Source organism: Colius striatus, chromosome 6 (assembly GCF_028858725.1).
Source record: "Colius striatus isolate bColStr4 chromosome 6, bColStr4.1.hap1, whole genome shotgun sequence".
Lineage (NCBI taxonomy): Eukaryota > Metazoa > Chordata > Aves > Coliiformes > Coliidae > Colius > Colius striatus.
Genome location: NC_084764.1, coordinates 14,342,081 through 14,486,259, shown reverse-complemented (window position 1 = coordinate 14,486,259; position 144,179 = coordinate 14,342,081).

Here is a 144,179-nt window from a genome sequence, read left to right as displayed (position 1 = left end):
GATTCAGCCTTTAGTCATTAATTCAAATAAAGTTCTCAGAAAATAATATTCTGGCAATTATATGAATGCATATAATTTTATATAATTTTAAAAGTTTTTTTCACAATTGGACTTTTAACCTTCAAAGAGATGATGTTTAAGAGAACAGCAAACCATTCACTGTGTTGACAACCAAGACTTAAAAAGCAGATTACTTAGTAGAAGTTATATTCTTACAGCAGCACAGCAGATTTTTTTAAATATATTTAAACAAATCTTGATTATAATTTCTAAAGAATGTGGTTAACTATAAAATTTTTTAAAATTCTATTTCATTTCTCTCTTCTTTTAGTATTCTGATTTAAAAAAACAGGCAAACAATTTAAAATTCTATTTCATTTCTCTCTTCTTTCAGTATTCTGATTTAAAAAAACAGGCAACCAATGGTTTAGATAAAGATTTTTTTTTCCCTGCAAGTAGAATTCCTGATAAGCATGACAACGAGTCTCATTGTAGGAAATGTACTTGTTTACAGCTGATGTTTCTATAAAAAATAAACTTGAAGCATTTTTATTTGCAAGTTCAGGTATTTGAGCCCTATTTGGTTTAGAAAAAGTATACATTTTGATGTAATGCTATGCAAAGATTTGTGGAAGAGTGTATCGTGCATTCAGTAAAATGAAAGAATTGACAAGAAAAAAAAGATTCTGAAAATATTAACACAAATCCTGATTTCAAGAAAACCATGATGGGAAAAAGGACTGGTTTAAGGTGCAATGAAACACCAGCTATATTTACCTTGGGAAGATGATTCCTAAATAGCTCACGCTAGATGAAAGTGAAATAAAAGGAGGAATTCAAGTCTTTCAACAGAATAATCACAGACCAACCCACCCCTTTAGACTTCTGAAGGAATAACAGGATACCTGAACCATCTACAGAAAGGATGACCGTTTATAGGATAACATATCCTATATGCTCTCTGATAGCCCATTTTGTGAGGATTTTTCGACTGGTGGATTTCCACTGCAGAATTGAAGCATAATCACTCTTTTATAGCAGATATGTTTTGAACTTCCAGGGAATATCAGTAGGAAGAGAAGTTCTTTGAATTCAGTGAGATACCTTATTTGATCATTTTGCCTAATATTCCTCAGCTCACCTCTCACCATCCCCACAGACAGTGCAATTCATAGACATGTTGCATTCAGAAGTCCAGCAAAGCACAGAAGAAGCTGTCACAGAACCATCTGGCTGTTTCTTAATGTGCAATAGAAAGCTATCACAATGAGAAAACTTGTCTTCTTTCAGTAATCCAATGGGCATCATAAACTAGTAATTATCACTGTTTTAAAACGGAGTACAGTTTCTGTTGCTAGTACTGGTCCTTCTGATTTCACAATACAGCAGCATTTATTTTGAATATGATTCTCTACAGTGGTTTTTATAAGCCAATAAATAAACATATCTTCTTATCTCAGACCAAAACAAAGATGTGCTATTTGTATTTCAACTGATACTATTCTTTCCATTCTTGCTTACATTGTTGCAGGTGATTCTGTAAGAGTTAATGTTTACTAAAATCTTACGGTCTGATGCATGAAATCTAATGATGTCTTGACATTCTGATCCAGTAAAGTCAGCATAAATTTTGCCATAGACTTCAGTGATTCTAGGATGTCACACAAAGGATATGCCCTAATGAGATTCTCAGAGGACTTTATCATTTAGCTTGAGACACGAGGTGAAAAGTCTGATCCTCCTGGACACAAGGCATCATAGTTAGTGAGGCACTTGTGTAAGTCTGTATTTTTAAGAACTCTGTCTTTAGTCATCTAGTACAGTGGAAGTACTATGGAGGTAAATCTGAATATTTCTAAAAAGTATGGTCTTTTTTTTTCTCTTTTAAAGAGAAATGAGTATCCTACTGTCTAAAAAAAGAATATGACAAAGAACCGTTTGATCCAGTCACTGAAGGTAACTGCTTACTGAAGATTACTGAAGTCAGTAGGTCTTTTCTTTGATGTTACTAATCAGTGGATCAGGGTATCAGTAAAACAGACATATGGGTCCTACCTTCACAGCTTCTGTTCTTTCAAGCGTTTCAAGTTGCATAATATTCCTATCAGTATGACAAGAATGATCAGTATAGACATGTCTGTCTATGGGTATTCCTTCCTCTTCTCTTTGACTAGAGCAGAGTTTAGCATGGAAAGATAAATAATGAAAAACAAAAAGAGGTGCTCTTTTCTATCTTTTCAGTGAGTAATTTAGAAAGTCTATAAAACCTTCAAATTGTCCTTAATTTGGTAAAAATAGCTAATAATTTATTATCAGTGACTAGTGAGGTCCTTGTTCCATAAAACTTCTTATGCCAATTGTAGAAAACAAACAAAAAAAATTCTGTATTTTTTAAATAAAAAATGTAGCAGTAATTATGAAAATAGGACTTTAAATATGAATTGGTGCAACTAATACAAATAAAAGTCTTAAAGTGTTGTTTTGACCAAATTAATCTTATCTGGCATTTGGGAATACCTTTCAGTCATAAGGAACATGGGAGCATCCTTCTCTGTAACTAGGGCAAGCACAATGAATTTTAGGTTACTACACGTGTAGCATGAGGAGCAAATCTGGTAGAACATGTTCATGATTGTACATTGTCTTGGTGACTGGATTAGTATTTTGTGGTTTGATGCAGCTTCTGGCAAAGTGAATGAATGCCAAGATTGCCAGAGCATCAAAGGAAACATTTTTAATGCAAGTATGCATGCTGAGATGCAGCTCTGTCAATACATTCATATTTATTGGATCTAGCCAGGAGGCAAATGCACAGCTAATTAAACTGTAGGTCTGGTGAAGGTTTGATTTGAAAGGTCTGGATTGTCATAGTCTTAGGAGTGATGATTTTGGTGGATCTAGAAGCAATTTAAAAATAACATAACCCTAAACACATTAAATTTGGACACTTTGATAAACTGTTAGTTTGCTTTATGTCTTTACATCAGGATAGGCTCTGGCAGTAGGCATAGCATAGCTGAAGACAATCATACTCACACTGGTATTTCCATACATTTCTGCATTTTAGTTCAGATAGCTTCTAGGTGTTGCATCAGGATGCATTCGTATAACCAAGATGAACTTGAGAAATCGTTCAACTGGTAGTTTCACGAGTCACATTAATTGAATTACAAATAGGACCCAGACATCTTTCAAGATGTTAGAGAAGGATCTGCTCACAACAATTCCTTCTTATTAACCAGTGCATAACATGTTCCATAACATAAATATGTCCAGTTTTGGAAAGTCCTCCTCTATGGAAGTAAAAGTACAGCAGGTTTTCGAACCATTCACTTCTCTCTGGGGTTTTTGAAAGAAAATGGGCATTGAGATATGTTTTGTTTACTGAAAGGAATATCCATACTTCAGAAACTGCACTGAGACTCTGCTTACCCAGTAGACCAGTGGTTAACAGCTTATATTTGCTTTCAGGGCCAAATTTTAAACAAGTGTAAGTTGGCACAAAAATAATTCTCATACTTGTAATTTACATGCATTTTGAACAATCTTTAGTACTTCAGGTATGTAGTAAAGGCACTGCATTGAAAATTAGAATTTTTAATACATTTATTCTACTCAGATGCATATGAAAGCCAGGCATTCAGGTGTTTGATTTGAAGGGTCTGTAACATTCCTACATTGTCAGCATTACTTGTGTCAAGCTTTAAAAGAAACTATTCTCATGTTCTTCCTAATCATTTGACTGCCTTAAAGTCATGGAATTTAAAAATAAATGCATAAAAATAAAGTTTTATTTTTATTACTTCATCATTTCAGAGTTAGGGCACACATTTTTTAAGATTTATTCCAAGACCATTGAGTAAACAATACAGTTAATAAAATAAATGAGAACTGATTTTAGACACTGACATAATGATATGACTACAGAAACACAGAAGAAATGCATAAAATCTTTCAAAACAGGTATCCACTTGAGTGGGATATTTCACCCCTTCTTGTGGGATCTTATTCTACCCTTCTTCCATGATTATAGTTAGTAAATCGGTCACTGAATTTTTTTACAGCAGGCTGTAAGCATCCTATCTACCCTACAGAAGATTGTGTTGAGATCAACTTACTGCAATGGAATTTAACAGAGAGAAGGAATGAAAGAGATAGGAAGAAATGATTGAAAATAAAGAAAAAAACCAAAATTTCTGTATCCTACTGTAACCCAAAACAACATTGATCATGATTTGTTCTTTCTGCTTGCCTATGTGAAGTTTTTTAAAATCTTTTTCTGATACTTTATAGTACAATATGTGTAGTCAGACAGTTACTTTATACAGGGTTAATTCTGAATAAAAATGTTTATTAACTACAGAAAATAAAACTCTGAGAACCAGTATAATTCCTTCCTGGCCCTAGACTCCTAGCTTGTTTATTTAGTGTTGCCCATAGTCTGTCATGGCTGACCTAAAACTATCAGAAACAGCCACAATTGCAGCCAAGCATAAACAAAAATCTGAACTGAAGGTGCAAGGGGAATGCCATTCTAGAGATAAGAGCTATTGCTGTAATAGCCCTTGATTATGATGACCAAAGAAAATAAACCAAACCAAGTCAAAACCAACAAAAAACCACACCAAATCAGCAAATATACAGACACATTTCTGTTTATTTGTACATGAAGTAAGGGAAACAAATAATTTACAAAGAGGAACATGTACAGGGAATAGGGTTTCATTACATGTTAGTGTTTCTCAATAGTTTATAAAAAATTATTTTGTGAAAATAGAAGTTTGCTTATGGTCTCTGTTTGCTTAATGACATTTTGTAAAGTGCTAAAAATCACATGGAGATATAAGAGAGAAAAAGAGAATCTGCCAGATGGTTATCTGTTGGTAGAATGTTTTTCACCCTTCCTTCCACCTACAGCACAGAAGCCTTGGTTTTACACTGAAGACAGATTTGCATTAGAAGATATCACATATAAATAAAAGGCTGATATATTATGCTTCAGGTGTGTGAAAAATGTGTAAATTGCTGGTGACACAGGTAATGAAAGTGACTCTTGCGTGCCAAAAACTGACCTATTATTTAAAATATGTGATTTTCACACAAGTCTCAACTTTCACTGGAATAGATTCTCTGAATTCTTAAGGTTTTCTATGAAAATAAGGAAGAGTGAAAACAAACAAACAAACAAACAAACAAACAACTCCAAAAGATAAATTTTAAAGATCTTGGTGTCCAACAACTGCTTTTGTTGTGGGAAAAACTGTGCTACTCTGCATAGGCATCACAAGGTCTTATTCATTTGGCTATATTAAAAGTCTTTAGCTTTAGGATTACAAAATCCTTGTTACTTCTCAGTATGTTACATAGTTTCACTCATATTGTTTAAGTAATTGCAATCTTTACACCTCAAAACGTAAGTGAGGGTAGTAGTATGACCTCACACGTTTCATTTTACTTTAGTAAGCACTACTTTGCACTTATAAAAGTTTGCTGAGCAGGTTAAGGGAGGGAAGAAGATGACTCTACTGGTGACTTTTCTTTTTAAAATATGTAATTTCAATAGCTCAGTAGCAAACAGCTGTCCTGCAAAAATTTGCAAATATGTTTTTTTACAAATGTCTTTGATTTGACCCATATCTCCTAAACACTTCTGAAAATGTACCTCTTTGGCTTTTTACAATTAACAAAACCTTAGAGACATCATGGTTCAAGTCTGTTTCATTTCCTCTCTATCTTCCTTTTATCCTTTTATTATTTCTCTTTATCAAACTGTGCTGGCTATTCAATAGCATAACGTAGCAATGTTATGCTAGAAAACACCTAGAAAGGACCCAAGTAGTAGTTGTGAATTACAACTTCTCATATCTTAATAAGTGAGTTAAATGTTGCTTTTGAGGACATGATTTTTTTTAAAATGCCCGTTTGATAATACCTATAGAACAACCTTAGCTTTTAATGACAATCCCAGCTGCAAATGCTTAGATATTAGCTGAGTCTGTCATCACACTTGCACAGGGATCACCTTCTACCTGACCCTTCTGTTTCACAGGAAGTAACTGCAGTGTTGTTCTGTGTTCTGATTAGCAGAAATGCAGAAACTACTCAGAGTTTAGGCATATTCTTAAAAAAACCAAACCCAAACCAACATGTTATTCTAGTTTAAAAATGAATAAAACTTCTACTTAGAAATAATAAATGTGGAGTATGTCCTGTTTGCTTGTTAGTTCTTTCTCTACTTGCCACTTACACATATGTAGCTCTGCAAAGACATATCTTGACACTGGCCTTTTCAATGAAGTGCTTGAGGGCACCTTGGTATTTACAAAAAACAAGGTAGATATGAGGAAGACGTCAGAGGGTAGCATTTGATGGAACTTTCAAATTCACATTTTATTACTTCCTAGCCAGGAGGAATTTTCTGCAAAAGTCTCTCAAAATAAAAACAGCACACACTCATAGTGAATGCATGTCCAGAGATGTATTTCTAATGAAAAGAATTTGTGTTTTGAAATCCTCAGGTGGAATGTGTTATGGAAGTGTTAAGTACTAATCTGTTCTTACATAATTAATTCTGTGGGAAGATATTTCTGTGGGGAAAAGCTATGTGGAATTTGTTGGTTATATCTCATATAAGCAAAATGAAATATTCTTTATATTTGACAGCATAGACACTGGTTTTTTGTATCTGCTGCTAATTGTCCAGTGTTAGACTGCAGCCAGGTAAAAAAAGTCTTCTGGAAGTTGTCTGGGTTTTAGTGACCCAGAACAAGATCCTGCCTACTTTTGGTGGATTAAATGAGGAAAATGTTTTTCTACCAATGAGAAAGGATCCCTCTGATACACAAATCTATTCAGGTCTGATATCAAGCTATTAAAGTATCTACAAACTGACTGAAGGAACGTACTACATATCCCAGAATGACATTGTGCTATAACTGGCAGCAATTTAGCCCAGACTAGCAGATTTTTTTTCAGCAAATCATCTGTCTTAATAGGTTACTGGCCAGGGCCAGGTTTGGCTGTAGATTTGAGTGTCTGGTTGCATGCAAAAGTTCAGAAGGAATTTAGCTGTGAAGGTACTTAACATTAATACATCCACTTTAATACAGTGAGGATGCCTGGAAGAGTGCATGTGCATTTCAAAGTTCTACCATGAAACTTGACACTTGTTCATCTTTCTACTTTTTTCTTTAAAAAAAAAAAAATATCATCTGCTTTTGGGAGAGCCAAATGAATTCTGAATGTAAATAGCCAGTGCTATAGTTTTCCATAGGAGAAGATGGGAACCTTTAGCATTCTACCTTCTAAGCGCTGTATTTTCAATGCAGATGTTTGTGGAACTGGAAAATACCCTGGAAGAAGAAATTAGAATAAGTGCAAAGCTGTGTCTGTGCAGAGGTGAAATGTAAGCTTTCAATGATGTAGGGCCACAGTTCCATATGTAGTTTCAGCCTTGAAAGCTTTTCATTGATCAGGCCGAAATGTGTATCTTGATAGGTGTCCATAGCATTAAATTTGCTAACACGTTTTACAGATACTTTGGCTTTCTTAACATGCACAAGCATTTTTACTGAGGTTTATTTTACCAAGATATTTGATAGGTTATACTGGGAATACAACATAATTATATGTTGGGAATTAACTGTACACTGTGATTTTATTCCAAAGCTTCAGAGTCAGTCCCCAATTGCAAATAACTTGGGAAAACAAGCAGCTGAGATGAATAACTATGCTCTACCATTTTTCAGTGTAGAGTTCTGCAGTTTTTTGATAAAACTTATTTAGAATTTTATTAATAATTTAATGATCTCATTGGCCTACTTACAAAGTATGATTTATTTCTGCCAATCTAGTGTTCTAAGTGTTGTGTTTATGCTTTGACGACTTTCCAAAATCACTAGTATCTATGAGTTTCAAACTGTGATTTGCAAAGAGCATATTGTCCCAAAAGGCAGTGGCTGCTCAGTTTGTGTTAATACTTCTTGTTTTCAGCAAAAAAGGTAAAAGTACAGCATTCTAATGCTACACTTTTTTAATAAGTAATTGAAATTTCCACAGATTGCAAAGGAAATTTGCAAAGGAATTGCAAAAGGAAAAGGAAGGAGACCATAATATGATCTCTTGATTAAGAGAGATACACTTATTTCAGCAACTTTTCCTTTATAAAACCAAGTTGTCTTGGACACAAGCAAGATGAAACAATTATGTAATAGTATTTAACTTGATAGCAGAGCTTCTTTTTTCTTCCCACCCACTGCAATATATGTTTGGAGTCCAGCTTTAAATTTTGTCCTATAGTCTTTGGATAGGTCTTAAAGTCAGCAAAACACTCTTGATCCTTATTTATATTTGTATATCTGCAGTGGAAAACATGGTAAACATATGTTTATATTTCTCATTGGTTGGTTGTGATTATTCTGATCAAACTAGCAAAAAATAATCGCAGCTTTTTTTTTTTTAAAGTTACTTTTTAAAAATGATAATTCCCTGTTTTCAGCTGACTGGAAAGAAAAGCTTTGGGCTGAAATTATAGACAAGATCTCAGCTGCAAGAAAACATTTCACTCCAAATTTCAAAACACACAGATAGTTGTATCACATTCAAATACTTCTATATATCATAGTTAGAATAGGATGCCTCTTAATACATGCAAGTTTCCTCAGGAATGTAGCAGAGCGTAATAGGCAAGCTTTGTTAGTATGGGAAGCTGCTGATGTCTGGTCAAAAAGAAGATTCTGTGAACTTAAAATCCTAAAATACCTATTGAAGTAAACATTAAAGCCCTCATTGACTAGCTGTTGAAAGCATGATAATGTTTATACATTTACTTAGATTTTTATTTGCTATAGGATTTATTTGGATTTCAGACAATGAACATTCCCTTCACATCTATTAAACATAGAGTTAATGATTATAATAACGTTTTTTTCTCATGAGAATGAACAGATTTTTGAAACTCCTGTCTGGCAGTAATAGTGAAAACTAGTTATTATGATGCATTAATTACATTGTTGAAAGTAGTACTTCATTACAATGAGTAGATTATCTGAATCCCCAACATACATGTTTAATATACACAGTGTCTTAATTTGGCCAAAGAAATCAAACTAGACCTTTATGCCATATTTCACAATATGTATGCTGATGAAAAATTTAACTCTGTTGTCTCTGTCTCAGTTTTTCTGATTACCTCTTGACAGCATATTCATGTTCTATGTTCTTGTTTGAGCAAGAATTTTTGCTCTGAGAGTTATGTTCAAATTCCATCTTTGGACAACTTAATATATACAAAATTTCAGTGCTTTTGTCTGACAATGAAAATTTATTCCATGCTGGCATTAATAACATTTTTTGCTCTTGTAAGTAAATTAGTTTGAGCCTAAAGTATTTTTGAGGATGGTAGCCTGAATAGCATAAAACTGTTCATACTGATATTTTCTTTGTGTTTTAATTGCAGTTGGCAATTGAGTAGATTATGTCAAGTATTATTCTGCTTTCTTCTATTCTACTACTTATAGATAGCAGAGTGTATAATCTCTATTAATGGTCAATATTTTTAAAATCGTGGAATCACAGAATGGTAGAGTTTAGAAGGGACCTCTAAAGATTGTCTAGTCCAAGCCCCTACTAAACCAGGTCCACCTTGATCAGGTCACACATGAATGTGTCGAGGTAGGTTTTGAAAATATCCAGAGGAGGAGACTCCACACCCAGTGGGGCAGCCTGTGCCAGGGCTCCCTCCCCCTTACAGTAAAGTTCCTTATATTTAAGTGGAACTTTTTGTGTTCCAGCTTATGTGCATTACCCCTAGTCTTATCACTGGACACTACAGAAAAAAAGTGTTGCCCTATTGTCTTGACCTGCATCTTTTAAATACTTGTAAGTATTAATGAGGTCCCCTCTCAGTCTCTTCTTTGCATTTAATTTCTGTCTTGGTCTGGTTTTTGTGCTCTTGTTGTTTCAAGTCTCATTACAGCTAAGATTATTCAGTTATTTGAAAGTTAAACTCACAGCTCTTCCGTTCCTCACTAATTTTTTTTACTTTTAATTTCTATAATTGGTGATGAATAATGATGGGTGATGATGGTAGATTTATATTAGTATATATTCAGTTATAATCATGGGATATTTCATCTGCATATGGATATCATCTTTCTCATGTTCATGCTTTTCACTATGCAGTATGTTCAAATGTCAAAAGATATGATGTCTAATGTTAGACTAAATAACTGGATAATTTAACTCTTCTCCTTGTAATGAGTGCTCTGCTTTCTTTTCTTGATATTCCCAATTTTGGCTCCTATGCTAATACTAAAATATTTCAGTCACTGCTGACTGTCAAGCCTGTATTAACTGTTAAAGTCTGCATCCAAAGCCTCACTTTAAAGTAATCTTATAATCTTTGAACTATTAAAAAGACAACAAGCCAAATTCTGCCCTCATCCAGAATGTACCTCAGCAAAACTTTTAACCATACGCATGCCTGAAGCATATGACTTGGTGCCTGGATCATGAGTTAGTTTCAAAGTAGCTTGTTGAATTGAATCTTTAAGGTCTTTAAGCACAAGAATCTTCAAGCACAAGACAGAATCCACTCTTTGTTCAATTTCTACTAGAGTTGTGACTATATGAATGTATACCAGAACTCACCATTTTGTTAAATGCTTTCTACAACTAATGTGGTGCAGCTACTGGTTTATGTCGAAGGAACTGCTACCTAATAGTGATCTCACATTCTTTTGTTCTATTTTGTCAATTTTGTTTGAGTATTCATCCACATGTACATTCAGACATGCATGCTTATTTAAAAATTGAATTTATTTTACTAGAGTTACTTTCATTTCATTAAATAAAGATGTATAAATAAGCAGGTTGAATTTAGCAAAACAAGCCAGATAGTCTTGATAATCTCTCAAAACATGCTCATCCTTCATTGATGTGAATCTTTTTTTGAACCTATTTGTTCCGTCCTTACATACATGCATATGTATGCAATTTCAGAGTTTTGGGAGTTTAATTGAAAATCTCATATATACAGTAGCATGTTGGAAAAGGGGCCACACCAACATCCTTCTTCATTCCAGACAAGAAAATCATTATAATAAAATCAATAATTTATTTATTTCAAGAAAGTTTCCTAAGTATGTTATGATAGTGGGTGGCACAGCCTAATTTACAATTACATGAGTTTACATGAATATTAAAATATGTGTTTTCACTGTGCTGTGTCATTACATATATTGACATTTTACCTCATAATGACACAGAATCATAGAAAACATCCAAGAATTAGATTTTAAAACTTCATGGCAGAATGCAGAACAACGAAACTTCTGATTCCAGTCTCTGATTTAAAGTTTCTTTTGCATTTCAATCCAATGTTATTTAATCCACAGTTATTAATGTCCACAGTTATTAAATTTTGGAATTTTATCAGAAAATCTCTTTCTTGATAAACAGTTATAGTAAAATTGATTTATTTTAGAAAAAAAAGACAGAAAATTTACATCTTTTCCTTCTGCAGGTCACTGTATAAACATACCTGCAATTGTGGTAAATATGTCTCTTCCCTTCTACTCCCTCCCTTCTCCAAATCTTGGGTGTTTTCTATGATTCTGTGTCATTGTGAGGTAAAATGTCAATATGTGTAATGACACAGCACAGTGAAAACACATATTTTAATATTCATGTAAACTCATGTAATTGTAAATTAGGCTGTGCCACCCGCTATCATAACACACTTCATGTGAAAAGATGCTAAATTTGCTTGACCTACTTTCATCTTCATGTTTAGGAAACAGGGTAGAAGTAAACAAAGCCGTTGCGCCTCATGCAGGAGATGATCATTGTTTGAAATTATGATTCACGCCTTGAGCAAAATTTTGTTTGTGACCTCATTTGCAACGATAATTTACAACTTTACTAGCCATATACTGTGTATTTGGGAAGATATATATTAGGCATGCTTTGTACTGGAACAGTTTTCTAGCTCTGGGTTTAGTATTTTTTTAAAAATTGCAATTTAATTGCAATTAAAAATTACAATGTCCCATTGTATTTACATCAATGCACTTGTTACAGCTAAATTAAACTAGTACTTAAAGGAGTTGTTAATCCTACAAACAACAAGTCATAAATGCAAGGATTTACTTTTTCAGTATTTTCTACCACAGTGTTCACTTTTTAATAATGAATGTCTCATTTTAGTGAGTCTGTTTTTAATCTGAGTCAAATATATTTATACATTTCTGGAATGCAATGAAGTAATCTTTTCTGGTAAAGATTATCATTACAGAATTATTACATTATCTGGTAAATTAGACTGAATTACCTCAGATCTATTAGACTAAAATTTATGAGATATGATGTTTTGTAGAAAAACTTAAGACAGGGTAAAGTAATAGATTGCCTAATATGTGCAGAGTATAATACTGCGAAGAAACAGTCACTACAAAATGGACTTTGCTATCTTTAACGTTTATGAATCTATTATTCATTGTGGATTGTTGTTTAATGTGACATTCCTGTGAGTCATCAGACAAAGTCTCAGCTAATAGAATCACAGATGATATGCCTGATCTTTTTTTTCTTTTCATAATGCATGTTTCTTTCCAAATCCAGATTGTTTACAGATCTATTTTTGAGTCACAGAAATAGCAACCCTCAGGTGACAGGAGTGCAATAATTTAGCCTATGTGCTTTGTCTTTCAGAAGGCAGAAGTTTCTAACCATACCCTGAGGAACAGGGTTTTAATTAGCTTTGGGACAACCATAGAAATCTCTGCTCCTGGAAGACTGCATGCAGATCCTTTTATCTTCAGGAAAAAGACACAAGGTCTGGGCTCAAAACACATGCTTCCAAAAGATGGTGTGTAAGAGCTGCCATTGGGCTCCTTTTCTTTGCCTTAGCCATAGTAGTGAAATTTAATGAAAGCAAAATATGTTGCATTCAGAATCTACATGTTCTGTCAAAATTAAGGCAATCTATTCATTCTTCTGTTAAATCTACTGACTCACAGCTTCATAAAATGCTTAAGGAAACCTTAGTACTGTCCTGGTGCCTATGAAGAATGCAATGAAGGTCTCTCCTTATACCCTGCCTGTCTCATCTGTAGTACTCTTTAAGCCCAAGAAGTAGAGCATGTAGTATGTAATAGAAGTGAAAGACAAGAATCCATGTTGTCTTGAACTCATTCCAGCCATCCATTCCACTGCTATGGAACCTAATGTGATAGTGATGGCAAAGGTGGAAATGATGGCCCCATTTATTGTTCTCAAAGGGAAATCTGGTATGAACTAATTTCTCCATCCTCACTAAACTGCTAAACAGAAATGAGAAGTAGCAAGTCTCAGCAAAGTTATGTTACTCAAAGATAATGATACGTGAAAGTAGAGACTGAGTAGATTTAAAGTCTTAAGGAATGTGCCAAATCACTTCTTAAAGACAGCGTCATTTCAACTACTTGTAACAGGTAAAATTGAAGAAATTTAAAAGAGAAAATTAGTGAATGATAGGGAGCTGCCATTGTAATATGTGCTGCTTAGTGCATGAACATTGTAACTGTCAATGAAACTGTCAACTGAAAAAGGGAGTAATTTAACATTATTTAATATTCACAATATGCACATATTGAATAGAAGTGTATATAGAACATAAGGCCCTATTTCAGCATAAATGAAACTTTAATCACAGAAGTGCTCCTATTAATTTTAATAGGATAACTCTTAGTCTCATATTTATTCATGTGCATAATAGTTAAGAAGCTACTAATGAATATATTTAAAAATAACTTCAATATTACTTTCAACACAATATTAAAGATATTATAGACTCATAGGATCATAGAATGGTAGGGTTGGAAGGGACCTTTAGAGATCATCTAAAGAATCCAACTCCCCTGCAGAAGCTATATCAGTATCTTTCCTCTGGTACACAGGTTGCATGAAAACAAATGAGAACAAAATTTTGTTTATTTCATTTTTTTTTCCCCCAAGTACTGAAGATTTAATGCTGTTATAGAAGCTTAGCTCATTAGTGCTTAGAGAGGGAAGATGGAAAATGTGGGAGACTGTAGAACTGACTACTTTGCAGACATGCTTGAGGTATATAGGTAGGTAGAAAACATTGAAATGAGGACATGATATAAACAGGGAGGTCTGAAGGAAATACACAGATAAGCTGACATAAAACAGACACTTTTATGCCATCCATGGTCTACTGAAGTTTTCTTCTCAGACCTCTGAGTCTTGTCTTCATACTGCATCCCTGGGGCTAGCTGCATGCTGGCCATTCTTCCATAGAAGTGCAGACCCAAAGCACAGATGGTGACTGGCGTGATTTGACACAGCTATGTGAGGAGACTCTAACCTCCTTTTATTCATACTGTTTCTCCTGTCCTCTCCATAGGTGCTAATTTTTAAGGTCCTCACGTGGACATGGCAAGTAGTGTCTTGATTTACCTTAGTATTCTGGTACAAATGAGGAACATTAGTTGCTGAGGAAAGGTGCTCCAAAAAGATCCCCTGTAGGTTCTCCAAGGAGCTACAGCCAGCCAGCAATTTAAAGGCTGTCAGAAAGGCTTTTTCTGGAATCTGAGTGCCCGCACTATTACTGTATACGTTGAATCCTGCCAAAGTGCGACAAGCATTTCATTCATGTTGGTATATGTAAAATGCAACTTTTGGACCAGAGAGTGGCACCTAGGATTTTGTCACCCTTCTATGATCTTCAGTCCCTCCATAGATAACATAGATAGGCTACATAGATAACAATCTATTGACTTGCCCTCCACTGTGCCTTGTTCATCTTCTTTTATTTGCTGCATAACAGATTAACATTGGAAGAGTAGGTGGGAAATATTTTATTTTATTTTATTTTATTTTATTTTATTTTATTTTATTTTATTTTATTTTTTATTTTACAGTTGAGAAGTAAATCTATTAAAAGGCTACTTTCCTCCAGCAGAGTGAATTATTTTCTTAGTAAGGGCTGTAAGATTGAAAAGGGAGTGAACTTGACAGAAGTGACAATAAAAGAGCAATATTATTCTATTAAAAAATGCACATTGTATAAATGGAAACACGAATGAAAAGGCCAATTATAGGTGTAACTACAGATGGTTACTTCCAAACAGATTTCAGAAATTAATTTACTAGACTAGTCACAGTATTTTAATAGTAACTGCTAATATTAGGACAATAGCATGAAGATATCTGAAGGCATTAGATCTAATCACCCATGTTTCTCCCATAGCATGGGAAAATTGTGCCAATATCTTAAAAATGACAGGTTTAAATGTCTGCAGTGGCAGCGTAAATTTTTGATTTCAGCAAATATTTTTAACGCTACTGTCTTTACATAATAACTTTAATGTGAGAAGGAAAAAACAAAAAGGATATCATGCTCCGTTGCTCTTCGTGTGCACTTTAAAGGGAAAACAAACAAACAAACAAACCCTTCCAGAAAAAACCTGATGGGCTTTAATTAAGCAAAAAGATTCATATAGGATCTGGACTTGCAGCTCGTGATTTCCGTCGACATGACAAGTGCGATGGTCCGAATTAAATCGTACAACGGCGTTGAACTACTCAAAAAGAAGCTGCTGCTCCGTCCGTTCGGCAGGTGAGTCGGCCACCAGCAGTCCGCCGGCCGCCCCTCGCCCGCACCGCGCCTCCGCGACCGTGGGAGGGCTGCAGCGCGGCACCGCCGCCTGTAGGTGACGCCACTGCCGGGCCCGAGGCGGAGCCGCTCATGGTGTCCTCCGCGCTACCGCATGCGCCTCCGCGCCCCGCCGACTCGGCACTAGCGCGCACTGGAGTGAAGAGAAATGCAGGCAAGTACTCAGGACAAAAAGAGGCGCCTCGCCTCGCCTCGCCTCGCCTCGCCTCGCCTCGCCTCGCCTCGCCTCGCCTCGCCTCGCCTCGCCTCGCCTCGCCTCGCCTCGCCTCGCCTCGCCTCGCCTCGCCTCGCCTCGCCTCGCCTCGCCTCGCCTCGCCTCGCCTCGCCTCGCCTCGCCTCGCCTCGCCTCGCCTCGCCTCGCCTCGCCTCGCCTCGCCTCGCCTCGCCTCGCCTCGCCTCGCCTCGCCTCGCCTCGCCTCGCCTCGCCTCGCCTCGCCTCGCCTCGCCTCGCCTCGCCTCGCCTCGCCTCGCCTCGCCTCGCCTCGCCTCGCCTCGCCTCGCCTCGCCTCGCCTCGCCTCGCCTCGCCTCGCCTCGCCTCGCCTCGCCTCGCCTCGCCTCGCCTCGCCTCGCCTCGCCTCGCCTCGCCTCGCCTCGCCTCGCCTCGCCTCGCCTCGCCTCGCCTCGCCTCGCCATCACAATCTCACCACAATCTTCATCTTACCACAGGAAAAACTTAAGCACATGATTAAGTGACACACTGAGGCTCTACAAACTTGGCTTACACTCATCATACTCTGACTTGTGCTATGGTAAATACAGCTGTGTTGCAAAGTGCTCTTCTCTCATTGGAGAAGTACATGCTGTGGGAAGAATACTCTCTTAGGCGTAAGGTTTTTTTTCATGTGTGTACATGTTTTGCCCAAGACAGAGATTTTTTTTTTTTTGAGAATTGTATCCGTTCCAGTCATCGGATGATTCTCATTTCCACTGATCTTTTGGCAAACTATCAAAAAGCAGAAAACCACCTACATTTCACAGTGCTTTAAGTAGCTTTTAGAAAATACCCTGCCACTGAGGACCAATTTCTTGTATTTTTGTGCTTAAATAAGCTGTATTTATGTTGGTTCTTAAAGTTAGTGGAACACTGTCCATCAAAAAGATTAGGAAGTGATCCCTTTTTTCGATTACATATGCTTTATGATATATTATTTGATTTCCAATTTGCTTTCTGTATCATCTTTTGTGATGTCATACTTTTTGGACTCCTCATTCCCTTTCCCTTTCCTCCTTCATTTCCCCAAGGGAAGGAAATTCTGAAGTAGAGGTTGAAAAAATTGTTTAAGTATCATTGAAAATATAAACCAAAGTTGTTTCCTTAATAAATATAATTAGCTGTGTATATTGCATTTTCAAGAGCTAGTACTGATATTGAGATCAGCTCTTTAAATAAAATAGGACCTCTGTATTCTCTGGAGAGAACATGCATAAAGCAAAGTAAATGATTTTCTGTCAACACTAAGTAGACAGGTGCTTACATTGAACAGCATTCTAATATGTCTCTGAATATTTATGTCTCCTTTCAAATGCATTGCCCATATATGTCACAGCTGTCAAACGTCTGTATATAAGAAGTATAAAAGGCAGATAACATTTTGTTTGTTTAGACCACTTTTTCCTATTGCATTTTACAGAGGTTAGGAATGTTGAGATGCTTGCGTATACTGGTATATTCTAAAGGGCTGAGTGAAATGCAAAGCGATTAGTTCTATTTTGTGTAGGCATAGGTATACTTCATGTTATTTAATCTAGACATAATCAATGAAAATAATGACTGAAAGTGCTACAGGCTCTTCTTTTATCCTCCATTCATTTGCTTCACAGGTGGGGACTCTGGAAAGAAAGCTTTACCAATTCAGTGCTGCCACAATGAAAGGAATTTTTTTGGTAGGCAAATTCTGAACCACACTATGTAATGGTCAAGGGTAGGTGAGCCATCATTGCTGCCTGAAAACAGTTAATGGGGAATAGATTTGGTTTTTAGTTCTAAAAGTCTAAAGGCTATATATATCAATGTAAAACTGTTTGTCGCCATCTGTGAAAAAGATGCACTGATGCACCTTTGAAATCTGAAAGGTCTTAATGAACTTAATGATAGCCTGACTTTCATTTTATACAGAATGCTATAGAGAGAATGAGAGGAAAAACTTCCCCTAATGGACCTAAGTCAGTATGATTCACCTTGTATACAATTAAAGTAGGCTTTAATATGGGTGGTTTCAGTGTAACACTTCTCCATCCATTGACTCACTTTAATTGTTCCACAAATTTAGTGGTGCTTTCAGTGCAGGCTAATTGGCACTCACACTCAAATATAGATGCTAGAAGTTGGATGCAGCCTCCTCTTAGTCTATATTCCTTGGTAAATACTTTGTTGTAAGGTTTCAGGGTAACTTTGGGACTCTCGGGACTTTCTCATTATGTCCCCCCTGTGAGCTCAAAAGACAGATCAGTTGCCTGTTGTAGGCGTCTGGAAGATCTTGGGTTGGAGGTGGAGGGTACAGAAGAGGTGGGCACAGGGTGGAGTGAAAGGAGGTGCTTGTGTTAGCAGATAAAAGCACATGGTGTAAACAATTAGTTGGAATAAAGCATCATCCATACTGAGTATGCAGTGATCTTGTCCCCTCGGCAGGGGTGGGCTGAGTGATCCGTGCGGGTGGCCTGGTGATGTTGCTGGTAGCAGCAACAGTTCCCCATGAAAGTATTTCAACATATCATTTAAACTGAGTGATACAAGATGTTGCAGGACAAAGTACAATGAACAATGTTCCCAAAACATTATTCACAGTTTGTAACATTATTGGGAGGATAGTAACTTGGAATCAGAATTGCAGAATGGTTTTGGTTGGAAGAGGCCTTAAATATCATCTAGTTCCAGCTCTCCTGCCGTGGGCAAGAGTAAAGTTCAATATGTTTTCTCAGTACAGCTCTTAAGACTGTAAGGTTTCCCAAATGTCCAGAGTTTCTATGACACATGGTTATCTTATGGTCTGAAGCCTCTGTACAGCAGAAAGTGCAGACAGTTTCTGTACACAGGCATATGCTTGAAATGCCCAATCTTAAATGATGCATGCAGCCCTAATAAAAAGATGTACTAAGCTTTCATGATAAATTTTATGTCAGATGCTAAACTGCTTTTGGGCAGCTCTTATCCCTCTCAGAGAATTTGTCCTGAACAATCATGGGCAGAGGAGACAGCACTCAGAACTGAATCAGTACAGAGTAACGGGACTGAGAACACCAGGGCTGATGAAATAGCTACAGTTGGCTGTGAGGTTTCAGACCAACAGATGCTTGGCAGAAAATGCCAGTAAGTCAAAACCAGTGACTCATAAAAGCATATCTCTCAACAGATTCCAGCAAAACATGATCATGGTTTTCCTGCTAGCTGTAGTGGAAGATATTGACTCTGGAAATAGCTGGGAATCTTTAGATTTTGGGTGCATTACCTGTAGAGACACAGTGCTTGTTACCCGCTCCAGCTACAGATCCTGACTGGAGGTGATATTTGGAAACCTGTACATCATGAACTGCATGGATTTCCAAATTAGATTTATATTACAACTGGTTTATTTCCAGAAAATGAGTAGAAGGGTCCTTGGATTCTCTTTAAAAATTGCTTTGACGACAACAGACAAAACATTAATGATTCTGGGATATGACTAGCATTTGTTTCAGCTTTTTTTTGGAGATTTTTTTAGGTCCTTGCATTCATCTGTTTAGTAAGAAATAATTTAGAAGAAACTATAGTCTTATGGAGATAAGCATGGAAATACTGTAGTACTTGTTTTTTGTTCTTTGGTTTTTAAGGTTTTTTTTCCTAGGATATAAACTCTTAAAACATGTTTCTTTTGCTGCTGGCAAATAAAGTCAATGCAGAAAGGTGTAAAGCTGAGAACAGAGGATACATTTGTCCAGTAAGAATCTGAGTTTTCTTTTATCTTAACCAATGTTATGTTTTAGAAAATTAAAATGAGCTGATGTGGTCAGTAAGATAACTGAAATACAGGAACAAGAGGAAATAATGCATTATGGGAGCATGTATGGTACCATAAATCTCTCTATTTAGATAGAACAAAGAATATTTTTCAGTAACAGCTTCTGCAAAACTTTTTGAGTTACTCATGCTTTCACTTAGGACTTGTTCGATCAAGATATTGTTTTAATAATATATGTTTCATGTCTGTGTCTATTGTGGTTACATTCTAACATATTTTTGATCTGGTGACATGCTATATCTAATAGCAAGAAAATGAAAATTAGATCACAGATCACACATGGAGTATGTTTGCTGCTAAAACATGAAGGTTCTGAAATTCTTTGCATTAAAACTATGTAGTTGTGTTTACAAGTTTTAGCAAGTACAAAGCTAATTGGTCCCATGTAGTGTAGTATAAATTTCATTGAAAGTTTCTAATAACATGCAAATACCCAAAATTACATAAAAGGAACAAATAAGGAGAAAATATTTCAAATCCTCATTCACGTATATAGTATCTTAACAGGCAAATCATTCCCTGAAATCAGTAGGGACTATATGGATTTTGTAGGATTATACCCCAATTTTCCTCTTTCCTTAGGATACTTAATGAAGTCAGATTGTTATCATTTGGACCACATGTATCACATTAGCAAGACAATAAATAAATTCCTTGCTTCACTGTTGAGAAATGGACTTTTCCTGTAATATCAAGATAACATATATAGTTCCAGAACTGGGCCACTTTTGCAGCACGCCATGTGAAACTACTGTTTGTATCTTTGGGAATAGCTACCATGCTTAGCTGAAAACAACTATAGAGATCTGAAGACTCCTGAAATCAGACTCATGGGCCCAACTAAGGGAGTAACTTCATGATAAAAAGGAGGAGCCTAGCAATTTTAAATGCTTTGAATAAAAGTGCTGATTGCTTTCAGAGAAGACATTCCCAACAACATTTTAAGGTATATGCAATAGTTTGTTTTTTTCTATTTTACCTAGCAAAATGTTCATTGAGATCAGATCAGAGAGAAATATATAAATGTAAATTAGTACTACCTTAGGCTGCAGAGAAAAAGTAAGTTAGTTTCAAATTTCTTTCTATGTCTGGTTTCGTTTGCTGTTGATACACATTGAAAGTGGTAACGTGTTTTTAATGCAAATATTTTTTTTATTTTTAAAATATTGACTTTCTGAGTAGCATTTAAAGAGAAAGAGCTATCTACTGAGTTGCTTTCTATGTATTTTAGATGAAATCTGTACTGCAAAGCTAATACTGTGAAGAGTTTTTCACAGGCCTGCAGACTCCGTTAGTCTGGGACTGAATTTCTCTGGAAGGGCAATTCCTTTTCATTCCTGGACACAATCAGTGATTAACTCCAGACCCCGAGAAAGGGAAGCTGGGTGTTACCTGGTTGCCTTCTCTTAGCATCCTCCCGCTTTTACTGACATCAGGCCATACCACCACAGTAATCACATGTTGAATCTCAACATAACGGGAGAAAACTTGAATTCACTGAAGTTGAGAGACACTGTCATTGACTTTAAATAATTTTGTATGCTTAAAGTTTAGGCCACAGTTGACCACTTAGGCTTTATTTAGGCATCAATAGGGTTGAGGGGTTTCAGCCCTCCTTTATCACCAGCAAGTACAGGGGGAACTGCATCATATTTCAACTGGGCCACACTGCAAGCAGCTCATCTTCCAGATTAGTCCTCGGTTCCTTGCCATATGTTGCTACTGATACCATAAAATTGCTGATAATATGTTTAGAATTATCTAGTAAAATTATATCTAGACTGAAATTCCTTTGAGTCAAACAAATGATTTATTACTAATTCCAAATATGCTGGTCACAAAAGTTTCAATGGATCATAAAATTGAAAAGATCACTTTGACTCAAACACATTTAAAACTTCACAATAAAATAATTGTTTACATCGTTTTTCTTCTTATATCAAAGTTATTTCACAAATAATTGGGCAAAAATGAAGCTAGTTTTGTTTGCATTGAGTCGGGACTTTAAGCAACAATTTTGTATATAAATAAATATTATTACATCTATTTAGAAGATGGGTCCTGGTATGTCATTAGTTTTATGTGGAACATAGGTCCTGTTAATATGGGAATCTTTGGTGATTCTGCACAGGGTGCAGGAAGACTGATGAAACTACAGGGAGAGAGAGAGTAAATAGCAATGTAATTGCATGAATTGGAATTTTTCCAGGTTCTTAGAACTACAAAATGTCCAAAAGCGACTTAGCAAGATATTTCTGTTTTTAAAAAGTTATAAAAGTTTCTACACTTGTGCAGCAACAAATCTTCAGTCTTTAACACTAACTCTGACCTTCTGTTCCCTCCAGGCTATGTAACTTCCTTCTCTTTCAAAGGAATGCTTTAAACTAGTCTATCCCTGAAAGAGAACAATGCCTTTTTTTTCTGGAAATCTTTAACCTTTTTCCCTACCACATTGACTTTCCTGTTTAGAAACAGCTCACTGGTGAACACAAATTCCCCCTCATTAAAAGTCTACTTAATTTGGTTTCCAGTTTACAAGAAAAATACATAAATGCAATATTTTTCTATTTATTATGTTTTTATAGTAAAACTTTATTATACCATATAAAGATATATTGGACCAATTACCATCAACCATTATGCTGTAATGTTACAATAATATTACAACCTGCTATATTATATGAATTACAGAAATAACTCTCTGCTGACATAATCTCCTCCTTAATGGATTTTCTCCTACCAGTGTCTACCAAGTTGTATAAGGTCCAAAACTATTGCAAAGTCTAAAGTAAATTATGTCCACAATTATGTTTACAGTACAGCGTATATTACTACTTCTATGTTAAAATATACCACACATACCGGAACACATAGAATATCATTCCTTTACCCTTTATGGAACTGTGCCTATTTACTTTCAGCAGTAACAATTAGCATTTGAGTCAGCTATTTTAGTAAACACACTTAAATTCAAAGATATTTGTAAGACTAGATGTTTCTGAGATCTGATGCCCATTTTATACCATAAACTTGGATTATAAGTTTATGACACTATTTTCCTTCAGCAATTTTTAAAACAGTTCACAGAAAGATGTGGAGAAATCCCTATGAAAAAAACTCTTGGAACTTTTGTCAATAATAAAAATATTTCAGTATTGCTGATCTGCTTGAGTGGAGCATGGGTTGCTTTAAATTCCATTTGTTTCAAGACATGAGAAGCTACAGTTTTCTTGAAGAATATAAAAGCTGAGCAGTGCTGTTTTAGGCAAAAGCTACTCTATGCTTGTATAAATAATCCTATAGGTATATAAAACATAGAACGAAATCTAAAGTTCTTCTGAGAATTATTTCTTGGGTTGTCATCAACTCCTACAGGCCAATCAAATAAAATACATTTATTTGGACAAAGAAATGCAGAATATTCCAACCACCTGTCAGTTTTAGGGGTAAATTAAATAAAGAACAATGACCATGCACATGACCAGCACAGAAGACTTAAGGGTTTTTCTCTTTACTGATGGCCAGGTTTTGATTTTTCTGACAGATTTTCAATTTGTAAATATGCAACCTAATAACACTATTCCAAAAATACTTAGTCCTACTAGTTATTAAGAAAGTAGGAATGATGGGTCTAAAGGAACATGCAGATTTATTGATGTTGGTAACCACTGACTACTGTTTAGACTTTCTGAGTGTTGACTTTACACTTAAAAGCTGGCTTATACAGTAGAGACACAATAGACAGTACTCAATAGAGACACAGTCCTGTTTTGCAGCATCATAGTAGATGAAGTAAATGTGAAACCCCATTTTTTTTAAAGATTTCCATTGATTTCTAATATTTACTTCATATTTATTGCTAGATTATTTCATATTTACTGCTTCATTTGGTAATCAAATAACTATTTTTGCAACATTAAGATTGGCTGCAATTTTCCAGGTTGTGGAGAAGTTGTTATTGCCAAAAAATTAGTTACATCTTTCTTCCTAAAATTCATCATTCTTCATGGTTATTCTTTTGCTAATGCTTGTTATCAAGTAGATGTGATTCTGATTGTTATTTATATATCACAGACAGATATTGCAAGGTTGTGTGCAAACTGGTTTCTTAATCCTCTCTGTAACTAAGAAAGTGCTCAGCATGACAGTTCTTGAATGCTTTTTTTTTTAAACCTCCTTGGTAAGGTAAAAGAAACAGTCCTATAGTCTTCGCTTTAGGGTTTTGTAGGCCTTTTTTATGGGGCTACTAACCTCAGGTGATTTGAGGAAAAAGGATACTCACAAAAAAACCTCATTTTTTTTTACATGAAGGGAAAAAAAATAACATTGTTCTAGAGAACAAAATATACAGGAACAGTGGAGTGAAGAGTGTTTTGAAATATTTGTTTTCTGTCTCCATGTAATGATTGGGAATAACGGAGTTGGGGGCTATTGTTAAGTGGTTTGTGTCATTTTTAAAACCTGAGTGTTTGCAAAGCAACTGGTAGAGTTTTTCCATCACGAGAGAGTTAGCCAGTGATAAGGGGAACATATTTGTCAAAGAGCAAAAGCAAGTTTCAATAGATATATCCATCTACTACAAACCTACTGTCACTGGGACAGTAGTTGACCTGGCATCTAACCCAAATATGAAAGTAATAAGACGCCAGTATATATCATAATTATCTTTGATTCATTTAGAATAAAAATAATAACTGATGCTACTATTAAACAAATAAAATCCAAGAACCCCATAATCATCAGCTATACAGAAGTTTTTGGTGGAACTTAACTCCTTTAAATATAGTATAGAATATGTGGATAGCCAAGCTTTATAAATCTATACAGGCCTAAAATACCTTAGAAAGTAACTGATAAAAAGAGACCATATAAGATTTGTAGTTACTTTTCTAAAAAATAACAGTTCTCTTTTATATGCTGTCAATTACTTCAAAATGCTCGGCAGATCATAAAAAAATAAAAAAGGCCATCACATTTGATGCTGTTCAAACTAAGTCACTACTGATTAGGAAGGATATTTTCTTTTTTCACAGAAGAGCATAAGGAGAGAACATTTTTGCCTGAGTTTGCTGGCAGAAACTTTTCTCACTAAAATGGTGTAGGACCTTTATTGTCCACAGCAAATCAAAAAATTAAAAATTGCATTTATAATACCTTAATTCAATCAAGCGCAGTGTGTTCACCACGACACTTAGTGTATCCACTTTTGAAAGGTAAGGAACTGAGCAAGCTTGGACAAGATCTAAATGTCTGCTTCCAGAGAATCTAAATAATTATATTTGGGGAGGAGGAGAAAGAAATGAATGAAATTAATAAAAAGCATGTGAAAGTATGAAAGTAAAGTTTATTCTCTCCTCTCACTAAAACTCAGATACTTTGAAGTCAGAAACCGTAATGTAATTTGTTTGTTTACCAAGTTACGGCTAGGGCATTGCCATAGTTCAGCTTTGCATTTCCAAATGCTTCCCTTTCTCCTCCCAAATAATCTTTTATATTTAATAAAGACATATTATGTGTTTTCTGTGTTCTAGTTCTGTAATATATCTGCAAAGCTATTTGGGTTTTATTTGATTTATTGTAAGTTATTTTGGCTTTATATTGTTGGTACTTTAACATAGAAAACTTCACGTTGAGGTGGTTTTATATGTTCTTGGAATTCACATCTCTCATTTGAATTTTCAACTTTATGAACTTTACTTATCCACGTCCTGAGAATTTGCCATATAAATATCTTTTATTGGTTTGGGTTCTGGTACCTAATTAAGGATGCTCTTAATAGGTGGAAAAAAAATCTCATCAATGTCCATGGATAACAGATTCTAAAAAGGTTGCTGCAGCTACAGACACTTTGATCTATTTCATTGATTTTAAGGTGTATTGTAACACAAATTTCTCTAGAAAGTGTTGTTAACTTTAGGGACAGGGTATATACAGAGTATGTTGAATAAGATAAGCTACACTGCTTTTGTTTGTCTTCTCATAATAAAAACTAACAGAATCCAGAGTGACACACATTTAAACAGGCATTGTGCAAGAAGTGGTAGTTTTCTAATGAAGAAAAAGAAAAAAACATATAGGATGTTCTTTAAAATTGATGAATAATTCAGTTAATGAAAATGTTATTCAGGATAGCCCTGCTTCAGATTACAACCCATTTCAACATTTTCCAGAAGACGTAATAGTAATGTAAATGGTATATATTTTCTGATAAAGACAAATAATTTTGACTTAATGACAGATGTTATAGATGATGAAAACATTTTCTTAAGCCTTAAAAATGTGTAAAAAAAAGTTTGCTGCTTGACTTATAGAAAAAAAATCCACATTACCATTTAACTAATTTTCTTTCAAATATTGCATGTAGTAGCTTGTTATTGAAAAGATCATCCGACTGCTTATTCAAGTAACACAGATACTTGTCATAATATATTTGTACTATACTTTCATAAAAAGATTGACATTACAATGATGTATGTTAAATAAACTTTTAGGATTTTTCTTATATGTTACACAGAGAAATAATTAATCTAAAGAGAGACTTCCTGAAAGATTTTTAGTACGTAAGTGTAATGTTAGGGGCAAATAATTAAAGGCGCAAAATACAAGAAAGGAAAAAGAAGTATCATGAGACCTAATCAAAAGCACATCTGAGTCAGCAGACAGATGATTTTTACCTTCAATAAGTTAGAAATCTGTCCCTGTCTGCATGTAATATAGATATCTTCCAGTTTCCAAAATGACTTTATGAAAAGCAGTGTAGCATATGTAGCCTTGAACATTGTACTAGGATGCTCAAGATTTTCTTATGTTAACATCAGAGATTTTCAAATAACATTTGAAATTAAATAATATTTTACAATTTCTTATTAGCCACAATGAAGAAAAATAAACCTTAAATGAAAACCTGTAGGATTTTTGCAGTTGTTCCATGTTTCCTTCTCCAAATACTTCTTCACAAGTACATAGACTTTAATTCAGTAGCAAATTTCAGAATATACTTCTAATATACTTTCCAATTTTACATCTTAAGTTTCTTTATTTATAAATTTCATTTTTTTTCTAGAGTTAAAATTCATATATTATTAGTACTGTCTTCCTATTGAGACCTATTTGTGTACACAAAAATATCCTGTCACTCTGCTTGTATTCACCTAGAAGTTAGGGATATAGATATCATTGAGGCATTTTATCAAGAAGATATGAAAAAAAAAATAAATAGAGAATTTACAAAACAGTCTAAATGGTGTTTCCCATAATATTTTCTTCAAGTTTGCTTCAACCATCATACATTTTCTACAGTAAAATCCTGCTAGTGAATTTTCTCTGGCAATTTTAAATCTTTCTCTTGTGTAAATTATTATTCTTCCCATTATTCAACACAATGCTAAAAACCATTATTTCATAAATAGATATAAAATTTTATTTTCTAAATCAGTTAAATATGTTTTATTCAGTATCTTATGGAATATTTCTTTATTTTCAATTTACCTTTTTAAGTGTCTTTATTAATCTGTATTATATTCTCATTGTTGATTATTTTAAGAAATTAAGATATCTTCTCAGAAAATGTCTGTTGTTTCATAAGGGTAGTATGCTTACCATTAAAAAAAAAACTAGTAACTTTGTAAAAAGAAATCTTGCATCATCTATCATCCTCCTCCTCGGCAAGCCAGGGAGGGGAGAAAACAAGATGGGAGTCTCGTGGGTTGAGATAAAAGCAGTTTAGTAAAGAAATAGCAAGACCACATGGATGAGAAGCAAAGCAAAGAAAATAAAGATGTTAGTCTACTTCCCATCAGCAGCAATATCCAGCCACTTCCTGAGAAGCAGGACTTCAGTACACATAACAGTTGCTTTGGAAAGTAAAAGGGAATCACATCTGCCACTTTCTGCTCCTCACCCCCACTTTATATTGCTGAGCTAACGTCATATGGTATGGAACATCTCTTTGGTCACCCTGGGTCAACTGTCCTGGCTGTGGCCCCTCCCATGATCCTGCCCACACATGGCTACTGGTGAAGATGGGGAAGAAATGCTGGAGGGACAGCCTTGATGCTGTACAGGCAGTAGCCAAAACATTGATGTGCTATCAATACACGTTTTTAGCTACCAACAGAAGACACAGCACTGCAAGGGCTGCTGTGGATAATCACCGCCACCCCAGACTCGATATAGTGTGTTAGTTATCTTTGTTACATATCATGCTGCTATCTCTTGATCTATTTTTGTGCGTGTAAGAGCATCACTGTTGTATTTTCAAATTATTTTTGTATTTGAAACAGGAACCATCTGCCATATATCCCATATGAAATTTAATAATCAAGTCTTCAAAGAACTCCAATAAATTATTAAAGCAATTATTCATGTAAGTCAACAAACTCTCACATAAATATTTGTGGTCCACTTGTATTACAAGTTTGAAGAAGCTGCTTTACAAGTTATTGACATACTCAAATTGGAAGAAACAAAATTAGTCATTATAAATGAGTGCCCATATCGAATCTATGCACCAAACAAGTATTTCCAAAATCCAACTCTAAACTATTAATTCTGTCTTTATTAATAATTATTTGTATAACGTTGTTTTTCTAAGAAAAGTTCAGTTTATCTTACTCAAAACTACAATCTAAAAATTAGAGGTCAATGGAATGGAATAAATGGAAACTTACATAATTTTCACGATGATTACTAAAAGCTAAATGATTAGAATTATCATATTTTTCACATATAAGTGCTGTGAGTACTTATGAATTATATACTTTTTTTCTGGTAGAAAAACTGAAACACAGGAAATCTGTGTAAGTTGCCTAAAAAGAGATACATAAAATAAATGTCAAAGTAACAATTTTAACTCAGAGATTTCTGGTTTGTATTATATTTAGTCCACTACAACATAAAGCTATGTTGAACTGGACTATATTTGTAAGTGACTAAAATAAATTCCGTTTTGTTAGACAGTCTTTGATATTAGAAAGCAGTTGTTACTTTAAAGCTTATATGCTTCTATTTTTAAAAGATTAATATTCAGTTACTATTGGTAATACCAGTTACAATTCATGATTCTCTGAGATCTGTTAGTTCCTTATAATACTATGAAATTTTATTCTAGTCTTGAATATTTTCAGATTTCTAAGTTCTAATGGGAAAATATCAATAAATCCAGTAATTGTCATTAAAAATAATTTCATAGAATCAAAGAAACATATACCAACCCCCCAGCAGAAGCAGGTCCCCTTGGACCAGAAATGCATCCAGGCGGGTTATGAAGACTTCCAGAGAAGGAGACCCCACAGTCTCACCAGGCAGCCTGTTCCAGTGCTCTATACCCTCACAGTAATTTTTTTTTTTTTTAATGTTTAAATGGAACAATTTGTGTTCCATCTTAATCCCATTACCCCTTGTCCTTTCACTAGATACAATAGAAAAAAAAGGATGTCTGAACCTCCTGCCATCCACCATTTTTATATATATATATATATATATATAAAAAATATGTAATATATTACATATTATACATTACATCTTGTATATGATATGTCATATTATATAAGACATATGATACATTACGTATCATATACAAAATACTATATAATAAATATTACATATGATATAATACATCATACACCATATATTATTTGTACTATATTATATATTATATACATAATACATTATACATTATACATATTATACATTATATAATAGATGTTATACGTTACATGTTACACATTACACGTTACATATATGTCATATATGATATATCATATATATCATATATCATATCTAGAATACATTCTATAATACATTCTATAATATATTATATAATATATAGTGCATTATCTATTATATATTATGTATTATATATTATATATAATATATATAATATAATATAATATAATATATATTATATTATATTATATTATATTATATTATATTATATTATATTATATTATATAAATTATATATTTATTATTGTCATGGTTTGACATGACAGCCTTTTCTGGTAAGGGGGAAGGGGCTGCAAAGATGGCTCCTGTAAGAAGTTGCTCACAACTCTCCCCAGCTCTGAGCCAGACCCACTTCTGGGGCTGAGCCAATTAGACGCCTCCACGATCACTTTTTAAGAAGAAGCCGGAAGGGGAGGTGTCTTCCTCCATCTTCTTTCCTTCTTCTGCCCCTTCTTCTCTTCTTCTGGCTGGTGGTGGTGCAAGGAGTAGGAACGGTGAGAGAAACAACCATGCGGACTCCAAGGTCAGTGATGAAAGGGAGGAGGTGTACTGTAGCAGAGACTCCCCTGCATTCTATGGAGAGAACTGGTGAAGCTGAGATTTATTTTCATTTCTTTAAAGACCCCGCATCAGCGGTACAGACTCATTTTGATAATGAGCCCGCATCAGGGGCAGAGACTCATTTTGCTAAAGCTGACCCCGCACCAGGGGCAGCGATTCACTTCATTAAAGGCCCCGAGCCAGGGACAGTGATTTTGGCCGGAGGAGGCCTTGTCCCAAAGGAGGGGCCCTTTATCACTATGGCCGGAGCAGGCCCTGTCCCGAGGAAGGGACCCAATATCCACAGCTGCAACTGTGGGGAGGAACCCACGACAAAGCAGCTCATTAAACTTATGCCCAGAAGAGGCCTTGTCCCGAGAGAGGGATCTTGCAACTGCAGAAACTGCAACCGCGGTGAAGAATCCACGTCAGAGATATTCACCAAGGACTGTGTCCCGTGTGAGGGAACCTGTATCGGCAGAAGCCGCAGCTGCTGGGAACAACCCACACCAGAGAAGTTTGTTAAGGACTGTGTTCCGGGGGAGGAACCCCGTGTTGGAGCAGGGGAAGAATGCCAGGAGTCATCCTCATCTGAGAAGACAGAAGCGGCAGAGCCCATCTGTGAGAAACTGACCACATCCCCCACTCCCTACCCCCCTGAGCTGTTGCGGGGGGAGGAGGTAGAGATATCGGGAGCAGTGAGCTGGGCCCGGGAAGAAAGGAGGGATGGGGGAGGGAGATCTTAAAGTGCTGGTTGTAATTTTCTCATCATCCTACTCCCTTTTTGCTTTTATTCTGTTCTGTTTCTTGTAGAATAAACTTTCCTACTTTCCTCTCTAAGTCGAGTACTGGAGTCTGTTTTGCCCAGAACCATAATTGGCAGCCAGCCCTCCCTGCCCTTGTCTCAATCCACAACAATCTTGCTTATCTTTTTACTCCCATTTCACTGGGTCCTCCGCCATCTTAACGAGGGTGGGGGTGAATGGGGGCATCGAGCGAGAAACTGTCGTGGTGCTGTTGTGCTAGCTGGGCCAAACCACGACAATTATATTTCAGCAGAATCTCAACCAGCTTGATAGTTGGCAGATAGGAACCTCATGAGGTTCAATAAGGACAAGTGCAGAGTCCTTCATCTGGGAAGGAACAACACCATGCACCAGTACAGGCTGGGGATTGACCTACTGGAGAGCAGCTCTGCAGAGAGAGACCTGGGAATCCTGATTGATAATAAAGAAACTATGAGCCAGCAATGTGCCCTCATGGCCAAGAAGGCCAATGGCGTCCTGGGATGTATCAAGAGTGTAGTCAGCATGTCAAGAGAGGTTCTTCTCCTCCTCTACTCCGCCCTGGTGAGGCCTCATCTGGAGTCCTGTGTCTAGTTCTGGGCTCCCCAAATCAAGAGGATCAGGGAACTTCTGGAGAGAGTCTAGCACAGGGCCACCTAATGATCAGGGGATGGAACATCTTTTTTTCTGAGGAAAGGCTGGGGGAACTGGGGCTGTTTAGAGAAGAGGAAACTGTAGGGGTGACCTTATTAATATTTACAAATATCCAAATGGTGGGTGTCAGGAGGTTGGGGCATCCCTCTTTTCTATAGTAGCTAGCAACAGGACAAGCGGTAATGGGATGAAGCTGGAACACAAAAATTTTCATTTAAATATAAGAAAAAACTGTTTTACTGTGAGGGTGACGGAGCAGTGGAACAGGCTGCCCAGAGGGGTTATGGAGTCTCCTTCCTTAAGGGTCTTCAAGACCCGCCTGGAAATGTTCCTGTGTGATCTGATCTAGATTGACCTGTTTCTGCAGGGGGGGTTGGACTAGATGATCTCTAAAGGTCTCTTCTAACCCCTACCATTCTATGATTCTATGATGTATCTGAAAAAACCCTTCTTGTTTTCCCTAACTTTCCTGGCTAGGTTTAATTCTAAAAGGGCTTTAGCCTTCCTGGTTGCACCCTTCATGCCCTGGCAATGTTCCTATACTCTTCCCAAGAAACCAGGCCCTGTTTCCACCTCTCATAGATGGCTGCTTTCTGCCTGAGGTGGTTTTATGATTTTATGCATTTATGATTTATTGATTTTATAATTTATTTTCTCCCTGAGATGATTTTTTTTATTTTATGAGGTTATAGTAGTTGATGAAAATGAGATAGGTGACTTATTACTATTTATTTATTCTTAGGAACCTAAATTTGTCGTTTTATCTAGCCAAATATTAAATTCCTTATGTCCATACTTATTTCAATGGGATTTATGTCTTCTGAAAAACTGACTTCATGTACTTGACTTCCAAGTATACGAATTACAGTCATAGTAAAAAATATCTCAGTATAGGAGGATAGATGAAAAGGTTATAAAGAACTGCATTGTTTACAGTTCCAAACAAGATTAAACAAAAGGAGAAAAAAATCTGATTTTTTAAAAAGCTGCTGCTCTTGGAAATATAGATCCCATTTGACAATGCAATGCTTCTTGCACAAAAGCAATATTATTCACGAGTAAATATAATTTGAAGAGTTTTAATGAGGTGAGCATTAAATTTTTTATATAATCCATATCCTACAAGAGAGGTACTGATGTTGGCATCTACAGATGGCATTGAAACACTGGAAGATGTTTCATCCTGGAGAACATGGAATGAAGAACCATCCAAGTAGAGTAACTAGCTGACTAAACTCTGTATTTTACAGTCTATAAAAAGTGTTAAATGTCATACAGACAAAGTCTTTCAATAAATAAGTTAATGAAATAATTTTTTCTCTGCTTTGTTTAACCCAAAAGGCTATAAAGTTTCAGCTGAGCAGTGCAATATTGCTCAGAGGATAGATGCTTTGAACTTCTGCTTTCCTCAACACAAGAAAGAGCAGGACAGTGTTTCTTTAAGAGCATAGAGTGTCTATTTTTGTGAGTGATATGACTTTCCCTCTGGAAAAAAATGAAGAGACAAGGAGAGAGAACCTACTATAAAGTCAGGGACAAATTTACCCCTCACCAGTAGCAGCTGGTATTTTCAGACTCATCAAGGGACACAAGGATATGCCCATCATGGCAGAGTTATAGCCCTGGAGCCCTTTTCCTGCTCAGAGGAGGACAGTGAGGCTAATGTCTGACTTTCTAGGTTTCTCTCCAAGGCAGGGTCCTTACTTGATTTCAGATTTCAGTTAGGTTCCTCTGGGCAGGCGAAAAATGAACATGAGTAGTCTCTGAAGTGTCATCTCTGAAGATAAGTCATATCTGCAATATAGCAGTTTTGTATATGTATATATTTAAAAAATTATTTTTGCATAGTTAATGTAGGTACAATGCACCCTTCTAGATGCTTCTGCCAGAGTAGTAAGGTTGAAAGACTTGGCTGTGCCCTTGCTGTGCTTTATAAGACTGTTGTCTTACTATAGTAACTTTTGAAAGTCTGGAACTACCGGGGAAACAAATGGCCTCTGCAACCTTTATGCTCTTTGCAGTGGTCAAAAACAGAGAAAGATCAGATGGTCCATATTTTATACTAAAAAGTCCTTTGACCTCTGACCACTACAGCATGTTACAATATCCTGACCATTAACTTTTAATAAGTCCCACAAAGTACATAGAGTCAAATGTAGTATACTCCACAATGATTTCTTCTTTTTTATTTTTTAATAGGAGGCATTCAAACAGACAATTCAAGTCTCCCTACCTCATTCAGTAGTCAGTCTACTCAAAATTTAAACAAATTAACTGGCAAGAAAATTTACACATGCATATGTAACACAGGATTTGGATGGATGTTAGGAGATTATGTTTTCCTACAAGTGCACAGAAATGCCTCCCTGACCTGCTCTCGGTTTCAAATCCCTCCAAGCTGCACACAGGATTATGACCATATAATCACAGCCTCCCAAGTAAGTACTTTCTCTTCTTTCCTGTGGTGGTACTTCAGACCCATTCTAGGCACAATGGTTATGTTCATTTGAACTGACTCACAAAATTTGTAATATGTTCTTTGAAGGGTGTATCTTTGAAAGATGCCTCTGAATTATTTCATATCTAGAGAATTGCTATAGAAACATACCAAATAATGTGTTGTAACCATTGATACTATTGTAACTATTCTATAAGGTAGTTCTAAACAACAAGAAACAAGGCTGAAATTACCAGAAACTATAATGAGGTATCCATGAAGAAAAAAAATGTATATTTCCTGTTAGTATTTTACTGCTTTTCAAAATGGATGTGAAGTGCTTACTGATCTGGCATCTTTCTACGAGGCAATATCTAAGAACTTTGCTAGGTTAGATGCAAATCTTTAATTGGAGATGTATAAATTATGGTAATATGTAGAGATAGTTACTAGCATTAGTGATTTTGTACCACATAGTGTATACCACATTTCATTTGAAGGTCTGTTGCACTTTGTCTGGCTATGGAAGGCCTGCTGAGGTAGGCCAAAATAAAAATATATATTGGCAGAAATCTGCATGGCTTAAAGTCTTCGTCTTTCCTGATTGACAGAGAAAACTAGACAAGTGAGCAGTATTACCAGCTACTTTGGATATTTCTAAATGACCCATATCTACAACCTTTCACCAAAAGACATTCACTCATACTTTATGTATTCCATATAAAAACAAAAAAAAAGAATAAGCAATTATATGTTTCTGCCTTTTAATTGTTATATTGAAGAATTCTTGTTTAGAAAACATTTAAATTCTAATCTAGAAAACATTCCCTTGTTTTCTACAACTTTTGTTGTAGTAAAATATATGCAGAAAGCCTTGATATTTATCTTTTATTTGAAAATACTATATGGATGTTCATGTTCACCACTTACATACTTTTCATTATGAAGCTAGATTGCCAATCAAGTAATATTTTTTTCTCTGGGTTTATATTGATCCACCCTGCTGTGAATACAAATTATAAGATATGACATTAAGATAATAAGCCAAAAAAGAAAAAAATAAGGGGGGAAAATTTCTTTGTTTGCAAATCTGGAGCATTAATTGTGTTCCTGTGAGGCAATCTGGATGAAGCTTCTGCTAAGCAAATTAGATATAAACTGAAGGTGAGGGCAAAAGGGTCACCACAGCAAGGGAGCATCGAGTGACAGGCACTGGGACCTCCGATGCATGGCTTGTAGAGCAGATGTTCACAAGGATGCAGTGATTATTGAACTGGTAATAAAAAAGCATCAGCTTACAGGCAGCCACGATGGATGCTGGTAATTATAAAGCATCCCCTGGGATGAAAATGACACAAGTCAGCCCCATCTCTGCAATCACAGGGGCATAATTAAAGCTCTAGTAACAGTTGTTAATAGGGTGCAAATAAAACAGAGGGAAAATTTGAACACAGTCTTTTTCTTTTTTAAAGAGATGGCAAACGACAATGTAATTACAGAGACTGCATGCTTTTTAATTTTATGATATGGTAAAACAAAGACCTTTAATGTATTTTATACATGCATATACACACCACATCAAATATGACGAAAGTGATTTAGTCTTTGACTGTGTGGAGTGATGGGGAGAATAGATTTTTTTACCAGAAAGTTTATATTTTAATTTTCAAAATGGGCAAAATGCAAACAGATAAAGAAAATGTAGTATGTATAAATATTTGTCTGTTTCATCCTCACAAGACAGGTACAATGACTTTATATATTACTAAATATGCATAGCCTGTACTATCAGTGTTATTGTAAACACAGTAGTATAGATACTAGCAAGGCATATAGTATTATTTTTTTATTAGGCAGGCAAGTTTCCTATTTTCATACTGTTCAGATATTTTTCAGATATTCAAAACATATTTTTCATCCAAAAGTATAAATAATATGACTGGTTAGGCTTAATTATCTATGAATAGTTTATGTGTTCCATATCTAACAATCTTAGACATCAATTTCAGTAGAAATCCTTATGAAGTGTTTGCTACATAAAAATTTTTTACAATAAAGATCAGTCAATCACCCTTTTGCACAGAGTTATAAGAAATGCCTTTGGTCTACATCTTCAAAACTGAAGTATTCTCATATAGCACTGTAGTTAGTAAAAAAACCCACCTAGCTGTATTTCTCAGAAATTTTTGAGTCTGCAACTTTTTTGGAGTCTCTCTATCCCTCTCATTTTGATTGAGTGGTTTCAAAACTTTGTTTTCACATATTTGATATCTTTACTGGTGTACCATTTTTGCAGAATTTATTTAAGGGAACAGATTCACTTCAAGAAGTGTGATATTCTAAGACTTTAGTACTATACTTGATTACCTTCCTTGATCACCTCATTGCCATTTGCATTTATGTTTAACTCTCCTTCAGGATGCTTAGCAGCAGTCTTATCTTGCAGTCTTATCTTTTTCCTTACAGATGAATGTCCAACATACAGCACCATATTTTGGTAGTCTCTGCAAGCTTGATCAATTAGCTAACATTCAAGGGCTTTCCTGTTGTTTCTGTTTCCATCAGAAGGATACGCTGATGAGGACTACTGAGACATTTTTTATAACAGTCTAATGTATTCATTAAAAATGCATGGTAAATTTGCTTTCCATGAACACAGCATAAACATTAAGAAAAAACTTAATTATTCTGAGCTTTCTTTTACATCAAGAACAAGCTTTCCTAAAGGGAGCTCTTCTTTTCTGAGGTTTTTTTATAAGGACCAAATCTGTACTTTGCTCTCTTGCAGTGCCAACATTATTTCTCTTCCTGTTTCCTTAAAAACATATTTACCTATAACTGCAAGTAAAATCTCAACCTATCCCTTTCTTTTTAACCACTGGATCATTTCTTTACTAACAAAATATTTGACATATTTGTTCAGAATTGGAGTTTGGTCTTACAATCATTAAACAAAAGAGAGTTTTACTTTGTCTTTATTGAGACTAAACGAAGAGTTTTCAGCCAGAACTTTGATTGATGGCTGTCATTAATATCTGCAGCATGTCAGGAGTAAGATGACATTAGGAATCATTGATAACTGCTGATGTATTCTACTGAACAAACAACCAATACTAATTGCAGTAGACAACCAATATATTTAATGTAAAATACTTATGCAGTATTTGATAAAGGAATCCTGAAGAGAATTCAGTCAGATATCAAATCATAGAATCATAGAATGGTAGGGTTTGGAAGGTACTTTTAGAGATCATCTAGTCCAATCCCCCTGCAGAAGCAGGTTCACCTAGACCAGGTCACATAGGAACATGTCCAGGCGGGTCTTGAAGATGTACATAAATAAATAAAAATCTATAGAAAAGAAAGAGAAAATCAATGGCATATTTAGCTATGATGATACCCTTTAATGATAAAAATGTTTAAATTTATGAAATTAATCGTATTCCAATGAACTACTGAGAAAGCTTCAGAAGCATAACATAATTGACTACTCAAAAATGTTCACCTCTATTTGATTATGTGCTAAAGAAAAAAAATCTCTTTTTTAATTCTTTGCCTATTCAAAACAATACAGACAAAATTTCTGACAACATCAGTTAGAATAAAATGTTAAAATTACATATTATTCTTAATATGTGCAAACAATATCTTAATATAAAAATATGAAAATGTAAAAATAAACAGAATATTCAAAATCTGAATAGATTTTTAAAACTATAAATCATAGTTGTGGGAGGATTTCAACACAAGATTGCATACCCCTAAGTCCAAAATTGCTAAATAAGGAATAGAAGGAAGAATTGGAAGAAGAAAGGCTAAAGATTTGAATCCTCTGTACATTTACCTTTGATGCAGAATATGGAATTGATTACATTGTGAATTAGGCTAACTTTAATAAAGAAAAGTAAATCCTATATAACTCTTACCATGTCCATCTTCCTTTTGTGTAAGAAATGCCCACACTCCACCACTGCATCCAACATGCTCCATAAACCTCATTGTCTAAAGATTTACTCTCCAGGAAACAGAGCCCTGTTATGAACATGTTCAGTCCTACTGGAATAGTACTTTAGAATAACTGAGAGCATATTTACTGTTGTGTATATAGGTTGTAATCATTCTTTAATTTCAGTAGTTTTTTATTGGTATTAAAATGATCTTGATGACATCAGAATGAAGCCCAATATCTTTAGAACAAAACTGAATGTCATGAACTCCAAGGGGTTCACTGTATGATTATTTTCAGGTATTATACTAACCATTAATAAGATTTCCTCCCTGTAGTATCATTACTTGCAAATGGTAGAATTACTCACTTCCAGAAAACTATGCAGTCACCAACAGTGAAATAATGCACTCTATATACAGGAAATTCAATCACTATAAAAAGTCTGCCATAAAGAGAACTGCCTACAGACTTAGAGCAAATTTGTTTGCCCTATGCTGAAATAAAAGAATACCAATTGAACAAGAATTAAATGTATGCCTTATGCACAAAGAGGTAAAGAAATTTAGACTACTGATTTTACATACACCTCAGTGTGGAGCAGCGTCAATCATACTTACACTCTTGAACTGCAAACTGAGCTATACTTTCATCATATGTTCAAAGTACTTCAACAGTTTATTATTTGATAGCTCTCTTTTTAATATTGCTTTATTTTGTAGAATACATTTTTAACCAATGTCAGAAAATTCAGAGATTTATATATATTTTTATTATGTATAATAATTTCCATCAATTAATAATAATTAACAAAAATAGTTTTCAGGCAAAAGAAACATATTCCCATTAAGAATATGAATTATTCTTGTAGATAAGAAATAAAACACAATATTCCTAGATCCAATTGAAGTCTTCCAGTATTAAAAAAAAATCCTTAGGAGGTAAAATATCTGCATACATTTTATAGAATCTTCATGGCCAAATTTCTGTCTGTTTTCTTTGCTCTAAGAAAAAGGAAATAGGAACATTAGGAAATAGGAACATTACAGAGAAGCTCATATAACTGTTTCCATGTAACCACTGTACATTCTTTTTCAAACAGACTATTCAAGGTAAATACAAGGTGAATGCAGTTCCTTCACACTTAGCAGACAGTACTGGTGCATTTGATTTATTCTGCTAGATTTCCTTCTTTCAAAGGTGGTGATGACAGTGCTGTTGACTTTGCTTCTTTGATTTGCCATTCTGTAAATCCAAGCTCCTGGCAAGTCAAATTTGAATCTAATGGCAAGTCAATTTTAAAATCTGACAGGTAGGGAAAAACAGGCAGTCTTGTTTTCTCTTCCAAGATTTTAAGGCTTTCTCTTCCAAAATTTTTGTTGTATTACCACAGAGGGGAGCACCTATTCTAGAGATTTTTAACTTCTAGTGTCTACTTAAGCAGTAATCTGTCCTGTTAGGAGATGCCTAATGACTCTGCACACAAGGAGTTTGAATTGTGTTGTTAACTGCAATCAAATTTGGGCTCTGTCATAACTAACCATTAATTTAAGTATTTACTGATGTATACTTTTTTACACCATTTGCTGAGATTTGCATCCAAAAACTACAGATCAATGTATTAATGTACTGCCTGTGATGTTCAGCTTTTTACAATATCTTTGTAATATATATTTGAAATAGCTGTCAGTTAATTGATTAATGTTATGGTCTCTATTAGCCCATATGGTAGTTAGCCAAATTCACATTTTCTTACATTGCTTTTATTATTACTACCAATAGCTCACCTGGTATCTGTTGTTTTCATGGAAAAAATGTGTCTGCTCTAAGATATTTTTTTGCAAGAACCTATACATTACTGATTTTTTTTTGTGATAATTTCTTTGCTATACTTTTCATTCTCTCACTGGAATCATGACTAATAGTTAATTAATTAAGTCAGCTTGCACCACAGCTGATTTCCTCATCTCCAATTGCTTTGAGGTAGTACTTGCTATCAGTAAATGATGCAGTTGTCACCTACAGGTTTGGCCTCCTGTAAGATAAAAGTGTTTAGTTGGTTTCATTTTAATGCAGATATTTATGACAAACTTTGATACAATTTTATAAATAATGTCACTACTCTCAGAAATATTGAGAAGAAAATGATGTTTCTGCTGTTAGTTGAGCTACATAAAGGTATAAGAAAAGATTGTCTCTTAATGATTAATATCAGCTGTCAATAATTTGTCTTACAATACTATTTTTCTTAATATGTAGCCACTCTAGAGTTAGTAGGGTTTACTTCATAGTAAGTTCCTAGTAACTTCAAAGAAATGCAGAGTACATGTTCATGAACACTACAATACATTTTTAAAAAATGTTGATTTTATATCTCTGTGGGTTTGTTTGTTTTTTTTTTTTTTTTAGTGTTCTATGACAACTGAATTGAGAAATATTTGAAGCAGCAGTATTCTTCCTGGCACTGTATCCTGTTGTTAAAAGCAGAGACAATCTGTATTGGACAATGATTCTAGGTGTTATCACAGAATGATAGACTCATAGCATTATACAATTATATGAATTTTTTATATTTAAAAATATTTAACTTTCTACTAGCTATGTCAAGGTATTTTTGTAATGAACTGGAAATCTGTGACAGATTTGACTTCTAGTATAAATGCTCATTATTTGCAGGATTGATGTCAAAATGTTTTCTTAGTATCCTCAATCAGTTTAAAGGGTAGGAATAATCATTCTGGTATGGTCTGCAGCAACCTTATGGTTTTGCCAAGTGCTTCATCACAGTGGAAGCCCTTTGCAACTCCTGCTTCATAGAAATTCTTGGTGCAACATTTCTGATTTTAACAATATCAAATTATCCCCAATTCATTTTGTTTGATTTCCCTCTTGTGACCAGCTCTGCTTCAGATAGCTCCATTTCTGCATGTTAACCCACAGCAGGGGGGGCAGATGTCACAGAGTGACTTTACTACCTGTACTTTCTCCTTTCTGATAGAACTAGTTCACATGCCAGTTTTAAATCGCCACCCCAAAATGTGTAATGGCCACCACCCACAGAGATCTAAGTCAGCCCTTGCTTACTTGGAGCTTGGCCAAAGCTGGGCTGCTGTGATGCAGAGGTGCCACACTGCTTCTCCCTCTGATGTGGAAATGGAACTTTAACAGTCAGCAAATCTCCTTAATTTGAGTCTCTCAGTTGAGGAATATCAGTCGGAATCTTCACTTAAAATATCAGCAGCCATCAAAACCATCAGAAAGCTCCTTTCTAGTTCTCTGTCCAACCCTTGTTAAAACTTCCAAAGGTGTGCAAAGACTGCAGAGCAGTGTATAGAAGCAATAATAACAAGAACAGTCAGTTTGCACAGGACAAAAAGGCATTGCTCATTAGCTCATTTTCAATGAAAATCTCCTTAAAATAGTCTCTTAAATAGTCTCTTCTACCGCTCAAGTGTCCAATGTACTAATCTGTATTTCTGAAACACAGCTGTAGCATTGGCATAAACCTTTCTAATATTTATGTTAATATATTGTTCATATCTAATATTTATGATTCTTTAAATTCCTTAGATTTAAGATATAAGTAAAAGCATATTGCACTTATGCAGTCATAAGCATACATATTTATGTTATGTTAAATAAGGGTGAAATTTAATGTTATCTTATACTCTATAAAAGTATATAATGAACTTAAAATTTTTCAGTGAATCTGATTATAAATAAAGCAAGGTGAAATGTGATAAAAAGTGGATGAGGAGACAAAGAGATAGATTAGATGAGAGTCAGCAAGTTGGCATTTGCAGTGTAGCTACTGCTCATTTGCAGATTTGCTGGGACAGAGAATATGTAAGGAATACTTATGGAGGTAAGGAGAAAACTGATTGATCAGCCTTTCTTACCATAATTCATCCCAAAGCTGCTACTTCTCACTTTCCACTTGATGTACGTCTGAAAGGAAGCAGCAACAGAATAAACTTTATATCAAAAGAATAAATAACTTATCCACAGTAGGGGTTGGAAACTGACGGCTTGCCAGGGCAGACAGGGTGACTGCTATGCCTCTTTGGAGACTCCTCATTTCACCAAAACTAGCAAGGTTTTTATGTGCATGGTGCAGAGCACAGCAGTGCACGTGTATGTCAAACTGTGCAAAATATACATATGTGTGTAGCACAGAGTGGAGATATAACTGCAGAGTAAAAACCTCTATTTAGGTTGGTTTGGTTTTGTGGTTTTTTTTTGCTCTAAAGCACAGTCCCAGCAGAAGTAGCTCAGCATAACTTCAGAAGTGAACAGTACTACTGAGACAGTATTCCCATCTGGTCTGGAAAAGATTCTAAACACCAGCTGCAGAGACCTTAAGTGTACATTTTGAAGTTATCTTGCACTACATGCTATTACACTACTTGCTATAAACATTACCTGGCAACTCCTACTGTCATCAGTTCTTTAACCTAGATATTAAATGGGTCTGTGCTACTTCTTTACTGGAGGGATGATTAATAAAGCAGTGATTTACCTGAGATGGTATGTGAACAGCTCCTGCCACTGCTGTAATCAAAAAACATTATTCAGCAGCAACCTAACACCGACAGAAAGTAATTTTGATATTGCTGCATCCTAAAGTAAAAAACAACTAGCTAGATATTCAGGATCCAATACTTGCTACTGTGAAGGATGTAGAGCTTTCTGAGTCAATAGGAAACTAAACAGTAGATTACTAAAAGAAACCTTAATTTCACCCTTCACTTTGCCTCTGACTGGTCATGTCGCAAAATCACTTTTCAATTTTGTTTCAATTCACTTATGCACAAAACAGAGATGATGATTAGAGCACATGGCTGTTATGGGGGTTTATTTTACTTCACTCACTAAAGTGAGCAATTTTTTTTTTTTTATATCATTTTTTTTAATATTTTCTCCGATGCAATAAAAATTCTCCAGATTAATTTTGTTCTAAACCAATGAGAAGTTAATTTAATTTTGTCTATTTTTCTTTAAATTCCAACTTTTTGAAAACAGGACCACAATATACATTTTCTCATACACACATTTTTCAGCACAGAAAATTTTATGAATTGAACTTGAATCCACAGACAGTGTCAGTCTACTTAAATCTATGCTTCTGACAAAATATTTGACAGACAAGCTTTGAAAAACCTCTAATGATCATCTTTACCCTTCTCATACAATTCTAGGGAGCTTAAGATTATGAAAACATCCTGAGAATCATTTTTGCAGTTCCTGGAGAAATGTAAGGATTTTTTTAACAGCTAGATTGTGACAAAATCTCCTATATTCCTGAACCTGGCTTAGAGGATGGGCTTTTCATGCTGTAATGCCAAAATGGGAATATTCTATGAAAAGTTTACATTTTTATCAAAATTCAAAGTTCTGTACAAACACAGTTCAAACAGAGTGAAAGAAGGGTCTTGCTAACAAAGAACAGAATCATATGGATGTTACTGTTTGGTGGCTCAGCAAATACTTCAGGAAAATTAATTTCTTCAAGGAAATGCTAATCCACCAATACTTTCTCATGCACCATTTTTCAAATGATTTCATGTTGTTTTTACTGAGCTTTTACTGTCAAAAACCAGCTTTCATCACCAGACTGGGGCTCTCTGTTCAGCATTTTTAGAGCAGTCAGAGTTGAGGGTATGGTGCTCCCATGTCTGCAGTGCTCTTCTCTACTATCCATTGTTCCCTGTGCAGTAACACATCACATACTGATAGTAAATCAGAACCAGTATGTTTTCCTAATTTTAGTTTTGGGCTAATTTCTATCTAATGACAAAAACATCTGGGCTAGTTTTGCTCTTATTTTGATCTATACAGCAGGAACTTAATCACCAAGGGACCAACAGAGTCACACAAGGTCAAGTTCTGTATCTACATGGAGTTAATGTGGAATATACGTGAATAATAAGGGATTGCTTTGTATTTATGTTATACCATTTTTATAGGCATAACACTACTAATAAAACTTTGATATTAGATCAGATTTAAGCAATAAATTCCATGGACTGTGATACAGTCAATATGTAAGAAAACTGAGAATGTGATATGAAAATAGTTTTGGTGTGAAATGGGCTAGTCCTTGATAAGAGTTTATGTTATAATTAACATAAAAAAAACCAATGCTTGTGAGAATTTTACTTAGTAGATTTATGTTAGGCTATACGGGATTATTATCAGTGTGACTACCATGAAACCTTCAACAAAGAGTTTTCAACATTTATAATGGGAAATTGCTCTATTTTCTGGACTTAATCTGCTGAGATAATGATATGTAGAAAATTACATGAAAAAAAGCAAATAAAGAATTCCTCACAAAATGTTTTAATTTCTGCTCTTGCTTTAACTTTACAGTACTTCAACAGATTTTTAAAGTATATTTCAATCTTTAGAATAATTTTTATCAACTTGTTAGAAACTATATTCCTAAATTCTGTGGCTCTTTCTCTGCTGTCAAAACAGCTAATTCACTATTTTGTTTCCTTTGTTCTATAAATATGAGACAATGTCAGGGTCATCCTGAGGCAACATGAGAGAATATAACATAAAATTGTTATAGCCTGGGGGTAAAAAAACCCTTTCCCAAATGTTAGGGGATTTTTGCTCCCTAAAGTAACGTTACTATTTATGCACTCCTGGCTTAAAGTTCTTTTTCACTTGGCCTTAGGAAGAGTACATAAACAGTAACATTGTTTTCGTCAGAAGGAATTAATAATTGAAATCAATTATTGTTTCCTTCAGACTACTGCAATCAACCCACAATGACTCGATGTAAAAGGTAGTTGTTTTGTTTGCAGACTTTGTGAAGGTGAAATCAAAGAAACAAAAAAGAGCAGATTTCTGGCAAAAGGAGCATTTCTGCTCCCTTCCACCTCAACAGATCACTTTTTTTCCTGCTTTTACTGTACTTTATACTGTGTTGGCAAGGGGAGATAGTCACATCAGCTATAGGTAGAAAAGAAGTTTTTCTTTGGCCAGCTACATTCTAAAATACAGCCTATTTTTATCATACACAACATTATGAAACAAGATTTTCTTCTGCCTAGTATGACTTCATTATTCAAAGGCTTTTAATCTGGAATAAAACATCTCACTCAGAGTTGCATGCAAATGTAGTAAGAATAGGGAAGAAAGCTATATGCTGTGCAAGCTGTCTCACATCCCAGGATCCCTCAGGTCAGACATCCAACATCTGATTTATACTGGAGCAGAATCTGGCCCTTTATTTCTTATTAAGGTCACTATTTTTCTTTCTTTTTTGCAATTAAATTTATTTCCATCTTATTTCTCTTGCATAAAAACCCTTTGAGTGAAAGAAAATTCTTTTGCCAGATGTATTTTCTAACTGAGCAGACTATAAAGCAGCCATGATTTTCAAATTTTCTCTCTAATGGAGGTTATGCTACTATCATTTTAGTTACCATCTTGCATATTTTTTTATTTCCCTACAGTATTGTGCATGCCCATCTAATATTATTCTTTAGTCCTTACACAAAACTTTTTTCTGAATAACTAATTTTTCTGGGAAAGGTGACTTTATGTTTAGAGGCTGTTCCCAGAATGGTTATTTCCTGACACCTGAATGTTAACAGTCACAGTTAACACATGGCTTCTTCAAACATGTGTCATAGAGGGCAACAGCCAGAACTTCCTGAAGTTACCAAAATACCTCTGTGAGCAATATTGGTTCAGGGTCTTTAGATCCCCTTAGAACTTGAACTTGCCACAAAGGACAAGAGGTAACAACACACATGCTGCCTCATTGCAAAATTCAGGAGAAGCTGTGACCTCTCCTAACAGCTGTTCTTACAACCTCAGGATGCTATATTTAAGTGCCTTGCCTTCATTAGACTTGATGGAGGAAACTTATTATACACACATACATGCTGACAAAAATATGTATTTTACAAATCGTTGACAAAAGCAGTTATTCAGTTTAATAGTACAGTCTAATGGGCTTAGAATTCTGAAATCTCAGATTTCACCATCACTCTTGAGCAGTCTAATACATAAAATTGATATTTACTTATGGACTCCTAGCTTCACATATGTATCAATATGTTGATATTTAGGAATTGTGGATCATGTCCTTTGATAGTTCAAATTGGTATAGCTCCACTGGAACTAGTGGTGCTATATTAATTACAACTATAATTACAATGAGAGATACAGTTCCCTCTATCTTAAAGTGTACTTTGACAGCTGTTATCACACATCTGCTGCTTGTTTGATGGATTACTTAAAGCCATTCTGAGTTGATCGTGCCACTATTCCCTATTAGGCATGGTAATGGTGCTAATTTTCACATTCAGCTGCTCTTGACCTATGAGTGATTTACCATGTGCAAACAAAGATTCTGTTCACACCTTTAAGAAATACTCTGACTGGTGCTTGAGAATGCCTACTGTAAAAAAAAACATCTTAGAGTTAGACTATGGGAGCTCCTGAATCTGATAGCAGACCAGCTCTCAGCTACTTTGTTCTGTAGATGCTTCTGTCTGATTGAGAATATTTCCTATATAAACCCAAAGTTGCAATTTGGTCTCTCACTAAATTACACGATCCTCTCCTGGGAAGACTGTCTCCTAACTCTGAAGCCAGAGTTATCTATGTTCTTAAGACATAAAGTTGTATTCCATAAACCTAAATACTGATAAAACTTGAAGATATTTTTGTTTTCATTTACAGAAAATTCAATAGATTATAAAAAAAATAGTTTAGCTGTTTAGTTGTTTAACAAAAGGAGAATGTATCTTCTTCATCTGATAAAAAAGTACATTGGTTTTCTGACCAGAGATTCTGTTAAGGAAAGTTGATTCTCAAATTGATAGTCATTTTTTGATCATGCAGTATATGAAATAGATTCTTCATTTAATGATACAACAGTTAGTTTAAAAATATAGGATTGACTAAGTCCTGCTGAGTGAAAAGCTGTCTCATTCATGTATTCTCAAATAGTCTTACATATGACTTAGCAAAGAGAACTGCACATACTTATTCTGATTCTATAGATGTATAAATTTAATTTTCTGGTGTGGTCTACTCTTACTGGTAAGGGACAGAATTGTGATCAGCCCTATACAAGTATACAAATTAATGAAAACTCAAAATTATTGTACATGGAATGATTGACAAGATGTAGAAACTTTAATTTTCATCTCTTACATGCAGTTTTTTGAAAGTGGAAAAAGTTCATAAAATGAAAGCAGTGACAAAAAAATCACTGGCCTCTCTGAAAGAAAGTTTACAAATGTGAGATCTTCACTATTGTCATGGTTTAAACCCAGTCAACAACTAAGCCCCACACAGCTCCTCACTCACACATCCCAGTGGGGTGTGGGAGAGAATTGGAAGAGTAAAAGCAAGAAAACTCACTTGTTGAGATAGACAGTTTAACAGGTAAAGCAAAAGCCACACATGCAAGCAAAGCAAACCAAGGAATTCATTCATCACTTCCCCTGAGCAGGCAGGTGTTCAGCCACCTATAGGAAACTGGGCTCTATCACATGTAATGATTACTTTGGAATACAAATATCTTAACTCCAAATGTCCCCCACTTCCCCTCTTCTCCCAGCTTTGTATGCTGAGCATGATTTCATATGGTATGGGATATCCTTTGGGTCAGTTGGGGTCAGCTGTCTTGGCTGTGTCCTCCCAACTTCTTGTGCACCTGCAGCCTACTCAATGGTGGGATGGGGTGAGGAGCAAATTCTGTGTGAGCACGGCTCAGCAGTAACTAAAACACCTCTGTATTATCAACACTGTTTCCAGCAGAAATCCAAAATACAATTGATGCTAGATACTCTGAAGAAAATTAATCCTACCCCAGCTAAAACCCACACTACTATACATTGAGCTAACACAGAAGAGATCTAAACTGCATTGGTAACAAAGAAAATGAGTAACATAAAAAGAACACTTCATTCTTTATCCTGGTTTATAACAATCTTAATTTCCTTACCTTTTTTTTCGCTGTTTTTCCTGTCTGTTTTCTTTTTACCATCTTCCTACTTTTTTTCCTTCTCTTTGCTTGACCAAAAGGGAATGGGAAGAATATTTTAGAAATACTTGACTAAATCTAGGGGAAATATTACAATTTTTTTATTAATTATTTTGTTAAACCTTAAATACATTAGCTTATAAAAATTTCTCAATTCTATTTTGCTGTTCCTTATCAAAATTGTAAACTATTATTTTAAAAAAAATTACAAGATCATAACAAAACCTCCCTTCTTTAAATAAAAACAAAAAATGATGTTTGGAAAGTTTCATCCTGGAATACATTCCAATCCAGAGAGTTTTGCATTTTGCCTGGAAGGAAGAGATTTAAATGCAAGGTCACTTTTTATTCTTTGTGTTTGCAGTGCTATGACTTTAGTATATTAATAGTCTTTACCATTTGTGAAGTACCAGGTCTCTGAAATCAATAAACATGCTCAGTTGCTTGCCATTAAAATCTGTAAAAATCCTTCTGACTGACATCACATGCAACTGTAAATATCAAGTAAGCTGTCATCTGATTTTCATTGTGCTTTACTTTTCAGAGGAAAGATTTCTTCTCTCAGTTCTCTCACTGAACTGCAGAAGCCTTCTTAATTATTTCTGATATTTCATAGTGGAATCAGGACATCTTTAGAGGGCAGAAATGACTCTCTGCTGTCCTGAGAGAGAACTAAGGCCAAATATAAGATAAATTATCTTCAATTATGGATGTTTAAAAAAGTAACATCACCAAATAAAATATTATATTATGAAGAAATACTAGAAAAATACATTTGGATATTACTGTATTCTGTTTAGCTATTAACCAGTAGAATTATCTAATATCTCAGTGCTTTAGTTTTGAAAATATGCTGGTCAGTTATGCCTAGATATGACTTATTTATATTGGGATTAAATTTGGAAAAATCTCATAAGTGCACTTTCACGATTGTCTAATTGCTGTGTATATGAGACAAATGAGACAAATTCTGCTTCATTTATTTCATGATGAATGCAGAGAAATTAAAAGTATTTCACAGGAACTGATTTTCAACTCTAATGCCCAGAAGAGCTCTTCATTGCTTATATGAACAAGAGAAGAAAAAACACATTAAAATTAGCATATGTGGGAATTAATCTCTCTCTCACTTTGACACAAGGAGATACAAACTATATGTGAGATAAAATAGACATATGAAAGCATGTGTTTCTTGAGGACCACAGAAAGTGATAGGGCTAAGTGATAGGACTGGCGTAATGGGTTGGATGATTGGGATTCCAGTCTGACAAAACATTGTGGAGAGATTCTTGCTTAGCCTTCCCCAGTTCTTGGATTGTGCTAACCAACTTTAAGATTTCTAACTGAATGAGGGTGATGTGGGATTCCTGCTTTATCCTGGCTTTAGGTAGTCTTTTATTCCCAATGTTCATTAAATCAGTTCCTCTGCTGCACTCAATCAGATGTGGTTCTGCAAACTGAGACCATATTGCTTTGACTACATTCGTACTAAAGATGATTTGCTGAAGATCTGCATTGCAGGTTTGAGTTTTTTCCAAGCATGGTTTTTAAGGACTTTATATTCTGGGAGTAAAATTCTATATGCTTCTTGTCAATTTTAGTTGTGGCTCACTTGATATTTAAATAAAATGCTAGAGATAATTAAAGGTGTAGTCTCTCCAATAACAAAATTATAGATAATCTATTATTTATTATCTCCATGACATGAAAGGATCTCAAATAAATGAGTTTGAATGGGATATCATTGGATTTTGTTTAACACTTAATCGCAGTGTTAGGATTTCCTTTAATGACTCTTTGACTGATATTTCTACATCTTCATCTCCCTAAATGCCAAAATGCTTGACTAACTTTACAGGCTGATTGCACCTTGCTGTTTTGGTTTTGGCCTAGTTGGGAACAAAGAACAGCCACAAAACTTGTTTTAATCCAGCACTAACTCAAAATACAACAAACAGAAAACACATCCAACCAACAGTAACACAGAGTAGGATGAAGATGAAGGGTATGATCAGCTGTTTAAGATCCCCTTTCCCCCACCCCTCCTGTCTTCCTTGGCTCAGGCATGTAATCCTGGTGTTATTACATCCTCCTCCTCTCTGAGTGGTGCAGCGGGGCAGCGAATGAGGAGTGCAGTCAGTACTTTCCCAATGGGTCCTGCCACTTGTCTTGCCTTTGAGGAGGACTTCTCACCATTTCTCTGCTCCAGTGCAGAGTCCTTCACATGTCAGGCAGCCCTGCACGGGCCACTCCAACATACATTTATCCTGCAGCTCCTCTATCTCCTCTGGCACAGGGTCCACAATCACCCTCTCTGGCATGAGGTCTTCCCAGAGCTGCTGGCAGCTATCAGTCCTGCTGTTGCCCTCCATGGGTTGCAGGGGCACAGCCTGCACTCTCACTGTGAGCTGCAGGGTCTGGCACTTCCTTCCTTCCTTCCTTCCTTCCTTCCTTCCTTCCTTCCTTCCTTCCTTCCTTCTCTGACTGCAGGGTCCACGTGATAGCCTCCATCTTGTCCCACCCTTCCACTTCCTCCTACACACTATAGATTTTCCTTCTTAAATAGTGATTGCAGTGGCACTAGATTGGCCTGGCCAGGCCAGAAGCAGGCCCGGCTCAAAGCACTACTTATGGGGACCACCACTGCAGCCCCCTCCCCTGTTACTGAGCAAAAAACCAGCTCCATAGAAACCCATCACACTTGTTCTCTGTGTACATCAGGCTGTCACCTCCATAATGTTGTATAAAGTCACCTCTGAAATGAAGTATCATTCAGAGGGTATCTCCCTTAGTATCTCTAAACTAAATTATATATCTAACTGAAGCACTATTGGAGTCTTATGTCACCTGAATGTAAATGTCCATCTGGAATTTGGCTACAGTGACTCTTGTAGAAATTATCACAAGAATTTTTACTAACCTGTCATTTTTAGTCTCACCAGAGGAACTGAAATTTCTGATGAGAACAGCATTCTATTACACTTTCCTGGAGGACTGATACAGTAGAGGCTCCATGAAGAAAGGGTTATAAAACCAAATCCTGCAAAAAAAGCTGAGTGTTTGTGCTACTTGCATTGTGAACTAACTAAATTTGAATGAGGTGTTAGAACAGTTACTTAGTTAAAACACTTATATTCTTCCTACTTGATCTTTCATTTTGGAACTCTGTATTGGTCTAGCTGAGATGGCAACTCTAATAGTGACAGTGCTAGCTAGACAGGTGGTGGCAGCATACCAGTGCTTTGGCTGCTGAGCAGTGCTTGCACAGCATCAAGGCGGTCTCTCCAACATTCCCTCCTCACCTGTAGGCTGAAGGGTAGACAAGATCTTGGAAGGGAACATAGCAGGAACAGCTGACCCAAACTGACAAAAGGGTTTTTCCATATCACAGTCATGAGAAAGGAGAAGTAGGGAGGGACTTTGTTATTATGATGTTTGTCTTCCCCAGTAACCACTATGTGTATTGAAGCTCTACTTCCCAGAAAATGGCTGGATAACACCTGCTAATGACAAGTGGAGAATAAATCTTTTGTTTTCCTTTGCTTCTGCAGGTGGTCTTTACTTTTGCTTTATTAAACTGCCTTTATCTTGACTGGTAGGACTTTTTTCCACCTTCTTTTTCTCCCTACACCCCACTGTATTGTTGAGGAGTGATTGAGGGAATTAGTGGTAACCTGGCATCCAGCTAAGGTTAACACACTATAAACATAAAAATTCTCTACAGTAACAGAAATATAGTCCAAAGCTTATAGTAGCTTTATGATGCCAAATAGTAGATGATGGCTCTAGCTTTCATAGAAGCTCATAGGAAATAGTTTATTTTACAATGGAATATTTCTTGAGGTCACAAGAACTCTGCAGAGGCTGCAAAACCTTCCATATTTCAAGGACAACAATACTAGTTTTTCATCTGAGCAGTTTTTTTCGATAGTGGAAATATATTCTCAAGATATCCAACAAAATTTCCCATGTTGTTTCATCTGGCTGTTGCACTAAAATCTAATTGTGATCAGCTGTTTTCTTTGCCCTTGCCCTTTACTCTGATTTTCCCATGCAGATTTAATCTTATTTCAGAAAATTAAAATGAAACTAAAACCAAATTGTCTTCCTGAAATAGCACTGTGGTTTACTAAATGTCTTCAACTGGAGCTTCTTAGGTAATTCTGTGTCAAATATTAGTGCTTGCATGCACAGAGATACCTGTCTCTAGGGAAACTTTAGGTAGATAAGACATATTCTCTGGTGTACATGAAGAAATTCATTACTTGGGTTATGTGGTAGGTCATATTGATGACTCCATTTAAGTCAGATCACTTCATAGACTTTATAAGAAATTCCATTTCAAATGTCATTTGAAAAATTATTTGTCATCGAGCCATCTTTAAGTTAGGTTACTACTTGCCCAAAAACTCAATTCAATACACCATAATACTATACACTGTATTAATTCCATCAACAGAGACCATCCTGCATAAAAAAATGGTTGGTTTTTCCCTTAAAGCAACACATCTAGATTCATTCCCAGCCTCTCCAGCCCTGAGTGAGTTTATGTCCAAGCTAAGTAAAGAGGGCACAGAAATACAATATTTTAATCTGAAGTTGTTATTATTAACCACTGAGTAGTAAAGAGTGCATGTATAGGATTTTAGAGTATATTACATATTTTTTACATTTCATGTTTTTAATTTTGTTTGATCTTGTTAGTTTTTCTACATCGGAATTGCTTTGCTTTTTCAATTACAATAGATACTCTTTTATTTCATAGTTTAATTTTCTCTGGTCTTAATGGGTGGTTTGAACTGCTTTAACATTTTAAACATTTGGGATTTTTAAATTAATTTCCTTTCCAAACACAGGCCCCCACACAGGATTCTGTCTATAATATCCTTTTTTTGTCTTGTTATCTCTTTAGGAAAACATTTTTTATTATCTGATTTTTTTTTTTAATCTGAAACCGATTTTTTTTAATCTAATCTTTGGGATCAGAAATAGTGCAAAAAGTCCTCTGTTTTATAGCTAGCCTGAATGATACATTATAGAGCATTTCTTCCCACATATCTAACTGATACGTAAGAAAACAAGGGCTAACCTAAAGATGTTCTTTCTCATTACTGTCAATACCTTTGAAACTACACAAGGAACAATGCATCTGGTGAATCCAAAGACTAACATAGTTTGCTCTTTCAATGAGATATAGTGAAGTAACAAATCAACTTTTTAGGGTTAGAAGTCTCTTAGGCTTCTTTTTTTAATCAACAAGTTGTATGTTCACAAATGTGCAGTTACTAAATAATTGAAGACAAGAGCACATTAAAAAAGAAAAAAGGAAGAGTCTAAGAAACTAACTGCTTCAGAACTGGCCTTTCCTGTTCCTCAGTGACACATTTTGGTGATCCTTTGGTAAAGGAGATCAACAGCACCTTGAAAGAATGCTCATTCTTCCATTCCCTGAAGAAGTACCATCGACCATTCAGTTTCTATTCTTCTTTTTAATTGGATTATAAAGAAAACAGTGCCTATGCTGATACTGATAGTTTTCCTTTGATCTTATATGCATTGATAGTCACTTTTCATTTAAGGAGACAATACCTGGGGAAAAAAGTAGCAAACCCTAGTTTTCAGAAATCCCAAGTAAATATCCAGCCTTTTGAGAATCACAGAATTTTGTAGAAGAAATCTAATAGTATTGAGTAGATCTATGCTATGCATATATACTTTAAACTTCAGTCTCAGATGACTGAAGTTTTAGGTAATATGCACAATATTTAGTCAGCTACATATTTGTCCATTAACCCTTGGGAAACAACTCCACTACTTCTTTTGTACTTTCTAGTGTAAGCAATATAAATTTTTCTCACTCCATCTATTTTGCAGATATGCCTATATACAGTGGTTCCTCAAAGTTTCCTCTCACATATGCTTTCATTTGTGCACTCAAAATATTTTGTGTTTTGCTTGCTCTCAGCTTCCTATACCTGTAATACATTGCTATTTCTGACTTTATCCTTATATTCTCTTTCACACTGCAACTTCAATCAGAGTAATCTCAATACAACTCAGGCTGGCTTGCTAGGTTTGTTTTTTGGTTTGTTTTTTTCTGGATCATTCTTCCCTATACATTTCTTAGTTCCTTTCATACCTCTACTTTTCTTCCCATTACACTTTACTCCTCTGTTTCAAAGCTGTGAGTGTCCGGAATGGCTGGTCATTACCAAGTCCTATCTCCTAACTTACAAGAAAAATAGATCATTAATATCATAGTATTATTAATAATATTTATGTTAATATTAATGTTAATATTAAATTAGAAAGATATTAGGGAGCATTCTATGGACAACTTCGTAACTGTCTAATGTTACTAACCTCTTAAAGCTTTTTTCTCACAAAGAGGGAAGTAGAAGGTTTCCTTACTTCCAATCAAATTCAAATCAATAAATTCACTAAAATTGAAAGTGGAAACATGGAACAGTATCTGCTGACAAATGACAGATAGATTTAACAGGCCTTATTTCATCCCTTATACCTGTAAGTCCAGGCAAATGCAATTATTATTTACCATGTATTTGCAGTGCCTTACTACTGTAGTTGTATAATCAACACTGATTTATGTTGATGAACTTCATATTATATAGTCAAAAATACAATGGAGGGGCAGACATTTAAGCAGTTTATAAAATCTAATGCAAAGTAAAAGGAAATCTAGATTTCAGTCTTGAACCAGTCTTATCCAAGACAATCTATAGATTCTTTTACCATAAGATGAAACAACTCACTTCATTTGTTGATTTTGTAACTTTATCTAGTGAGTATTGAAACTATTGAGAGCTGTTCAACTTCCATTATTCCACAGTTCTCCAAGAGTTAACACAAAAATAACAAGTCCCATCTTCTCTGAACAGCTAGCAAGTATTTCAGTTACAGGTTTCAAATTTCACGAAAGGAATATAATAAGCGTTTAGAAAACTAGATGCAGTTTGTAATGTGGTGTATCATGACCATCAAATCATCAGGTGCCACCAAATACACTGAAAAAAACCCCCAAGACTAATTATCAGCAAATAATAATTGCAGTGAATGAAAGTATAATACATATTGATTTTTGTACAACGTAGCTACATTTTTTCAAAATACAAATAAAAAATACATAGTTACAGACTTTGCTTTAAAAAGTATGAAAACACAAAACCATTTCAGTAAAAAGACCTAAGTATTCATTAAAAGAGAAATTAAAAATACTGAAAATAATTTCAGAGTTCAGCAAATAAGGCACTTTGTGACAACAAAACCAGGCTCAGATTTTCATCTGTCCACATTTAGACACAATTATTTTTCACTTACACCGTTAATTAAGAGGAATTTTTAAATCTATGGATTAGCAGATGGTTCGGTTTCTCATGACTTTACCAAAAGAACACTAGCATATCCCTCTAAACTTGCCTGTTTATGCTTTGCAAGCACAGGATATGTGATAAAAACTGAAGTTACCATTTCCTTTTTGTCCTGCTCCCATTTCAGTTAGTAATATCTGCTCCTACTGAAAGGCAACCTAACTAGTAAAGCACCATAGAAAGAGAGAAGAGACATGTTTCTCGCTCCAGACTGATCACTAACTAGACTCTTGCTCAGTCATTTTGTTTGTCTTAGCGTCTTCAACTATTCAAAATTAAGAACTGCATATTTGTACTGCATTATAGTACAAGCCTCAGAAATCATTAGAAATTCTGTCTATCATATTAGAAGCAATGGTGTTGTCCAGTAGCTTAATTGTCTAACACAAAACATCTTGTGGACTTATTTAGGGTGAAAACCGAGACAGATATCTCTTTACTACAGTTCTTTCATATATAGAAATGCTTCCAAAGTTTCTCTAAACACTGTAAGAGACAGCAATAACATATTTCCTTTCTTAGATCCAATACTTCATTTCCTCATACCTGCCTCTTGGACTTTCTATGGCTTTTTGATTTCTTTCTCAGGTAGATAAAAGTTGCAATTAAACACTTCCTTAATTCCTGCATTTACAATTGCTCAGGAAGGAAATCTCCCAGCTGGTCCATCTTAGCTCCCAATTTTTGAGACATTTCGAAGGAGGCTTCTGTTTTCTCCCCATCTTAGTTCATAAAGTTGAATTACTTTTGCTGTAAATGCCTGATCCCTGGAAACATTCAAGATTGGGTTGGACAAGGCTATGAGCAAAATGATCTAGTTGAAGATATCCCTGCTCACCCTGCTCACTGCAGGGGCCTTGGAATAGAGGACCTTTATAGGTTCCTTCCAACAAAAAACATTCTATGATAAACAAAATTATTTTCTTTTTCATTATTTTATTTAGTTGACAGACAGTTAACACAGTTTTAAGATTCAATGAGGTCTGACTTTCAGATCAAACATATGCTTCATGACCACTATTAAAACTATCTCCTATTATTATAATGATCTCTCTACTCAATACTGCTAAAACACATAAACCATCTTACTATGATATGAACTGCCAACACATTGTTATGATAAGAAAGGCCAGTGTTACCTAGAAAAGTGTACACAATGAAATGACAAACAAAATAGCATACTTCTCTGGATTTGGACATCTTTCCAGTGGCTACTGAAAACTCCATCCGCTACTGAAGCCCAGAATCCAATCTGAGGAAGCACCATGAGATTGTTTAAATGATTTTTGAAAGTGTCTTACAAATAAATATTTAGTGAGGTCAACTTCATTAGCTTATCAAAATAAATGGTTACAGTGTGATCTTGACCGTTCTTTACCTATAAAAAAAATCTATGTGGAAAATAGAAATTCAACACGAGCTCACGTGAACATGTAAACAAGTATAAAAATAGACAACATGTCAACTTTCAACTTAAATTCTACCTTATAATAAATGACATCTAACCAGAGTCATTACCCATGGGAATTGCTTGTCAAGTGCATGAGCCCTCATCACAGTAAATATTTTAGCCATGGTAGAGTGTTTTCCAATATATTTCATTCTAATTTATGCAATAATTAATTCAGAAAGGTCCTAAGTCCCATATTATGCAGGAGGACAAAGAGATGATCTTAATATCTCTCTCTGGCTTTCAGAATACAATATTTAATTAACAGTTATTGTGAAGCTGCAAATAGTCAAAACTCTTGTTTCCCTTAATAGCAGTTATATTAATTTCTCTTTTGAGTTCACATTTGTTTCTTCAAGTAGTTTTCATTAGAAGCATAGATTTCTAAAATGTGCTCTAGGGTTAATCTGTCCTTATGCTAGCAAAGTAGTAGACTAAGATTGTGCAAACATAAGCAAAGCAATTATTTTCTTCTTTTACAACAGATATAATGACAACAGCAATTGGAGTAGCTGCTAGATGTATTTCAGAAAAGACAAAAAAAGTTAGGCACATGAAACAATAATTATGTGTTCCGATTTTAACATATTTTTCTTTAACTCTGCCACTGTTAACAGGTATGTTTCACTTTTCCTAGCTTTTAATCCTAAATAAATATTTTTTGTCTTACTACTTTTATCCTTAAAAAAAAAAAAGGCACATCTAAAACCAGGCACATATATATAAACACAAGTGAGATTTTATCCTTTTCTTATTTGTACTATGATAATTTTAATTAACAAATGTAAGGCTCAATTGAAAGATGTTTTGGATTGTTGGCCAGCCTCCTACACATGCCTTGCTCCTCCTCTACTCTTTCTTTTTTATTCTGTTTTTTATAGGAGCATAGTGCCAGTGGGTCTTCCAAAGGCTGCAGTCCATTCAGAGTAGTACCTGCTCCACCTTCTACTCTCTTTGACATTGTCTTCATCATTCCCTTCTCATTGTCATTCCAGTTATTTTTCCTTTTCTTCTCTTTAGATGTATCTGTTGGTTTTGTGCTCTCCCCCTCTCCGTGTTCCCCCATTCTATTCCCCTTAATGTTTTCCTACTATTTAAAAATTGTGTTTTCACAGAGGTATGACAGACTCCTCTGATGAGCTCAGTTTTGGCCTGTGGTGGGTCTGCTGCTGATCTGGCTGGAATTGGCTGTGTCCAGCACAGGGCAGCCCCTCACCTCCTCCCACAGAAGCCACCTCTGCATCATCCCTCACCCCCACTACCAAAAGCATACCAAAACAGCTCTTAAGTAATGATTTGCCACATGTATTTAATATACAGAAAATACCCATCTGTAACTGTAATCAAGCTCCTGCCTGTCTAATTCCAGTCACAAAGATTTGAATAAGGAATAAAAACATTTTCTTTTTTTTTTTTTTGTGGTTACACACATTAACATTGTTTGTGTTACTTCCATTTCAGAAGTTAATACAATTGAACAAACCCAACTGTTTATCCATAATATTTATTAAAGAACTATTGTTATCATCTCTATTTTATACAACAATTTCAGAGAAGGAAAGAATTACTTTGCATTAGGCAGAAACATCCAGACCTGCATCCTTTTTATTAAGACAGGTATTTATAGAACTACCAATATTTGTAAGCAATCATTGCCTTTTCTAGTGGGTATTTTGAGCACATATTGATTAAAGTAAATTTGTTTCTAATAAGGTCAATAATGATAAATAACTCACATTGTGCATCATGTGGCTCAGTACTTCAAATTAAATGATTGTAATTATTGGGAGTAATTTTGTAAAGACAGCTGTCCTTCATCTGATAATTACCATGTAATACTTTAAAGTTTCTTAAGGTAATTTAGAATACTTGAAAATGGCAAACTATGTAACCCATTAAAAGTTCAGATTCTGCAGCTTCCTGTCTGCCTCCCTTTGAGGCAGTTTTTCTAACTTATATGTTTGCCTGTTTGTATCCTATGAAAATATGCTACTAGTTTTTGTAGGATAACCAAAGGTATAGTAGTAGCATAGGATTTATTATCACTTGTGATTTTTGTCAAAATGTTAGGCCTTGAACAGTGAATGGTGGCATTTCTTTGAATTAAGTCACAGGAACTACAGTAATCAAATGAAACTCAAATGGCCCAAACATGCATATATTTTCTAGATTTTGCAGTAAACTTAGTTCAAGCATTAGACTGCTGTGATGACACAGGATAGTACTGAGACATCTGTTTCAGTTTCTTGTCACTGATTAAGGTATTATAATTAAGAGATAATGAAAGATATTCCATAAAGCAGAGTAAAGCCATTGCTGGACTTATGATTACACACCATTGTAGAGAAAAGGATGGTGATGGAGTGTTAGAGTCTTGTCCTTTCATATTTGTGGGGCAGTTGTGTTTGTAAAAAAAGAAAACAAACTTTTTTTAGTGGCAGCCAAGCATAAGGGTAACACTTTCCATTTATGTTTGGGTAGTGAGTGCTCAAAGAGAATTAGACTCAAGAAGAAATACTTTCATTCCAACACTGTGTTAATTATCTCATTCTGTGAAAAAAAATGAACAATACAAAGCAACATTTCCTCATTTCAGCATTTTCTTTATCCAGACTCCAGTTTGAACAACAAAAATTACTGCAACATAAAGTTAAAGGACAACAGTAAGTTTTTGTAGCCATCTAATACAACTGCAAAAATAATTTTTGAGAAAACATTCCAGCAGAAATTTTTTCTAGTCAAAGTAGTACATAATAATTAACTTACAAAAAATATTTTATCTGAAACAATGGCAAAAAGGTAAGATTTTTTTGTTTACAAGATATTTACTAATTCTTTATGATGTACAAAGAGGGGCCACAGGTATTTATTTCCTCTAAAAAGTCTTTCCTGCTTTTGCCTTCAGGACCAAAGGAATGTTGTTTAGCCTTTCTCATTTTACAGAGACTGAAGAAAGAACTGAAGGCTTTTTTTAGAAATAATCACAAAATCTCCACTGAATTCCATGGGACTAGCTTTTTTCCCACCAGTTTGCATGCAAATCACTTATGGTCCAAATTTTACAACAAAAATGCAGTGGAAAGAAGTAAGATGAAAAAAAAAAAAATCAGAAGTGTTTTTTTTTACTTTGCGTACTTATGAATTATGAAAAAAATACATTTTATACAAAGATACAATTAAAAAAATTACTTGAAAGTCCTAGAAAATGTATTCTTTCTGCATGCAATGTCTTATTCACTTGTTCAATGTTCTTTCCCTCTCTGATATAATGAACATTACAGCCAATGAGATATTTTTCTACAAATTTAAGAAGATGCTCCAGAAGACAACTTCTAGAAAACTGTTATATACAGAAAGTATAGCAAAAGTGTGTGTGAAGGAGATATTTGTCGATATAAATTCTGTATAGACACTATTCTCCCTACACAGTTGTTTTACTACAGAAGGTTGGTTTTAAAGAAGCAATAAATTAAACCAACCCTTGTGAATGCTCAGTACTTTGATAGAACTTTGAGACAAAAATCAGATCATACGGAATTGATCCTGTGGTATATTTGAACTCTCAATGTTAAACAATAGTTTGATCATCAGAATGCAACAATTGTTTGATGTAATTTTTCTTTTTGAAAGCTTACTTTTATGAAGGCTTGCTCTGGGCAGATAATCCTTGAGTTTGATAACAGGATTTTGTTGCTGAAGGACAAGCAGCGAGAAAAGCTTGCAGTGCACAACTAAAATCTGCATGTTATGATTTTTCTAAATTGATATAAATCATACACTGAAGTGTCACCGAATGAGTAACACACATGCTTTTCATATCCAGACAAACTTTAAGAGAGTGAAATATGTTTGCTAGTATCAACTTGCCCCAGTAGACATTAATCCACATCACAAGAAACACTTAATTGAGTCCATTTGGCAGTTGATGCTCACCAGGGGCCTTGTAATGAAATAACATGTAATAACATGCCTCTCAACTCTAGAGAGAGTGACCCTAGTGGTCAAGGCTGGGGTCATTTCAAGGGCAAGGTCAGGTAGCTTGTGTTGTAGCTACTATTTCCACATCAAATTGCATCTTTTTTTTTTTTTTAAATGGAGAAAATTCATTTGTTCACAGATTTTCTAACTTTTAACTATCTAAAACACTTGTTTGTCCTGTCTCTCTGCACAACGCCTGCAACATTAGAGCAGGACACTATCATCGAAAATTAAATACACTATGAAAATGGATTAATGTTTCACACTTGTTATTTCTAAACTGATCATAATGGATGAGTCTGCCTTCTGAAATTTTATGGTCAAGTATCAGCTTGCAGTCTTGCCCAGATGACATCTTATTATTGGGATGTTTTGAGAACTCTGTTAGACTGAGGGATCAGACATGTGCACATAGGATCCATAAATAAGGAAGTTTATTCTGAAATTCTTCATAAAAGGTACTCTTACAGTTTCTTCAATACAATTTGACCAGATGATTCCTCAAGGTCCCTTCCAATCTGGGATGTTCTATAATTCTATAGTAAGAAATCATAAGAGATCTTTCTTATTTGTGGAGTTATAAGAGGAATTTAATCTCATTTTTCTTCAGAGCATATATGGACCTTGGTTTTAAAAATTTGATGAGAGATGGATCTTAGATTTAAAAAGTGACAATTATGAATGTACATAAAAATAAAATTGTATCAATGGACTACTTAGCTTTATATACCCTACATAACTTTAACATGGAGAATTGTTTAAAATTTACAGCTCTGAATAATGCTGAAGTACATTACAAATACAGATGTGTTTAATCTTAATACATTGTGAATACCTGTGGGTGTTTTTTTTGTTTCCAGGTGACTTTATCAGAAAAATTTCCAATATTGATTAATATTTTTACTAAAGCTAGTGAGAACTCACAACTTCTGAAGAGCTTTCCTCTCAGTTTCTGAAGTTTCCTAAAGCCTATGATTTCACACTGATTGATCTCCACGTCTGAAATTTTTTTCCTTGTTTTATCAAATAGTGTTATAAGTAAAACCTGTACATATGTGCAAAGACCTTGACCTAGAAGCCCAGTTCTGTCTTTTCTCAGCTTACTCTTAACCACAATGAAAAGAGTCAGGCTACATTCTGACCCTTGTGTCGTGCTACACTAACTGGAATGAAAAGCAGAGTGTACCCTCAGCAAGTTTGCTGATGACACCAAACTGGGAGGACTGGCTGATTCCCCAGAAGGTTGTGCTGCCATTCAGTGGGATCTCGACTGGCTTGAGAGTTGAGCAGAGAGGAACCTCATGAGGTTCAACAAGGACAAGTGCAGAGTCCTACATCTGGGAAGGAACAACCCCACGCACCAGTACAGTCTAGGGGTCGAACTGCTAAAGAGCAGCTCTGCAGAGAGAGACCTGGGAGTGCTGATTGATAATAAACTAACCATGAGCCAGCAATGAACTCGTCTGGAGTACAGTGTCCAGTTCTGGACTCCTCAGCTCAAGAGGGACAGGGAAGTGCTGGAGAGAGTCCAACACAGGGCCACCAAGATGATCAAGGATACGGAACATCTTTCATATGAGGAAAGGCTGCGGGAACTGGGGCTGTTTAGTCTGGAGAAGAGGAGATTGAGGAGTGATCTTATTAATATTTATAAATATCTAAAGGGTGGGTGTCAGGAGGTTGGGACATCCCTTTTTCTGTAGTAGATAGTAATAGGACAAGGGGTAATGGAACACAAAAAGTTCCACTTAAACATAAGAAAAAACTATTTCATCATGGTCTTCAAGACCCACCTGGACATGTTCCTATGCAACCTGATCTAGGTGAACCTGCTTTTGCAGGGGGGTTGGACTAGATGATCTCTAAAGGTTCCTTCCAACCCCTACTATTCTATGATTCTATGATTCTATGATTTCATTAAAGACCCCACATCAGTAGCAGAGACTCATTCTGCTACAGACCCTGCCTCAGGGGCAGTGACTATGGCCAGAGGCGGCTGTAACCCATGGGAAAGTAACTAAAACAAGACAGTCTTCAGCTTTTCAGGAACTTTTTTCTTTTTCTTGGTATTGGCTTTGTAGAGCTTTGGCAGTTGTGTTGCGTGGTTTGGATTGCCTTCTTCTCTGAATATTGTCATCTAAATTAACAGTGAAAATATGCTTCAAGAGGCATTTCCAGCCATCAGACTAGCTTCTATCTTTACTTTCCAGCCATAATATTCTAGTTCTTACAGATTTCCCAGATTTAAATACTTGCTTTTAACACATAGCAGGGAATTGATTTTTTTAACCTCTAAACTAACTTACTCAGAAGCCTGGAATATTTTGTCATATTGTCTTGTTTGCTTCCAAAACATAATGTGCAAGCAACTGCTCTCTGCTTCTCTGTCAGCAAAGATTCCAAAAAGATATTATTTTATGGTGTATACAAATAAAAAAATATGTGTACAGTAGCTGACTGGATGTGACAAGACTTTGGTAAGGTACAATGATGGTTCATTCAAGGAGATCTGCAACAGCTTAAGGAAACTAGCCAAAGGAGGAGTGACAGGTATTTCCAGGAGGTAACAAATATTGGTAACTTGAACAAATAGATCCAGACACTTTTCTTTGATATGGCAAAATACAATAACTAAGCAAGGACTTCTCCCTTTTTTCAGAATGTAATCATGTTGTAAATGGCTCAGATTATATTGTGTATGATTCGAAAGAGCAGATCTTCTAAAAAAAGACTACTTTAGATAAAAATGAATGTAAGTTATAATTTTGTGCCTTTATTAAACAGAAATGAAAAAGACACAAAACACATGTTTGACTGTCAATAAGACACATGGACTAGATGGTTTTCCAGTTTTACAACCACTCGTGCCAGATGCAAGGGGAAACATTATTCTTTAGAAAAATCAATCTTGCTAAAAAAATTAAACCTCCACATGGATTGATATTTTGCAAATACAGTTTTTTGTTCACCATTTAGTTTGCTGAACTCTATTGATTCAAGAGGCTAGCAAGGTTAGGGTTAACAGAAGAGAATAACAGAATTCTTGTCAGTTCCCTCCAAGTAAAAATGTATAGACATAGTCCAATTTTACCCTAGGATATAACTCTGGTTACATCTCAATTTATAGAAATAATTAGATCGAATTATATCATGGAAAGTTAAATTAACCAGGCATAGTTTTGAATTAAAGTCCATTTTATGTGGAAATTGGGAAAGACCTCAGTAACTCAGTCCTCATTATATCATGATTTAGCATCAAGCATGGCGATCTAAATCAGAATACATGAAAAAAAGCAAAGAGGACATCCACCTTCCAAAATTTTACGCTGTATTTGGATGCCTTGCAGCTATTCTAGAAAAAAATAAACAGGTTTTAAATGCTTGAGGGAGAGTATCAGACCAGATTTAAATAGGGAAAAAGTTCATTTGTCCTATAAATTAGACTTCAAATTTCATGTCATGGTTCTTATCATACCTCCACCATAAAACGCATTTAGCATTATTCTTAGTGGTTTATATTTTTGAAATATGCACATAATCAACTACTAATATGGAAGGGATCATTTTTAAATATTTCACTCAGTGCAACAGTGTCCAATTATAATTAATTCTATTATCATTCATAATGATAAATTCATTCATGTTAATGTGGATGTAATTTCATCATTTGATCAGAATTTTGAAATATTAATTTCCATCTACAATAAAGTTATTTATTATACAAAGAGCCTGCTTTGCTTCTGAAGTTGTGTGTGACCGTAATTTACCACCCTACATACTCTACGATCTGGAAAGTAGCAAAAGAATCATCTGTAACACACTATGTGATCCAGCACAACCTCATGTATGAAAGTTCCAGTACTCTGTAAGCTCTGAGCTACTCCCCATCTGAGTAGACTTTCACAGAGGAGTAATTCTATATGAGTAATAAAGGTAAAAGAAATGATTGTTTATCTTAGAATCATAATATGGTAGGGGTTGGAAGAGACCTTTAGAGATCATCTAGTCCGATCTGCATGCAGAACTAGGTCAACCTGAGTCAGGTCAGATAGGAACATGTCCAGGAGGGTCTTGAAGACCTCCAAGGATGGAGACTCCACAACCCCTCTGGGCAATCTGTTCCACCGCTAAGTAAAATAGTTTTTTCTTATATTTAAATGGAACTTTTTGTGTTCCAGCTTCATCCCATTCCCCCTTGTCCTGTTGCTAGCTACTGTAGAAAAAAGGGATGTCCCAACCTCCTGACACCCACCATTTAGATATTTGTAAATATTAATAAGGTCACCCCTCAGTCTTCACTTTTCTAGACTAAATAGACCCAGTTCCAGTAGCCTTTCCTCGGATGAAAGATGTTCCAGTCCCCTGATCATCTTGGTGGCCCTGTGCTGGACTCTTTCCAGCAGTTCTCTGTCACTCTTGAGCTGAGGAGTCCAGAACTGGACACAGTACTCCAGATGAGGCCTCGCCAGGGCAGAGGAGAGGGGGAGAAGAACCTCCCTTGACCTGCTGGCCACACTTCTTTATACATCCCAGGATGCCATTGGCCTTCTTGGCTACGAGGGCACATTGTTGGCTCATGGTTAGTTTATTATCAATCAGCACTCCCAGGTCTCTCTCTGCAGAGCTGCTCTCCATCAACTCAACCCCCAGCCTGTACTGGTGCATGGGGTTGTTCCTTCCCAGATCCCAACTCTGCACTTGCCCTTGTTGAACCTCATGAGGTTCCTCCCAGCTCAACTGTCAAGCCAGTCAAGATCCCGCTGAATGACAGCACAGCCTTCTAGGGAATCAGCCAGTCCTCCCAGTTTGATATCATCAGCAAACTCACTGAGGGTTCACTCTATCCCCCCATCCAGATCATTGATGAAGATGTTGAACAAGATTGACTCCAGAACCAATCCATGTGGAACTCCACTGACCACAGGCCTCCAACTCGATCTTGTACAAAATTCTTTTTGTCCCACAAAAATCTTTGACTATGCTGTACAAATGTTTTAAATCTCTAGCTATGGTCTTTCCATTAAAGATTTTTTATTGATGAAAATGTGTCTAGCAGCTCTGATTTTCATGGAAACATATATATTAAAGATGATAAGGATCAGATTCTATAATGTATTTATAAAAATATGTTGAGAGAGATACTGTAGGACAGATTTTACCACTCTGGCAATGCTCTAGGAATCACATAGTTTCACTGAAATCAATAGGACCTCTTACAGATCAAGGCACAGCTCAACGAGAGTAAAGGTCTGGCTACTAGGAAAGTAATATTAAGATGGCTTTCATTTTAATGACCGGGAAACACTTTAAAACATCCATCCATACTTTTGGGTGAAGTGAATAATGTCCACTAGGTTAAAAGATTTATGAGGGGTGTCTAATTCAATTTCATTAAGAGAAAATTTTCAAAAAATTGATTATTTGCCTCTAACATGAAAGGAAAAGTGTTTTCCTCAGTTGACAGAGTTACTGAGAAAGTGTTTAAATAAGAAGTGTTATTTATATTTTTCCATCACATCTATAGAATTAATTAGGAGAATTTACCTTTGTAATTCTTGCCAGGAATGGTTGTATGTGAGTTCTATTCAGTATTTCAGAAATGAAACTCAGCTTTTTTGACCCTTTGGACACATAGGTGACCCTAGGTTAATGTGCTAAAAATGCCCTAAATCATGTCCCATATCAGTCTTAGATCTTCTCCGTATCTCAAAAGACATGCCAGCTCCTTTCCCAGGACAAATCTTAGTGCTAAGCTAATACCTCTGAGATAACATGCAGAAAAGCTATATTGCATAATTGATAGATTGACCATGATAAGACATCATTCCTATAGATTCAGCCTCTTGAAGTGTGAAAAGCCCTTCCTAAACTTCTGGTTGTTTTAAAGCTAATTTAAAGCTGTATAATCCAAACAGTACCCTAAAGTGAGCAATCTGATGTGCAGTCAAATGAAGATGCACATGTACATGTGAGTTCAAAAGGTTACTTGTTATTTTCTAGGGTGTTGAAGTTTGAATGTACCATTCAGGTTACACATTCTATATTTAGCAGATGTTTAATGGATCATACATGTGCTAGATCTATATCACAAGTAACAGTAAAAAAAAATAGCTAATAAATAATTCAATAAGGCTGAAATTCATATCTTCCTACTTAAAAAAAAACCTAAACCAAACATAAAACAGGCTGAAGGGTCTGCTTTGTATTAAAATTTTCATAATAAAATCTTCAAACATTTTTTCAGATTACATGTCCCCTAAGAACATGGAAGAGAGGAGTTTTTTCTAAAATAAAAAGTTGGGGTTTTTTGATACAGAAGATTGTATTTACATTGGTTTAATACTGTTTCCCATAGCATCAATGTGTGCCTTTAACCTATATCTCACCTAAACTACTGAACATATGTTAAGAATCATCTTGACTGAAATAGATTTTTAATTACAGTGTCTGAATTTCAGAATAAATCAAAATCGAAATAAAGATTTTTACAGTTCCAACAAATTATCCCCCCAACAAATTGACTGATGGACATAACCCACTATCTCTTTCACTTTTGTCACTCCTTATTTATTTGTCAATATGGTTTGAGAATCACACGAGCCAAAGTCAAAGAGATTTCCCCCAGTGTGATTTGAAGCTATCTCTAAATTGTCAAGATAGGACCTTATCTTTACTTTGAAGTTCATCTTCCTATTTGCCTGACAATATCACCTGAAGGAAATCTTTTATAAGCTTTTGCTGGTAAAAAGATACACTGGAATACATCGCACATTCAAAAAAAACCAGACCAATACAAGCACACAAATATTGTGATGAGTCTGAATAGAAAAAATTGTTAAAGGTTTATGCACCACATTCCTCCAAATAAGCAGATCTTTGGAGAACAAATACAGTCCCAATGCAAGGTTATATTTTAGAAAGGCATTTATCTGATTCTTTGAAATACTTGATAGGTTGTGTATTGTTTTTAATTCCTCAGCCATTCATAGGACTTGCCAGTGTGTCTGCATTTTTTATCTCAACAGATACAACTGTAGTTATGATCACAAATACATATTTTTAACAGAAAGACCTCATCAGATTCTGTAACTGTAAAAAGAAACCTATGTATGGTCTATTGCAAATGAATGAAATTGATACCAAGTAACACAAAATTGACTGACTTGTACTAAACATTTGTATCTGCCTAGTCATATACAGATTATGATACACACAAAGTAGAAAATTATCTAAAAACTTCATTAATTGCATTAAATATTTTTTATTTACATGAAATACGTGTCAACAGATAAATAACAAAGACTTAATTTGATGGATTTTAAATGCATGAGTTGTAACCCATAGGAAAAAAACAAAACATAGTTCTTCCATTCTGGATTTGACTCTAAAATTGAAGCAGTAATATCAGAAACACCTAAGGGAGTTAGGGAGAGAATTCCCATTATATTTCAATGGGATTTGTGTCCATAACCCCTTTAGTCTAATTTGAACATCTCAGTCATAGATTAATTTTAGAATGAAATTTATTGTGTGTGAAGCTGGCCAGCACAAGATCTATCTGCTGGAATGGCATCTGAGCTCTCTTGTACATCAGGCTTGGTCCTGTCTGTATGGAAACAGTCAAAGTATATGAAAGATATTAAACTACAGCATTCATTAGTAAAAAGAAAAAAATCCATGATGTTTTATTGGCTGAAAAAAAGTAGATGTGATTTCACTGTAAGTGTTTTGGGGAAATCTTTACAGGCTGCCATCTACCTTCATAATTAAAATAGAGAACTAATAAATTGAGGGGGTTATTTGATTTTCCTTTTTTTTTTTTTTTTTTTTTACATTTAAAATGGAGATGCTGGACAATCTCAGATATACCTGAGCTGGATTTTGAAATTCAGTAGACTACTTCACACAGCGATTATTCTATAATTTAATGTGACAGTGCTATTGAGAGTAGATTAGACAGAACTGCCAGTGCGAGCTGTTTTAAACAACTGGATAATCATTAATAGTAATCATTTGATAATATACTAAACATGAGCCAGCAATGTGGCCAAGAAGGCCAATGGCATCCTGGGATGCATCAAGAAGAGTGTGTCGCCAGCAGGTCAAGGGAGGTTCTTCTCCCCTTCTACTCTGCCCTGGTGAGGCAGCTCAAGAGTGACAGAGAACTGCTGGAAAGAGTCCAGCACAGGGCCACCAAGATGATCAGGGGACTGGAACATCTTTCATCCGAGGAAAGGCTACTGGAACTGGGTCTATTTAGTCTAGAAAAGTGAAGACTGAGGGGTGACCTTATTAATATTTACAAATATCTAAATGGTGGGTGTCAGGAGGTTGGGACATCCCTTTTTTCTACAGTAGCTAGCAACAGGACAAGGGGGAATGGGATGAAGCTGGAACACAAAAAGTTCCATTTAAATATAAGAAAAAACTATTTTACTTAGCGGTGGAACAGGCTGCCCAGAGGGGTTGTGGAGTCTCCATCCTTGGAGGTCTTCAAGACCCTCCTGGACATGTTCCTATCTGACCTGACTGAGGTTGACCTGGTTCTGCATGCAGATTGGACTAGATGATCTCTAAAGGTCTCTTCCAACCCCTACCATTCTATGATTCTATGATTTGGATCTTTGTGCACAGGGCAGCTACTGCAGGAAAGAGGAAGGACCAGAAGAGAAACAGTAGAGATCTGAACATACACATACTACTAGACTAATGACTGGCATTGTCAGAATTGAACCATAGGAATAGCTGCAGTGGCTTCATAGTATCACCCCTACTAGTGGGTGTTGCTATGAGTACCGCCTCAGAGATGTCACATTAAAAATCAAACAAATAGAAAATAAAGGATATACACCATAACAATATCAAGAGACATTCTCTATAAACAACAGAAGTGTTTTGTGTTATGACAGAAGATTTAAAAAAAGAAGAAACAAACAAGAACTGCCAAATTCTCAAAAAACTCGGAAGGAAGCAATGTAACTTAATTACTATGTTTGGTTTACATTTTTTCTTGATTGTTTAAAGTGCAAGAAATGATAATAGCATTATTTAACAACAGAAAAGTGGTATTTGTAGCATACCATCACTACTCACAAATTTGTTACTATTTGGAGTCATATGCCATCTAGAAAAAAAAAAAAGAAATTTAAGAAACACTGTAATTAGGCCTCAATGCAGCTTGTGGTGTCAAATATCTAACTTTCCTTAGCAGGAATAGGGATTCTTTAAATTAGAGGCACTGCTTAAATTCTTGCTACACTGTGCCTTTTCTGCAGTAGTCTTCAGATGTAACACAGTGGTATGTGCTTTTTTAAATAACCTTACAAGGAGGAGAACGCCAAGCATGAAGCATGGAACATCTCTGACTAAAAGGAATGGTCGCAAGACACAGAAGACAAAAAAAAAAGTAAGGAAAAGAACCCAGCAAAACCTCATACACAAGCAAACAAAAAACCTCTCAGTCTGGAGGCTTGTTATATGACTATTTCCCAAAAGGCAGATAATATTTTTGTCACTTTCTTATTTGCTTGTTTGGCTTGTGTTGCAGAAGGATTTTTGTGAAATCATTCATTCCTTCAGATCTGGTGAAAGTTTGCATGACCTCCATGTTCAGTGGAATAACTGTGGTATCTTATGTATTAGGGAGCTTCAGTCAGTGACAAAACTTTATTTAGGGCCATTGGGGAAAAAAGGAATATCAATAAGAATTTTAAGTACAAAAAATGTCACTGCTGCTATTATTAAGTTGCATCATACAATATACAGAACTCTGTGCAAATTCTTTTCTTACTCATTTTTTTTTTCACAGAAACAGATCACTTCTGTAACATCAAACTTTTATTGATCAATAAAAATGTAAAGACCTGACGTTAAGAAAAAATTGATGTGATGGGAAATGAGCTAGTTTAATCCTGGTTTCTAGTGGGTTTTAATAACTTTTGTAATGTTCAACTGATAAAAGCAAATAGTTTTAAATAATATTTTCATATTTTACTTTGTATATTATATTTTTATACAGTTCTTAAATATGTTTACTTAGTTCTATTTTTAAAATCATTCAGTCTTTCAATTTTATCTTTAATTAAAGAGCTGTATTAGATGTAATTTGCTATGAATAGCTTTTGAAGACCTCTCATATCTGACAATCCTTACTAGATTATGTGTTATGTTACACTTTTCAGAAAATACAATCTTAAATTTGTCTATAAGCTATCTGACCCTGTAAAAAATCTTTCAGTTCAGCCTTGTGAAAAGAAAGGAATGAAAGCCAGAAAAAAATTACGTGAGAAATGAGAAAGACTATAAAAGATATAGCTGTATCATGTCAGCTGCTTCTCTCTTTCTTTGGACATATCCCAGTGAATGACTGATGTTTCAGATAATCAGATGTTTACATTAAAAGTTATACTTTACTACTAAGCGCAAATGCATTTTAGTCTGATTTTGTAGTTATCTGGCTGGAGAGTTCCCCAGTTTGTTGGAGACACATCCACAGAAGCAATACCATTAAAAATGTGGGTCTGATATGATAAGTAACAATGTCATCAAACTAGACAGTTTAAATAGTTATTTGGCATCATGAGTGTCTTAAAGTTCATTTCCAGTATACTGGTTGAAGTTCTGCCCAGAATAACAGTGCTTAAAGCTTACTAGTATTACTCTTGAGTGATGTATCTGAAATAGTTTGCTATCCTTTAGCTTCTAGTAAGTGCATTATGAAATCATTAATTTCTGCATTTCAAGCTTCAACTCTTCGCTACAGTAAAACCAAATGCAATATTCATTAACATTAATTCACTCTTCTGTCTGAAGGAGCATTTCTTACTAGACAAATATACCAAAATGTATAAAAAAAAATTAAGTGAACACAGATAAATTCTGCTATGTAGACATATGGAATTTTTCCTTCTTATGTTTGTGTTATTGTATTTTATGAATCAAATATCGAAAAAGGCTTCTGTCCTTAGTGCTTTCAAGTTTACTTTTCATGAAAATTAAAATTCCATTCTCCAAAAATAGAAGCATGCACATCACACAGAAATAAATAATGAGAAGAATACAAACAAAGAGGGAAAAAAAAGATTTCAGCATTCAGAGACCTACATATATACAGAAGAAACTTAAATTTTTTATTTCTCTTTTCTTTTTAAAAAATATTAATCTATTATATTGTGAATAATGATGACAATATTAGTTCATAAATGACAGTCAAATTTTCAAGTAGTTCACAAACTAATGTGTTATTAGCTGTTTACTAAACTATATTATATGCAAAAATGTGTAAGCATGTAAGGGGATTATGCATTATATACAGGTGACAGCTTTCTGTGACAGAGTATTTAACTCTAGTAGTTGCGAGATTGAAGAAATTGATTAAAAAAATTAAATGTAAATTGTAACTGCTTTGATAATACCTGTTATTCACAAACATGGTCATCTGTATCCTAAATCTTTTATCAGAAAATTAAAATGTTTTCAGTATTGTCTTTTTTAAAAATAATGATGTTTGCCCATGCTTGAACAAAATCACTTTGATATACAGCACAAATTAGCCCTTTCCTGAAAAACAACCTGCACCTTTAGAATCACATGGTATTTTCGACAATCAGAGTATGATGAGGGTGATAACAGACAAATCCCTCCGGCTACTGCATCTTTTCCTTCTCCTCCCTCCTCAACACAGAGACTATATGATGGAACACATAGAACCACAAATTACTGTAGTGCATGGTTTCTACTTAATAATGACATCTCATAAGTTAGCAAAAATCTGCCAACATCTGCAAGCTTCTCTGCACTGCTGTGAGCCAAAGTTAAAAATCATGTATGACAGTGCTGTAGAAAATACAATTGATTCCATTCTGATTGTGTCAGTTCCAAACACAGACAATATTGATGATGCCATACAGTTATCTTATTGGGCTTGGGCCCAACTGAACATTGGTCTTTGTCAACTCATTATTCCTCTATCAGAAGGATCTTACTAGATTAATCTTGCCAGAAGCTCTTGATGTGTCTCACAAATCAGTGTTCTGCTGTTGGCAGGCAGATTCGAGTACTGCACAGTAATTGCTGGGTTTTTTTCCATTTCCCAGAAGGCAGTGACTATATATTGCAAGTCATTGTCATATGAGAGAATATAACTGTCCTAACAAGAGAATGTAGTTAACTGTGCCATACCTAATCATGCCAAAAAGATGTGGTCATATTATATGTGTTACTAAACAAGCAAGATTATTTCAAAAGCTAAACCTTTTTTTCCTTACCAGTCCTTAAAGAAACAACCCAACCTTTTAACTTATCAGTGTGAAAACGTTTGAATAAACGGTATTATTTTAAATTGCAATTAAAACATGGAAAAAATCTTGATTGGCCTCTTCACATTTGTACACAGAGAAACCAAACAATGTGCGAGTTCATGAGATTAAATATTGGAACTTTCTTTAACATTTTTAGCCAAAGAAAAAAACTTGTTGGCTCCTATACTCTTCATTTGTCTCTCAGAAAGATCCAAGCAGATTAATTATAGTCTTTGACCTCATTAATGTTTTCTTTAAGATATTGTCCACATATCCTCAAGCTAGTCTTAGAAGAGCATAATGACAAAACAAAATCAAACACTTGAAGCTCTGAGTCCGATGATCTGGATAATAGCAAAAATTTGTACTTCAGTTTCTCCAGGAAAGCTTAGGTGGATGTTGACTAAAGGAGCTACTGGCAGCCAGCTTCATTCCTACATGGAGAGAATAACAATACTTGAACAGCGAAACTCAAGCAGCCAGCTCTGCTTTCTTGCTCTCTTCATGGATGACAGTTTTTCTGGGCAAGTACACGAGCTGAGTAGTAGACAGAAAAAAATACAAAAAGAGGTATGATTCCTAATTAAGAGGGAATGGCTATAGAACTGCATAAAGAAGATTTGAGGGACTTGTAGCTTACATTGCCTTCCCTAATACAAGGAAATTCAGTAAGGCCACTGAAAATGAGTCTTGGCAAAACCCTTAGAAAAATCAGATAACATTTCATCTTTAAATAATGTGAAGAAGATCTTATCCACTATCAAAATACTCTACTTACATGATCACTGCCATGATCATGTTATCATAACATGATAACAGTTATGTTAAGACCAAGACAGTAGCATAGATGATGCAAGCATTGAGAGTGATACAACTTATGGGAACTACAAAACCACAGTGACTGTTCTCATGTGACAGAGTCAAAGCTACTTGAGCAAGTGACAGTAAAATATTTAAGAAAAGAAAGTATGAGATTATTCCACTTATAGGCAGCATACATAAGTGTAACATTATTCTAAGTTGCTTGAGTCCAAAATAGAAGATTCAAAGACAAAAAAACAAGACGGAGCTTATGTTTTCTCCAGTTCCATGATGGCAAAGAAATTGTAGAGCTATTTAGAATTTTTGTCTTGTAATTTCAGACCAGTACGCCAGTTCACTTACAAAGATACCTGTACTTGTTCAAAGATCTGCATAAAATATTAAATTTGAATATATTCTCCCTATACAGTTAGTGATTTGCCTTGGCAGAACATAGTTTTAGATTTAAAGGAGGGAGCTATCAAAGCACTTTTAAAAATAAAATTTGTATAGAACTAGAAACAACAAAACAAGTCAAACTGAAAGTTTAAAAAACAAATTAAGTCTTTGAATAAAAGCCATGTTCATATGACATCTAGTGACTGAGTAAATTAAGTGATGTCGTGATTTAGGCCCATCAGGGAACAAAAGACCACAATTAGCCTCAAGTACCGAAGACCTGAGGATTGCCAAAGGGTAGGGAGAGCTTAATTGCTGCTTAAGGTTCAGGACAAAACAGACCAGGCTACTGGGCTTGGGGATGCCAACTGAAAAAACCATAAAACCCCAAAACATAACCAAAATGAAACAACACAGAGTGGTACAACAATGAAGAGTCCAACCAGCCCTTTAAGACCACCTTCTCCCCATCCCTCCCCTCTTCTTGGGCTCAGAGTCCTGATACCAGTGTTTTTACCTCCTCGCCCTTGAATGGCCCAGGGGCGCAGGGCGTGAGGGTTTCAATCAGTCTGTTCCCAATAGCTTCTGCCATTTGTCCCTCCTCAGGGCAGCTGGGCTCCGCACCAGTCCTCCCTGCAAGTCTGTGGGGTATCTCACATACACGGCAGCCCTGCACACGCTGCTCCGACGTGCATTTATCCCAAAGGCTGCAGCTCCTTTCTGCCTCTCGTGTGGGGCTGCTCTGTGGCATGCAGGCTCTCCAGCATGGCCTGTGCTGTGGCCGACTCCCCACACAGTCCCTGGCCCGTCCAGGTGCACTCACACTGACCTGCTGGTAGCTCTCAGTCCTGCCATGACCCTGCATGGGTTGCAGCCTGCATTCTCACCATGGCTTGCAGAGGAGTCCTGGTCTAGTGCTCCTCCTTTCTTCCTTCCTCCTTCTCTGGCTGTAGGGTCCACGTGGTCACCTCCATCTTGCATCACTCTTACACCTCCTGCCAGCACTTCAAATTCCCATCCCTAAACAGTGATCGCAGAGGTACCAGATTGGCCCAGCCAGGCTGGAGGTGGATCTGAACATAGGAGGCGAGGAGAGTCCAAAAACTCTTTACTGGGTCTTCACTGCAACCCCCTCCCCCTATTACCAAGCAAAAGCTGCTCCTTGCTAAACCATGACAAATGATTATGACTGGATAACTCCTGATAGAAATTAAAAACATAGTTGTCTACATATCCAAGATGAACATCATGTGCAAATTCAATGTTGGATCTTTTCCCTGACCTCTGTTGTGACTGATGTGTTGAGGCAAGAAATTTTAAATGTAAAAGAGCCAGCAACAGGAAAATTCCAAATATAGCCATGGGTTAATGTCATTTTAATTTTAAAAGTCAAGAAAATATTGCCATTCCTAACTTTAGATAATCATGACATCACTGTGGTCTCTGTTGGATTCCACCTGTCTCAGGAAAAGGCTGACCACAGTCTCTCCCTGTTCATTCAGATCACAGTTATTCACATTCTCTGTGTTGCCACCTCTCATGTTATTTTCATGTCTCATACTCGCTCATACTAACAATCAGCTCTTTGAGTCAGGAGAATATAGGATAAAAACAACTTTTTTTGTTTGTCCTTACTAAGAAAAGATTATTATCAAGGTTACCCAAAATGTTTGAAAATTGGATGGAAAATAAAAATAATTCAAATATATTATTTTTTTTTAAGTTACTATTTTTTTAAAATTAATCTCTTGAAGAGGATTTAAACTTTGTTAATTTGGAGTTCATTACGTTTCAGGCAGGCCTTTCAGTTTATACTTTTGAAAGAAAGAAACACACTGTGAGAGATACATTTTTTTTTTTTTTAAGTTATGGCAAAGTAATATGGAATATATTCATGGATGAAAAATGTCAGTAAAGTTATGTGAAAATCAGATTCACATTATTTAATGAGAAAACCAATTCTTCAATACAATATTCTCTTAACATCAGGAAATAATGGTCTTGTAAACTCTTATATTATTGTATATCCAGCTGTGTCCCTGATTGCAAGCATGTAGTATTAAAGGTGAAGCTGCAAACTGTCAATGTCAAGTTTCACAGTGAAAACTGGTTTATCTTTTACTAACAATCTGAACAATGTGGAGTGACCTACCCTTTGAGTTTGACAACCTTTGCCCAAGCACTCTGAGGCTCTTCTTATATCTTTAATAGTTTACTTGATGGACTATGAAGGACTGCCAGATGACAGTTCTATTTCATTTTTGTCACTGTATGGCTCTCCATCTTTCTCACAGTCTTTTTCTCAAGGGCACAATTCTATAAGTCAATGTGGCAATGTTCAAGACAGGTACTCCACTTTCAGCTGTTGCATCTTGATGCAGTATGTGCAAATCTCAGATATATTCAGATTCCAAGCCTTCAGTAAAATAAAATCATGGGAATTTTTTTATATTCTCATGTGGTTCCCACTGAAGATAAACTGTAATTATTAATTTAAAACATGATATAAAATGCTCTGTGGTTATTAATCTATCATCCAGTAAATGGCATCCCTTTATATATGTCAGGAAAATGAGCTTACTCATTAGGAATGTCTATGTCTTTACTGACAGTGCATACAGGGGAACAAACAAATATAAACAAGAGAAGGTGTGAAAGGAGAAAATTAGATTGACTAGACATTCCTGTTCAGCTTTTCAAAGAGCATCTGACATTTCTTAAATTCTCGTGCATGATATATTACATATACAAAACTCTACCTTTACAGTAACAGCGATGATTTGCATACATAAATTGAACAATTAAAGATCAGTGTGTCTGTTCATAGAAGTGCATTTCTATTTATTTGTCCAAAACAGTGGATTTTGCTTTTCCAGATAGTTTCAGATGTGTATGTCATGGGAATACATTTTGGTATTCTTTGTTGCATGTCTATTTCCTCTTTTGCTTATAGGATATGACTTGTCACATGATGATCTCAAGCCTTGATAGCTAACTTCATGTCAACAGGCATTTTATAACCAATTATATTGCAGTAAAGCATGATTTGCTAAGCACAGAGGCAAACTACTTGTATTTAACAAATTAAATGTGTGATTAGTAGCACATCTCTTGATACCCTATAAAACTGAAAAAGTTCAAGTGTTTTTCTAGGATTAATTACTTGAAATTATGTCTGTGTCAGCCCCATGCTTGGGCTCAACTCTTATTTTAAGTTCAATACTAGTGAACCTCTTCTCTTATGAAGAGATGTTATGGATGGCATAAATCTAGCCCCTAGTCCCTCTTCCATATTGGAGTACTAGAAAAGGAAAACCAAGTCTCTTGTCATGTAAAACAGGAAACACAAAAAGAAGGCACAGAGCTTGGGACTGATATGTTACAGTTTTCTCCGTGTTAATATACAAAGTGCTCTTTGGAAGTGTTTTTTCCATGACTTTTTGGATCTCAGACGTAAAATGTCAGTAAAATGTCTGGGGCAACAGAATTCATTAAGAGCCATTGTCTAAGGCTGTTTGCAAGATCATATCTTTTATTATTAGACCATAAGGGCAATAAACTTATTTTTAATATAGAAGTGTGGAGTTTGATGAAATCCTAGTCCTAATTTGACTCTTAGGAACCAAGACTTCTATCAATAGTTTTATGTCTACTTTTTTAGTAGGGTTTTTTTAATAAATTAAATGCAAAATTAACCAAGATATCTCTGATTACCTATAAATACAGATTTGCATTTTCTAGATGTGCTCATTTTGTTCATCTGAGTATTTTTTTGCTTCTCTGTTGACCAGTATCCAATTTACAGCATTGTCATGGGTTTCCAGCTATCCATGAAATCTTAGAATCACAGAATGGTGGGGGTTGGAAGAGACCTTTAGAGTTCAACTAGTCCAACCCCCCTACAGAAGCAGTTTCACCTAGATGAGGTTGCATAGGAACATGTCCAGGTGGGTCTTGAAGACCTCCAAGGAAGGAGACTCCACAACCCCTCTGGGCAATCTGTTCCACTGCTGTCACCCTCACAGTAAAATAGTTTTTCTTATATTTAAATGGAACTTTTTGTGTTCCAGCTTCATCCTGTTACCCCTTGTCCTGTTACTAGCTACTGTAGAAAAAAAGGGATGTCCCAACCTCCTGATACCCATCATTTAGATATTTGTAAATGTTAATAAGATCTCCCCTCAGTCTCCTCTTTTCTAAACTAAACAGCCGCAATTTCCACAGCCCTTCCTTGTATGAAAGATGTTCTGGTCCCCTGATCATCTTGGTGGCCCTGCACTGAACTCTCTCCAGTAGTTCTCTGTCACTCTTGAGCTGAAGAGCCCATACATAGTACTCCAGATGAGGCCTCACCAGGGCAGAGCAGAGAGGGAGAAGAACATCCCTTGACCTTCTGGCCACACTCTTGATGCAGCCAATAATCTGCCTACTCATACTGAAGAGGTCCTGGAAAGCTCTATAGGTGTGCTACACTAAGAGGACAAATGATAGTCTACGGATCATTATGTCCATTACATATTTTCCAAAACTTTACTACAGTTTATTGTTCCTTGGTGAATATATTTTGATTCTTGATGATTATATATGTATAGTCTTTACATTTTATTGAATCATTTATTTATGATTTTGTTTCAATTATATATTTTATGAAGTCCATATATATAGCTACATATCTATATATCTTATGTCTTTTATACCTGTATAAAACTCAATCATCTGGGTCAGAAAACTATAGACAATCTGAAACCACCTCTAGCCCAGCCTTTGAATTTAGAATTAAAACCATAAATCTTCAAGATTTTTTTTTAACTTTTATACACTCTTGCATCAAATGGGAACTAATAGTAATTTAGAGACAAACTATCACAATTGTCTTCTGTGTCAGAATAAAAAGAGAAAAAAAAATAGTGTTTCGTCTTTCTATTTTAATCAGTTTTGAAGTAAATATGGCTAAAAGTCTTATGAGCTTGCTGTATCAGCTTAGCTCCTAACTTTCCTAAGGCTTCAGAATATCCTGTTTGGTTGCTTGTGGGAACAGTAAGTAAAAGTATTAGAACATATTGTTCAAAAAACCCACTGCAGGCAACAAGACAATATAAAGAGTGATTCTGCTTGTTATATAAATCACTCTGGTATGCAAGCAGGGAGTCGAGCGCTGAGAAGGAGTCATTTTGGCCATGAGGGATTTCACCTGCAATGAGTGTGTCAAGGGCCATGAAAATAAGGAACTGATATAAAATCCTGTGGAAAGAGGAAATTGGCAAGTGAGGGCTGAATGCATGACAACATAACCACATTGCAACGAGACACATTCTCCAAAAAAACATAAATGTTGGGCAAGAGTAGGTCTGCTTCCCCAACAAATGGATCAGCACAACCAGGTCATAGGTAAATCTGCCAATATGACTTGGTTTGTTGACAAGATGCTTGTTCTACAGGCTCAGAGAAGGATTGTTGAAGCAAGAGCAGTGTCCTGTACGACAAGAGGATGTGTTTGATTTTGCTGTCTCTCATTAGAACTTTCCACATTACATAGAAGTTTCAGGATTATAAATTTCTACTACAAAATTTAGATTCTGCCAATATCACTTATACTAAGTTTCCAAAAAATGGATAGGCAATAATAACAGCAGCCTTCCAGTATTGTTTAATTTTGGTCCTTAGACTACAGCAAGAATTGTAAAATTCACTTATGTTTTCTCTTGTTTTAATATGTAAAGTTTTTGTAGGATCTTTTAAGTCTTTTATAACTACTATAATTAATGTAAAACTATATTCACTAAAGTTTGGTGTGCAAATCTTTGAGTTCGTGAAATAGATTTTTTGTTTATGTGTAGTGTGAATTTTAAGATATGCATCTGAGAAAGTCACTGTTGCTTGATGCCACTCGTTAGTTTGGTCCATCATATGATTAATGCTAAGAGAAACTTAATTTGAATGTAAATTTCTCTATTTAGGCTTGGAAATTGAAGCATTAGCTTCCTTCCATTTTCTGTCAATTTTTGTCCTTACTGAACTCTTCTGTTCTACCGACTGAATAGAATGTCACTATTTTTTTTCCTCAGAAAAGTCTGGGATATTACTGGAGAAGAATTACTTAAACTCTGGTATAGGGAACATAGCCAAATCAAGATAGAAAACATTCAATTTGAATTCAGTTTTTTATTTTTCCTGCAAGAATGAGAGAAGCAATAAGAGAAAATGTCAAGAGAAGATTTTAATTTTATAATAGCACAAATGCTTTATATAGTTTGGAGTTCATCTTCTCATCTCAATGAAACAGAAAATACTAAGATATTTTTTCTTCTGTTTCTATAGTGCATAGGGCTCTCTTGCTGCTGATTTGGTGATATCATCAACTGCATCATCAGTGTAATTAACATTGTTATTTTTTTAAAATACTTTAAATTGCCTTGAGTCTTAAAAACAGTGTCAGAAAGAAGTTCAAGTAAGCAAACAGATGTAATCTATCTCACCATTCTGCATATATTAAAACAGTATCAGAGTCAGGTTCTCAAATAATATAACCTGACATGAATGTCATTTGTCTTGTATGATCTATGCTAAATTACATCCACTAAGAAGCTTTCCTTACATTTTTGAAATCCCTAATAGGAAAGGTCTTAAGTGAGTTCTCCGATTAACTGATATGAAAGTTTAACAAGAGTTAAGGATGGAGATGAGGTTGATTTCTCATAGTCATCAGTAAGAAATAGGTGATCAATTGCCATGTTGTCATTTTACCTCAATCAGCAGTGCTGTGGTTCACAGAACATGGCACGTGGCACCTGTCATGTCAATCTGGTAAGGCAGTAACATGAAAAAGAACAAGAAAGTACTACCATAACATTCCCAATACATATTTGACTTTGGAAATTTAAAGCTGAAGTATGTGGGTCATCGCTCTCAGTCACTTAATTTCATAATGTTTTACATATCCCCAAGATGTTTGGAAGTCATATACATTCCTCAAACCAATACGTTTAATATATTTGACAGTCTTAAATCTGCTATAGTTGGGTTAACATTTAACATGTACAAAATCTAAAGTATGATAATTTCAGTTTATTCATGTCTATGTGAAAATGGCAGGTGAAAGATGGATAGAAAAGATGAAGTGATGTTCTTACAGATTTGCCATGATTTGTAAGATAAAAAAGACCCATTAAATTATATATCTTATTTATGGAGAAGGAGAAGTAGCCCCTATGGATTGTCAAATACCATATGAAATATCACCAAACATTGTAATGAGTTCTTGCTAATAGTTCCATTGTTTATCTGGGACCAAGCAGTAAAACTGTAGTGAGTCTGGAGTGGTGGTGATTTTCCACGACAGCTCTTGCAGTGCTGTGCTTACTGTTGGTAGTGATAGCACACCAATGTTATGACTAATGCTCTCACAGCATGGGGACTGTCCCTCCAGCATTCCTTCCCCCACCTTCACCAACAGCTGTGAGCAGGCACAATCTTGGGAGGGACCATGGCTGGGACAGATGACCCAGGCTGACCAAGGAGATGTTCCATACCATATGACGTCAGCTCAGTAATATAAACTGGGGGAGAGGAGCAGAAAGGGAGGGTAATATTCATTTTTGACCTTCCAAAAGCAATCGTTACATGTATTGAAGCCCTGCTTCTCAGGAGGTGGCCAGACATTGCTGCTGATGGGAACCAGAATAACATCTTTATTTGCTTTGCTTCGCTCCTTGTGCATGCGGCTTTGCTATTTCTTTATTAAACTCCTTTTATCTCAATCCACGAGACTTCCATCTTATTTTCTCCCCTCACTGGCTTGCTGAGGAGGTGAGTGATAGAGAGCCGTGGTGGGCACCTGGCATCCAGACAGGGTCAAACCACCACAAAAACAGATATTCAAAAGATATTTATCATGTCTATATATTTTTAAGCCACTTTCTATTGCTTCTTTGGTTTTGGTTTGATTTGTTTTTTGTTTGTTTTTTTTTTTAAATTAAGACGGTACTTCATTATATTAATGTGTGGTTCCAATAATTTTTAAAGTAACGATATATGCAAAATAAATTGTTATCAGCCTGTCAGTTTAGAGCCAAGATATCAAAATAGCTTTTGGATTTTGAATTATATATCCAAAGCTGTTAGACTTTTACATTTTTTATTCCTTTAATGAAATAATTAAACCACAGTTAGTTAAACTCTCTTCTGTTGGAAAGCACTTGACAGCATAAAAGCACAACATAACTGGCAAGAGTAGATGCTCTTTAGTCTGAAGACTACTTGCAGAATTTGCCCCACTTGCCTTTCCTATAAATTAAGTAATATCAGAAAAAACCCTCAAAACAATCAAAAGCATTTGGAAAGTATAAGGTCATCTGCATTGCTTTGGTCATCAGTGTGAAATGTGTTCCCTTGATTCGTGTCAATGTGAATCAATGAATATGGATGATAATTTTTGGTAGCTTTATTTGTTCTTGTGTAATTTGTTCTTGCTTTCCATAACGGCAGCTTGACAGGTGTCTTGGAAGACTAGCTTGAACCAGGTTTCAATAAGGAGGGTGTTTCTGCTTCTTGTAACGGCAGTTTTGCAGATGTTTTGGGGAGATTAGCTTGAACCAGTTTTGTAGAGATATACACATGGAGGTCGTCTGGGGGACACCGTGAGGAAGACTACTGACTTCCTCCAACGACCACCTAAAGAGGGTGAAAAAGACCCCCAAGATGGAACAAAGCATACGTGAGAAGGAGAAGACCCCTTCCCAGAAATGATTAACATTTTTCAGCCCCTTCGAGGAAAAGTCATGAATACGTATAAGGCCTATCCTACTTAATGCGAACTCGGGATGTGACAGGTGTGCTTCCTGATAGAGCAGAGGCTCTCAGCGCACCCAGCGCTGTTTGCTTGCTCTTATTCATCCAATAAATTCCAAAATTCAACCAGAATCCTGTTTGGGGATACTTCATTTATCACAATTGGGGGCTCGTCTGGGATGGTCTTGGTTCCTGAATTCTGACTTGATTTACGAGGGGCGCCCCACCATTTGGTGGTTCCTGATCAGGTCGGGTCAGGACTAACACCAGCCTGAACCTGAATAGGGGCAAGCAAAGAATTTGATTTTTATGAGCTCCCTTGCCGGCTGCAGCAGTTTATTTTGCCCATAATTCTGCGTGCGAAGATCCGAACGAAGACGATGGAGTTTTAAGTATTTAAGGCATATACTGTTCAGTTGGGTGGGATTCGGTTGCCTGTGTGTGTAAGAGTGTGATTGAGACAGAACCTGGTTCCGAAGTGAGTGTGGAGGTCTTCTAACCGCGGTTCCAATCTCCCGCGAGGGACTTGGCTGGTGAAGGACCAAAGCGATTCCTATAGTATTCGTGGGTGGGTGATAGGTCCTAAACCCCCTGCAAGACACTCTTACTGGTAACCAAGGGCTGTAGGAATTGCCACAATAAAATTCGTAGATGGGTCAGAAAAAGTCAAAGACCCAGGACCTAAAGAAAGGGAGCAAATTACCAGACATACCATCAGAAAGTCCATTAGGAATAATGATTAGGGATTGGAATGAAAGGGGCCACAGAAAAGGAAAAAGTAAAATAAAATTAGTCCAATATTGTATGATTGAATGGCCGAAGAAACCTTTAAAGCCACATATCTTTTGGCCTGTTTTTGGATCTTTTGAGGACTGGATTTGCCAGGCCTTAAATATATATGTTAATTCAAAGGAACCTTGTAGTCAGGAGGAAAGTGATTGTACAGGATTATGGATTAGGACTTCACGTCCTTTTCTGGCCTCAATGCTTACATTGAAAGCAGATGAAAAGTTTGAGGAAGAAGAAGGGGATAAAAATGGAAAAGTAAAGGAAAAAGATGATAAATGGGAGCCACTAGATAACTTACCGCCTCCATATTCTAACAATCCACCTCTGGTGGCGGCTCCCCCTCTGGTGGCCGTAGTACCTCCACCAGTGCCACCTTCGCCCCTGCCTCCACCACCAACAGCACCGGAATTAGATCTACCTCCAGCTGCATGTATGAGAAGTAGGACTGCCACATCTGAGGGAGCTTCTCTATATCCCTTATGAGAAGTACCCCTCGGAGGTAATCAGGGAGGCATTGGGTTTGTGGCAGTCCCATTAAATATCACAGATGTAAGAAATTTTAAGAAAGAAACGGGGACCCTATTAGATGATCCCCTTGGGGTAGCTGAAAAATTAGACCAATTCTTAGGCCCCAATACTTATACCTGGGAAGAAATACAATCTATTTTAGGGATCTTATTTACTGCTGAGGAAAGGGGTGTGATTAGACAAGCTGGAATGAGAATTTGGGAAAGACAAAATCAGGCTGGACCTCCTGGGGATCATAAACGGCCAAATATGGACACTCACTGGGATCATCAACAACTCCAAGGGAGGCAGAACATGAGAGACCTGAGAACATTAATTATCCAAGGGATAAGAGAAGCAGTTCCCCGAGGACAAAACATTAATAAAGCATTTAATGAGGAACAAGGGAAAAACTAATCACCAACGGAATGGTTAGAAAGGTTAAGAAAAAGTTTACAAATGTATTCTGGAATAGATCCAAATACAGTGGCTGGGACTGCCCTCCTTAGAACACAATTTGTAGCAAAATCTTGGGGGAATATAAGAAGAAAATTGGAAAAATTAGAAGACTGGCAAAATAGAGGGTTAGAGGAATTACTTAGAGAAGCTCAAAAAGTCTACATAAGGAGGGTCGAAGAAAAGCAAAAAGCAAAAATCTTTGTAGCAGCCATAAGAGAGAGTAAGGAAATTGAAATCTCATCTGGGGAGAAAGGGAAAAAGAAAATAGAGATGACACCCCGGGGACGACCTTCTAGAGAGAGGTCTGGTATTCCTGTCTGTTACTACTGTAACAAGAAGGGGCATATTCAGAATAACTGTAGAAAACGGGAACAAGATGAAAAAATGTTTAAAGAAGAATAGGGGAGTCAGGGGCTATATTTGTTGGGGACTTCAACATCAACAGAGCCCTTGATAAAATTACTAATAGGTCCTCAAATCAAATAGCTTACGGAGTCCTCACTCAGGATTGGGCAGGAACCAAAAAGCCTGTGGGGTATTGCCCTAAACTACTTGACCCAGTAAGCAGAGGATGGCCTGCTTGTCTCCAAGCCCTAGTCGCAACAGCTTTATTAATAGAGGAAGCTAGGAAAATTACCTTTAGTGCATCCTTAAAGATGTACACCCCACATAATGTTAGGACAGTTTTACAACAAAAAGCAGAAAAATGGTTAACAGATAGTCGGACTTTAAAATATGAAGCAATATTAATAGATTCCCCTGATCTAGAATTAAAAGTAACATCTGCACAGAGCCCAGCACAATTTTTATTTGGAGAACCATTAGAGGTACTACAACACAATTGTTTAGAAATAATCGAGACCCAAACAAAAGTTAGACGTGACTTAAGAGATACTGAACTAAAAGAAGGGGAAATACTGTTCATCGACGGGTCTTCTCGAATGGTGGAGGGAAAGAGAAAATTGGGGTATGCAATAATAAATAAAGGGTTAGATATAGTAGAGTCAGGACCCTTGAGCCCAACATGGTCAGCTCAAGCTTGTGAGTTGTATGCCCTTTATAGGGCCTTAGAATTATTGAAAGGAAAGAGCGGGACTATATTCACAGACTCTAAATATGCATATGGGATAGTACATACTTTTGGAAAAATTTGGGAAGAAAGAGGCTTCATACCCAAGGGAAGAATTTAATACATCAAGAATTAATAATAAAAATCCTAAAAACTCTAAGGGAACCAAAGAAAATAGCCATAGTACATGTAAGAGGACACCAAAAAGGATTAGATTACCGAACTAGAGGAAATAACTTAGCAGATAAGGAGGCTCAGGAAGCAGCTCTCAGGGCTCAGATGATTAAAGTCTGTGTAGTACAAACTAAGAGAGGCAACAATGAAAAGGAACAATTGCAAAGAGAAAAGAAATTTACCCCTGAGGAATTAAATAAGTTGGAGAAAATAGGGGCCAAATTAGAACAAGGGAAATGGATGTTACCTGATGGGCGGGAAATGTTGTCAAAAGCCCTTGCTAGACACATTATGGAACGCTTACATGCACAAACGCATTGGGGTACAAAAGCATTAAGTGATCATTTTCTTAAACAATTTGTCTGTATTGGAATCTTTGAAATAACAAAGCAAATTACACGAGGTTGCTTAACGTGTCAAAAGATAAATAAGAAAATATTTTGACAAGTAGCAACCAGAGGAAGAAAAACAGCTTATAGACCTTTTGAAAGAGTACAAGTTGATTTTACAGAATTACCCAAGGTGGGAAGGGTAAAATACTTACTAGTAATCGTGAATCACTTAACACAATGGGTTGAGGCTTACCCTGTGGCATGAGCCACAGCACAGATGGTAGTAAAAATTTTACTAGAACATTTAGTACCTAGATATGGGATAATCCAGTACATAGACTCAGATCAAGGCACGCACTTTACTTCTAAAGTAATAAAATTATTATGCCAATCACTAGGTATCCAGTGGGAATACCATACTCCTTGGCACCCACAGAGTTCGGGAAAATTAGAAAGGATGAATTAAACAATAAAACAACAGTTAGCTAAATTGATGATTGAGACTCAAATGTCCTGGACAAAGTGCTTGCCATTGGCACTTTTGAATATAAGAACTAAACCCCACAGTGAAACTGGATTATCACCATATGGAATGTTATATGGCATGCCCTATTCCCAAAGGATGCCTCTAGAGAACAATGTAATTGAGGATCAAACTATCCAGACATATGTGGTAACCATTGGAAAAAGATTAAAACAATTAAGAGAAATTGGAATGTTAGCCCAGACTCCACCGCTTGGATTTACAATTCACCAATTAGAACCAGGAGATAAAGTTCTAATAAAAGCATGGAAGGAAGAAACCTTATCTCCTCTCTGGGAGGGACCTTTTCTTGTTTTATTAACTACAGAGACGGGACCCACGTTTAGCGAGTAAAAGGTCCAGTGAAAGAATGGAAAGTCACATCTGAGCCTGGAAAGACTAAATTGACCCTCAGACGATCTTGAAAGAACACGCAACAAAGGAGACTTTGTGACAGTGACTGAGAGTGGTGGTAAGATCATTTTGCGAAAAATTCCCTCCCTCAACACCTAAGCACACTTTGAAGATAGAGTGCTATTACAATAAGGATTGTTAGGCCACGTGTTAGAAACTGAACTAAATAAACTAGGAAATCCCTTTAATACTGAAGTTTGGCAAAATCCATACGAGACTCATTTAGCATGATCCATACGAGACCCCTGAAGAATACCCCTGCTGCCATGAAGATGAATAACCCTGCTGCTGGAAGCACCCCAGTAGGCAGTGGAGGCAGAGGAGTAAAAAGGTGGGGTTTGATTTTGTTTGTATGGATCAACTTAATCCTACATGGAGTTTCAGCTGATTCGTGCTCCAAATGCTACCAACAAGTGGCATATGGGAAACAAACGGTGTCAACTCTAGCCTATCATACCCACATAAATGCTGGGTGTTTTATAACATTGGAAAAATGCCAAACAGCGGGATTGACTCTTTGGGTAGGTGAGAATCTTGGAGACAAGACAGGAAGAGTAGTCCATGGCTATGGAATTTGTCCCAAGGGAGAGAAATATATATGCATCACTCAAGGAGGAATGTGAGGGTATTCAGATGGGGGAGGACAACAAGATAGATTTAAAGAAGAATTAGTAAAGAATGTTATAAGAAGATTAAAAACAAATCGCAAACGACCTCCTTCAACTTCAAAATCATTATATGAAAAACTCAAAGAAAGGATGAGCACATGGGATCTACCAACTAGAGGACAGAATTTATTTGTAGATTTGATGCAGAAAATAGCTACAAAATTGAATGTATCCTCTTGTTGGATATGTGGAGGGTCTCAGATGACTGAGCAGTGGCCATGGAGAGGAGAGAGTGTGGAACCCCAACAATTATTAGAATGGAACAACACCCATAAATCCAGCACAAACAGACCTGAAGGTTGGGTGCTAAGTCAATAAGTAATAGGCCAGTTTTGTATATCTTACAGTGATTTTACACAATATGTTGGACATACACCTTGCAAAATGATCTTGACCACTAACTCAACAAGTAGTACCTGGTGGCCAAAGTCACCCGATGGGTACTGGACTACCAACTGCTCTGGCAATCAAACTCAATGTTGGAAAAACAAAATGAATGTAAACCCATTTGAAGAAATTAGGGATTTGAAGTCCTTTTGGGAAAACCCTAGAAAAACAAATAGCAATTGGAAGTCTCCTGATGGGCTATTTTGGATATGTGGGCAAAGAGCATATAATGAATTACCAAAGAGATGGAGAGGTAGCTGTACCATTGGAATGATCCAACCCGCCTTTTTCTTGCTGCCAAAAATGAAAAATAATCATTTGGGAATACCTTTGTATGACATCCTGAACCGAAGAAAGAGAAGTATATTAATAGGGGGAGCACAAAAGTGGAAAGATAATGAATGGCCCCCTGAATTAATTATTAATTATTATGACCCAGCTATATGGGCGCAAGATGGAAATTGAGGTTATAGAACTCCTACATGCTAAACCGCATCATTCGGTTACAAGCAGTAGTTGAAATAATTACTAATCAAACTGCTTGGGCTTTAGAATTGGTAGCAAAACAATTATCTCAAACTCGAGCAGCCGTGTATCAGAATTGGCTAGCCTTGGATTATCTTCTGGCAGCAGAAGGAGGTGTGTGTGGAAAATTTAATACATCTGAATGTTGTATAGAAATTGATAATCATGGGGATACAATTACAAAGATTGCAGATGAAATTAAACGAGTCGCACATGTACCTGTACAACGATGGGACTCAATTTTAAAAAATGACTGGTGGGATAATTTATTTGGCGGTGTTTGGTGGAAGAAATTAGGATTTATGATATTGTGTTCAATATTAAGCTTATTGTTTTTACCTTGTATGATCCCATGTTTGATTAGACTGATCCATTCTATAATCCAAGGTATGCAAATTACTGCTATGCCCATAGATCCTGAAAAAGCAACAGGCAGTAAACCAACCCTTTGATGATATTAAAATTGAAGGAAGATCCAAAATTGATATCGATCAAACAAGTATTAACTCAGTTAGAAGCTAAAACATGAATCAATAGTATCAAAAAGAAAATGGGGGATTGTGAAATGTGTTCCCTTGATTCATGTCAATGTGGATCAATGAATCCTGTTCGGGGATACTTCATTTATCACAATCAGTATATGCAAAAGGATAATTTACTATCCAAAACTATCTATACACTAAATTTAATTAAAGAAAAAACTCAAACTGAAAGGCTAATCAGAAAACATATTGTTCACAAGAAAAAGCATAAATCACAGCTGCTTAACAAAGATTATTCTTTAGTTTATTGACTTTGAGATTTTTCCTAATAAAAAAGAGCATTTTCATATTTGATATGCCCAACCTATTTTTTGGAATCCCTTAAAGGATCAAGAGTCTGATTCTAAATAGACATGCTTTAATAAGAAAATATCATAAAGAATCAGATTTTATGTAAGAGACACCATGCAGTTATTTCATAATCATCTATTTGCAGGAGCAAGCACTATCCCAGTTTTTGCAATTGCCCCACATTAAGATGTGCATTTCACTTAGTAATATTAAAGGGAAGGTCTCCTTTCAACTAATTCCTCACTGTCTCATTGTAATGGAAAAGGTCATGTTCGTTAATCAAATCATGAAAGAATAGTTGTGCAAGGAACCGTTTAATGTAATTGTAAAAGTCTTGTAAAACTTTAACCGTAAAGTTTCTACAATGTGTACAGGTGCAGTTGGCTAAGGTGCTTATAGGAGGTACAATAGGTTGCGCATGAGCTGATAAGAGCCAAGAGAGGAGTTCATGAGTGGGCCACTAGAGGAAGACTACTGACTTCATCCCAGCGACCACCCTACGACCACCAGGAGGCAGAAGAAGACCCCCTAGTAACAAGACGGGCACATGCACAGAGTACACCAGGGAGCGATGCACCTGACCGATAAGGACTGTATAAAAGGACTGTGATACGGTAGGGGGGTGTTGCGCGCCGTTGGTGGAGCAGAGTCTCCCGGCCGCCCAGCGCTGTTTTGCTTATTTGCTGCTTGCTTAATAAATTTGATCTATGAGTTACTTAAATTGGCTTGTGAACTTTTTCACAGCAACTTATAACACTCATGGACTATGGATTTCTCCATGAACAACATCCAATCTCTGTTGGCAGAGACAGAACTCTGGAATTACAGTTTTACTGGTAAAATAATTCTGACTTTGTTATGCATTCTTAGAAGCAGTAATATGTACAAGATGAAGGCTTGTTGTTATTTCCAAATTTCATTTGTAATTCTGCTGAGCAGTGGCATTGGGCAATAATGGCTACGTGTTACATTGTATTGGTCTTGCTGGCATAAAAAATTTAAATTTTATGATCTTATATCTTTACAAGTGCATAACTTTTTAGTCCTCTGCTTTCTACTAAGATGTTGAAGTCCTTTTGCCAAATCAATCTACCAATTCACTTCTTTCTTAGAAGTCTGGTGTGATGGTGAGTTTTGCACTGCCTTTACATTGTTCCACTTTGCTGTTTCTTTTTTATTTTTTCCCCTCTTAGGTTTGTATTTAATTCACTTGTGCTATTTCACTTCTTTATGTGTATGTTATTTGTACAACCTACACACTTTGACTGAGCTTTCTGATGGAGGTGCTTTTAATTTCCCTGTTCTTCGTCATATTTAAGACCTTTATCTTTCACATTCTCCTGTGTCTTTTTTTTTTTTTAACAAGATGTTAGAAAGAAATAATTCCTGTAGGTCTTTAATCCCACTTTCTTGCTGCTCTGGAGAACAGCTTTTTGACGTGATCTTTGAGAGAATGCTTTGCAGAAGAGAGAATATATAGATAGGTAAATAACTCATTCATATTTCTGATCAGACTGTTCTCTAGTGGGGAAAAAAAAAAGAGAAGATAAAAGAAAATTATGCTAATATTTCCAACTGTTTAACATTACTTTCCTGTATTTCTTGTTTTCTATTTAACCTATATTAATCCTTTTTATATGCTCTGGGTCTAGGAAAAACTCAACTAATAATGTACTTGAATTGATTAATTATATAAAATCTTTATCTTTCTGCTTGGAATTTGGTTAAAGTTGTAAAAAGGCCTTCTTGAGCCTCACTGGAAAAAAAAAAAACAGATTTGCTGTGTTTAACTGCACACTTTCTACATTAAAACATATGTAAATCTTTTCTTCTCCACCTGCCATTTTGTATATTCCTATAATGTTTTGACATAGTGAAGAGTAGCTGAGTCACATGAACATTTGTTGAATTACTTCAGCACCATCCTGACACTGCTTTAAATAAGAGCTACACCAAGAATTGTGGCGTCATAATCTTCATAGAAAACTTTTGCTGATTGTTGCAGGCATTGCTTGCACAAACTGCTTGCTTTTCCAAGCAGAAAATTTCAGTAGGAACTTTCAAACATTTTGCTGTTCACATAGTGGGCTATTCCCAATGAGGCACTCATATACTTCAACAAAAATTTAAAAGGAACCACAAGAATGTTTTTCCTCCCTCCCCTATATTTAAAACCTTCCAATAATATTTCTGGTTTGCTACTGCTTTAATTTTTATTGCATACATGGGTTCCACTGGCAAGTTGGAATGAAACTGAGGCACCAGAAAAGAACCAAACCTTCTTTAGTGTCTGAAACCAAGCTCTAAATGCCTGAGCAAACATCCCATTGTACATACTGGTTCCCTGCTGAGAAACTCCAGGAGACAGTACTTCCCACTGCAAGGTTTTGTGGACAAATTTATGAGCCTGTCATTCTATCAGTTGAAAGGGCTTCTGTTTTTGGCCTAATGCTGGGAGTTTAATATCTAAAGTTTTGGAAAGGAAGTGATTCGTTTTATTTTGCTTAGACCTTTATGTAGCTGAATTATATTTCAGCAATCCCCAGTATCCATAGCTACAGTACTTTCCCATTGACACAGCAACACTTCCTGATAGAGTTTCCCCATAACCCAGCCAGCAATCTTGTCTTAACTCCAGATTCTGTTTCTTCAGTTAAAGCTGCTTACACTTATATAACACTAGGCTTTCTACTTTCTCCTTTTCTTGGGGTGCACAATTGCCAAGAAGATCTATATCTGTCAGAAAAAAAAAAAAAAAACAAAACAAAAAAACAATATGAAAGTTGGTACCAATTAACAAAACAAATAAGCAGTAGCTTGATGAGCACCCAGCAGATCAAACCTGATCTTGCTCAACAGAAACGTGGTGTAGGAGTCAATAAAGGGCAGCACTTAGCCACTGGCAGAAAGGAAGGGCATATTGTTTTACCAGGGAATGCATTTCTGCTTTGCTTTACCAAGTAAGACCATGCATTTCCTACCCTTCAGACTCTACCCACAGTGCCTAATTAATTCACATAAATTTTGAAAGAATACATGGTTAGTTGTCCTAAGGCTAAGCAGTAGCATATTGAGTCACATGCTAGAAGGCCTAGTTTGGGCACTGGCTCAGGATGGTAGGATCCACGCCAACACAAGAAACTAAACTGGTTGTAGGGCAGGGGGTGGGGGGCTTGCCAACTAACTGCCTCGCCTCATGGCACCGTCTGCCAGTTTGTAGACTGATGTTGGCAACAGATCTCAAAGAGCCACTTATCCACTTGTACAGCTATAGGCCACAAGAGTGAAAGGAGAAACGTTTGAAAATAAGGAGGAAGTTGACTGAAAAGCGCATCTTGTCTAGCACAATGCCTGTCAGATTATTGTCTATAATACTTTATCATTGGATGTGGGTATTTATTAAGAAATAAAGAAATAAATCCAAGATTGTCATCTCTTTCTGTCTCAGATTGGAAAGAAACTGAGATTACTGCTCTTAAATGTAAAGAGTTACCTGTTTCAAAGATATAATGACATATATAATACTAAAATCCCTCAAATCTTATTTTGTGAGAGGTAGCTTCCAAAACCTAAAATGGATTCTTAGCTGACGTAGTGTACTTTGGGCCTTCAAAAGTATGGAGATAAGTAAAAAGGCATTCTTAAAAGAAAGTAAATTAATTTCAAAGATACTTCAGGGAATAACCTGGATAAGAACCATACTTTTCATGAAGGACATTGTGTTCTTTGAAACCATTCCATCTCTTAAGGTCTACCTCAATTCAATTATGTCAACAGGATCCTAGCAGCTTGTACCTGGTCAGGAAGCCTTCATCCTTTTCCATCTAACAAGAAAATTGAACCTAAGCTTCTTAGATGCCCATCTCTGTGCAATTATTTGTATGTCAAGTTCTATTCAACCCCATAATGGTGAGAGAACTATAAACATTGACTCTAAATGCCAGAGCACAATAATAAATGGTCTTCGTTTTTCTCTTAATAATAAAATGTACTTGCAAAGACATAAAATTAATAATTGTGATGCTGTTTAGATGCCCCATTTATTTCTAGACGTGATTCTGACCTTAACTTCATATATACAGCTTTTAATAAGTTTTGTCCTAGAAATCTAAGATACTCTTTTTCTCCTTTGTAGCCCATATAGAATAATGACAGCAAAAGCTGGGAAGTACAGGAGTGAAAAGAGAGCCTGCAGAAATCTGGAACAGAGAAAAATAATTTGCTTGAAATTTCTTATTGTAGAAGATCAGCATAAATCCTGATTATCTTAGAATATTTTTGAACACTTTGCAAGATCTCTTTAGTAGCTTGAGATCAGAAAGTTCTAAGATCCTAAAACTTTTCCCCCAAATAAAAAGAACTCTGAAAATCAATCTGAAAAAAATGGAACATATCTCACCTCCTTCTCATTTCCTGAAAAATTGCATGGTTTCATACAATTTCATGTCTTAATTTTGATTAATGAAATGTCCTGGTTGCACTCTCACACATGTAGATAAACTTCAGTTGTGTGACCACTTAACAGTGGCAAATGCAGTTGCATGAGGATCCTACCATGAAAAATGAAACTCAGCCACATGTGGAGACACTGCAAGAGTTTTGCATGATGGGAGACTATACGAGTTGTATTTCTAGTTGACACTTTCCTCATAAATTGGCCCCTAGAGGCAGTTGGTAACTGTCTTAAATTAGAGCGGCCTAGAGCAAAGTGCCTGGGGCTGCTTCAGTTTCCACCCTAGCTGATCTGGCAGTAGGAAAGTCCTAAGACTACACACAAAAACAAAACCACATTTGTACATTCCCCACACTGCAGTGAGTGCTGAAATAAGCACTCAAAACACAATGAAATGTTTTGGAAACTATATAGACAAACAGACCTCCAGAGTATTATTATTTCTCATTTTATTTCTTTTAGAAATTTTCATACATGATAATGTAAACACAAAACCAAAAAAAAATGTCTAAATACCTTGAACACTTGAGGTTCTACTGTCTGCTGTCCCATAGTACACTTCTGTTGTATTTTGTGTATGTTCTGTCATGAGCCAAGACAATGCATATTATTTATTAATTAGTAAATTTACCTGCACTTATTTACTATGCTGCTTAGTGCTTGTAGGCATCTGTAGTGTCCTAGGAGGATTACCATTTTCTTTCCAGGGTATTACATTAGACCTATTAAATTATTCTCAAAAGACATTCAAAAAGGATATAGATCAAGGTGGGAAAATGAATGAAACCTCTTTAATATTAAATGGTAAGTATTAATATTTAATGGAGTAAAAGATACATCTTAGTTTATGTTGCTGCTTACAGGAAAATGGGTGTTGTTAATCTGCACTGCGTTACCTAGAGAAAGTGGAGAAAAGTACAATGTACTGAAATATCACAACTTGAATTTGTCATGTACTGAAGACTGTGTTGTTGCTGAATCTTGTAGAAACAATAGATTTTTTTATATCAAATTGTTAAAAATGTTTGGAGGAACCAGTCACCTCTGAATCTGAGTAAAAATTTCTGTCACTGAGGTGACAAGACCAAAACAAGACATTTGCCATTTATCTCAGAGACAGTGGAAAGTTATTTAGATGGAAATTCTTACAATTAAGACATAGGAACTTTTAATAATGAGATTACTTTGACAAATCTTGTTCAGCAGGAAAATCTTACTCTTGAGATTTTTATCTTAATGTTTAAACTAAAATTAGCGGAATAAATGGAAATCCAGGGAGAAATCAGAAATTTGGAAGCAAACAGGTTATGGTGTAATGAAGGTGTAAATGTGATACAAGAAGAAAGTTAGTATAAGGAGTCACAAAGCACCCTTTGCACAGCTCTTCTGTGCCTACCAATTGCAGCACATATGGTCCTTCAGCAGAAGGTCTCAGAACAGCATGTTAGTTTACATACCATATGTATGCAATTGGTAGGCACAACGGGGTTGCGTTAAGGTTACTGCATCTGCCCTAATTCGGAATTCCCTTGTATTTTTAGGTTTATGTTGGACAGTAATGTTATTTTAACAGCTTTTGTGTTATATTTCACATGTTTTTTTAAACAACATTATAGCTTCCTTTATTTTCTTTTTATTAATTTTGACTTTGTAATAGGATCTCTGGGGACTTGAAATTGAAACACATTATACAATGATGGTTGTTAGATATTCCATACTCCCAGGAATGATTATCAGCTAAACCTGGTGCCATCTGACTGCTGTCTTTTTAACTGAGTACTTAGTATTTTGCATTTACAGTATTTTCAGAATATATGTGATTTGTGGATTATTTACAGAATAATTATTGGAAATACTTTTTTTATTCTGGATTTCTATCAGAAATGATATGGGAGTTTGGTAACAAAACAAGTAGTTTTGGTTGGACTGTGGTGGTCACTGATTTATACACAGTGAAATTTACAATCAAGTAGGGTATGATGTAGTCCTTGCAACTAAGTTTGGATATTTTACAATAACATAAAAAATTTCTCTTCTACCAATATTTTCAACAACTACCTAAAATATTAATGGCAAATATGTAGTGATTAGGAAAAAAATAATTAAGAAATATAGACAACAGAAAAAATATTAAAATGTATTTTTACGAAACTTTCATAACATTGTGAAGAAATTTTGTACTATTTTTCCTATCTTATAATCAGAATTCACGTATAGAAAATGGAATGGTCTGGAAGGGAGAGTTTAATGCTCTTCAAAGTTCATACATTTTTTTTGTTAATAATATATCTGTTGCTTCATTTAATTTTATTTTAGTCACAGTATGTCATCTATCACTAGACATAGGAGACAAGTAGTGCTCTAACATGCAGATTACAAACTGAAGTATAGTTCATAGAATAACTTGTAGCAGTTACTAGAACTGTTTAAGCACTAGTTTACCTCTAACTTCCTAGTGCCAGGATTAATAATGTCTGGTAATTGCATCAACGTGGTGAAAGCAACAGGAGATGGCAAGCTCATTCACATAACACATTCAGACATGGCTTAAACTCTTTTGTAGGTCCTTGCACTAAAAACCTGTGGTTGCTTCATCTTCCTTCTGAAAAGATTAAACTGTAAAGTTTAACGCAGGTGAGTAGTGTAGTTTTTAAAAAGGAAAAGTAAGAAGTAATCAGACAGTAAAATTCTATAACTTGTGATGACAGGCTAGAAAGCTACTGGAGTCGTCCAGTGCAGGTGAAAAAAACTGTTGAAGGAATACCACACCATATGTGAAAGTAAAAAACACTAGAGCTTCGCTGCTAATCAGATTACCTGTTCTTTTGAGACTACATCTATGCAAAGAAGTGTTTCCCATGTGAGGTAATTTCTCACATTCAAACCTAGGGAATTAACAAGAAGCTTGATTATTAAAATTATAGCTACACATACAATTCATACAAGCATGAACAATAAATCTAGATTTTTTATTAATAGAGAAATAAAAGAAAGTTTTATCAAATGCAAAAAGAAATTATCTAGGGTCTGAGCTTTAATTTTCTGTGAAATATGACAACAAAAGTCAACTCTTGTGTGGGCTGAGCAAGCATTCCTGAATGTGGGAAGAAAATCTTGGAAAGTCAATAGAGAGTATAAGTTTAGATGGAGATATCTTTATTGGAGAAGCAAAAAAAAAAATCCCCAAATGTGAAAATCTTTGAATTCAAAGATCTATACAGTAGCCCTGTGAAATGTTGGATACTCCAAAATTTTTAATACACATCCAAAAGGCAATAACTTTTCCATCTGACTTCATTCAGCAGAAACAGTTCTTAAAGTTAACCATTATGAAAGGACCAAGACACCTTGAGTTAGTCAGCTAAAGGCACACGGAGTTGAATTGTTTTGGAGCAAATGAAGTTTCGTATAGCAAAACACATAACAAGGACTAAGAGAAAAAAATATTTTTAACTAACATCCTTCCAAGTGGTAAAATGAAAATATTCTAAACTTGTAAAATGTATCTATCTCTTTAAACCTTTACCAAATTCTACAACTTTGCCAAGTACTCTCCTTGCACAAACTGATGACTTGGTGACTTGTGGAAGTCTATGTTGTTTATTACTCCTCTTAAATTATTGCAAAAGAATGGAGATCTTCAACTTATCAAAACAGGTTTCAGCATGAAAGCAGGGGCCTCAGGGCCTATAGTTTTTGTAACATAATAACAGGTAGAAAAACAATAGAAAAATTGGTGATGTGGAATTCTGAATCAAGGCCTAGATCCTCTTGGAACTGTCATAGTATGGATGGGTCCTTGCTATGGCTGTCTTTTAGAATGGTGTTTATGTATTTGAATCACAGAGAGGACTTCACAGGTAATAACCTTGTGATGCCAAGATAAAATCCTTAATCTGTTTCTCCTTATTCAAAGCAATAAGGGATTCCTGTTCCTCACTCAATGACTTTCTATCATTCTATCTAGGTAGATCTTGTAGTCATAAATAACTTTCTGTTCTTCTGATTGCTGCTTCTAGTGCAGGGGTAGGTTGCCAGGGTAGTTGTAATAGTTGCCAGGGTAGGTGTAAACTTTCAAAATTGTAGGAATTCTATATTGTTACTGAAATCATTAACAAAAGAGTGATATTCACTTCAGGTTACCATTCCTATCTTTCCTCTTGGTAGCCATAGAAACCAAAGGGTGGCCCACAAGAACATCTTCATCTGAAATACTTTAATATTGAAGGAACTTCATGCCAGATTATGGATCCAGAAGCTGTCTTTTTATGACTATTCTAGAATTCTTTTTTTTTCTTTTTTTAATTAGCTTAGCCTTCACAGAATGCAAGCAACAGGTTGCTAATCTTTCTTGCAAATGTATTCTGAATAAAAAACTATGGAACAATATAATTCATGATGACGTACTGAAAATCACTAAAATACAGCTTTGCTTTGTGTCAGTTATCTTCATGGATATATTCTAAAATAAGATCTGTGTACAAAGGCATATTTATACTCATTTTCATGTGTATATTGTCATTGCAAACAGGTATCCAAGGATGGCACATGAAAGCTGCTATTTAAATTCATGACTACTCATTTATTCTTACAGATACAGATATTCTTCATGAAATCTGTATCTCCAATGCTATAAAATAAAAATAAACCCAAAAAATCTCCAGAAATGCCAACATTACTATTTCATTACTATTTCATGGTAAGCCAAGTTAGAAGAAGAATTTAATGAAGTCATATATCCAGATGAGATGGAGAGTAATTGATATGTTGATTAGTGGAAATGTTTTTTTACAGTGAAAGCAAAAGGGCTAACCATTAAATATTACTTTTCTTTCCTCTTTGATTCTTACAGGGAAAAGAAAAAAAATAAACAATCTGAACTGCTTGGAAGATTTCTTTTCAGATGTATCTTCAATAAAGCTGGTAATAAGGCCTTTTTGAGCTATTAGAGTTTGTAGCACTGTCTAAAATTATTTCACGAAGCATTTCAAATGAATAATTTTCAATAATTTTATCCATCTCTATGGACATCTGTTTTCTCATTCTTAATTAACAAAGTGTATTTGGACAGAATGTAAACGAAATTATGAGGAATGTTTTCATTTACTCAAGATTAATTTTGCTGACAATGTTTCCCACTGTATTTGTAATTTATACCAAGGTAGAAGGCTTTTCACAAGACCTTTTATATAACTGACATCTCCAATTTGGTGGGCAAAGCCAAAGAATAGATCGCTTCTGTCTGCTACTGCAAATAGACAAAGGTGAGAGTCCCTTGTGGATGAGCTGTGTGAAAGTTCATGGGATTCATTCTTATTCACTTCTGGCATATTTTTCAGTCTGGAAAAAACAAACGGGATAGACTTGCACTGAAACATTTAGGGGTAGCAAGGAGTGAGTTGAATCTGCTCCTCCTCCTTCTGTGTGCTGCCCCGATACAGACACAGAGGAGTAAATTACACACAACTGATCAGGGAAGAAAGTTAAGCATGTGTCTAAATTGACCTGAACATAATGTCAGATTATCTCCTAAAGAAGGATCTCTCTATCCCAAGAAAGGTGATGGAACAACTTATTCTGGGTGCTGTCCCCAGGCATTTAAAGGACAAGAGGGTCATTAGGAGCAGTCAACAAGGCTTTACTGAGGGGAAGTCATGTTTGACCAACCTGAGAGCCTTTTGTGAAAGTGTAACCAGGTGGATAGATGGTGGTAGTGCAGTGGATGTAGTTTATTTTGATTTCAGTAAAGCAATTGACACCATCTCCCACAGCATCCTCATGGCAAAACTGAGAGTGTGTGGCTTGGATGATCAGGTAGTGAGATGGATTGTTAACTGATTGAAGGGAAGAAGGCAGAGAGTTGTGATCAATGGGACAGAGTCTAGCTGAAGGCCTGTATCTAGTGGAGTCCCTCAGGGGTCAGTGCTGACTGGTACTGTTCAATATATTAATTAATGACCTTGATGAGGGAACAGAGGGCACTGTCAGCAAATTTGCTGAGGGTACTAAACTGAGGGCACTGGCTGACACATCAGAAGGCTGTGCTGCCATTCAATGAGACCTGGACAGGCTGAAGGATTGGGCAGGGAGAAATCTAATGAAATTCAACAAGGGCAAATGTAGAGTGTTGCATCTGGGAAAGAACAACCCCATGGATCAGTATAGATTAGGGAATGAACTCTTACAGGGAAAGGTACCTGGGGTCTTGGTGGACAGCAGGATGACCATGGGCCTGTAATATGCCCTCACAGTCAAGAAGGCTAATGACATCCTGGGGTGTATTAAAAGGGCTGTGGGTCGAGAGAAGTTCTCCTCTCCCTCTGCCCTTGTGAGACCACATCTGGAATATTGTGTCCAGTTCTGGGTCCCTCAGTTCTAGAAGGACAGAGTGCTGCTGGAGAGAGTTCAACACAGAACCACCAAGATGATGGAGTGGAGCATCTCTGTTATGATGAAAGGCTGAGGGAGCTGGGGCTCTTTAGCTTGGAGAAAAGGGGACTGAAGGGATATCTCATTAATGTTTACCAGTATGTAAAGGATGGTGTCAGGAGGATGGAGCCAGGCTGTTCTCAGTGATGGCCAATGATAAGACAAGGGGTGATGGGTACAAGCTGAAACATAAGATGTTCCAAAGAAATACATGGAAGAATTTCTTCACTGTTAGGGTGATGGAACACTGGAACAGGCTGCCCAGAGGCATTGTTGAGTCTCCTTCTCTGGGGACATTCAAAACCCACCTGGATGAGTTCCTGTGTGACCTACTCTAGATGGCCTACTCTGGAAAGCGGGTTGGACTAGATGACCTTTCAAGGTCTCTTCCAATCCTTAAGATTCTGTGATTCTGTTATTCTGTGATTATGTGATTGGACTATATCTTTGGAGCTTGTATTTGCTTTGCTAGAATATAGTAAAATCTATTAAAATAATCTAAACCCATTTCACTTAAAAGGAGATCTTATATTCTTAATCAAAGACATCAGTGTCATACTTTGTTATGGAAGCCTGTGTTCAGAAGTGGCCTATGTTCATTACTGTGTTGATATTGTAGTAAAGAGATCTGGACACGACAAGCTGTCCTCATTGCTGAACTTCAAGTTAAGTTGGTCTTCGTTGACCAACGAAGTGTATGTCAAAACTCTTTGGTTTTGAAGAACTCTTAGAAGAAAAAATGAACTTTTGTTTGTGGTTACAATGTCTACTGCTGTGTGATGCTTGCTTATGATCAATATACCCAGTATCTACAACATAGAAATACTAATAATGACATTATTACAAATAAGTTACATAACCAAAGATCAGTCCAAAAAGAGAGACTATACAACTGTTAAGCTTTCATCATATTGCATGGTTCAGGATTATGTGAATAGCTCCTGGATTTGTCCGAAAGAAATCTTGAGCTGGATCCTGATGCAGTATAAGCAAAATGTTCTACAGGTTCTAGATTCCTTGGCCCTAGATACATTCCACATTTAGACTGTTTTGTCCTGAATTCATTTTAACCCAGCAGCTCTAATTTTCAGAAGACTTTCCTGATGCAACAAGCTAATCTATTACATCAAGAAGTGATAAAATAATTTATACTAAGCAATTTATACACTAGTATCTTAAACTTTTTTCCAAGATTATTCAGCTATTTCCCCAAAGTAAGGTTTTATCTAATTTATGTATTCCATATATTTTATCTGCATTTTATAGATAGGATTCATTCAGAATCAGTTTGCTAAATAGCAAGAAGTCTCGGTGTAAAGAACTGCACAAGTAGAATTTTATGGGATGGAATAAACATCCTATAGTTACCTTAAACTACATGCAGCTGTGCCCATGGAAAGGGTAAAACAGCTATTGGGCAGGTGGTGTATATATGTTTCTTACAGTGATTGTAGATCTGACTGGCCATAATGCCTCCACATATGTAGAAATCCCAAGCAACCACAGGGCTATCTGCTGCTTTCTCAGATCTGTGTTATTGAAGAAAGTTAATCATTAATTTCAAAAATTATTTCACGGTCATTTGTTACCTTACAGATGGATTGTTGAAGGTTTTGTTTTGAAAAATGACACATTTTAAATCTCAGATGCTATGAGTTTTCCAGCATTTTAAGTTCCTGCTTTTGGACTTAATTTTTTTCTATTTTGAATTTTTGTCTTACATTCCAGCACATTTAGCCCTTGACAGATCGAAAGATGTTTCTGTCAGGAGACATCATTCAAGGGAACACAAAATACTTCACAGTAGAAAAAAAAGGTGTGGTGGAGGAGGAGAGAAAACACCGGAAACATCACAAAACTACCTTTTTGTTTTGTGTTCTACAGCTTTATAACATTTCAGCAGCTTTGAGTCAGTAAAAGTGTAACTTGGTGACAACTTTTTACATGGACTGTCAGCTTTGTGTGATTTGAAACAGCTAAGATAATGACTCCCAAATAAGAGGATTATTATACTGAAAGGAATATAAGTATGCATTGTACTAGCAGCACCTCTCTATTAATGACTAGTGTAGAGCGATTGGAAGGAATATCCAACCTTTTTATTTGTACTGAAAGCAGTTTTGTCTCTGAAGTACTTTTCCATTCTTTTGCATCCTGGACAACCTTGGAATAAAAACATTTCCTTCTTAAGAGTTCATTTACTCATGCTATTTTTTGCTTAGCTAAATTAAAAATCTTTCTTTGACGCTATCATCAAATTTATTTCGAACCAGATGTTATTGCAAAATGAGAGCTTAGTAAACAAAGTTACTGTTTCCAAACAAATGTCCTTTACTGTAAAGAAAGCAAGACAAATAAATAGAAGTAGTGCTGTGTTTACTGAGAATGGTTTTTAAAGTTTGCCATGAGGTGTCAGCAGCTCTTTAATTATCAGAAGCCTTTTCTGACATTGGAATCTCATAGCAATTTACAGAACAACTTGCTCAAACTCTTTCTATAGTGTTGGAATATTTTTCTAAAATAGAGATTTCTATTATAGAAGTCCTTAAGTGTTTTCATGTGACTAACATAGATGAATTTGTCTATTTGTTAAAAACACAGTTATATCTGCAAATAACTAAATAAATGCAAACTAAACACATGTTTTTCTTCTAACTAGCTTGGTTAATATACCTGCTGTCTGCTACATTCACTACCTCCAGTAAGTTAAAAAATGCACTGTTTCTGTGAAAATGTAAAAGTCACACTATTAATAAAATTAGTAATAATATAAATCAAGCATGACTTGGAAATAGCATGTTTAATAAATTTCAGCAACTACTATGAATATCAGAAAAACTATTATGAATTTTAGAGTTGCATATTAGTTTTCAGTGCAAATACTATGTCTTCAGGTTTCCCCAGGTGGCAATGTGTATTAAGAAATGGATGCTTATGTCTGGAAATGCCATCCTTGACAATTTTAATTTCCCAAGTTAATTTAGCTGATGAATGTGATATTAGTCTTGAGTTTAGGAATACCTTCAGAGGAAAAGTAGAACTGCAGGAAACCATGACAACTATCTTGCTTAATATAGTAGGCTCTGGATAAAGCTAAGATTTTAACCAGGCTTAAGAGATTAAACCAAAGCCTATATTCAGATCAGCTAGCTACCACTACCTATCACATTATCACTGTATCTTGAATATATTGAAATGAAAGTTCACTCAGATAGTTTGATCTTGAAAAACACTATCCTAAAATTACAGTTTGTTACTGAATGGACTGTATTCCTGTACACAGTCTCTGTGAAGTTGTTAGAATTGATCTTAAATGCTGTCATTTTGTTTTCAGATGTTAGGGTTTACATTTCCTGTTTCACCTGAGAGTTTAAATCTCTTCTGTTCAGTAATAAACCTTACTGTAGTGCTATTCTACTGATCTAGCTGAAAATCAAAAATGTTTTACAAGCCTGAACTCTTAACATTTGAAGTAATGTTCAGTGTAGGAGCACTAACTCTTCACTGTACTCACACCTGGAGTTTTCCATATAAAGGCTACAGAGAAACCAGTGGGGTTTAGCTTGATCACCACATTTTTACTCTGAATGATCTCTCACAGGAGTCAAGACATGGAATGTGGTCAGAAAACATCAAAGTATTTTTTATCATTTTTCTTTCTCTTGAACACAAGACAAAGGAAGGTGTGAGGAGGATATGGCCTGAGCTGGCTAGTCTGTATAACCATCTAACATGTAGAAAGTGATTTAATAGCCCCACTTTGAAGTTCAAATACTGCCACATCTTTTTGAAGACATGATCCTGCAAAGTGCTGAGCACCCTGGCTGAAGGCCAGGAAAACACATAAACACATGCTTAACTCTAATCATAGGACTAGACCCCTTGTGTTAAAGTTGACATGTGTGGAAATGCTGGTCTGGATCAGTACCAGGAGGTTCAGCATCCTTCAGAATTGAATACTCAGGCAATAAACTAAAGGCTGCAACTTAACAGTAAGCCTTGGATTCTGTTTACATTTCTGGCTTGCATTTTTAAAAATGAAACAGTGGTTGTTAAACAGAGAAAGTCCTTTCTCCTTTGAGAAAATTGGCATATATGGAGACACAAAAGTTCATTTTAATAGATGCAGGCAACAAATAGGATACTCACTTCATTTCACTGCATGTAAAATTCACTCTTTCCAAAATAACCCCTTAATGACCTGCTAGCACGTAGCATATTTAGGTTCTGTTTATGTGGCAAACAGAAGTCTTGTCTTTAGGAGCTGGCTTTTGCAGTGATCTCAGATGGCAGTACCCTGTTTTGGGCCAGAAGGTCTTACACTGAATTTCCACAGCAGGACTTAAGGACTCATTCACACTGCTAAATAAGCATTTTAAACATTTTAGAGTGGCCAAGTAGTTATCAGTGCTTAACTTAATTGAACTTAACATACTTACAGACTGTGTTGATTTCCTCATGGAATCTACAGAAGCCTGGTTTAAATTTGCTTTGGCTATTGAGATCACTTTGACACTCAGAAATTTTTTTCTAAATATTGGAAATAGACAAGATAAATGTTATTGAATAATTCTTAAGGCTTAACAAACTTAAAATTCTCTGTTTTAATTGTATATCTTTTTCTATCACTAAATATATTGAAGTACTATCAGAAAAGCAATACTAACTGACAGTAGCAATTATAATTTCCATGTAATTCTATTCCACTAGAGGATGACTTAGGTCTTGAGATTATTAGCTACTTGTCAGACAGAACCAAAAGAACTTCCAGATGTTACTGATAAAATTTTGCACTCATATGACAATGAGAAATTGTTGTCTAAGTGGTAATTCTTCTCCTTCTACTGTTATCAAACACTATATTAAAAAAAATTATTTCAGAATGTCTTTTTCTTTCTAAAAATATACAGCAGTACTAGCTCAGCACAGTAATATCATGTTGATTTTTGTTTGTTTGAACTTAGTTATTTGCAAATGATACTACAAACATAAAATATTGTTTTGTGTCTGAGAAACTAAACTTGATCTTAGAAATTCAGAATTAGAGATGTCACTGTGCCTCGTTCTTTGGGGAATTCTCTTTGCCAGCTTAATGTATTTATGAATCAATTTCTGGTTCCATTTTTTGGTAGAAAGTGCTTGGACTAGATGATTTACTAGATGACCATTTAGGTTGCAAATTCCTGAGTGTTCCCTTAACATGAATCTCATTGTATTATTCTCATCACTCCCAAGTGCCATTAAAATAAAATTACTGAATCACAGTAATTTGATCCTACAGTGTTAGAAAATGCCATTACGTTGCAGTTAATTCAGAGGCAGAGTCCTAAGGACAGCCAGCACCCTTGCATTTTCTGCCATCAATTCTGCCTCTTTGTACTGTTACTCCATAGTGGTGTCTGGAAAACACTCATTATGTGACTGTAACTGAAATATCTGCCCTGCCACCAAGCTTCACAAATAGTAACACCACTGGTTTCTGCCCCTTGGTATTGATTTTTAGGGGGAAAGGGAGAAGGTTGAATCAAAGACGGAATTTGTAAACTGATTCTGATTAACTTGATCTGATTGTGTGAGGGAAGTTGTTTTAGAGCATTTCCTTTGTTTTTCTTTAAAGAGTAGCCTAAAAAGATCTTTTATAGAGATCTTTTTCATATTCTGTTTTTGTTTAGCTCCTGTCAAAGGTGTTCACATAGACCCAAACTAAGAGTACTGGCACTGTGGTAAACTGCGTCCACTGGAAGATTTTTTAGAAGCTCTTCTTTGAAGGTTTGGCCTTTAGCCTATTAGGGTCAAAACACATTTAGGAGCTTATATTATTTGTCACCAGGGAGAGCCTAGGGTAAACCTAGAAGCACATTTCATTTCAGAATCCACATGATTGAAATTAAAATGCTATGTCTGGTATACACAAGGAAAAAAAACCAAAACAAAACATTGGATTTTCTTCTGTATCTTCAAATAGATCCAGAAAACAATTAATAAAAAAAATACATATAATGTGTGTAATATGGATGTATATATGTGTGTATATATATATATGTCTGTATATAAAATATATGCAAAATTTCCATATCGGTAGGTAATAACATTAATAAATTAGCCCAAAAAAACCTCTGCAGGCAATGTCTTGATTCCATAAGTTTAAAACTTTGCATTTGTCTGTGAAATTTGTGTAGTCGGGTCCACAGGAAATGATGATTCTCTGATATTTTATCTCCAAGTTACAGCAAGTAGCTTTGTCATAGAGTTACAGAAATGGTGTTGAAATTCAGCACAAGGGTGCCTCAGATGCACCTTTCGTATACATTGTAAGCTTTAACTTTCAAATTTGGTATACAAAACATTGGCAGAAAAAGATGCATTCTTGAATGAATCTATGACATATCATACAGAGAATTATTACACAGTAATTTTTAGCATCATTGTCAATCACTCATCCTCAAAACTGCTAAGACTGGTAGGAGAACATAACTGTCCTGTAAAAAAAAAAAAATCTTCTTATTTTGTTGGGGCCTGGGCCATAATGAATGTTATGGAGTCAGTCAGAAATGGAGAAAGTCAGCAGTTTGTCTTTGAATCGTCTTCTGCAGCAAAAAAGGACAGAAAGGAATGCCTATGTGATAGCAAGCTTGAGCAAGGGGAAAACCAAAACAGCAGATTGTAACAGAAACAAGGTCAAAGCAAGAAGATAGGACAGGACATTAAACTAAGCGTTGTTAGAAGACTGAATAGAGCATTCAATTTAGCATTGTACGATTGATTGTACTTTAATAAATTGTAACATATGTAACTAACAATAATATAAAGTTAACTAAATGTAAGGTAAGCATAAGCATAGTGTGAGAGAAAACTAACTGAAGGCTGAACAGATGGGGTGATATTTTAGACACAATGAGGCTGATGTTTTAAGCACAATAAGGATGGTGTTTTTACACAATGAGGTTGGTGTTTAAGTTGTTACAAAAATGAAACTTCGAGGCCTTATGCATAGCGCGTGATGTTTAGTATTAACTTTTTGCCATGAATTGTAGCACGTACACAGTATTTGAAAAAGGTATATAAGTGATGATTAAATTGGAGCTGATGCACATCATATTGGTGTCTGGTCACTCCCGTTTCGCGCAACGAAGAAGAAGAAGAACCCCTGCACAAAGAAAAAGGAAACCTGCAATATTTTAAAGCAGCTAAAAAATTGTACTGTATATTTTGGACTTGATTTTAACAGCACAAGAGAATCTTGAGGTGATGTGGAGCTGGCTTAATTATTTTGCACTCATTCTCTGTTCTGTCCAGGCAACTACTGAAAGGAAAAGGTAAAATCAGATTTCTTGTAGTCTATATGTATTATATAGCTGCTATGCACTGAAGCAATTCCAGTCTCTGGATCTAATGCTCTATATCTCCACATATTAAAATGTAGAAGAAATTGAGTAAGGAAGAGTAAAATTCTTCCTGAACTAATCTGTAGTATTTGTCATAAACTTTGCTTTGGGGTATTACGTTGCATGCAAGAGCTAATGAGTCACTAACTCAGAAAACAGAAGACTTGTGTTACATTACTTGTCATAAATCTGTTGTGTATTCTAAGCAAGCCACTTGCCTTTGTCTTGATTTTTTTTCCCTTGTCTTTTCTATGGAATATAAACTTTTTAAGATTAGACTTGCATTTTGATCGTATATGTGTTAATGCTAGCCCTAGGTTTCCTAGCGCTAGATCACAGTTGCATAATGCATAACCCTGTAGTAGCAACCTGTATATACATTAGGTAACCTCACTACAACTCTTTACCTTATTCAGTGGTAGTACTTGTTTTCCCATCACAGGAAAAGCTGGTTTATGATACAAAGTAAAGTCCTGTCATGTGTTCTGGTTACTTAAGCTGCAATACAGCTGTATGTCCAAGCCTGACCTGAACCTATACATCTGAATGATTTTCAGCTCAGATCTGATACCATACCAGATTGGAACAATTTTCAAACACAGTATGTTTGGGGTCCAGGTTGCTTCTGGAACTTTTAGATACTAATATAGCAATTGAACCTAGAGCAAACAAGTGAGCCTATGTCTCACTTATTTTTAGTTCTTTGAGCTGTTCTTAATTTATACTGGTGGAATACATAGTTAACTTTCATGCTCTTTTTAGCTAACTTTCACGTTCTACAGGTGAGATATACATATCTTTACGAGCACACTTTCCGATTGTTTGCTTTTAAAAGTGACATTTTTATTTCATGTCTTAAAATATACTTTGAATTTGCATTTATTTGTGCTATGGGTTTTTTTTTTAAAGGAAAATATAGGTCCATTACATAACTCTGGGATTCAGAGAATGACATTTTTTTACAGAGATCATGTAAAATGGAAACATGAAATGTAATATTTACTAATAGCTTGATAAATTTATCACCACCAATAGTTTCCCACACCTCTGGAAAACAGGCCTAGCGTTCACACTTCATCAAAGGAGGATCAAATATTGTTCTTTTTTATTGTAATGCTTTCCAGACTATCATTACTAATTTCCTATCTTTAAGTCAGAAAAGTCATAGTATAGAAAATAAAAGCTATATCCAAAGACTGTAAAAGTCTGACCGAAAAAGTAGACAATTTTTACTGGGACTTTAAAAATTCTATAGGATAGAAAAACTGGCAAGTTATTACCTTTTTCTGCTCAACATCAGTTTTTTATACTTTTGTTGTGCTATTTCTCATATAGGAAGCAATATCCAACATACTGTTTTGTACTTTTGTAACTAAGTTGAACAGCATTGCCCAGTCTGGATTCATAAAGTACTGTACTGAGATGTAAATGCAAGGAATTATGTGATAAACATTTATTGAGAAGTAGAATCTTTCTATGTGTTCCATCCCTCTGTGTTGCCAAGGTGACCATACAGAGATAATCCATCTTAAAATGTAAATAATCATATCCCTGAATTTTTCAAATTCAAAATGTCTACTGAGTAACATTAAAACTGTCAGACTTATAGTAGTAATCATATCTGAAAGATTCTGTAGCTTTTAGTTACATATCTTTTAAGGTTATAGCTTCATTAAGTAGGCAATCCACTGAATGAGTTTTTCTTCCCATAAATTGCAATGCAGCACTATTCTGTTGGAAGAAATAAATTGTTCACAAAAAGTAAACTCAAGGTAAGACTCAGAATTACTGTGATGTCATACTATGATGATAGGCTCTGACAATCAGGTTTAAGCTGATAACCTTAAATGTATAAATTTTATATAAGCTCATTGTCTGTCAGGAGCTAAACTAGTCAAGCATTAGCTTAGATTTTTTCACAATCACTTTTCCAGATTCTAGCTCTATGAAAACAAAATTCTTCCTGAAAAGATATAAATGAGGTGTGTTGCTCCAAGGAGAATTCAGAGCTGAAATTCTTGGGTTATCGTATTGATTCCTCACATGTACTACAAATGCAGCAGGAGATACCCTTTTTCGCTCAGTTGAAAGACCAAGTTTCAGAGGTTAGTAGATGACAGAGAACATGCAGCTTCCAGAAATGGAACAGAACTCTGGCACAAGAGTTCTAAAAACATTTCCTAAAAATAGAGGAAGCTTCCTCAAATTATTCTTAAAAAAAAAACCCACTAAAAAGAATACTGAAGAATCAATTATTTCCTTGCTTTTCAGATGCAGACTCTTCAGACAAAAATTATCCATTTCTTACCTTTTGGAACAAAGCTTCATCCAGAACGTTTCAGGAAGGCTACAACTCAGCTGCTCTCTCCCCATTCTTGTGCCTACCTCTACTATGCTGAAGTGGATTCCAAGCATTTGGCAGATGTTACTGTAACAGTTATGTCATGTAAAGGGAAGTGCAGGGTTAATTAACCTGTAGGGAAGTGAACTCTTCCTCATCCCCCAGGAAAGGGGAACAGAGTATTTACTATGTTGCATTTGGTAGCAGTTTGAGCATTTGTATGGGCATGCTCTCACCTTCATGCTACCATTCTCCTCTGGGAACATTTTATGCCCATCAGGAAGTGATAGAGCTTTCGACATATATGCATAAAAAAGGTTTTCCCCTTAAGCATTACATTAGGGAAGAGATCAAATCCAGGGCAAGATGCAACAAGACTGAAGAAAGACTAAGAGAGACAAGGTAGAAAGAAAATCAGGAAGAAGGAAGTAGCAACACAGCTTCAGGTACCAAACAGAACTAGAAGAGTAGGTAAGTGGTGGGATAACCTCACATAGCAGATGGAGAAGAATCCAGTAATCACACCCACAGTCTGGTTCTCAGGTGGTGACATCTTTAAATGTGCTTAGTCAGGAACAGATTTAATAGATCTGATGTAGTCTAGCAATTAGAAAATACACAAAGAAAAAGAATATACCATATTTTTTTAATTCAAAGTGAAGATTGTAAAATTCTTGTCAATTTTTGTAAAAGTAGTAACCTGTACACTGGAAAAAATGGCAATATGTGCAGCCTAACATTCTTTAGAAGTGATCAAACTTCCCAAATAGCTTTCTAAGGCATGAGATAATCATCCCTTATATTTGATATGACTTTTGTCTGCCCCAGTGACTGAATCAGTTTGTAATATGATGGAGGACTGCTCCAAGGAATGATGGAAGGGAGGGCAAGTAGGGTGGGAAGGAATAGCCAGCTACAACACAACAGTTATCATATAGCAGGATTTCACACTGAGAGGCTATTGAAATAGTGTTCAGTGAATGGCAGTGATTGAAGTACTATTCTTGTTGTACATGCAAGGACCAATTCAGAATAGGGCATAAGCAGGTGCAGCTTCATTGAAGACAATAGTGCAGCACCCACTGGGCCTGAATTTAGCTCACAGTAGGACTTGCAGTAAAGTGTATTACACTAATGATAGCTATGGCAACATACTGTTTTCTGCATGACCTAGATGCATTTGCCCCACATAGAGGTTTTCACATCGAGACAGTGTTTTTAAGCTTCTTACAAGTAGGAAGATGAAATTGAAAGATGCATTTTTTGACTCTATGGCTTTCTGTAGGTTTTAACCCATTTTTTGTAGGATTATACAGGGCTCACTTTTGTGCTTAGTAGGCCCATAAGGATTTTGCAAATAGGCTTTCTAAAGCCAGGTCCATATCAGTAGCTTTCCAAAGTTAACTGTAATTTTCTATTCAATTGTTCAATCATTGTAGTTCACCATACACAAGTTGTAAGGACAGCTTTTATCTCACCAACTCCTACCCGATGGTACATAGTTAATGAGAACCAGATTACTCATTTCTTCCTCAGTAGAAGATATTATGATTCATATTTATAAAGCATTATCAAGCACTATTTTTACTTCAGAGGACATTCAGATCATCAAAACCTTGTGGCTTCTTGCGCAAGCTATGCAGGACTTCACAGTTTGGTTTTGAGCTTCATTTTTTTTTCTTTGTTTTATGCTCCATGATAACATTATATGATGCATGTTGGCTCCTTTCCTGTAAGCCTAGTTCTGTCCAAGTTCTGTTCTTTCCATAAAGCATATTGACCTGTTCTGTTTTCATGTTTTCTTTTTATTCTTCTAACATGAGAGAAAATAAAATGTTTTCAACAGTGCTTATTTGTTTCTTAAAAGTGCAATGTATTTCTTGAGTATATCATGCTTATCAGATATTTTTTTATTGAAGAGAAATATTTTAATATCAAAACCCAGTATTTTTTGAAATAAATTTTATTAATTCTTACAATTCTTACAATTGGAGTAGTAGAAGGAAATCACCACTGATTTTATTAGTTTCATGCAAAATTCACAGAACTTTGTGGTAAGTTTATAATTCTAACCTTTCCAATTTAAGGAGCGGAAAGTGGAAACTGAAGCTTGTCATGAATTTCAGTCTCTTATAAACATGTTTAAAATTGTCCTCGTGCTGTGAGAAGTCAGACCTTTGCTTTTAATGCTGATATCTGAAATATTTTAATAGTTTTTGATTTATCTGAGTTTGTGAAGATTAAAGCAGTGTGCTGTTTTGTCAGTTTTGAATTTAAATCTGAAAGGCAAACTTTCCTCTCTAGATGTAGATATTTCATCTTGTGTTATATTAATTCTTGTTCTTAAAAGCAGGCAAGATTTTCAGATGTGCTTGATTAAAATCCAGAGGAATTCAGTTCAGTAATTCTCTTTTGGTCACTTGAAAAAATGTGGTCTTAAAGTGTCTAAAATCCAATATTCTTTTAAAAAGCCTTTGATTTTATGCAGTAAAACTGTGGTAAATTTTGTATCCCTGTTATATTTATGGAACAATCACATAGTATGTTATATATGCTAATATATGTGATATTTCAATGTCTATTTCTGTATAACTGGAGATATATCAGGATGTGAAACACTGAATACTACACAGAAATTTGCAGTAGAACTGGAGAATCACAAATTGCAAAACTATGGATAGGCAACTGGATGTCCAAAAGATCACTGGATGAGTACGATTTCACATCATATACAATCACAGAAGAATGAATCAAGGACAAAGTGTCTTTCTTTATGGTGTTGTAAATAAAAGTGCCAATTGCTGCACTATGAAAATCTTCCCAGGATAATATGACTGCGCTTCAAAAAAATAAGAGCTCTGTTCCTTACACTGCCAAGGAGTTCTTTGTGTAGGTGAATTGCTTCATATTAATCATAGTAAGAATAAAACCACATATTTCAAACAATGTACTACAAAACAGTGTTTTTCTTCCGGTTTATTGGACTTTCATTGTGTGGGTTTTTCTTTCTCTCCAAGTCAGCAAAAAACTATTAAGAGAGAGACAGATATCTCTAATGAGCCTACAGGTAATATAAAATTCATATGTCTCCACTTGCAGCTAGGCAGAGCATGATATGGTGCACAAATAAGAAAGGAAATTTTTCCCTGGTTTTTTTTTTTTTTGGAGGGAGGAAGATTGGTTACTACTGGGCATCATAATCCACTTGTTCATTTTTAGCAAGAAGTGGATACTTTTCTATGGGAGAAGCTCAAGCATCAGATTTGCTCCTTGGAGCATTAATAAAAGGGCTCAGTTAGCTTCATCTCATTATTTTACTATGAGTATTGACTTTGGCCTAGAGTCATGTATAGATAAAATGGTGCAAGGGCTTGTCCTAAGTGATTACTCAGAATTACAAATCATTTCACATGTAACTGAATACTGCAGCTTAGCTGGCACTCTGCCCCTTGCTTTTCCCACCTTCAGCCCTCCAGCATCCTCCTCTCCCCCCTTCCCTGCCCCAATAAGAGAATGAATCCAGCTTTGGTTAAATGGGCAATTAATCTTACTCACTGAAAGTAGAATTTTAATTCACCAGCATGAGGAGAACACACATGCCTATCAAACAGCACCACTCCAACAAAGGATTCAGAAAAATAGTTTATGGGTAGCCTGGTAGCAAAGAGACAACAAGGAACTGTGTATGTACCCTTTCTCTAACAAAGTAAACCCTAATGGATAGGACTAGGGCTTTTTTTCGGTGTTAGTAAGTGGCTGATCATGTAAAAGTTTATCCACTAAATGTATGTGTTTTAAAAAGGAATGAGTAAGAAACAGAGAAAGATAAATTTTAGTAACACTGGGATTCTAAAAGCCCATTATTTTTAAGAGTGTGGAGAGGATCAATAAAATAAAGAGACACATAAAAGACACATAAAGATACTCTTGGTACATCCAAACAAAAAAAAAAGAAAAAGAAAAGGAAGTACAATGTCCAACTTACAGAGTACAAGGTGGGAGATGAGAAGAGAGTCTTAGGGATATACCAGCTTTCCTGAGTGCATCTTCTGTGGTATATTACAGACCCTAGCATTTTGTTTGTTTCATATCTAGTCTTTGTGTGAAGGAGGAAGAATCTTGATACAGTTACTTTTCACAAGTAACTGTGACCAAGGATGTGATTTAATATCCTGCTTATTCAGATATCCAATTCCCACAAGATCACAAAACAGATTTTTCTCCCAGTTTAGTTCAGCTCTAAACAGAATAAAAATGTTTTCTGTCAGCTACATGTTATATAAAGCAATCAAATGCCTGCAAGCACCTGTTCAAAGAGTAAAGTCAAGAGTTTTATGTTAAAAAAATACCTTCACCAGTTTTTGTTTACATATTATGGTAAGGTGTTTTATGAGAATATGTCTTTGGTAACTTTTGTTCCTATCATGGTTATTTCTACATTAAAATCAAATTAAAATACTGAAAGTGCATAAAATTTGTCCAAAGCAGACCTTAATTATTTTGCAATTATAATACTGGTATCTCTGATATCTGAATATTTTACACTTGGCTTTATAAAGAAGTAAAAAAACATCCTGAATACAGTAAACAACTTAAGAAATGCCAGTGAAGCTTTGACCTTGCCAAATTAGAGCCTAAATTATTAATCATCAACATTAACAATATATAATGGAGTTATATTTGTTATAATTGCTTTGCCGAGATGTATGCATTTTTTTTAATTGAAGACTCTTATTGTTTTTCCTATTTAGTTGCATTTCATACTTGAACATTTGGGTTCTTTTAATGCACTTAGCTCTTTACAGTGGAAACAATTGTAATTTATTTTCTAAATTCCATCTGAAGGGTGCTACAGAAATTAAACATTTCCATCAACTGGAAAATAGCTTCATAGAGATAATTTGAAAATTGGCATTTTGCTTAAAGCATCAAGTTTTATGCAGCTCATAGACCTGCATTTAACTCTTTAGTGGGATCATGTCTGTTGCTTACACTGTGACTGAATATGTAAGTTTCAGGAAACTGTCCCTCCTGGAAAGAATTGGTTAATCTTGCCATTTTCAGAGATAATCTGAAGAGCTTTTGTGACAGAGTATGATATGGAATATATTTGGTTATTACTAGCTGAAGCTCCATTATGCAGTAATATATACTCAATAAATCACTTGCCAATTGTGTTTACTCCACCTGTCAAGTCATATTTCAACTAACTACTAAGTGTGTATGTGCTTTTGGTGGTGGTATTCTAATCTGTTTCCATTTTTTCGGTGATGTTTAAATAATTACTATTTCTAATTTATAATATTAGCACAAAAATAATTTCTTAGAAACAGAGGAAAAGTTTAAGGTAAATTCCAGATATTTTACTGCTGAGCAGAAAGGCTGTACATAGTAACATCATTCAAATGAACTGGTCAAAACCAAATATCTACCTTTTAAGTAAATAATTAATATGTCAAGTCAAGTATGCTAGCTTGTCATCATGTGACATTTATGAAGGATTTAATAAACTAGAGAAGCTTTTCCTACATGTATTTTCTGAGAACTAAAACTGAACTCATTGGAACTTGTATTTCCAAAAGCACAATAGCTGCAATTGATTTTGTTACTGGAATGTATTTTATATATAAAATCACCAAAACTGCACTATTTTGAAAACATAAACACTAAATATTCACTGACTGTACAATGTCAGGGTCTGTTCAGGCCAGTACTAGAGTCATAACTCAACAGATTCATATTATTTACCCACTCATATTATTATTACCCATTCATATTATATTCATTTTATTATTACTCATTGCTCAAACTATTCCATCATAATGAAGATGGTCTCTCTTATGGAGTCATACAATTTATCATCAGTAAGGAACTTAAGTAACTCATATAACTTAAACAACTGAACGCTTACTACTTCCAGTAAATCATAAAGAGGGCTTATAAAATTTGTAAAAAGCAATCAACAAACCCCATGATATGTAGTAATTCTGTTCACTTCATTCAACACTTCTGAAATTTATAATTATGTGACAAAAAAGTCAAGCAATATATACGTTTCTTACAATTTAAAAATTATAGATATTATTTGCATTGTTTTAGGCCCTGATATTTTAGAAGAAGAGAGATTTTTTTTTCACTCATTTCAGTTGTGCTAAGAAAATCAAGGAGTGACAATAAGGCATGAAACAGGGAAAATAAATATTTCACAGAAAAACATGTTATAAATGTACCAAGTTTCCAAAGATAATCTGCATATGAAACATAGACGATGAACAAATGACATTAATTTGTGCACCCTGTGCATATGTGTCATGACACTTGTGTCTGCCATGCTTAGTTCTGCACTTGAACTAGGGCAAAAGATGATGGGATCCTATGAATGAAAAAAAAGTCCATCTCTGGGGAAGATTACAACATCTGAAACAAAGCTATGTTTTAATGTTTTTATTAACCATGGTAGTTGAAGACAGTTTCTGATATGTTGCATTTTAACTTCCCTTAATGTAGGAGATCTTGCACACTGACCATAGGATGGGCTAGTCTGGCAGGAAGCTGTTGTACGGGGAGACAGGAAAAGATGCTCTAAAGCATCCTTTAGAGCTCACCAGCTGTTAATCCCATTGAAAATCAGGTGTTCAGCTGGTAAAACACTTAGTATTGAATCTCATTAATAAAAGAATTTCTTTGTGGACAGTTTGAACTTAATATGCTATATGCTCCGTTCTTTCCCTTTCAGCACAAAGACTGGAGAATTGAAGATGAACTGCACATTCCAGTGACCTCTGCCTTCAGGGTCTACACTTGGGAGGGATCTGGAAGAGGCAAAAGTAATTGCTGTTCATGCAACCCTATTTACATGGAGTTTTCATAAGAGGAAGACTATAAGTTGAAATGTGGCCTATTTTAGATCTGTTTGGTATCACAGGGTCTCAGTATCTCCAGGGCACCGCTCAGGCACTCTCTCTTACCATTTCTCTGCACTTTGCAGGCAACACTGGCTAGTCAGGTTCCCAGAAGACAAAATGCTGTAGCAAATTTTCACCTTTACCACTTTACAAATAGATACTTTACTTCTCAGTCACAGAACTCAGTGCTACCTTGAATCTGCTTACTTCTGTGTGCCTCTTCTGCATCATAGATGGGGAAAACAATTGAGGAGTCCATGGGTGGAATAGAAGCAGTGAAGAACACATTTAAATATTATTCTAGCAGAGATTTTATTGTTACTACAGACTACACAAAAGAAACAAAAACTTTTCTCTAGCAAAAACTTAATACTGACTCATTTAAAATCCACATCATATTTTTATGTACTGATCTTTCTTAGTTTTTAAATGAGTGGCACAAAACAGTAAGACAGTTAGGTGCAGTTAATTCCATGCTGAGAGAGGACTGTGGATTCCACAATTGGGTAACTCATTAGTTACATGTAAAGGAAAAATAAAGAGTAGACAAAATTGCTATGTTACTAGCTTTTAGCTTTGATAACCTCTCACGTCTAATTATAAATAAAAGATTTCTCTTTATCTGTTATCAAATGAAAATAATGGATATTTTCTACTTCCTCTCTGGCCCTTTCAGACATCCTATGAAACTACAATAGAATGCTGAAGTTCTGTCTCCATCTGGGTGACTACTGTGCAAATGAAGATGGATGGAGTTTTTCCATTTAATTAGTAAGACCAGCTGCTCTCTAAAAGGAATAGTGGGTTGGATTTTTCCAGACCGAATGTATCATCAAAGTTTTAGTGATTGATTAAATAACTCACTGGCCTAAGTTTCTACAGATAAGACATTTCAGAAATTTAAACAGACATGATGCAAATGAGAAAAAGTCTTTTATCTATCTGTGTACATGATATGTACAAAGATAGCTGTTTTGGAACCATCCTGACAGTTGCTTTTAATGTTCTAAAAAATTCACAAATAGTTTCATATTTATTTTTCTATTATATTTCTTACATTGTTAACCCCTCCCACCTTCTTTGACTGAAACTAACTTTATTGTGATTACAAAAATGTTTATACCACTCAAAGTGCATTTGCTGTATGCTTCATGCTATTTCTTTTCAGTGCCACTTTTTTTTTACTGATCATCATGGGGTTTTTTTTTCCCCCCCAGCAACTTCCTCAAAGATCTTGCTTTGTTTGGAGAGCTACAGGTCTGTTTAAGAGCCAGAAAAGGTTGGTAAAAGCGCAAAGAAACTGACTCTTCTCTTGGAAGAGCCTGTCTATATCTTGATAGGCTCTTATCTAACTATGGATCTCTAGTAATGACATGATATCTAATTAAATCTGAAATGTGTACAATGCAGTACAGAATGCAGGCCAAGAATGATCTTTTAAAATGTTGTTTTCTCCTGAGCTCCATTAGCCTGTGCAATTTTCTCCTGTTTTCTAAGTATAGAGTAGTTCTGTGCTCTGTTTTAAAACTTAATAAGTTTTCACAGCTTATATCATAACTCCGTAATTGAAAGTGTGCAATGATTCTTAGAAAGAGGTGGTCCACTCATGTTACAGAGACCCAATGTGCTGGTGTCATAAATGGCCATTTTATAGATGGATAATGTAATATTGTAATAACTCTTTAATGCCGATGGTTATTGCACTAGATCATGACCCTTGGATATTGAGAGTCATTTTTTAATATCACAACTATTTACAGAGGTTAATGGACTAGGTTTTTCAGCTTTTGACCTTTTGATGGAGAGGGTTAGGAGGTTGCATTTGTGCACTAAACTGCCAGAAACAATCTGTTTATCTTAGGTATAATAGACATGCTTATTGCTTTTAATCAAGAAGCTGAGAGCAATGTGACTTGCAAGAATTGAAAATACTTAGCTGCATCTTCTGAGGTACATTTAGTATGAGATTTTCAATTCTTATTAATTAGATAGTCAATGTTTATTAACATTCAATCTCTCCTATGTTTCATCTACATAAATATAGTTGAAATATGGTTTGAAACCCATGGTTCTCAATACAGAATTATTTTGAGGATCACAATCAGGTTTATGATTTGGCTAAGTTACTTATGCATGACTTGCTCAGATGATACTTGTACTGATCTGAAACAGTCACAGAATGTTAATTATAAGCATAAGTTTTCAGACTGAAGTGTATTAACTCCTAAGTTTCAAGGGATGAACTAATGCTAACTTTGGGGAACTTTAAAAGACCTTGTCTGTATTTAAAATAAACAAAATAAGTTGTGATTTGATTGTTTAAAATGTACATCCAAGTGGAGATGTTTAAAATACATTTTGGAAAATGGTGATAAAGCTATGACAAAAAGAAGCAGGAACATTGGGCGAAAATAAGAGCACAGTGAATTCTCCAAGTTCAGATCAAGACCTGATGTGCTGACCAAGGTTTCTAAATTTTCTAGTCATCTTTTTATAAGTTAATTCTAATAACTAGAGACTTATAGATTTCTTAATTTGTTTCCAGTCAGAAAATATTTTTTTCAGATTTCTGCTTTTTTAAAATATTTATTCTTACTGTTATTTGTTTTAAAATAAATTTTGACTATGGGATAACTCAAAAAGACTCATAGGAAATGTGCCCAATCCTAATCTGAGAGAATTTGTAAAACTCCTCAAAGTTACTGGCTTTTTTATTCCTATTTATCCTTCTTACAGCTTTTATCCTCTTTTATCCCTCTTCCTTATTGCTTCTTCTTTATTACCATGGCAGTGTGAGTGGGAGTGCTGCATTTTGTTTTCTAAGCCTGTGATGCTTAATGATTCCAATATAATCAAACTACACTTTTATAGTGTCACTTTATACCATGCAGCCCAGGGTGCTAAGAGAATAATAAAATTAGTAGCTCAGATAATGATGAGCAAGGAAGGTAAAACAAACAATCTTTTAGACCTACGATTGAAACTGGAATGGTATCAGAGTTGCAAATAGCTAGAGGCAGTGATGAGAGAGGTGAGACAGTACTTAAGCAAGCTTCAAGCATAGGTATTTGTGGAGTGTTTTGGAGATCTGATCATGGATGCTTCCTGGAGGCCAAGAGGAAGCAAAAGTGAATAGGATAGAGCTACAGAAGTGGTACTGATAAGCACACAGTATTTGAAAGTATTGGACTCTAATGCTATCCTGAATTTTTATTTGTAATTGGTGTGGTTTTGAGGTACCCAAGGGCAAGAGTATTTCTGCTTTACCTCATCTGTAGTTGATTATCTCATTTTACCTTCAGCTTGACTCCATTTACAATGAAAAAAAAAAGTATCAGTTAACCAAACATTACTATGTGATGAAGTACTTATGTGAATTTCTTTAAAAGGCTGTTTTGGGACATAAAAGCCAACAGTGCACTTTCAGTTTGAGATCACGGAAATTTCCTCTTTCAATTATGTAGCTTACAAGTCCCACAGCACAAGAGAAAATGTTTCTTATATTATAAAGATCTAATTCAAATCTATCAAGAGGCTGCTTTCTAAAAGTGTGGGATTCTTTAAGGTTTACACTGGTTAGGTACTAGTGCTTTTTGCTTATCAAATGGGTGACAGTCAGATCGATTAACTACAGTATATAGTACTTAAAGTGATGAAGAAAGACATTGGATGGTCAAAAGACTAATGTCAAGCTATCCATTTTGGTGTTCAAAATCCTAATTACGTTTAGCTCTGACCTCCACCCTCATTGCTACCAATATAATTACAGGATCTCATCTAAATGAGACAGAATTTTAAAAAGAGGAGATTACTGTCTCTAGTTTTTCCTTATAAGATTCTCTTCTATCTACACATAGAAAACAGTTAAATTCATCATTCTTTTGGCTCTCTGAATTATGCTTTTAGGAGATAAGAGGATTTTGTTGCTTAACATTATACATTTGTACTTCTTTTTTTCTCTTGTTCTCTCTTCTCTCTTGTTCAGTGCTTACTCTTTTGTTTTTACAATGTTCTTTTATCCCGAGCAATACAATATTTTAGCTCTTGTAATAAATGCCTTCATGTGAAGCAGTTCAGCTAAGAGAATGTTATTAGAATGTGCTCTCAGGCAGTGCACCTTCACACGATCAATACAAATCTGAGGCTCTGTTCATTCCCTCTTTGCTTATATTCCCTGCAAATGTGCAAGGGAAGCAGCAGAGGGTGTCATCAATCATGGGCTACTCTGACATATGCTGAAACCTGACCAATGATGAGAAGTTTTAATAAGACATCCATTAAAACTCTCAAATAAATTGCAATTTGAAAACAGAACATAATACCAGCCAAGTTTTCCTCATCCATCTTGTGGCATGTCATGTAATGTAATGGCACTGTTAATTTCTGCAAGAACTTTCTCTGTACATGGTTTCATTGACATTGCTTAATTTCTTTGCAGACTATTTGTGTGTATATGCGTGCATGTAGGTGGGTGTACATGCATGTGTTGTGCATACATGTATCTGGTTTTGTTTTAGGAGTAGATTAATGATTCTGTTTAGCATGGCATTAACCAGAGAAACAATCAAGGATTTGAAATGTTTGACATTTTGTCAATGGCTTCTGAGCTTTCCCATGTCTCCTAACCAGTTCTTGCCTGAAGCAGGCCCCCTCATTCCCTCCCTTTCCAGCTTTCCATTGGTTTATGCCCCTCAAGAGTGGGATCACTCAGAGCGCCTCTGGATCCCATCAATAAATATTGACAAAAGGGTTGAGGGACCATTTAAGATCACAAAGCAATGGCAGTCAAAACAAGACAATGCTGATTTCTGTTCCTGTGCTTAGGAGGCATGCATGAAGTTTTGACAAGGGTGAGAAAAGATGGTGCAAATCAATAGGAGAGAATGAAAAAGTGTTTCTGTAAAATAATATTAAAGCAATTCTATTATTTTTTTTTTAACATCATTGCTAGGAGGGAAGACATAGGCAGAAGCTCATATAGATTTCTTTGTCTCCCATGCATAAATCTAAAAGTAATACTATTCCTCATGTGTGGCTGCATCAGCAGTTTCTCCCTAATCCTTTATCTTTTTTTTACTGGGAAAAACACCCCATTCATAGGCATAAAGCAAAATATGGCTGCCATGCACATCCAGTTTAGATATGGTCTTTCATTCTAAATTTAATACCAATTATGATTTTGTTTGGTTTTGTTTGTTTCAGTCAAAGAGTTTTCATTGTGGAGTCGATAACTGCCGTATTGGGAAAAACAAACAAACAAACCTCTTCTATTTTTTTTCAATATAATTAAATTAAAATTAAATATAAAATACAGATAAATTACTTTTCTAACTAAATAAATCAGGACAATTCCATTTGACATACAGTTTGACACTTTCTAGGTCAAGGCACCTTGTTTCTAAAGAACTAGTCCTAAATCTATTTTTTTACTTCTTTGTTTTCAGTTACATTGCAGACATGTATATGGACATATTCTTTATATGCATAGAAGTAAAACCTTGGTTTTCTGAGTCACTGAGCACCTCAGTTTCTGAAGCCACAGAAACTACTGGGATCAGTACTGATGATAATAACATCCTAATCATGCAGTACAAAGTTACTAAGCACGTAACTGATATTCCAGTCATTGTAGCATCAGCATCCTAAATCTTTATGTTGACAATCCCGAAAAACTTATCTACACGGGAATGCAGATAAGCAGGCACTTCTTTATTATGCAGAGCTGGAGGGATAGCTCCTCCATATGTGCTTCGTTGTTAGTTCCCGTTCTCAGGGTTTTTATACACCTCAAACAAAAGAATCACATTTGCCAATAAAAGCATGCATAAAATGTCCATCTTGGAATTTTGCCCTTTACTTTAACTGGTTCCTAACTATCATAAACTTTCCAAAATCACAGTGATTGGTCAGAAAAAGATATCAGTCCCTTTGTTTTAGTAACAACTAAGGTAACAGCCAAGGTAACCTAAAGAATACATATACCAGGGTCTTGTGGTTAAGGTAACAGCTAAGGTAACCTAACAAATACACTTATCAGGGTCTCATGGCTAAGGTAACAGGTCCCTGTCAGGTGTGGTATGTAACTCTTGCAGTTTGATCCATATGTGATTCAAACGAATGCTTACTTAATCAATAGGTGTTTGAGTTATTGCAAATGCTTAGCTAATTGATTCAACTATTACTAGGTGATTAACAAGTGCTTAACAAATGCTTGACTACTTATTGTGATGTTAAGTTGTTAACTAAAATAATTGTGTATCTGCAACATTGGTGGAAGTAATTTTAAGTCATTGTGGGGGGAAAAAAACAAAAAAACACAAACAGAAAAAAACTCCTTTAGTTTTAATTTTTAAAACATTTCATTTTTTACATCAGAGTCCAGGCATCAGAGTGTAATGCACTTAAAAAGGGACACGAAGCAATATCACTGCAGCCAATCACAGAGGCTTCATGTTCATGCTGACAGTCAAACAACTGAACAATACCTGTTATGAAGGCGTAGAGCATCAATTAATATTGGCTTCTGCCACAGTGTCTCCCATAGCCATCATTAAGAAAATTCTGTGTGTACATGAAGAAGAATACATGCACAAATTTTTTTCCATGAAAGTTATTGTATGTTCAAAATAGGCCAACACAGATTTTCAGGAAGATTATATTTTGATAATTTTGCTCACATATAAGGCAGAGTTATGTTTCTTTTTTTCTATTTAATCACCATTAAGATCAACTCTGAAATTATATGAAGGATTTGGTGGGGTACTTGATCAATTATCCAGTAATCATCCTTAAAATGCTCACTTTGTCATCAAAATGATGCCACTGCAATCATCCTGAGTAATCATTCCTTCACTTACCTCTTTCTACATTTAATATTCCTGTGACTGCAAATATTATAGATGAGAAAAATTAACAGAGATCTATTAACAGTGACTTCTTTAGATGTGTAGGTATAAAACATCAGTTTTTATATAGGTATAGGATTAATTAATATTAATACACTGAAAATATTGAATTCAATTCTGTCAGTCTACTTTAAGGAGAAGAAATGAATATGAGTCTTAAAATTATATAAAAAAACATTAAACAGAAATGTGCTTGTTAAATAAAATTAAACAGAGTTTATGTGTCTGTTTCACACACACTGGGCAGGATTCGAACATTCCCTAAGGACACTATACATCACTTTGCTAGTATAAAGGGAACATAAATCATATTTACACTTACTTCATGGCTGCTTTATACTGCCAGAGATATATTAAATAACTCAAGTGTAAATGAAGTTCGAAATAAAAGGAAATGCAGCAAAATTCTGTAAGCACAGGTAAAGCACAAAAGACACACTCATGTATTTCTGGAACTGAACTACAGCCATTATGGAAATCAATGCAGAGACTAGTTTTTTCCTTAGCAAACACAGGAAAATTTAAAGGAAAAGGGCTTGACTGTGTAGTCCACTGTGGCCTGCCCCATTTAACCTTGGGATGTTTTTAAAAGGGATGATTTGTTTTACTTTTTTGATTTCCTTTCTTTGAGCTCTTCCTTGAACTGATTTATAATTCTTGCATCTATTGCTGCCAATGTGTTCCATGATTCAGCTAGCCTTTGTGTAATTAAATTCTGCTTGAATTGCTTATAGGTTTATATTGCTTATAAGCTTCCTCTCTAATTTCAGTCTAGGATCTCTTGTTTCTGAGTTATTAAAATTGTTCTCAGTATGCCAGGAATAACATAGCTTGACTACTATAATATCTGAGTCTGAATTCAGTCTGAATCTCAGATAGGTAGGTAAGAAAAATGTCTGTAAACTTCCTTTTGAATTGAAATTTTAGTCCTTAGAATTTTCTAGTATTGGAGTGACAGGAAATCTACAGAGATAAAATATGTGATGTTATAAACACTCCATTGAAAATAAAATTTTCAACCTCGGTCTGATGACATTTCCCATATTTTCTTAACTATTCTTTAGTCCAGACTTGGATATGTCTGAATGTTTTAAATTCCCATTTGTGCTATTTATAATATGCATTTTTATATGCCTTCCTAGTGCTCTGATAGTTATGTGTCTCTTAAAGAAACAGGCTTTTTTTCTCCTCCTCTTCCCTCCCTCACTTTGAAAACAATCTCAGGAAAATATGCCAGTAGACCAACATGACCACATGTGGTGATATTTTCAAGAAAACCTCAGGAGAAAAACATTTAAATTTCACAGCATAAATCTGAGCTCTTGGCTAACCTTCTGTTTGCAAGTAGCCTGCACAACTCTCATGCTAATTCTCCACCAAATCTCCAGTTTTATGAAAGCTATATTTTATCTGTTTGATTTTTTGCAATCACATGAGAGTTGAAAAAGGAAAAAGTATTACCACCACTCACGTTTTATAGTGGGAGTCACAATACTTGGTTGACCCCTTTTTCAGGTCCTATTGAATTTCCTATACAAAGGAAATGAAAATGTTTTATATTTAATACAGTATCATACAACAAGAGCTTTATTTATTTATTTATTTATTTATTTCACATAGTTATTACGCAACATAGTGTTATTATTTTCTGCCTTTTGTTTCAATTGTCTGAACTGAAATTCCAATGCTCAATGTTTGGGTTTGTTTTTTTTTAATAATAAGTCTTCAGATGGGAAGAAAAAGGCACAGTATCGTACATATGCAATTGAGTCTGATCTGGTAACAGAAATCAGAGTACAAGCACTGAATGCACCTTTTATTAATTGATCCCAAACTTCTATTATCATACAGCTGTTACCTATGTACAAATAGGTAAAAATACCAGTGTTAAATGATCCTGCTCTCTGCATCTGCCCTCTGTCTTTCATGTGGTGTGAGAGGAGTTTTAACATTTGGGTAATTCCATTCATAGACTCATAGAATCATAGAATGGTAGGGTTGGAAGGAACCTTTAGAGATCATGTAGTCCAACCCCCCTGCAGAAGCAGGTCAACCTACATCAAGTCGCATAGGAACATGTCCAGGAGGTTCTTGAAGATCTCCAAGGAAGGAGACTCCACAACCCCTCTGGGCAGCCTGTTCCACTGCTCTGTCACCCTCACAGTAAAATAGTTTTTTCTTGTATTTAAATGGAACTTTAAATGTGTTTCAGCTTCATACCATTACCCCTTGTCCTCTTTTCTTCTAATCTGTTGACCTGTATATCAGTCCTGATTGCTACAAGCTGGAAAAAACAAAACAAAACAGGCAGCTCATAGTACCTAAATTACACAAACTGTATAAAACAGGACTAAAATCTACTGACTGTGGTAAGCAAATAAATATTTTCACAAGGAGTTTAATACTGATGCCACAAAGTCAATCTTATGGCATATTTTAGATTGCTTAAAACCTCTTACTATGAAATAAAATAAAGCAAGTACATGTGAAATTCTAGTTCTAGGAATTAAGCCATTAATTTCAATGGGTCAGAATCTTTCAAAGTCCAAATATTTAGCAAGCCTGCAATAGAAAGAAGATTTGGGTAGCTTTTAAGGGGTAATAAAAAATGAGATCTATGAGTTGCACTATATATTTGTTGTTCAACGCAACACACTTCTGTACATTATATTTATCTATTTTACCTTTAAGCAGAGATAATACAAATTCTTATCCCAGAGCATTGCTTACAAAATATAAAAATCCAAACAGTCTTGTGGGAAATGACCACATTCTTGGCTGGATTATTATACTAGTGATGAATGAAAGTAAGAATTTATAAGAAGGTAAAGTACAGAAAAATACCAAATACATGCTCAAGAGGACATTGCATACTGAATGGAAAAGATAAAACAAAGCATAGCTGAAAGAAATCTCACTGCCTTCTGGCACATGCTATGAGTATTTGTAATAAAAACTCATAAAATTGATGTCGCATATATTCAAGGATAAATATGAGATTGTAACAGAAAGACAGCAAAATCAAGTTCATTACAAGAATATGATGTCACAAAAGAAAACAGAGAAAAGATAGGTTGCTGTTGTTTGGGGTTTTTTTAAAGGAAAGAGCAGTAGTATGATTAACAGTTTACTTACAGACCTTGCCATTCCATAGTATCTGGAATCCTGAAATTAGGATTTTCTTGCAAGACTTAATATCTTTCTGCAGTATCACATTTACTTGTAAGCAATGACATTTTCAAGGTGTTCTGGTTGAAAGAAAAACTAAATTATCTCTGCATTCTTCACTAGCTCCATCTTGGGTTCCATCTCCAGTCAGTGGTCTGTTCTGGAATTCTCCAGTGCTTGGTATCAGCATGGATGGATGCACCCCTAATTTAACATCCCTAGTTTAACTGAGGAATCCCTGTAGCCATGATTATTTCATTGGCTATGGGACCACATACCACCCTGCCTCTCTGGATTGTTCAAATATCTTGTTCATCCCAGTGAATGGAATTCTTATCTACGCCCTTGTCCTTATTTAATCCTTATCTATACACTTGCTCATGTGTTAACTAGCTACAAATAATATGTTCTCATGACTACTTTACTTGCCTCACTCACTCCAAGATCACCTTTGTCCAAGGACAAGAAAAGGGATAAAATCCTTATTAATTGTGCTCATCCTAGAATTAAGTGGAAATTGTTGAGATCTGTGTTGTTCTTTTGACATACAAAATGATGAGTGACAGACAATGATGAAAAGGAGAGATATCCAGCTCACACAAACAGTGCAGACAAGCAAGATGATACTAAACTGAGATTCATATTATTATATGATCAAACATTGATGTCACTTATGGATATCTTTTCTAACAGATATCATAATGAAAGTTTAAAGGTAAATTTGGATTCTAAATCTAAATTTTAGGGGGAATGGATTCTGTGGTTGTTTCTCAGACCCAACTGAGGCAAATATGAAAGCACTTTTTGAAAATGGCTTTCATTTCCTTCTCTGCCTCTCAGAGTAAGGCACTGCCACCAGAAGGAAATCAGCCTTTTTGGTGGTTAACAATATTCCTAGTAAGTTCATAAATTTGAAGTAAATTGAAGCAGGATTTTTTTTCCCCAGAATTCCTGTTCAAAAGTCTTGCTATTTTTTCTCAGTCTATGGTAGGAAAAAGCCACAGATGATGTAGCTACTGAAGAAGACTGAAGTCTCCCAACAAGAATGGAGACTTAGCCTGTCTGCTCTTAATATCCTATGGAAAAAAAAAGCAATCCAATGTTGAAGATTTCCTGGGTTGTGAACAATGAGGTTAGGAAACTGCTCCCCAAATGCACTGTACAAGTTATTGAAGCATAAGAAGTGAGGCACAGGTAATTTGAGATCAAGAAACTAAGAAGGGAGGGAAAAGATTGAAATTTTAGGAAGGAAGAGGGAAGTAAACATTTCCAGGAAAGCTGAAGTGATGTAGCAGAATATCCTTCTTGGCTCTTTCTCTCATTTGAGGTGGCTAAGCAGTATATACAGAGCTGTCATCTATTCATTTTCACTGGCAAGGATGGTAAAAATATGTCCAGCACAGCTGTGACTTTTCAATGGCACAGTCTGATCTGTGGTATTCAAGTTGGATGAAAATGTGTGATAAATTACAAAAGTGAACCTCCGTTAGTATATTTTTCTATACACTTTATCTTCTCCTATAACATTGCATATTATTTTTAGACAAAGCTGATACAGACTAGCAGGAAAGAAAACATGTTATTATGCATCTGTTTCTCTTTGTTAGTGTTTACTTCAGATGAAAATAAAAACTCATAATGTGAGTACATGGACAACACATATGGACTTAAGTCCACTGGAACTGGAACTGGAACAAACCCCATTTTCAGGCCTGATATAGCAAATCTGAATTATGATGTTATATGGTTATAGCTGGCATCTGCCTTTTTCTTAACCTTTCAATAAAGAGGTCATCTGCAGTATTTGCTCAAAATCCTGAAGAAGCTCAGTGCAGCTGTCTTACTAGGGAATATCTAAGCTTTCAACTGCTTTACACTGCCTTCTTGGCCAAAATGTTCAGTATTGTTTCTGATGTGTGGTAAAGTGGAAATTCTTTATTCTCAAAGATTTTCATCAGAAGGCACAATTTGATCTTCTGTTGTAACTTCTCATCTAAAATAGTAACTTGTATGAAACACAGTAATTTCTGCATCAAATCTAACATTTCTTTTGAAATCTTTTAGGAAGCTACTCAACTTTGACATAACAGCTGCATAACATCATGTACATCACTGAGAATCCATGTCAGTAAGATGTTCACTGTTGTTACTGGATTTATTTTACTTTCAACAGCTCTGTGTCTGTTGATACAATTCTGCATAAGCTTAGTTCTTTATGAAATTGTCACTATATTTTTCTCTGTACAACATATCAATGACTTTAAAGTGTTAAATCCATTAAATAGTGGAAAAACATATATATATATATTTGTCTGTCAGTTCACCCAAGTGAGTGGAAAGGAAGGAGGAATCTGTATGCTAAATACTGGTATAATCTTGGAATTCTGTGACTTTCAAACAGAATTTAGACAACACATTCAAATTAAATCAGTGTCTGTAATGATATCAAGTCTACAGGAGAAACAGATTTAAATATCTTGTCCAAGGCAACATGGAAAACTTGGAGACATTAAGGAAAAGAGGAATTGCTTATTCTAAAGTTTTCTGGATTTTTTTCCAAACTTGCTGTGTTGTTAGGAAAAGGAAATACAATTACATTTAACAGATACAACATAATTTGTGAAGGAGCCAGGTTTTAATCCCAGGATTTTTTTTGTTGTTGTTGTTTAAAATGTTTGAGAAAAATCTTTCACCAAAGACAGAAACTTGTTTTCTAATGGAAAACATTGCATTTGATTCAAAACTTAAATAATTTTAAGAAACAAGAAGAAGGCCATAATGAGCCATAATAAAAGTCTGGTAAATATTAGGGACTGGAACGAAAGGTTTCTGAGGTGAAAGAGTAACTTTCCATTGATGTGTATTTGGTGTAGTTGTATGAATATTTTGATGGTTGAATAATATATCTTAAATGTTACAAACTGTCCACAAAAAAAATTTTTGTTTTCACAGTTTATATTATTGATAATAAAGACAGAGATGTATTTGAAGACTTGTGAAAATTTAAAATAAGTTATTAATTTCCTTCCAGTGGGTTATGCAGCCCTACTGAGAAAAGAAAATGGTAGAGATAAGAAAAAGCAGTTAGGTGAAAACTTAATTCCTCTCTGTGAAGAATACAAAGTTCACTTCCCTGGATTTATTAATAGAAATTTGGACAAATAAAGTGCTTCTACCATTTTACTACTTTAGCTGACCTCTTTCCCCAAAAGTGAGGACTTCTGAGAGACTATTATTTAAATATATTATCAGAGATGAGTGACATTTCAAGAGGAAAACCTCAACATAAAAAACTGCAGGATGGCTGCTTGTCTTGCTATACGCAGATGCTATTATTAACTATTGGAACTGTTGATGGCCTTCCTTTAGCAAGAAAGCCACGAGTTGTACATAGTTCCAACCATGACTGAGGCTTCTCAAGGTGTCTAAAAAAGTGATAAAAAAAAGACAGTGTGAAATACCATATTCTGTAGGTGGAGCACCTTTTATACTTATCACAATTTAATTTGTTTCTGGCATTCTGCATTTATCAAACATTTTATGAGTTGTGAGCTATTTGAAAGCCAAGGTGTCATAGGAGAGCCATACATATAACAGAAAGATCTTGAGCAATCTAACATGGCATATGACCGTAACATCCATTCAACAGAATGACATTTTAAAAAAATCATAAAATATTCTGAAATAACAAAGAAGATTAAGCTGTGAGACTGTGTGCAACAGCATTGTAAACCAAGCTCTCCAATCTTAACTCTGCACTCGATCATATAACCAAAACTAGTGATTCTAAAATGAGTTGAGAAACTTAGTAGAAACCCCGTGACTGAGAAAATCAAAAGTTTGTTCTTAAAATGTGATTATGATCATGCAGTGATCTATTACTGAATGCGTTTTCCTACTATGTGTGTTCATTAACATCTCTAGTACTGTAGCCCTGTAGAGTATTAGATTACTCTGTACTAAACACTATGTATACATGAAGGAAAAAGACCTTCCTTGCCCCAGAGGATTTACAGATCATTTGTAAAGTAACAGCAGATTGCATGCATACAGTCCAGCAGAAGAGTTCATGGAAACAATGGCAGATACTCCCAGTTCTCATAAACCTGGTACTAAACAGCAGTCTAATGCACACGAAGTCTGCTTTTAAACTCAGAATTTGTCACAAGACTAATCTTCAGATTAATAGCTATCATGCCTAAAGGTTATTTCAAATGTTTTTTAAATAGTAAATCTATTTTTTAAAAGGAGTCCAAACTCATTAGAAATCACACTCAAAGTAATACCTATCATGCTTCAAAAAGCAGGTGGAAGTTGGAATTGCCACATGAGTTAAGTAGGTAAGTAAGTAAATAAAAAAATAAATAAGCAAGACTGTAAAACATAGTTCATGTAAAATAATTCCAATTTTACAATCTTTTCGGGAATTATTTTCTCATTTAAAAAATTTCCATAGAAACAGTTATATGTAAATGGAAAGTCTAACTAAATCAACCCAGTTGTGCTCTAGAAAAGTCATGCAATTTTGTTCAATTTTTACATTAAAAACTGCAAGAGAAACTCCAATTATGCTGTGAAGATATTCTTAACAGTTCTGAAACTTATTGGATTAATACATCTAGACATTTTCTTCCAGGATTCTGAATTGATGCAGTTCAGGGAAATGCAGTACAGTTAGCATTCAACTTTAATTGCAATGAGGTGACAACATACTGGATAATGAGTTGTTTATGAGTTGTAGATGTGTTTACAATGAGTTGACAATGTGTTGGATAAAGTGTTCTTCTAAAGTTGTAGATCTATTTACAGTGAACAGTGGGGAAATGCTCATTAGTTGTCGATTTGTTTGTTTACATTGTTTTCGATTTGCAATTGCTATAAAACAAATCACAGGCTGATGAAGGATGATTGTTTGTGTGCTTTAATGATTTACTGTAGTAGCTTGTCTGAAAAAGTATTTAACTCTGCTTCATCTGTCAGTTCTCACTGCAAAAGCTCCCAGTCACAATAGTTTTATTAGCATAGCATGGGCCATTTGTAAGAGCATTATGCATCTGAAAAAAATCTCAATGCTTTCCTGTTCTGTCTGTTGTATTTTGGTTGGCTGAGCTGAACAGAGTTCCTTCTGCACTGTACAAGTTTATACTTTTTAATATGCTTCAAGTTGTACATTTGAAGCTGTACATATACCATTCCTGGAAATTCTTTCACCCTTATATCCTCAGTAACGTCTTATGCTTGCTTAAAGACGGCTCTTTTTTACTGCTTTTACCTTCTCAGAAATGGCTTAAAAATATTACCATTAAATTATGCTGAGTTACACGACATGAGGAAAAACAAAGATACACTGGAGGATACAGGTTTTTTGGTTACAGAAATCTTTGATCAGTTTGCAGCAATTTAGCAAAATACACATACTAATGTATTTTGTTAATTCAGTCAAAATACATTTAATATTTTTTTAATCCAAAACAGACAAAAAAGTAATTTTTTATTATTTTGTTCCCACATGAGTTTTTACAAATCACATTTCCTGTGGCCCAGAACAAGTACATTTCACAAGTTTTTTTTCTTGTTATTTCCAAATAACATTATATTACGTATTCTATACTCCCCTTCTAGTAATGATTAGAATGAGATTTCTATGCTAAATAAGCTAAGTTTGGTGTTTTCATCTAAACTAGAAATAGAATTGACTTTTTAAGAGAAATTGAGACAGTTTCTCATTCTAAATTTACAGAGAAAAAAAAGAACTAAGTGAACTAAAAATGTATTAATCATAATTAATGAGCCTTCAGATTGGGACAGTATAGGTATACATTCCTATTTACAAAGAATAAGCTATACTTATTTGCACTGGCAATTTGCACCACAACAAATTAAAACAACATACAATATTGATGGAATCCAATATGATAACATACAGAATTTCCAGACTCCTTTGTGTGTTCCTGTGTGAAAATTCCCAAATATCTGTTTGTGCACTAACTCTGGTTGCCCATTGGAAAGGGGACAATGAGTTTCACACCTTTTCATCACATTGCAGAGATAGACCAGTGTTGTGTGAGAATATTGAGAGGAGTCTTTAAGTCTTGAGTATGGAGCTTGAAAGTGCTAAAATAGGTGGGAGAAAGTATGTAAAGACTAAAGACAGGGACTAATTGAAAACTGAAAACTCTTAACCCTTCCCTTTTTCCAACCTGGACACCTGATTTTCCAGCTACCTAAAATTTGTGCCAGTATATAAAGTGTAGGTACAGACATACTGTAATGAACTAAATGGAAGTTTTGTTATTAATTTTGTTCTATCAGCAGAGGGCCTAGAAGATGCCAGATGGATCTTCTAATTTAAGATTCCAACTCTTTTGTATCAAATGCTACAGAAATTGGTAAACTGAGCTCAAAATTTCAGCATCATAAGATCTCTCTGGGGAAGGTAATATAATTTTGAAGAACACAAAGCTTCCATGCTCATTTTTGGCATAAGTTTTTAAAGCAAGCAGCTGATATTTCTGCATCTTCTAAATAAGTGGTTTTGACTGAGTTTTTCCTATCAGTATTGCATCATGGCTTTCTCCACATGTTCAAACACATTTTGTCCTCAAATATCTATAAAAAGCTCCCTAAAAAGCTGACAAAGTTGTCTAAAAGATGTCTGAGGTCTGTATTGCATTTCTATGCAGAAACCCAGCTCTAATAACTTAAAGTGAATAGTGTCTGGACCGTGTTAAAATGAATAATATAAAAACTAGTCCCAATATCTAATGACTAAAATGTCAGTCATCTGATGAGTCTCTGAGATCTTAGAGACATCAGATTTAGAAACTGTAAACTGATGGCTGTAATGTAAATGAATTACCAGTGTATTAAGTTTTTCGTTTTCTTCCTTATTAGGCCCTTATCATTAGTTTTTAAGAAGTAATTAAATTATTTGGAACTTATACACTGTAATTCTCCGCAGAAAGAATGAAAGCTGTATCTGCAATGAGAAGTGTCAGTTCCATGGCCTTACTGTTTCTTGGAGAGCAAAGTTTGGCTGCATTGGGGGAAGAGAAGGGAGGAGATTGATGAGATAACTAGTTAGACTCTTCTGTAACTCAGTCTCAGAAAATCAAGAGTGGGCAAAGCGTTAATCCATCTACATTTCCATGTCACCTGCGCTTTCTCATTGTATCAATTGTGCTGTTAATGCATTGAAACTGGAAGACTGGCAAACTAAAAAAGCATAGGGGCAACATGTCAGTATAAGACCTTTCTGTTCAGAATTCCATATATGGCTATGGGCCTCAGCTGGCTTTGCAATTTAAATCATAAAGAAAGGGAGGTTAGCAGAAAAAAGAAAAGCTATTTCTCCCCAAGTGGAAACTTTCTTAAGCATCTGAGCAGCTAGAGCTTGCCTTTTTCTATGAATAGCCTCTGCAGTAGGAATATTGTCCAGTGTTAAGTCTGCAATTTTTTAAAATCCCGTTAACAAACAATGTCTCTATGGAACTCTGAAGATTAAAAAAACCCAAACATCACTATTTTTTTAATCATTGACAAATACCAGCTTTAATAAATTACATTTAGTGAAGCTGCAAAATGCCCATTTGTTCAGAATAAATAATAATATTTAATTTAACATACTTTTTTTCAGCCTGTTCGGGGCCTATTACTATTATAAGACATATATGTGCATGATCTTTCACAAGTATAACATTTTAAAATAGTGATCCATAGGTAGATAGTTAAATTTAGGTTATGGAAGTTTGCTTATTAAAACTTACAATATTAGTTAGAAAATCGCACATATAGTTTTATGAAAATCCTAGTCTTGTAAACCCATAAACAGAGCTATTAGAAAGACACAGCTATTTCTTGTAACATAACTATTGCTTTGCGCTGATAGTTTCAAGGCAGGTATGTACCTAAACAAAATTATTATGGTGAAGCTATTACGTTAGTTCTATGCTTGAACATTTAGACATTGTACGCTACTGACAATTACAAGGCCTGCCTAGCCCTAAACAAAACTGTTATCTGGGATGGCAGAGGTTTTAGGCCAGTTTTCATCCTGTCCAAGGACCCAGGAATAAAAATACATAGCAAGGAAAGTTTGGATCTTAATCCACCAGCGATCCCTAATGACCACTGAAGGAAGCAAGAGGACACCAAAAGAAACAAGACAGGTATAACTTGGGTGGACCAAGACAGGACTATGGGTGGGCCCTTCCTGGAAATGTGATGAATATGCATGTTTGTTGTAAATATAAACTAAAAATCCAAAGGCTGAGGTGGATACATTTGGTGGAGAAATCCCCCTTGTTCCCCAGTAAAGAATACCTGTTTAATAGTCACATTGGCTGAGTCCTGACTGGCTTCTTCATGGCATCAATAGAGTATATTCTTTTTATACCTGTATATCATATTATGGCACATTTTCACTATAATGGGATTTTTTTCATGGTATATGTTTTTTAATCCCAGTCCTATATATGTATTGTTTTTTTTTTAAAGTCCTTTTTTACATAATACTTGTATCTGTTAGAGTAAAAGTTCTTATTTTTTCAGCTATTTTGCTATTGATATTAATTCTTATTACAGTAAATGGAAAATATTACTACAAAATCAGCTGCAAAGGCTGAGAAATCTAGTTCAGGGTTATTTTCTCTCAGTAGGGAGTATTTCAATATATAAACTGCTGCTTTTCACATTAGAAAATAAATAATTAAAACCCCAGATTTTTATAATATACAATTGAGGGGTCAATTGTCTAAAGCATGAAGGGAAGCACTCATAGAAATCTTATTAACAAATAATCAAGGCTGTGGGTATGTATCCATTCACACTGCTTTTGACAATGTTTCTCAGAATGAGTAATTTTCATAGGTACAGTAAGTTCACAGCTGATGCTTTATTGTCCACATGACCATCACTGTCCTCAGCTGGGAAATCAGCTATACACATGTTTTTTCATCAAGAAATAAGGTAGTGTCTTTATTTACTAATATGCAATGCCAGAAAACTTTGAAAGGAATTTTAATGATATTTGCAAATTACTCAAGTCCAAAACTCACCTAGGAGCAAAGAATACAGAGAAGGTAATAGAGAAACTGCTGTTCATGTAATTTTCATAGTTTCTTACATATTCATGTTCCAAAAGAATTTCTTTCACAGAAACTCATGCTCATTTAACCAGACATTTTGTAAGTAAAAATGTATGAAATTTAAACCAGCTTTTCATATGGACATTTTTTTATGGCTGAGTGTTTTGGCAATCCAGCCATGTTAGACACCTATAAATATATAATGTGATTGATTAGATTGTAATGCAGTCTGGATGCATATGTAGGTGGTGTTTGCCCTTCAATGCAAATCCATTTTAATGTCAAAAAGAATCCACGGAATTAATAGTTCATTGTCCAGGCAATAAGTAAAACATTACAGTAGTTTTTCCTTTGATATACAACTTAATCTTGCTTCTATGTATAAAATTATGACAAAGAATAAAGGTACTTATAATGAAGAAATAGTATGAAAATTGAAATATTGGTTTCTTGGTTAGTTTGGATTCCTGGTTTAAAATAAATTTTAAAGTAGGAATTTAAAAAAAATTGTTAAAGAAGTTTTTCATTCCTTATGGTTTGTCAAAGCATATTATAAAACAGTAGTAAACTTACACCTTACAGAAACATTCATGAATTTCAAGCACAACAACCTGGGGAACTTTGGAAAGTTAAACTAAAATCGCTGAAAATTGTGAATGTAAAACACATTATGCAAATTGCTATCCAGTTCTATGTGGGTACGCTCATTGAAAATAAAAAATCTTTTGTAGGTTTTCAGCCATAAGACCACTATCTTTGGGACTTAAAGGCAACTCAGTTAAGCTTCTCTGAGAACCTTCTGGTAAGTGTATCCCTAGTTTAAACATTACATTACAAAATATTAATTAATCGGAAAAAAAATCAAACAAACAAACACAATTGGTTTCTCTGCTGTGAAACCTATATATACTCTAAGACCATTTATATGTTTAAAATGAAGAATCACAGAATCGTAGAATCATAGAATGGTAGAGGTTGGAAGGGACCTTTAGAGATCATCTAGTCCCCCCCCCCTGCAGAAGCAGGTTCACCTAGATCAGGTCGCATAGGAACATGTCCAGGCAGGTCTTGAAGACCTCCAAAGAAGGAGATTCCACAACCTCCCTGGGCAGCCTGTTCCACTGCTCCCTCACCCTCACAGTGAAATAGTTTTTTCTTATGTTTAAGTGGAACTTTTTGTGTTCCAGCTTCATCCCATTACCCCTTGTCCTGTTACTATCTACTATAGAAAAGAGGGATGTCCCAATCTCCTGACACCCATCCTTTAGGTATTTATAAATGTTAATAAGATCATCCCTCAATCTCCTCTTCTCCACACTAAACAGCCCCTGTTCCCGCAGTCTTTCCTCATATGAAAGATGTTCTATTCCCTTGATCATCTTGGTGGCCCTGACACTGGTCTCTCTCCAGCAGTTCCCTGTCCCTCTTGAGCTGAGGAGCCCAGAACTGGACACAGGACTCCAGATGAGGAACATACTTAAGTATCATGCTAGACTTCAATGAGCCTAAGAAAAGTTTAATGCAACCCTCGCAATAAAAAAGAACAGGGAGGTGAAAGCAATAGAATACATTAGAATAGTGCTTCAAACAGGCATGATGCATTAAGGGTGCAAGATCTTCAAGCAGGTCATTGATGCTCAAATGGATCCCATTGAGTATATTAGACCCAAAGTATCTACCTGTTCATCAGACTCCAAGAACAAGTGCCACGACATTCTGTTCTGTCAGAACAGATATAAAGTGTCCTTTTCTTTATCCAGATATTGCTGCCAACTTGATTTTACTTACACTGCTTACATAAAATCAGTGTTTTGTTATAATAGTGTTTAACTAAGGGGATATGTTTTTCTTTTTTTTGTGAATAAATCCCTCTCTTCTGATAGTATGAAGAAACTTTTCAGAAGCCCTCAGTTCCAAAATAGCAAATATGATCAAGTAACTCTTATCCCTTTTTCCTAGGACCAGCCACATATTTATGAGGATTTCCAGTGATTTACATCACTCAGAAAATACTCTGGGAAATAACTGGTTTGCCAGGATAGGTAGGAAAAGAATGCATACGAGTTCCACAGTGATGTACAAGAGAGTGATGTCCTCTTGTAATGTTTCCACTGCAAAACAGTGCACAAGAAAGTCTTATAAATGACTCAGAATTGCTGGTCCCAAACATTCTGCAAATAAACATCCTGCTCTTTCTCAAATTCCTCCAAATTGTTAAAAAAAGAGATACTTTAATACATAAAAAAACTCTTAGTTTTTCATAATTTTGCTTTTAGTTTCAATGTTTTTCCCATGATGATAAAAATTGTGTTTCAAAAGCAAGAGAATTATTAATTACATTTTACATATTTGTACATTTACATATTTACATTCTTTATAGCCGCAAGTCTCTGAACAATAAATATTTTTTAAAATCCTCAGTAAATATTTGGAATAGAGAAAAGGCTGTGAAGGCAACTTCCTTAATCTTGAAAACTTACCTTTCTCCTAAATAATCTTATATTATCTCATCAGTATTATGTCCACTATTTTCAAATTAAAACAAGTTACTGATATATCTGGGATATGTCAACATATTAATTTGCTATTATTTTTCTTTGAATTGAGCTTGTCCCAAAATCTAATACCATCATATTTTGATATTCATGTAACATTTGGAAAGGCACTGAAGGACAAGAATGATAATATATGATATTACCATTATATATCATATATATAATGGTAAGAACAAAATTTGTGCATTCAAGTTGCATAAAATGTGTGGCAATAAATGGTTTAAATTTCAGCTTGAAAAACATGTCTACAATACTTCACTGGTTATTGAATTTTTTTTTTCCCTAACACAGACCTCTTCAAAATACAAGTTATATTAAAGCTGCTTGTCAAGTACTGCTTACTGTGAGTGCCAACAAGATATTTTCATCTCTTTTCTAATTGGGTAACAGAGATAATTACTGTTATCTGTGAAATTGTGTTTGATTGACAGCTTGAATGTAAATGGAAACCATAATTTCAGATGATAATGTATAAACATTTGGAGTAGGAATGTGTAAGCAGTGGAACTTAAACCAGGATAAATTTATATGCTAGATTATAAAAGTTATCTGTGTTTCATAGCTATCTAATCTCTGATAACATTTAAAAAAAAATATGGATTGCTGTAACATTATTTTCCAAGAATGCTTTTGGCAAAACACTCATCAGAAAAATCGGAAATGTATTAGAAATTACACAGAAAACATGAAAATCACACGTCAAAGTAAACTGGTCTTTGGATACATTTTAAAGCCCTTCTACATTAAGTATATAGAAAAAGTAAAGAAAACAGAGATGAAATCCACAGTACAAAAGCACTGGAATGAAAAGATGTTAAAACTAAGTTTGAAAATGTCATGGTCATGGACATTATCAATATGTCAGATTTCATAACTGTAATCCAGAATTTTCTCTCCAAGTTTCCTTCATCTACCTATTTTGATCTATTAAAAAAAAAAAAATAAGAAGAAATGAAGGAATTGAGTGTGTTACATAAGCACCCAGATCAATAGATAAGATAGTTGGGACTGGAGAGGGAAGAGACTGATTCCTGAACTTTTTTTTTTTTTCCAAAAAATTTTATCTAGGAAATGAAAAACAAAACAACTCAAAAACCAACAGACGGGGTTAACGTCTGCCTGAAACATTGATTTAGCCAACTGATGTCCCTACTTCCTTTACCTTTTCTTTGTTTCTTTAACAAGTTAGTCTAACCACTGCTCTTCAGATTCCCAGGCCTTTATTTGAATGCTCATGTTTCATTTAATGAAGATATCTGGAGAATGCTAAAAATTGTCATTGACTCATTACAGGTCCTGCTGGACAATTCAAACTGGTTCAGCATGTAATCAAGAACCTGTTAAACACTTAAAAAAGAAATATGGAAACCTTCTGAAGTCTGAAACGAAAAGAAGATATTTTTAAAGTTTACTCTCAGGTTTTTATGTTCATGAAATTGATTTATCCAAATTTATTACTTGAAGAAAAGAAAGGAAAACCATGTATTACTTAAATATTTTTTAAAGAATGTCTCTATCTTATAAAATATTAAAAAAACCCTAGAAAATGAAATATGAACACAGTCCCAAAGGAAATCTTGGCCTCATTGAAGTTCTGTTTTTCTAAGAGAAAATCATCATTGTAAAATGCTGTGTTGAGTCTAGAAGACAGGGAAGTTGAAGTTTTCAGCAGTGATTGCCAATTGGAGGGCTGGGGAGTGATATTTTTGTCAAAATTTGTTCATTGAAGCTAATTCTAAAAACAACTAATTCAAAAGAAATACATTTTCCAGAGCCAAGAGATTCTGTGTACTCTGATATACACAGGTACAATCATGTTCTGGAATATCACACATTATCTCTTGAAATACATCATTCAGGAATCACTGAATCACAGAATTATTGGAGTTGTAAAGGAACTTTAAAGATCACCTAGTCCAACTTCCCTCTAAAGCAGATCCATCTAGATCGGGTCACACAGGAATGTGTCTTGTGCCAGGGCTCCCTCATCCTTAGGGTAAAAAAAAGGTTTTCCTGAGGTTTCAGTGGAACTTTTTGTATTCCAGCTTTTGTCCATTACCCTTAGTTCTATCACTGGACATTACAGAAAAAAGTGATGCCCCATCCTCTTGACAAGCACCTTTTAAATACTTGTAAATATTAATGAGCTTCCCCCTCAGTCTCCTGTTCTCCAAGCTGAACAGTCCCAAATCCCACAGCTTTTTCTCGTAAGAAAGATGCTCCAGTTTCCTGATCATCTTGATGACTCTGCCCTGAACTCTCTATAAGTTCCCTGTCCCTCTTGAGCTGGCAGTAAATGATGCAAAGCATGACTTTATGTGGCATTTTAGGCATTTAATGCTGCCATATTACTTTGTGTGGCAATTGCAGTACTGTATGTTTTCCATTCATGAAGTTTTTGAAATGCTGCATTTTTTGAGAAGCAGAACATTTCATGATTTACCCCTTTTGCCTTCTTCCCTTTGAGCTTGACTGAATAGTTTTACTGTCTGAAGTCTTTGATATATTTACAAAGGAGGGAACTCTCACATTGAATTACTCTCACTGTCCTGTAATGCTTGCTTGCAATTTCATATAAATTGTACCACACAATCCCCACAACTTTGGTTGTCCTATGTGTAAACAATCAGTTGTCTTTATAATAAATATTTTTGCATATGTAAAATTGGAAGAGTATTTACAATTCTGATAGCTGTACATAAAAATTAAACTTTTTTCACATATTACATGTGCAGTTATACAGTTTTTATTTCTGAAAGCACAAACCTCATCTTTATTGTGATTCAATAAAATCTTATCACATCATCCTTTTTTAAAATATTATGTACTTATGTGTTTGTCTAGTTCTTTTTCCATTAATAAGTTTACCTCTTAATTTTTTAAATTTAAGACACAGAGTGGCTTTAAGCTTTATAGCACAATGTATATTTTAAAAGCACTAGTCTAGATGGCATTGCTGGGAATTGAATTAAAATGTGAATATATGGAAAAAACAAACTGATTTATTAAAGGCTAATAATTACATTATATAATGACTCAGCCAAGCAACAGAAGTTAATGTGATATATCTGCTAAGAAGTGAATCTGCTTTCATGACTGTAGGCAGATAGCTCAGCAGGACGAGGAAGCATGTGGGAATAGCTGCTCCCCAAGTCAGCAGCAGCTGCTACACTGGATCTAAGGAGACTGCAGACAGGATTCCTACCACACTGTAAAGAACAGAACTATGACCAACTGTGAAATATCTCCTGAGCATAGACTCACAAGGAGATCTCAGACCTAAAAAGCACTACCTTTATTCATGAGGACTTTTCCCTGTAAAAATTTTAAGTATATCACAGGGTTCATAGTCCTGCCCTGCTCTGAAAAAAGGCCAAATTTCTCTTTTGTTTCCAAATAAGATGTTTGTCTAATTGCCAGCAGCATGTCTGATCATGGATGTTGATACAGCTGAATGCCATCTACTTGTGTAAAAAACAGAGCACCAAAAAGGAAGTTAAATTCCACTTTTTCACACTATTCCAGTCACTGAACTTTAGGAAAACAGCTAAAGGCCATCTTCTGCAATCTTTGCAAAAGAGCTTCTTATTATTTTTATTAAGCACTAGAAAGATTTTTTTAAAAAATGCAAGATAAAATTTTTAATGCAGTGATATTTGAAAAAAAACCCCATCCTTTTGCTGTATCACTAATAAAATCTTACTATATAATTTTTACCCTAGATACGGTTCATATCAGGATATATCTTGTTCTCTGATCCAATTATAGTTGATGCTCATATTAGCAACAGATATATCCTCAATATGGATGTTCTACTTCCTTCCAGAAACTCCTTTTTACCCACACAGCATATCAGAACTTCGTTTTACACGCAAGTAGTAACATAGATTCTACCAGAGCTGACTTTCTTTGTGATATAGCAAAGGCCATTTGGAGGGACTAGGTGACATCAGATTACTCACCATAATAAATATCAACTACAAGGTGAGCTGACTGTTACTGACACTACAATAAATAAAAGGCACAAAATTTAGTGAACCCTGCAGTGTATGAAAGGGGAAATCTTTAGAATGCAAAGTTAGACCTTGTTACCTGGCAAGAAAACTCAGGGCTGGTTTTACAGCTGTGGGAATAGGCTTCTTAGTTATATACTTGTAAATTTATTAGCTGATAAACATTAATCTTCAACAATCCTGTCTAAGAGAAGTGGAGAAAATAAATATTGTATTGCTGAAACCTGTCATGCTTAAAGGTTTAGTTAGTCTTAAACACTTTAACTTACATTCTTTTACATCTGCTACTACTTACTTTATCAAAGGAATTAGATTTTATTTGTGGAAGATTTAAGTCATGATAAATGCAAAGAACACATTTGGAAACCATTTTTGATTTATCAACTAAGAAGCTGCCTAGGTTACACATCCTCTGAACAAATCGCTGTTTACAAGATACCAGGATTATGATTCCTGCCTCACTCCAAAACAAAAAAAAGGATAAGTTGTTATGCTTTGGAAATATCAATACTTTAATTTGAAAACATCAAGTCAACCAATGCAAGAATTTGGCTAATATACGTATAATCTATTTGCAAACTCATAAGTATTTGCTGGTAAAAAGAAAAAAACCCCTAATTTTTCAAGTTTTTTTTTTTTTCTGGATATAATAGTAAATCAAATATGAGTTCTAAACAGTGGAACAATTTCTAGACAAATAGTTAACTGAAGATCATACAATATTCAAGGAAATAATTCAACAAGACATTCAAGAAAATAATTTACTTCCAAACATAAGGAAAGATTTGAGTTCCTGTCTGGTCAAACTAGCAATTTAAGTGTATTTCCTTGGCAAACAAATTTGCAAATAACAATCTGAAATGCAATCAATTTAATAGTATTAGCTCATGACTCATTTTTTTCATTTGATCATTCTATTAGGAAAATTAATTGGAATAGTCACAGAAGTTAACTGAAGGGAAGAGAAAGTGTGTATCTATGGCTTGTGATTATCTAAATATGACATGTTTTGGAAAATTTTTTCATCTTGCAGACAGAAGCATAATGCCCAATGATTGAAGGTGGAAGTCAGTAGAGTGCAAACTGGAAACAAAAGGCTATTTTTGATGGTGAGGACAATTAGCTATTGTAACAGTTTTCCAAGGGATACAATAATTTTCTTCATCACTTGGAATCCTTAAATCAAATGAGTGAGCTTCCAAAAGATAAGCTGCTATTCCTCTATGGGTTATTGTTTGCTACAGGAAAACTGGATGATATCTGTGATCTTTTTCTGTCCAAGTTCTAAAATTTGAACTAATATTAATTGGACTTTTAATTAAAAATAATTCTGTTTTGTAGTGATCTGAAACTTACGTTCGTGACATCAATATAAGC